General features: G+C 35.9%; 1 protein-coding gene across 1 annotated transcript; it reads right to left on the reverse strand.

Moving 5' to 3' along the window:
* Positions 1 to 1,869: 1,869 nt before the first annotated feature.
* On the reverse strand, positions 1,870 to 91,396 carry LOC123944633 (uncharacterized protein C8orf34-like). Its single transcript, XM_046009941.1, has 7 exons — positions 91,365 to 91,396; positions 90,911 to 90,996; positions 81,281 to 81,357; positions 35,523 to 35,570; positions 24,844 to 24,937; positions 5,011 to 5,070; positions 1,870 to 2,083 (listed from the first exon to the last, which is right to left on the reverse strand). Exons 1-7 carry the CDS (start codon positions 91,394 to 91,396, stop codon positions 2,076 to 2,078), a joined length of 405 nt encoding a protein of 134 aa, XP_045865897.1. The 3' UTR covers positions 1,870 to 2,075.
* Between the last annotated feature and the right edge of the window lie 52,783 nt (positions 91,397 to 144,179).

A 144,179-nucleotide genomic window follows, 5' to 3' on the forward strand; every position in this document is an offset into this window, starting at 1 on the left:
GAGGTCCGACTTCAATAAGCAAATTCAAATGAGTTTCACGTGGGTCAACAACCCTTCCTGTTTTTTGTAAATTTCCATTTCCCTGACTCTCCTCAAACTCTGGCAAATCCCATCCTTACTGCCTCTCTCTTCCTTTGAAACATGCAGTCACCGCGGCACAAATCAAAGTTGAGTTCGGTTCAGCTGGAAACTCTTCTCTATTGCAATAGTTTATTACCGATTAAAATCTATCTTTACTACTTTAAGTAGTGTCTAGCTTTGTATGTCTTTGGTACCATTGTCAGCAACATACTCTGATATCCTGGTCGATCTGATTTCTGAGGTTGGTGTGGCACTTAGGCGAGTGACTATCTCCAGGAAAATGTCTGTGGGCAAGAGGCAAACACTGACCAAGTGCAGGTTGGAGGAAATACAGCACAGATGAAAGCATCAGGGATGACATGTTTTAAAAAAAGACTATTCCTAATAGAGAAAACATTTGGATCCTCAACTGAATATTTTTGAAGATATTTTTTATCATAAGAACTGTTAAATAGAGAAAGGTTCTGGTCACACAAGCTTACTATTTTTTTTTTAAGATTTTATTTATTTATTTGATAGAGATCACAAGTAGGCAGAGAGGCAGGCAGGCAGGCAGAGAGCCTGATGCAGGGCTCAATCCCAGGACCCTGAGATCATGACCTGAGCTGAAGGCAGAGGCTTTAACCTGCTGAGCCACCAGGCGCCCCACACAAGGGGGGCGACTTCTCTCTTTTCTGCTCAAAAATATACTGTTTTCTTTTTTTTTAACAGTTTTTTTATAGATTTTATTTATTTATTTGACATACGGAGAGAGATCACAAATAGGCAGAGAGGCAGGCAAAGAGAGAGGGGGAAGCAGGCTCCCTGCCAAGCAGAGAACCCGACGTGGGACTTGATCGACCTGGAACTCGATCCCAGGACCCTGAGATCAGACCTGCGCCAAAGGCAGAGGCTTAACCCACTGAGCCACCCAGGCGCCCCAAAATATACTATTTTCTAAGCCTTTGTTTCTACCCATAAAAAATAATAAATTTTATGAAAATTTGTCTCAAATTTCTATACACATGAAAGTGTTACTGTAAGAAAATTTATTGTATTATTTGATTTAGGAGTATAATGTCATTCATACAATCAGAATTTCTTTGTTTATTCTTTAGCCATGTTCTGGCCTTTAATATTATTTCTTTGACAGTAATACAGGCAATTTTATAATTTAACCATATGCCTTAAAGGTCCAGTAAACAAACTTAGATTAAGACAAATAAGATAAAACAGACAATAGAGATACTCAATAGATTTACTTAGATCCATTCACTTAGCATCAACTCATAATATATTCCAAAAGCGAGCATATATCAAATGCAAAATGGATAACCTTAATTGGGTTCAGTAATTGGATAAATGGTCAAACAATTTTCATTTGCATATGCTTTGGGCATGCATTTCATTCCTTATTGATCTGCTTTATTGAATTAACATTTCAATTATTTGTTTTGATAGGAACAGGGAAGATAATCATAGGAAGGAGCAGTGGTAGAGAATATGTCTCTTGCTGCTGCACAAAACACACATAGCAGGTGATGATACCAAACAGCTAACTCCCAGAGAGATCTGAACGGCACATCTTGGCACATGTGGGTAAGTATAATGTTTATTCATCTAAAAAATGAGAAATTATTATAAAAATATAAGAAGTAGAAAACCCTACACAAGTTAAAATACAGAAAATTTTTAAGCAAAGTTATTTGCATCAGGCAATATTTAATGTATCAAATAGTAATCTTAATAACTACGTACAAAGGAAACTAAACCCAGGACACTAGCCATGTCAAAAGGCAGCAAACATTCTGCCCACCCCAGAATCCTTTGCCAAGGTTAGTGTTCTCTGATTACACATTTAGGCACCCCCTGGTTATAAGAGTACTTGTTTATTATTGATATTATAAAAATAACCATTCTGTAAATTATTACACATAGTAAATAAAATTAGAATTATACATAAGGATTTGAATAATTGCAATTTCTTTAAGGACCACCTGTAACTTCTGTCTGCTTCACAGACCTGTAGGGGAGAAACAAAACAAAAGAAAATGTGCTTAATAATACATCTACAATGAAACATATTAAGAAGAAAGTTTGGGACCTTAATGCTTTTCTGTACTCTGTATGAACTTTTACAATGGCACTGACCTTAGGGTACCATCACTATCAACTGTATTTTGAGGTCAGGATGTCAATTTCTGGTATCTGTATAAACCCTTTTTGTATATTTAATTAGAAGTAGATATTCTACAGATATCTTGGACTGTTGACTTGCTTCCCTCCCTTCCTCTAGGAGGGAGCCAAGGGAGAAATATAGTCAATGAGAAATACTTGCAAGGAATGTATACAATTACTATGTTGGAAGGAATTATGAAAACTGAATTTAGGAAACTAGTGTGGCGTAAGATAGATCAGGCTATACTTCAGCACTGGAACTATGTACCCATACTGCTTGATTGAAAATAATTCCTTTAATTTTTTTCCTAGAGGAATATGATTATGATGGCAAAGGGAAAGATATGTGCTTCTAGAATATTTTATCTGTTTTTTTCCTGCTTTGTTATATTTAATATTTATATTAAATATTCGATTAATATATTAATATAATTTATTATATTTAATATTTCAGAGTTATCTACTAGACCATGAATACTTTGAAAGAAAAATATCAATCTCCTACTTACTTATAGGACCTGAAAGAATATTTTGCACATGGTGTTTGCTCAGTAAATTTTTGTATGGTGGGAAAGAGAGAGAGAAGAAAGGGAGAAAAAGAGGAAAGAAGGGAATCCAGTTATTTTTGCACGTATTTCCCCTTATCTGGAATACTTTATTTACCCCAACCAATCCCAGCTAACTCCTTTATCTAACTCCTACTCCTTTAGGACTTAGTCATCAATATCACTTTCTCTAGGCTCTTTGACGGTGATTCAAGGTAGAATTCTCTGCTGCATGCCAACTATCTCCCCCTAGTTACATAAGGATACTCTGCAGTGTTTTATGTAAATCATGTTCAATGTATGATTTCATCATTTAGTAAGCTTATGTCACATATGATAGTGACTTGTTATTCTCTGGCATTGTTTTAGGTCTTTATTAAATATGAATCAAATGAATGATTTACTTATTTAGATCTTTTGGACAGAAGAGCCGTATACCCACATCTTATACAAAGAACAAGCAAAGGACCAAAGAAGAGAACAGCATGATCTGTGTGTTCTACGATGGTAGAGGAAGTGAGAGAAAATTTCTGTCTGTGATACAAAAAGAACCAGAAAGAAGGCAGCTACAAGGATTCAGATTTGGGGGCAAAAAAAGAGAATAACCTCACCTGAAGTAGGTTTTAAACATTTTATACAACTTAGGCAATACTGTTTGCTTACTTGTCTGCTTTTGTCACCATACTGTATGTTACATCCCCATGACTTATTTATTTCATGATGGGAAATTTGTGCTTTTTGATCACCTTCACCTATTTGCCCAGTCCCTGCCTCTGGCTAACACCAATCTGTTTTCCATACCTATGAGCTTGGTTTTGTTTTTGTTTAGATTCCACGTATAAGTGAGAGAAGATGCTATTTGTTTTTCTCTGACTAATTTCAATCAGCAAAATATCCTCAAGTTTCATCCATGTTGTTGTAAATGGCAAAAGTTCATTCTTTATGGCTGAATAATATTCCATTATATATGCATACCACATTTTCTTTATCCACTTATCTGTCGATAAGCACTGACGTTTTTTCCGTATCTTGGCTATTGTAATTAGGGCACAGAACATGGGGATGCAGATATCATTTCAAGACATTTTTGTTTGTAACCATCCATACAGTATTCTAAAGATGTAAATATATGATCATGTGTGTGTTTATGCATTGTATATGATAAAAATGAATTTATTTAATATCTGTTTTATAACTCTTTAATATAACATTATTACTAGAATATTTCCACATCAGACTATAGATATAGATATACAGATAGATGGATCCAGTTTCTATCAGTATAAATACGTGTATTTATCCAGTGAATAGAAATCTCATCCTTCATAAGATGTACAGCATTCCATTATATAGATGCTATACTTTTTTAATCAATTCTCTTTTATTGGTCATTGGCTTTTTCACAGCTTTTCACATGTTTTCCATGTTTTAATAGAAAACATTTTTTGTTTTATTATAAAACATGTGCAATGAACATAATATTCTGGTAATAACACAGTAGAGGCATTGCAGAAAGTATTTCTTCAGGTAATTTGTTAATATAGAATTATTAGGTTAATGAGCAATTAGACCAGGATACAATTGAATGAGTAACCATAGGAGGTAGTATATTTCCCACTACTCAAGATATTGATGTAAAGACTGAATGTTTAGTTTGTAGGGGCACAGTAGAGAAGAAATCAGCATTAGATCAGAAGAGAAGTAGAGGTTATAAAATTCTTTCTAATTTTGATATTCTGTGATTCTCTGAGTGTTAAGGACAGACTCAACCTTTTGCTTCTCTCTGTGACACACTTGAGAGAAGAAACTATGAATTATTTATATTATATATCCAGTTCATATATTAGCCTCATGTCCATGGATGTAAAATTGTTCTGAGATTCTGTATCTCTAAGATACATTTAATGGTGTCATAAAGTCCATGATCTTCACACATTGAGGGACTATGTTTTCATCTCAGTTCTACCTAAAAGTGATTTTCCTGACAAGGGGAAGGGATTAAAATTCCCATCCCACTTCCTCAGCATGGGAGAATACAGACTCAATGAGAAACCTGAGATCCATAGAACATAAAAAGAGAAAGGAAATATTATGCAGAATAGGAGGGAACTCTGTTTCTTGCTAGAGAGCATGAGAACTATGCATTAAAAAAATCCGAACTTGGAGCAGTTGTAGATAGTACCCATAATTACCTGACATTGATATTAAGTGCCCTGAGCAAACATACCAGAGTAGACCAGGGTAGGACAAGAAGAGCATGGAACACAAAGGAGAAGATCAGCAGAACCTGCGCAGTGAAAGAAAAAGAGATAATATGCTGGACCAGGAAAAAAGAAATCTATTAAACATAATTCCTTAGCAGATTAATTGAAATTAATATCAAAAAACTACACTTAGAGTATATAGTGAGCTGGAATTACATATAAGTTAACTGCTTAATGGTGTGTATATTCTTATTCATACTGCAGTCATTTTCAATTCAAACCTCTGCTGAATTTTAAATAAAATACAGGCAAAATGCCCTCCAGCTGGTGTTATGAATATATATGTGGACTTTAAGAGGACCTCACATGAATCATATTCATAATTCTTATGTCCAGCATGGGTTAGGAAAGAAAGTAACACAGTTCAGGTGGCTACGCTAACACAACCTAGTCAGGATTGGACATATATACGCCACAGAATGGTGATGCTATCATATTTGCAATTTCATGTCATCATCACAAAGTTATTATGATATTTATAAAAGTAGTACATATGAATACATAGACACTTTATTCATAATGCCTGGCACACAACATTACATGCTAAATGTAATTCCTCTGAACGCATCCCTGAGGCAGAAGAACAGTGGGACAAAGAGACAGGAGTATTCTAGGCTAAAAGAATGGCAAAGTAGAATGGAGGATAAAAGCAGATGAACTAAAGAGATCAAGGGAGATAAGAAATTCCACATATCTTGAAGAGAAAGGAAATAGATTAAGTCCAAGTTTTCCAAAGCAGATCTTGGAATGCTAGTCCTGCACGGTGTTAATATGAATGATCCACAAAAAATGGCTCCTTGGTCAAAGAATTTTGGACAGGGATGCCTGGGTGGTTCAGTTGGTGAAGTGTCTGCCTTCAGCTCAGGTCATGATCCAAGGGTGCTGGGATCAAGTCCGGCATCAAGCTCTTCCTCAGCAGGGAGCCCTCTCCCTTTGCTCTCCCTCTCCCTCTCCCTTTGCTGCTCCCCCTGCTTGTTTTCCCTCTCACTCTCTCTCTCCATCAAATAAATAAATAAATAAAATCTTAAAAAAAAATTTTTGGACAGCAACATTCCATATCTGCTTTTTGCAGAATCAAAATACACACAAGCATATTAAATAAAGGCTCTCAGAAGTCTTATGTAACTTGGTATTTATCAAAGTTAAATAAATTTATGTACTAAAAAAAACTATAACTGGATATTTATCAGAGTTAGTTGATGTTAGATTTTCATATAACTCATTTTTTAAAAATCTGTAGTGATCCATTGGTAAATTCTTTTTCAACTAGAGTCTAAGACAAATATCAATGCAATTGCTGTTTCACATAATTCAGCAACAAAATTTGAAAAAGTGTGGGTTTTGTACTCAGACCTGAGTTCAAATTCTGATTCCACCCATTCTTATATACATGATTCTGAGCAAGTTTGCTCAGTATGCCCCTCAGACGGTGGTTAAAAGGGAAACACCTTTGCAAAAATCATTAAATAGTAGATATTTGATAATTTTACAGTATTCAAATTTAGATAAATAGGAACTACAAAAAAAATTGGACTGAAAGTGATGATTGTATGGATGGAGAACTTGATAAACCATTAGAAATCTTACACACGGAAGGGCTTTGAATGAAATAATGCTGCATTCATATTTAAATGTTTTTTACCATCCAAAGATATTAAAGATGCTCACAAGAGAGCAATTGAATTAATGCTCTGTATTAGTGGCTCTCAAATTTTAAGTGTATTAGAATCATCTGGAGGGTTTTGTAAAACAGGTTGCCAGACTTCACTATTAGAGTTTCTGACTTAGCGGTTATGGAGAGGGGTCCAAGGAAATTGTGTTTCTTTCCATTTCCAAAGAGATCCTGATGCTAATGCTTGTGTGGCTGGTTTGCAGACCACACTTTGTGTATCACTGTTCTGTGTAACATGGACTTTAGGTGAAGAATGAAGCCAGCTGTGGTTGGATACACTTGAAGAAAAAGTAGTGAAGTTTCTAGGTACACAATCAGATTGAAGTGTAAGTTTAGTAGGAAATACGTAATCTCAAGGGCAGAAGGTTTAGTACAGAGAATGTATTACAGTAATCTAAGATTTTAGAGTTGGATGTTATTGCACGTTTGACTAAAAAAAAAAACAAAAAAACAAAAAAACAAAAAAATTACCTTAGATGATCACTACATTTGAGAGGGCCAAAAAATTGTAATAGTAGAGCCATTGGATAAGTCTCCCAAGTAGCAGTTAAGTTTTCCTAATGGTAAGATTGGGGCAGAGACAAAAGCAATGAATCAAATGTAAAAACCCCACACAAAAGGTTAGGAGTGATCAGTAACATTATCGTGACAAGGAAAGAAACGGGACAGCCAGACAAATGGTGTGAACCAAAAAAGGAGGAGAATTTCAAGTAGAATGTTAATGCTACCTCACGATACTTGACACCTGGCAGCTGAAAGAAGGAGGAGGGATGCCTGGGTGGCTCAGTGAGTTGGGCATCTGCCTTTGGCTCAGGTCATGATTCTAGGGTCCTGGGATCCAGCCCCGCACTGGGCTCCTTGCTCATGGGGGAAACCATTTCTCCTTCTGCCTGTCATGCCCCCAGCTTGTGCTTTCTCTCTCTCTCTGACAAATAAGTAAATAAAATCTTAAAAAAAAAACGAAAAAAAAAAAAAAAAAAGGAAACAGAAGAAGGAGCAGTTTCTCCTGCTAAAGGTTATAAGGGTAGCAGTATTTTCTAGGAACCATTTCCAATAAGGTCAAAGAAAGGGAGGGGGCATGAAGAGTGTTCTTTGAATGGCACTGATGGACAATCAGTTTGCAAATAAAATTCCAGTTCCATAGGGCACAGTGGAAAGATCTGGGAAATACAGCCTCAGTGCTTGAGAAAACAAACATATGAAGAGACTTTATTTTGATAGGGGCAGTGGAGCAAGGCAAAGTGGCCAAAGATAATAGAAATAAAAGACAAAATTAACTGATCTCAAGTTTCTGAATCGAACTTTGGCATAACACTCGCTCTTGTGTGGCAGCTGATGTACATGTCCAGCCTTACACTGCTTCCCTCTGTGAAGCAGGACTGCTTACACTAGGGATGGCCCATTATTACCCATACTTAAGGGGATTAAGAAGTGAAGTGCCTTTGGTTGGGGGAAGAAAAAGCAAACGAGAGAGTAGCCATAAAGTCTAGAAATAAAGGTAATATTTTTGTTTGCAGATTAGAACCTGCTTACTTTCTTCTTAAATGCTATAGGTACAGATCTATTCGGTGAAAAACAGCAACACAAATCACCTGAGGCAGTGATCACAAACACGTATGTAGGGATAGATTTAAATGCTGCATTAATGCTCTATGTTCATTGCAACTCTGACTAAATTATCATTATGAGAGAGGAAGAACACCCAGAACATATGAAATATCATTGAACATATCATGTTTTGTTGTATAGACTGATAAACTACTTATTACATATTTATGTCTATGTTTCCAGACATTGTGGCCTCCCTGAATAATCAGAAGGTAGAGACTCAGGCTTGGCCATTTCTCAAGTCACCTTCAAAGGTCACTTAAACAATATGAACTAAATTTATTCATTTCTTTATTCATTCAATTCATTCAGTAAATATTTATTAAGTAATCAATAGTGAATATGTAAATATTTATTAAATAAATGTGTTGAATACTTACAATGTCAAATAGGAACATTAAGAATAAATTCTCCCTAATAGGTTAATTTTGGGGATTAAATACGTGGAAGCAACTTATAAATTGTGAAGTCTTTTTTTTTTTAAAGATTTTTATTTTATTTATTTGACAGAGAGAGAGCACAAGTAGGCAGAGAGGCAGGCAGAGAGAGAGGAGGAAGCAGGCTCTCCACGGAGCAGAGAGCCCGACGTAGGGCTCGATCCCAGGACCCTGAGATCATGACCTGAGCCGAAGGCAGCGGCTTAATCCACTGAGCCACCCAGGCGCCCCTAAATTGTGAAGTCTTGAATAACTAGTAGAAACTTTCTGAAAATTATTTTAAATGTTAACAAATGGATAATCCTTTTGTCCTAATATGAAGGAGAAAGTCACATATAACATATGTTTAAGAATATAAGGAAAGTCATGTTGTTGGTCTGAAGAATGTTTAATTATACTGAAGTTGATATATAGTTTTGGTATATTTAGTCAACATTTCATAACAACTCATTTTGAAGAAATTTGGCAGCCTGCTTTGAACAGTTGTTGTATTTTTAATATCTAACTATAGGGTTTAAAACATGCTTAGTGTAATTACTATATGTTATTTATTTTATTCTGTCAAAACTTTAATTTTTAATGTTTATCATGTATGCCTCCCTTAATTTTCTGGATGACTTTGTATGTAGATAACAATTTGGAACACAGTGTAAATTTAACTAAATCAAGTTGAAGTTTATATTAAAAGCAGATTTTTCTACCCAAATGTATTACTGCATGTTTCTTTATATGTCACTTTTTCTTATTTTCATGCTCTATAGTGTTTTCTTTATGATACAAACCTGCACTCAGTGAAATAATTCCTCGCTTGATACTATCTATATACACATTCTCCCTCCCTCCTATTTTTAGCTTATAGAGATGGAATGACATTCTTAGAGTAGAACATATGGCCTTGGACTGAGCTAGAATGTATACTGCACTTATTGTGTATCCTTGGGAAAGGGTATTTAACAGATCTGAGTTTATAAAACCAGAGTAATATCATCTATATATTAAGTTGTCAGGATTAAACAAAATACTACATAGCACATACCAACAAAAATTTAATAAGTTCTCTCCCATTTTCTCTTCTTTTGAAGATACATGTGTTTCTAGTAAGCCTTAAAATGTAAATTACTCATAGAGGCTTTAAGGAGAAACAGAATGATATAATTCTAATTACTCAAATAGACTTTATAATTCTATTTTATGTTAGCCCATGTGACAATTTTCCTAATTCATTATCAAATCATATATCCATTTCCTAATTCATTATCAAATCATATATCCATATATACACCAACTTTCTCAGTGAAAAGATTCATTATGCCACATTTTTGAGGTTCTGTGCTTGGAACTCCTCTTCTATCTTTATATACCTTCTTTATTATGCCTACACAACTAGTTTCTTCAGCCACAATGCCTATCTTCAGGCCAGGATTTCCTGTCAGATCCTAGTAACAAATATATTTCAGCTTTTATTCCACCTTTTAGAAGACTATGCCAGTCAACTTTCAGTCTAGCTCAGAAAGTGGAAATATAACATCATCTGGAGGAAAGAGTTTCTTCTTTGATTTTTTTTCCTTTAGTTTGAGGTAGATAAGAACTTAAGTTTGAAATAAGAGGAAAGAAGAGAGTGAAATAATAAGGTAGGTTGGGATCAATGATGGTATGGCTGCAAGTACCCCAGTGAGTAGAAATGAGATGAAATCTTCCAGCCTGGGAGAATACATAAGAACAATGCATAAGGTAATTATACCACCCATGAACCAGCCATGGGAGAGGTTACTCCTTTGGCCCCAAGGTAGGACTATAAAATCCTTCTCTTCTCTGCTAGTGCCAAGTCATTTTAGAAGCATCAAGATGAATGCAAAAGCCATAGAATAATTAAGAAAATCAGAAAAAGGAACTGTAGCTTCACAAGTCAAGACAGATTATTCCTGTTTAGCAAGTAAAAAGCAAAAATTATCTGGCACAGAATCTTAAAGGAAAGCATTCTCTTTTACTCCCAAGAAGTTAATGTACCTCTGACAGTCAATTTCTGAGAACCAAGCAACTGTAGATGAACCCATTCTCTGCAATTTACTAGCCTAGGGAGCATAGGGATGGAGGAAGACCTTATAGTCTTCTAACTCCTAGTTTTTTCCCACTCCATTGTAACATCTAGAAAGAGAAAATTAGCCTTCCACTGAGATAACTAAATCACACATGTGTATGCTCACAATAAAAAAGTGAGTCCATTAGTCAGTCACAGTAAGAATGTAGCAAGTGTCTGGGAGCAAATAATGTCATTTAAAAAAAAAATCAGTAAAGGTAAGTAGAAAACCTAATAAGAAGCAAGCGACAAGTCCCGTGGTTTAGAAGATAAATTGTCCTCTTTCTTCTTTCTTTCTTTCTTTCTTTCTTTCTTTCTTTCTTTCTTTCTTTCTTTCTTCTCAAAGAGAAACCATTTTATATGATATATGCTTAGCCAAAACTAAGAATTTACTAATATTTAGCAAGCATATACTATGTGTCTGGCACGATGGCACAAATTAAAGCAATGAAGAAGAAATGTTTTCTTAGTTTTTGGAAACTAAATGCAATTATCTGAAAATGTTCTGATTTTGCCCACATTTACTGAAATATACTGAAGTAAGAAATTTAATATCCAAGGTTGGTTGGGTAAGTTATTCAGCTAGAGCATCAGGGATCCATCAAAATAATAAGGTATTAAATGGTCAATATTGGGGATTATAAGAAAATAAACAGAAATGAGCATGGAATTTGGAGATATGTTCCTCTAAACGTATCCATCAGTTATGGAAGAAAATCCTTAAAGGCTGACAACTTGCAAAAGATTCCTAGGCAGGGAGGACAAAAACTGGGGATCCAGGATTACTGAGGAAGATGATGCAGATTAATTTCCTAGGTTTGGGGTTGCTACTCTTATGGGGTTGCCTTATAAGAATAAGGGCAAAATAGAAATAAACCACCCTCTCAATGAATAAAGCCTACTTAAAATCTTCTCAACTTTGTGTTGAATTCAAATAATCTAAGATTGCCAGTACCCCAGAAACAAAGTAAAATCCTATCTGGAAGAAGATAACATCATTCTGGGCCACAAATTATCTTTGCAATTTTTCGTATACAATTTGTACCTAATCTAAAATAAATAAACATGGTGACAACATCATGTGATCAAAAACCAAGAAAAAATGACAGAGAGTAGAAAGACTCACAAGGAATCAAATAATGGACTTAAACCCAGATTTCAAAATAAGTATGGATAATAAGAAATGAAAAACAATATTTAGAGTTTTTGGGAAGAACTACAAATTATAAATAAATCAATGAAAATGTTAAAATAAATACAGTAACTGAAATTTGAAAATAAATATATGTGTTAAGCAGCAGATCTGATAGCACTGAAGAGAGAAATAATTAACTTGAACATAGATCAGAATAAAACATCCACGATGATACACAGAAACAAACGGATGGAAAATGGAAGTGGGGCACATTTTTCATACAGTTTTAATGTCCAATATGTGTTAATTGCTGACCATCGTAATTTTAAAACATAATCCCCAACGTCTTTTACATTTTTCCCAGCATTTGCTAGAACATGTCTTTTGACCTTGACTCTATAGCCTGTAACAACATAATCAACAAAATCAATCAATTAATTAAAAAAAGAGACATCACTAAGGAACTGGAACACATTTTTCTAAAAGCTATAAGAGTATATTGCCAATACTTTGTAAGAATGAATTCAGAAATTCTAATGAAATGAGCAAATCTCTGGAAAAACTAAGCTTACCAAAATTGTCACAAGAGGAAATAGAAAATCTGAGTAGTCACACAGTTGCTAAAGAAATTAAATTCATAGTTAAAAGTTCTTCACACGAAGAAATTTTGAAGTCATATAGTTCCACTACTGAATTCCTCTAATCATTAAAAAAGTAATTCAATGTTACACAAACACTTCCAGAGAATCCATCAGGAAATACTCCCCAACATATTTTATGAGGCTAGCTAATGTTGATTACAATGCATAAAAGAAGAACTGTGTTAAAGGGAAATCTTTTTGCCCAAATAAGCCCACTGAATTATAAATATAGGTATAAAAATCCTAATCAAACTTTTACCAACATCCTTATCAAGTTAGATTTATTGCAAAAGACAATACCAGCTTAATTCTCAAAACCTAACCCATGAAATTAACCATACTAACATAAGTGAGAAAAATGTTTAAAAATTGATTGAAATGTTTGCTAAATTTTGACATTCATTCATGATTTAAAAAAAAAAAAGCTCAATGGATTCAGAAGAAAATTTTCTTAACCTAAAAAAAGTGTATACACACACACACACACACACAAACGTATAGCAAATATCATACATCATGATGCAAAATTGAAAGCTTTCCTTCTTAGATCGGAAATGAGACCTAGTGCTTTCATTTCCTTAGAACGTATATCCAGAAAAGGGCTTGCTGGAGCATATGGAAGCCTTATTTTTACTTTTTTGAGTCATACTGTTTTCCATAATGGGTATACCAATTTACATGCCTACCAACAGTATACAGGGTTCTCTTTTTTCCACATCTTCACGAACTCTTATCTTTCTGATTAAAACCATTCTAAGAAGTGTGAGGTTATATCTCACTATGGTTTTGTTTGCATTTCCCTGATAATTAGTGAAGCTGAGCACATCTTTGTGTACCTATTGGCCATTTGTATTTCTTCTGTGGAAAATGTCTATTAAGTTTATTTGTCCATATTTTAATTGGATTATTTGGGTTTTCTTGTTGTTTTTGTTATTGAATTATATGTGTTTGCTATATATTTTGGCTATCAATCCCCTATCAGTAATAAAAGAAATTGAAGAAGGCACAAATAAATGGACAGATATCCTATGCAGATGGATTGGAAGAATTAATATTGCTAAAATAGTCATACAAAGTGATATACAGAGTCAATGCAATCTCTATTGAAATTGCAAAGGCATTTTTCACAGAAATAAAAAACAATTCTAAAATTCTTATGGAACCACAAAAGACTCTTAATAGCTAAAGTAATCTTGTGAAAGAATAGAGCTGGAGGCATCACAGGTCCTAATTTCAAATTATATTACAAAGTGATAATAATCAACAGTATGGTACTGACACAAAAAAGGGACACGTGGACCAACAGAATAGTATAGGGAATCCAAAAATAAACCCAAGATATAGGGTCAGCTAGTTGTTTTTGTTTTTGTTTTAGCATATAATGTATTATTTGTTTTATGGATACAGGTCTGTGATTCATCAGTCTTACACAATTCACAGTACTCCTTGTAGCACCTCCCAATGTCCATCACCCAGCCACCCCATCCTTCCCATTCCCCTCCACTCCAGCAACCCTCAATTTGTTTCCTGAGATTAAGAGTCTCTTACACTTGTCTTCCTCTCTGGTTTCATCTTATTTCATTTTTCCCTCCCTTCCCCTATGATCCTCTGTCTTGTTTCTCAAACCCCTCACATGAGTGAGATCATATGATATTTGTCTTTTTCTTATTGACTTATTTAGCTTAGCATAATATCCTCTAGTTCCATCCATATCATTGCAAATGGCAAGATTTGGGGGGTTTTATGGTTGCATAATATTCCATTATTATGTAATATGTAATTTATAATATATAATATATATATTTTATATATATATACCACAGAAACCACGATTACCTTGATCCCAAAACCAGTCAAAAACCCTATCAAAAAGGAGAATTATAGACCAATATCCTTGATAAACATGGATGCAAAAATTCTCACCAAAATACTAGCCAGTAAGATCCAACAGTACATTAAAAGGATTATCCAACATGACCAAGTGGGATTTACTCCTGGGCTGCAGGGTTGGTTCAGCACCCGCTAGTCAATCAGTGTGATACAACACAATAATAAAAGAAAGAACACTGGGTGCCTGGGTTCCTCAGTAGGTTAAGCCACTGCCTTCAGCTCAGGTCATGATCCCATGGTCCTGGGATTGAGTCCCGCAATGGGCTCTCTGCTCAGCGGGGAGCCTGCTTCTCCCCCCCACCCCGCCTGCCTCTCTGCCTACTTGTGATCTCTGTCCATCAAATAAATAAATAAAATCTTTTAAAAAATAAAATAAAATAAAGAACAAGAACAATATGATACTCTCAATAGATGCTGAAAAAGCATTCGACGAAGTACAGCATCTTTTCTTGATCAAAACTCTTCATAGTGTAGGGATAGAGGGTACATAATTCAATATCATAAAAGCCATCTATGAAAAGCCCACAACCAGTATCATTCTCAGTGGGGAAAAAACTGAAAGCTTTTACCCTAAGGTCAGGAACATGGCAGGGATGTCCATTATCACCACTGTTACTCAACATGGTACTAGAAGTCCAGCCTCAGCAATCAGACATCAAAAAGAAATAAAAGGCATCCTAATTGACAAAGAAGTCAAACTCTCACTCTTTGCAGATGATAAGATTCTTTCTATGGAAAACCCAAAGACTTGACCCCAAAACTGCTAGAACTCATACAGGAATTCAGTAAAGTGTCAGGATATAAAATCAATGCACAGAAATCAGTTGCATTTCTATACACCAACAAGAAGACAGAAGAAAGAGAAATTAAGCAATCGATCCCATTTACAATTGCACCAAAAACCATAAGATACCTAGGTCAAGAAGTTTTTAATAAGTGGGGCGCCTGGGTGGCTCAGTGGATTAAGCCGCTGCCTTCGGCTCTGGTCATGATCTCAGGGTCCTGGGATCAAGCCCCGCATCGGGCTCTCTGCTCAGCAGGGAGCCTGCTTCCCTTCCTCTCTCTCTGTCTGCCTCTCTGTCTACTCGTGATCTCTCTCTGTCAAGTAAATAAATAAAATCTTAAAAAAAAAAAGAAGTTTTTAATAAGAGTGCTAAGAATACACGATGGGGAAAGGACACTCCCTTCAAAAACAGTTCTAGGAAAACTGTGTATCCACATGCAAAAAAATGAAATTAGATCCTTATCTCACAATTTACACAAAAATCAACTCAAATGTTTTAAAAACTTAAATGTGAGACTAGAAACTATAAAACTCTTAGAAGAAAACAGGGGGAGGGTCACCTGGGTGGCTCAGCAGGTTAAGACTGTCTTCAGCTTGGGTCATGGTCTCAGGGTCCTGGGATGGAGCCCCACTTCGGGCTCTCTGCTCAGCAGGGAGCCTGTTTCCCCCACCCCACCCCCTGCCTGCCTCTCTGCCTACTTGTGATCTCTCTCTGTGACAAATAAATAAAATCTTAAAAAAAAAAAAAAGGAAAAGAAAATAGGGAAAATTGTTTGACATTGGTTTGAGCAATGTTTTAGACATGACAAAAGCTCAGGAAACAGAAGCAAGAATAAGTAAGTGGGACTGTATCAAACTAAAAAGCTTCTGCACAGCAAGGGAAAAAAAAAAAACCCAAAATATAAAAAGTAACCTCAAGACTGGGAGACAACATTTGCAAACTACATTTCTGATAAGGGTTGTAATATAAAAATACATAAATCATGCATACTTTGAGACTTCAGGTAAAAGTTTCTAAAATTAATTATGTTTTAATGAATTAAAATTATAAGCTTGAACTACACATATTTATTGATACTTAATTGATAAGTTAACAACTACACTCAATAAGAAAAGTTTTAAAAAGCACTTCAATAATGATTTATTTCTTCTCCTATAAGTTGAGCTGTATTATGGTCCATGTTTACTTCTTTGCCTAGTAAAGAACATAGCTTCTAAAAAGCGATTTATTTATCTGTTTGTTTATTTATTTATTAATTGCTGCCTACAAGAGACTCAATTTATTTTTATTTTTTTACTTCAAGTTTCTATTTAAATTCCAGTTAGTTAATACACAGTGTAATATTAGTTTCAGAGTAGAATTTAGTGTTTCATCACTTACATACAACACAGGGTTCATTACAAATGCCCTTCTTTTTTTTTTTAAAGCAATGTCCTTAGGGGCACCTGGGTGGCTCAGTCTGTCAAGCGTCTGCCCTCAGCTCAGGCCGTGATCCCAGCATCCTGAAATCTAGCCCGCACAAGGAGCCTGCCTCTCCCTCTCCCTCCGCTGCTCCCCCTCCTTGTGCTCTCTTGCTCACTCTCTCCTTTTCTCTCTCAAATAAATAAATAAAATCTGAAAGAAAGAGAGAGGGGGAAAGAGAGAGAGAAGGAAGGAAAAGAAAGAAAGGGAAAGAAGGAAGGAAGGAAGGAAAGAAGAAAACCTCCCTAATAATAAGCCTCACTTGGGGGGATGGTGCTCAAAACATCCTTTCCAATGCCCCTTCTCAGACCCTCCAAATCAGCATCTCAGGGAGAGCCTGCGAGGCCTCCGGTAATGAGAAATTGAGCAGAAGTCCCACCAGAACATAAATGTCGTGAGCCACATCTTCAGCTTGGGTTACGCGACTCCTGGAAGTGCCTTTCCCAGGCCCGGTGTCCTTTGTTTCCAAGGCCTGCGCTAATTTATGACCTCCCTGGAAAACTATCTGCTTGCAGTGTTTTTCTAAGGCCGCTTTCAGGTCTGAGAATTCTCTGAAAATCTGGGAGACTCTCCAACAACTTTAATCTGTGCTGATCAGGGGTACCAAATTCTTCAAACTGGAGGGTTCTGGTGATACTGTCTAAAAGCAATACCCGTGTTGCCAGAGGCCCCTCTGGTTCCCCAGGGGAACTGTGTCTCCTGCGACAGTCCCCAGGCCTCTCTTACCTCAGGTTCCCTCCCTTGTCTAATGAGACAAATGCCCTTCTTAATACCAGTCTTCCATTTAACCCATCCCCACCCCCACTTCCTCTCCAGCAACCCTGTTTGTTCTCTATAGCTCAGAATCTATCTTCTAGCTTGCCTCCCTCTCTTTTTTTTCTCCCTATGTTCATCTGTTTCATTTCTTAAATTCCACATATGAATGAAATCAGACAGTATTTGCCATTCTCTGACTTATTTCACTTAGCATAATATACTCCAGCTTCATCCACATTATTGCAAATGGTGAGATTTCATTCTTTTTTATGGCTGACTTTTATTCCATTGCACACATATACCATCACTTTATTTTATAAGTCTTTTAAAAATGGCATGTCTTAGGGAGATGATGATTTCTGCTTGAAATAGCACTGAAGTACAGGTAGTTTCAAAATTAGTTTTCCTCTCATCAAGGTAAAAAATATGTAAATAGCCAAACACTGGGTCTTCCTCATCATTTGTGTTAATGTTACCCCAAAGCTATGTATATGAATGTTCTCATCAGAGTTGCTCCCTATGTAAAGATTTCTCTACTGTTTATCAATTCACATTTTTTATCCTTATAATTTGCACCCTCTGTGTTCTTTTCATGACTTATCTTTCCAGACTTATTTCTCTCTGACTCCCTGTGTCTAATGCTTTTCCCTAGAAGTATGAATTGTTAGTTCCCTGGGCCACAAAACATAACCAATGCTCTTCCTACATTTGTGTTTTTGCCCATGTGTTATTCTTGATCAGATGACATTCTTGTCCATCTTTGTACTTCAAAAGCTTACCCATCTCTTAGTTCAAACACCATTTCTTCATTAAGATCGCTCCAATTACATGTTCCTACTGCCAACTTCAAGTGATATTTCCTTCCTTTGGCTTCCTTAACATTCTATTTATCTCTTAAGGAATAGTATACCTTATGCTACAAATGCTTATGCACTTGTCTTTAACTTACTAGGGAAAAGAGATCATAACCTTTTTGTTGTTGCTGTTTTTGTATATCCCATGCCATAAAGCCCAACACAGAGCAGCTTCTCATTAATGTGTATTGAATTTTAAGATTCATAAACATGATTCTAAGGAGATTCTAAGGAGGTAAACTGGTCTATGGAGATATGACATATGGGAGAATCTTAACTAAAAAAAAATCCTGGTTTGGGACACAAATGTCCAGGTCTGCTTAATTTGTGAAGGTGAAGCAGGTCAATGTTACAAAACAAGTCACAGAAAATTATGGAAACAGTTTGTCCAGTGTGAATATGCTGAAGTCCTTATAAGTACTGAAAATATACAGAACAAAATTCATGGAGAACAAATAGATTTCACCCAGAGCCGGTCAATACATGCTTCTCATTTGTGAAAGATACATCCCATCTAATATAAGACTGCCTATAAGCTAAATCTGTCAAGGTTAGAGAATGAACTTGACTTCTCTTCATCTTGTTTTCATGATTATATCTTGTCATTTCAGGCTATACCTAGAGCAAATGTAAGAATATTCCAAGACAAACAAAAAGTGTTTGGCGAAAGGATTAAAAACATATGCTACTCATTTATAACTTTGATTTTTTTAAATAACCAAAAACTGGACCATGTATCTCCATTTTCGGTTTTAAAGAATTCAACTCCATACAAGATTCTAATCCAAAGAATTCTGCATCACAAAAGAACTGTTCTGTTGTTTAAATACAGCCTTCTCTGGTACTTGTTATGAAATGTTCTGACTACTATTATTGCATATGATTAGGAAATGTCAATAAATAAAGCAGGTAAGCTTTGTATCTATTCTGAAGCATGTAACTTTATATATTGCAGAGCAATCTGACACATTTTTCCATTTACACTTAGTGATAGTTTATTTGGTGAGATTAAGTTCTATATGTTATTAAATATTACCCTTTAATTTTTTTCTAGGAGGTTAGAAATCAATTGAACCATTCATAATATCAGGTTTTATCACAGACATGGGAAACATTTCAAAGTAAGAATGCCACATGAATTATTCAGAGACATTTGGCCTTTACAAATTGCAAAAACTTGTTTAAAGCCAAAATAATTCTCTACAATCACTATTATAATGGAAAATTACATCTTGACATTAGTCTGTTTTGCTTGTAACAGATAATTAACAGTAATTATTAACTTATGTTTACATTTATTTATTGAAAATAAATCCCTAAATGTTTATGAAGATAACAGACACCAAACATGCAAATGCTTATTTTATAGGATTTATTGCCTGGTATGAGTTCAGATGCCCTGAATTTTTTAGGAGAATCTTTAGAATTTTCTGAACACTCGTAGAAGATTTAATATGAAAAGTGAGATTAAAAATCCTCAAGATTTCTTTTAGTCTTCAAAAATAACCTGAAACAGGTTGCCAGAAGTTTTTGTCTTTTTTATATTTAGAGCTCATCTCTATAGTTATTCTTGTTCTATTTTTATTATATTACTACTACTATTATTATTAATTATTCTTGGTTGTTTCCAAAGTGTGTATGTCTTTTCTCTACAAACACACATATTGTGGAGGATAATCCAGTTGACCTTTAAAATAAGAACAAAGTACTGAAGTCCTGTCTCATTTAGTTCCTGAGGTATATATTTCTAATCCCTATTTCCGATGCCACAACCCTAATATTAAACTCTGAGTTCCAAGTCTCATGAAGCTCTGACACCTATCTGCAATTGGCTATTAACTCATTTCAGTCTTTGTGTTATCTATATTCTACTGCCTGTAACACTTCCTCTTCTACTCTCTCCTGTGATATGGTGTTAGTACCTTGTCTTGGGCTTGGTAAAATAATCAGCTGTGGTACAATAACACTACTGCCTCAAGCACTGTTCAAATACAAATTTGGGAGGCTACCTGGAAAAAAGTAAGGTGAGGTGTGATTAAGGAAAACAAAGGGCACACCACATCCTGAGTGCACAGGAGAATCCGGTAGCCTCATTTACTGCCTCAAGCACTTTGGCTCTGAAGAGTGACAACATAAACTGTGTCACCCTGTGGTAATGGGAACAAAGTGAAGTCATAAATAAAGAATGAAGCAGTAAGAGTAAACATCACTGGGCCCAAACAAGAACTCTTGATTCTACTCCTGGCATCTGCTACTAACTAGGTGACATGAACAAGCCTATAATCTCTTAGAGAATCAGCTTCATTAAATTAAGAGAATTGAGTTTGAGAAGATTGGATTAGATTAGCACTTCCTTAACTCCTAGAACATTTGTTCTCTAGCAGTTAATAGGCATTCTGAAAACAGAAGATAAGCATTCTGCACAAAGAACTCAAGAGGCAAAAAATGCTGGACTGTACACAGGCAAGCAGATCTTGCTGCAGAACCACCCAGCGACTTCTAGAAAAGACTGTATAGCATGTGTTCAAGTAACAATAGACAATAATTTCTCTCCTTTTAAGCCAAGATGATAATTACACTTGATGTGTTCATTTAAAAGTGTAGAACTCTTTTTGCTCCTCTTGAAAAGTTGTTGTATCGTTAGTATATCTTATAACGAGAGATTCTCAAATATAATGTTATGTATAAAGTCCCAAAACTTATTTTACTACAAAATTGTTTTAATAACTTATCATGAAATTAGGACTTAAGAAACAGATGTTATCTTGTTCTATAGCCCATTATAAAGATATCATACTCCTATTCAAACAAAGAGAAAACTAAGCTGATGAAATCAGGAAAAATAGGAGAGGAGAAGCACTTCTGGAATGTGGGTATAGGGATGTCCAAAAATCTGTTCCTCTAAAAATCAATGAGAACATTAGCAAAAACAATTAGAAGCAACAGTTTTACATAGCAGGTGCCTGAGGCAGTGATACCAATTGGGGCAAAAAAGGTTTACAAAAAAATAAAATTAATAATTAATAATAAAAAAATAAATAAATAAATAAAAGAAAACCTCATGGATGAGATGCCCAAAAGAAGCTTTCAAAAGATCTGATGAATCCCTGAGGATCTAGAAGTCCACCCATATGTATAGTACCATGCATCTGCTCAGGAAAAACCCAGAGCTTTATCAGCTATTTGTCCAGGTATATGTTGAGCCTACCAACTGGAGAGCCTATACTCAATTTCATTCCACATTTATTCCTTCAAATTTCAGCCTTCTTTCTCCATTCTCACATTTTACATCCAAATTTAACTTACAGATAGGAAAATCAGCCTAGAGAAATTAGGTCTAAAATCTAATAACATTATGGAGACAATTCTGAAAACACAACCCTCTGGTTCATTGGCCTTCTCATTCCAGTAGTTCTCAATCTTTAGAATAATCAAGGTTCACCTGAGTGGCTTATTAAAAATGCAGAATTCAGAGTCTCATGCAGATTCTGATTCAATAGGTCTGAATGAAGCCAGGAATACAAGCATCAAACAGTACCCCAGTAGACTGAAATATCTGTAATATGAGTATTTAATGACTTCACAATATAATCTGAGAGATTGCAAACAAACATACTCCTAACATGACCTTTTTTAAAATTGTGATTTATACTTTTAAACAAAAGCAGAATAAAGAAAAAAATCTACTTAATTAAGGGGTTCTGCTTATCTTATTTACAATAAAAGTTTTTAAAGCTTCGCATTTAATGACTCAAAATATCTTTTCCTAAAAGGTGTCTTTTATAAAGCTTATTTGAGCTGTCTTATTTTAAAATGATGCAATAAGAAATATGCACTACTACAAAGATCCTCACATTATTTGGAAACTTTCTGCTATGATAATTTTGTCTCAGGAGAAATGAGAAAATTCTGCAAAATTATCTAGGTATAATTTATAGAAAGCTGACTCAAGAAACAGGTGTTACTGTTGGAATGATGAATCTTGTCCTTTTCCTCACTCATAAATTTCTAATATACAAGCCTCTAGACTCTAAATCAGATGTTGGGTTCACATTTATTTATGTCATTAATTTTCTTTCACTGAGAAAATCAAGAGGTAGACAATCTATACATATCTTGCCAGCTGTTTGACACACCACATGCATTGAGTACAAGTATATGTGGAGATGATAGTGTCTCCGTGGTTTGCTCCATTTTACAGTTGTCCCAGCACCTGAATGTTGGATGCCATTCTTGAAAAATATTTGCATCTCTGTGCTATGAGCTTGGCTACAATACTAGCTAGCATTCCATTTCCAGATGGCTCTTATTACTACATAATTATTTTTAAAACCTGATTTTATTTCAAACAGTTTACCATTGTCAAGGGTCACCTCCAAGTACACCATTGCTGAAATCAAATATTTTTGGTTCTAGGTCTAGGCTAGGAGAGTTCAAGAATGGCCTTTTTTAGAGTGATTGATAGACCATATGGCAAAACCCATGGCTAAACTATAAATCCAATATTAAAATTTTAAAAACTACAAATATTTTTTATGACAATTAATCACAATTATTATTTATTTTATTTGTTTATAGTTCTGTCTTGATAAATGAATTAGAAAGAATCAGAAAAATATATTCATTCATTATTCTGATATTTATTGAGGTCTTATTGTATATGTCAATATATAAACAAATACCTTCTCTCAAAAACTGCATCCTAGTGGAAGAGGAAATTATTACAACTTATCAAAATCTTGTGAAAGTATATGCAGAAAGGCAATATGATTAGAGGACAAGGGTTAAAGAAAGTTTTAGGGATTTTTTAATCTCCTTTGCATTATTAAGCTATTTTTTGGATTTTAATATTTATTAGAGGCATTGGATTTAAGGGATCAATAAGTCTAAATTTGCACATGGATTAAATACATTAGTTTGATCTATTCTGTTCTTGCTTTTAAGTTTTAGTTCATTATAAGTTATAGGACACTCACAGAATTAACACACCGTGCATCCTATAAGGATGCTGTTTACCTTGACTTGCTCACTCTGGGTACCTATGTGTTGATTCTGATAGAGTAAAATTATATATATTGTATTTATTGAATACACATATACATTACCTGAAGCCTTTTTTTTTAAACACAAAATTTATGAAAGCTTCAAAAGAATTTGGTAGAAATGATTGAATCCAAAGTGTAGAATGAATGTTCATGTATATTTAAATGTGTGGAGAGTAAGGAGAGAGTATAAGAGGGTTTGCATTTGTTTTCATAAAGTTTTGGGTCACTATTAATTCTTTCTTACTTGGGGGAGTCCCTTCTTTGTATCCCATGCTGCTCTTTTCCTAGACCATTTTACTCAGGATCCCTTGCATTGAACATCTTTAAAATATTCTCTCTATTTTTGTACTTGCTTAAAGTACAGCTCACTTTGTGAGTCTTTATCAGCTGTTGTCTGAAGAAAGTGTTGTTTCCCTCCAAGAGAATCTGTAAAATGTCACCAAGTTATTCTCGTTTTCTGAATGTGCCAGCCAAGTGACACATCAGCTCTATGCCTCCTCTGACCTGAGTGCTCTGCCTTTTGTCCCTCTCCTGGTTGTTGTCTCTGACCACATAAGCCTACAGCTATGGAAATGGGATAAGAATATTTTTAAATGCCTTTTAACCTAGAACAGCAATTTCCTGGATCCCCCTGGGTGAGGAATCATAATGTTAGCTGCGTAACATAGTAGGTCTTCCTAGTAGCTATGGCTTAGGGGAATCTTCGATTAATCACTTCACACCAATTATCATGAGAGCTACTTTACCATTTACAATTTTTATTTCTCTCTGCAGGCTACCGTTGATTTAAAAAGTAAATTTTGGTATTTTTTTTTAAATGTTATTTCTATACAGTCCAGACTCCAATCTGTCATCTGGTTTGCTGAGCCCATATATCTGACAATGTCAGTAAACCCCTGGGAAGCATGCACTGTGTCATGCCAAAGCAGAGTAATCCATCCTTTGTGATGATTATAATCTAAAGACTTAAATCAAGAGTTATATATTCTATTTCTCTTAAATACTATAATATAAATTTGTTTTGTGAGCTTGTGAGAGTTTCTATATTCATGTACTTATTCATTTAACCAATAGTGATAATTTCACATATAATAAATTATGAGATGATTCTCCCATGCTTTAACATTTATCACGGATCTAATTCCACAATATTTATAGAAGATTCACATTCCAAACGGACATTCTGTGCTGGTCTTCAGAAAGAATAATTCCTTCTTTTGAGGTGTTACCTACCCTTCTTTGCAAAGTTAGTTTACACCACCATGAAAACATGAGTAACTCAAGATTTAACCTGAAGTAGAGCCTATCTTTTCATGGTCTGCCTAAACAAGCCTGGATTTTTTGCAGGCGTTTAATGTTGTGAAAGGGAAATACCTTTGTTGTGAATTTCCTTTGGCTAAGAGCAATTTGTCAATAAATAGCAATGTCTACTCACGTTTATCTTGTTCTGCTTCTACTCCTTCACTTTCTGTGTCACTTGGCAAGATCCACGGCTGATGAACTACTTGCAATTGCTTTAAGGATTCATCCTACCAAAAAAAGAGTTCATTCTGGATTAAACTCTAGATGGATATCATGAATACCAACATGGGTGAACACTTTAGTCTCTATGAATTACATGTCCAAAAAAAAAAAAAGAAGAAGAAGAAGAAGAAGAATTTCCTCACAACAGAGAAGAGTTATAAGTTTAAATCCATTTTCATGTCAAAGTCATGCCATAAACTCTGAACTCATTTTTTATATTCCCCTTTTAATAAGATTTAATGTCTTAATAAGAGGAAATATCTAGACTCTGTTCCTTCCTGAACTAATATTTTTATGGAAATTGGCAAGCATGCATAGAAATATAACAATGAAATATTCAATATAAAATTGCACAAAATGTGCCTGTTTGCTATCAAAGTTTCAAACTCCTTTTAATGAGAATAAAAGATTAGTAGGATTTACAGAACATTCTCAACTTTACCTCTCAGTACTAATTTCACTGCCTTCTTCCTCTTCTCACTTCCTTATTTTTGTTAAGATATTCCTCATACTTCCTTCTTGCTCTATGCTTTCTGTCGTTGCCCTAAAGCGGACCCTCATTCTCTCCCACCCTGATTGCAGTGATAGCCATCTAGGATGTTTTCTAGGGTCAGGTTCCTTCCTAATTCTTCCCACCAGTTTCCTGCCAGAGTGGGCTTTTTAGAAGCCATATAATGTACTTATTACCATTTCATAATCTTCCAGGGGCTTCATAATTCTCAGGATAAAATCTAAACTCAAGGCCCCTTATGATCCATACTTGTCTACCCTGATATACCTCACTTCCATCTCCATCCCTCCTCAACTAACACTTCCACTCCAAATACACTTAACTGGCAGTTCTCAAGTTGGTCATTCTGTCTGACATGCCAAGATGTTTTCACATGCTATAATTCCTGCCTACATTTATTTATCTGTCTCAAACATGAACGCACTTCTCCCAAGGTTTAGATGTCATCTCTACTGAAAGCCTTCCTTGCAGAAGACAGAATTACTGCTCTATTCCTTTATGTGGCTATTATGCCAACGTAATTGTGCTCGCTTCGGCAGCACATATACTAAAATATGCCAACGTAATTGTTACTGCATACTAATTGCCTTTTCATATTCTCCTGCTTCAAAAATAATGTGGGAAGTCCCTAAGGGCATGCATAACTTTCGTCACCTCTAAATTTCAAATTTATTGAGCTTTGATATAAGGAAATCTTTTCAAATATAATTTTGAAATTTTCAAACAAAACCAGTATGACCTCTCAATTTATTGCTTTGATGTCTCAAATCTATTGTCTTTCCCCTTTCAATAATATTTTTCTCCAACTTGAGGTATTTTGTTCATTTTGTTCAGATTAATACTAACAAGCTAAAAATAAGTGTCCACAATTCCTGATTTTCTAAGAAAGATGATATTACCAAGTATTGAATGTCCACTTTGCTTGAAATGATTCTTGTATGAGAAAAACATCCTATTTACTATCCCTTGATTGTGACAGTTACCTCTGGAGATATTTAGTTCTAATATAGAGTTTCAAAAAGTTACAACTTTTCAGTTGTTTGGGAGGGGAATAGGAGATTGAATAGGTGAACCAGAGGGGTATTTTAAGGAAGTGAAAAAATTTTATATAATGGTAAATACAAAGCACTAGGATTTGTCAAAATCTATAGAACTTCACACAACAGTGTAAAACTTAGTGTATGCAAATGAAAGAAGTCAATTAGAAGGTTGGGGGATCACAAGATGGAAGGCAAAATGCTAAGAAGTGATCTAGATACATTACAGATGTATGAAACGTAATTGAAGGTGGTGGGGGACTAAGGTTCTAACCTAAGTAACTTTGTAAACGAGTGGCATCTATAAAAGCAAAACCAAAAAGAACTGTGCACAATTACTGTATACTAATTGATAAATTGTTCCCTATGTACATACATGTTAACAATTCTGAAACTACTATACTTACATACTGAAATCGAACAATGAAATAAATGGATGACAGATGCTGGGAGCCAAATATTTCACTGTTTAAGTGGGAGTTAACAGAGAGCAAAGCTAGAGTGATTCATGTGTAATGTATTAGAATTGGAGACATTAGTATGAACTCATATTTAGCTTACTAAATATACAAAAGGCTAATACAGAAGTATTTATGGATATTTATTATACATAGGTTACTATATACACATACATCTATCTGCTCTGGCAGCTGAGAGAGCTTAAAGCAATGACATCCTAATAACAATGAACAAAACTATCACCCAGATCTTGGTTCCTAATACCATTCTCCAATGAAAGAACAAGAGCTCTTGAAGAAATGACTCATTCTAGAACTGGGGCAGGAAAGATACAAGATAAACCTGAAGCATCTTGTAGTGCCAGAAAGCAAGAAAGTGTTCACACATGCACGCACACACATACATGCACACATGCAAACTCTCTCTCACATACACATAATGAGGGATATATCAAAGGATTAAAGGAACCAACTGAAAAATCTACCAATGGCCAAAGTTAGCACAATTTATACAATAAAATAAATGAGGTAGTACTGGGTTAATATGCAACATAAAATAAATACCTGTGAGTCCATTCTGATAAAAATAAATGACTGACTAAATAAATTAGTGGGTAAGAACAGATAAATATACCACACAGAAGGATTTCAAATAATTTGTATAGATACTCTGCCCCAAAGGAGGTGGAGAATAATTTCCCAATCCTTAAGTACACACTATGTAGAGTGACTTTCTACCAGAGTGCAATATGGAAAGAGAGGGCAAAAAAGAGTAACTTTACCATGGAGAAACCTGACAAACTCCACTAAAAGCCAAATGATTAAGGTCAACATCAATAGCAACGATTCATGTTGGTCATATATGCCCTTGGTAGGATATGATGAAAATGGAATCTGACCTCTATGGTTTTCCTCCTCAAAATACATCATTCCAGTCTAACTACAAGAAAAATATATAATCTCAACTGAAGAACAATCAACAAAATAGACACCCAATACTCTTCAAAACTCTTACCATTATCAAACACAAGGGAAGTCTGAGAAATTGTCACAACCAAGAAAAGCCTAAAGATAAAACTACGAAATGTAATATGATGACTTGGATGGGGTCTTGGGACAGAAAAATCGCACTGGAAAAAAACCTGAGGAAACTTGAATACAATATGGATTTAGTTACTAATAATGTATCAATATTGGTTTAGTAATAGTGACAAATACATCATACTAAGGTATTAATGGCAATTAAAACTGGATGAGAGGTCTATAGGAATTCTCTGTACTACCTTGTCAATAATTCTATAAACCTAAAACTGTTCTAAAATAAAAAGGTTTATTTAAAAAGTTAAAATAATCAAAACAGTATTATTAAGTGACTTGCAATTTTAAAATAAAAGCACATTTTTTTTAGCACCAGCAACTCGAAAATAGTCTGTTAATCAGATTAAAACTTAAATTCCAAAAAATAGATCCTAAGAGTTTTCATCACAAGGAGAACTTTTTTTTTAAATTGTATCTGTATGAGATGATGGATGTTAACAAAACCTCTTGTGATAATCATTTCATAACATATGTAAACCAAACCATCTTAAACTTACATAGTGAAGTATTTCTTCTCAATAACACTAGAAAAGATAAAAACAAAACCAAAACTTACATTTCTGTCATATGAGAGATAGGATTTGCAGTGAAAAGTCCTTGCCTCAGGGGTTGAGAGTCACAGTTTCCTGTTTGTTTGTTTTTCTGTGGTTAATTTAGGGCATGTCACTTCTCTTGTGATGGAATGGGGTAAAGGTACTGGGTAGGATGATCTCTAGTATTTCACAAGTGACAAATTTCTAGGTCTAGATTCTTTAGACAGCCAGTAGAATGTGTGAGACACTAGAAGGGCTATTGTAAGGAAAGTTAGCAAAGAAAAAATAAAAATAGTCAATCCTGGAATACACTCTTTACATATAAATCAGTGTTTATTTTTAGATTAACTTATTTTTTTTCTCAAATTGATCAATTATTAGGTTTGGTCTTGCAGGGCCATGACTAAAGAAACAGCATAAATGCAAAAAAAAAGTCTTAGATGTAAAACTCCATAGCAGTATAGAGGACAGCAGAAATATAATTCTGAAATTTTCGTTTAACAGAGAAGAAAATCACCTTCCTGCAATTTATCAAAAATGGAACACATGATCTCTGGTGTTTAAAAAAGAACTATGAAAAATAGCCTTTTTAGTTTTATAAGTTAAAATCAAAATAAGTAAATCTTACTCATTTAAAACATAAAATTTTAAAGTAACCATGAAAAATGTTTTTAATTTAAAAAGTATTTTGGTTATTTACCTTTGGGGCCCAAATACTAAAACCTGTTTACATAAGAAAAGATAAAGCTAATAAGTCATTTGTGTTACTTTTTCCCCACAATGGTTCAGAATACTAAGCAATCCTACTGACTGGTTTCCAGTTTTAATGGCTTTACTCCTGAACAGATAATAAGCATCCAGTTATTCTTTTGTTTATTGCAAATTATGTAAAGTACAAAATGGAATATGAGCTCAGTAAAACATGTAGTTTGGAAAGAACTTTAAAATGCTGAGTTGTTGGAATTGTAGATAGTACAACTATTACTCTTAATAGATCATTTTAATGCTTTACTTCGTTTTTCCCTTAAATACAATTAGTAATATAATGCACCTGTTTGCTTCATCAATACCTACAGGCAATAAAATGTATGTTCAAACTTGAGCTCGTAAACCTTTTTGATGAGGTCAAGAAGCTGAAATCTTGAATATTTTTTAAAAACAAGAGCTGACATGTTCATCTTTGCCAACTTATTCAAAAATTTTTCTACAGGAATATTAAACTAAATTTGAGCCTAGTACAAACTATTTCAAAGCCCCAAGAGTAAGCTCTTGGGTTGCTTTTAGAAGAAATGCCATTCATCCTTTTTCTAAAACACTTTCACCAGAAGTATGTAAACATCCAAGGACGAGGAGTGGTGAGAAATAGTGACATGCATCACATGGAACACAGTTGCTAGCCCTGTATCAACATATCATTTTATCTGCCAACAGAATAAGTGCTTTATAAACTTCAGCAGTATTGTTATTCCACATGGACAGCCTATTTTTGGATTCTCTAAACGCAATCAATCAGTGATTTATGTCATCTGTGGTCATGGAAGTTCAGTGTGTTTAGAGAAAAAAAAGGTTGCCCTGCTTAAACTTTCACCATTGGCTACTTCAATTTTGATCAACAGATATTTCTCTCCCTTTGGTTCAATACTAAAATAATGCACAAAGTCTTCTATCTTTCAAAAAAGATTAATCACTTTCATTTTACTTCTATAACCATAGGATCCCTATAAAATAAAAATCCCTGAAGCATGTCCAATGTAAAGCAAAACAAAATTACCCTCCTCTTCAGATACATTTAATAGACTGCTTCTACTGACAAAGAATTAAGCCTATACTTCCATTAAAATGAATTTCTCCATATATAATAACTTACTTACTCAATACAGGCATACTTAATTTTATCATGCTTCAGACACTGTATTTGTTTTGTTTTGTTTTGTGTTGTTTTGTTTTACAAATTGAAGTTTTATGGCAGCCCTGCCTTTAGCAAGTCTATCAGCGCCATTTTCCCAATAGCCCTTGCTCACTTCATGTCTCTGTGTCACGTTTTGCTAATTCTCTCAATATTTCAAACTTTTTCATGATTATTGTATTTGTTATGGAGACCCATAATCAGTGACTATGAGTTGCTGAAAGCTCAGATTATGGTTAGTATTTTTTACTAATAAGGTGTTTTTAAATTAAAATATGTACATTTTTAGACTCAAAGCTATTGCACATTTAATAGACTCTAATATAGTATACACATAATTTTTATATGCACTGTGAAACCAAAATATTCATTGGCCCACTTTATTGCAATATTCGCTTTATTGTAGTGTTCTGGAACTAAAGTCACAATATCTCCAAGGTATGGCTGTAAAGTTTGAAAATACCTTTCTTTTTGTATTTGCTAATGAAATTCCTTATATTATCAGACTGAAATCCATAATTTTTTAGTAAATTATACTTCTACTGCCCATTTCTTTAGGGAATTGTAAAAGGGAAATTAAAACATAAGAAAAGGGGAGTAATAAATTTAAGAAGCTGTAAGTTTGAACTAATAGAATTTGGGAAAAGACAAGAGAAAAGGCAATAATGAAGTTAGAAGTAAATGGTAGATTTGAAGAATACTACAAAATAAATTCAAAATGCTAAAATAAATTTATCTGACAAATTTGCTATACTCTACTGTGCACGGGGATCATGCTCCATTTTATATCCTAATTCATTTCATTTGGTGACTTCTCTCAAGGAAATTGTGGGATAAAATTGTAAAACTTTGAAATGGATGAAAGATTATGGGTATACACAATGAAAAACTATCTTTTTCCAGTACATCCTCCCTGTTACCTGATTCTGTGGAGACTCTGGGTCTTTCATTGATGTTGAACTGTTCAATAACTACATAATTCATAGACACTTATCAGTGTCTTATCAGTGCAAATGATTCTAGTCCTACATTGTATCCATTTGAATGTAATTTATTATTATTACCCTATGGATATGGGTCAGTTTTGCTGGTTTTTGCCTCTCTTCATAACTTCATTTCAGCATTCCTTATTTAAGAGAGGATTTAAATTCTCCCTTGAACTGGTTGTAATACTTTACTGGTTCCCTTACTAATTAGTGAGTTCAATAAATCTTTGATACATGTTCATTTTATATCTGTACAAGAGCCATGATTATACCTTTTTAAAATATTGTTTATGCTTTAACAACCTGTATTAGTTCTTGAGGAATGTCAAAGACAAAATAGGATTTTCTTGACAAAATTCCTTGTTTCCTTGTTTCTTAAGGGAATAAAACCATATCATTAAATAGTAACATCAATTTTTGAAAAGAAAATCTCTGTTTATGATAAAAATTTAATTATGTCTTATTTTTTATAGGAAGTAGGGTTGGGAGGAATTTCATGACAGTAGTGAGCACACAAATAGTACAATACAGGAGAAACAAGATGGGCCAAGCCTGGCACGAGAAGTGATTTGAAGATATTTTGTTGTCTAGAATCCATCCCTTTTCCAGTTCAGATGGTACATCTGGCAAAACCGGCTCCAACAGATTTGGAAAAGGCCTGCTTGCTTAGCATGCTTTTCTTCCTGTCTGACACACTTACAGGCTGCGAAGCTGCCTCTTGACACCTTGAGTTAGTTCACACTCCTGTGTATGCTGCCTCTGGTCTTCACCAGCTAACTTCCTGAAGTTGTGGGGAACTGCTTCTAAATTGCTCTTTAGAAAGTTTCAAAAAATCATTAACTTGAGTCTTCAGTTCTTTATAGCTTCTCAACCATTGAAGTCAATGATATTATTCTGATAAATATTCTGATACATATTTAAATTAATAAATTTCCCATGATGAGGGGATTTTTGGCCAGTATGGTATGCTGCTTTCCAATTATTCACCTGGAAAAAGTGGTATTTTAAATGGATTAGCTTCTCTATAAAAGGTGTGACAATCAAGGTTTGGAGGTACTTGATTTTGACAAGTTCCTTTAATTATATGTGTTTTTTAAAAAATAAATGTTAGTTTTATTTCAAAACTGAAATTTATGCAATATGAAATTGTTATGCCTACCTGAGTTATCAAGGGTCTTTCAAGTGAAAAACACATAGTTGCTTCAAAAAATTAAGCTGTAAGAATGATTTTGAAGATTAGGAAAAGTAGACTATTATAAAATATCTCATTTTTTATTTGGTAAAAATACAAATCCGATTCTAGGGGTACCTGGGTGTCTTAGTTGGTTAAGAATCTGCCTTCTCCTGGGGTCCTGGAACTGAGCCCCACGTCAGGCTCCCTGCTTAGCAGGGAGTCTGCTTCTCCCTCTGCCCTTTACCCTGCTCATGCTCTCTGTCACTCTCTCTCTCATATAAATAAATAAAATCTTTAAAATAATACAAATTCTATCCTGGAAAAATAATACATTAAAACCCAGAAGATATAGAATGGAAATTCCATCTTAGCTTTCGTAGAGGAGATTCTATTGTCTCTAGTCTCGATTTAGGTCTAAACAATATTGTCTAATGTCATGTGGTTATAATTCTGTCAAATTATAAGACTAAATAAAAAAAAAAAAACCACCAGACTTTGATCTACAAAGAGTTGCATAAACTTTAACAAGAAATGTTAAATATATTAAAAATGTAAACACTATGGTTTATTTGAACTTTAGTGTATACTAAATAAAAGCAAATGTTTGCTAGCACTGTTTTAACTTCAATGCTTCTAACATTTATAAATATTTTTCCTTATTGTTTGCTGGTTCGACTAACATGCAGAAAGAGAGCAAAAGTGAAATAAGAGCGCAAGTGGGGGAAAAAAAGCAACTATCATTTTATGGCTCACATTATCAATGTGTTCTCAATGGAGAAGAATTTGAGTATATATTTCCTAAAGACCAAATGCATTAATATCTACAGAAAGAAGCCAACTAGTAATGAGATAATAGTTCAATAATTAAGGTCATTTTTATAGTTTTATTGTAAAGAATGATCATTTGCTGGTTTAAAAAAAAGAGTTAAAAATCCAAACATCAACCAATAACAGGTAAAAACCCTCTGTGATACTGAATCCCCCCAAAATGTTTATGGGCAGTTCGCACATACTTGTAATCTTAAACTGAAAGTTGGTGATGATTTTCATAATTTAGAGAGATTGTATACCCCTAAGCAATCAAAAATTTTGCTTTTTAGAGTAAATGAACAAATAAAACTCAGAAATGTATTAATAGAATTTTCCTCTTTACCTATATTATAAAAATTGGGGGTTTTGCATGATGTATGTAGTCACTGTCTAGAACTAACATTGAAAGAACACATTAAGACAGTGCTTCTTGAACTTCAGGGTACTTTGAATCACACAGGGATCTTGTTAGAATTCAAATTATATTATCTGGATCTGGTGTGATTTTGTGTTTCTTCCAATCCCCCAGATATTGTCCATGTTGCTTCTCAGAGAACCACATTGAGCAGCAATGCCCTGCCAGAACCTCCAATGAAAAGGCACAAATTCTCAACCCTGTTCTCACATTAAGCATTCACAATTCTGTAAAACATGTATTTTAGATTGCACATTCATAATAACAGAGAAAATAAGGATCTTTTTCCTGGATAAGAACTACAAAATTATAATAAGATTTATTTATAAAGTTCCAGGGCACCTGGGAGGTTCAGTCAGTTAAAGATCGGCTTTCTGCTCAGGTCATGATCCCAGGGTCCTGAGATCAAGCCCTGCATCAGGCTCCCTGCAGAGGAATGCTGAGCCAGGAGCTTCAGCGACCACAGAATCCTAAAGAGAAATTCTGCTGGTGTACATTGAAAACAGTGTCTGCCTTCCTTTGGCAACATTAATAGCTTTAATATATTCTACTCAATCTCTGCATCAAACTGATTAAACTAAAATTAAAAGTTGGTGCTCTAACCCTCCAATTTTTTTACACCATATATTTCGATTTTCCTAACCTGAACACAGACAATCAACCTGTTTATTTCCTTTCATTATCTCTTCTCCATGTGCCTTTGACAAAACTTGAACTACCTCCAAACATGCAAATAGAAGATGTTAGAGACTTAAAGGGGTGCTAGGCACTCTGATTTTCCTTTCCAAGTAGTATTTGGAAGTAAGTGTGAATTTAAGTGTGGGTACACTGTTCTGAATAAATTTTCAGTGGCACATTCCGTAGGCCACTCAAACTGGGTTTGGAAATAGATGCATGCACACAAGACTAAAATATTTAGAGAACTGGATTCTTTATTTCTGAGGAGCAATATTCAAACCAAATATTTGGTACTTCCACAACATCATCACCAGACTATTTCCCAGTTCCCTTCACCTACAACTGATTCAGATGCCTAATTTAGTGACCACTGTGGTTTGGCTTCAGATCGAGTTTTATGGATTCTATCCACAGATTTATCTGTAAGTTCTCAAATACCATTTGCAGACACTCCAAAGACACATCCTGTGACACAGAGCACCCTTGGATATCTCCAAAATAAATCCAGACGTCTAAATGGTTTCCCAACAAACATCTACAAATATATTTTATTTGTCAAGAGAGTACTTTGCTTAATGGCCTGCACAAGTAATGTCCTTGATGAGCATTTATCACATGAATGAAAGTCATTTTGGTACAGATTGTTCTTTCCATAAGAGCAATGTAATATCTTATTATTATGTACACATGTTTCTCATTTATTAGGATATCAACAAATGTTTGTGAGTGGAAATATATGATAGCCCTAGGTTTGTGCAGTTTTGCCTTCATTTTCAGGATGACTGACTTGTTATAAGGCATCCTCTATCAATGAGGGAAAAAACATTTTGATAACATGTTATTTATTATCCTGGTTTTGTGGGCATGGCCAGTGAATTGTTATAGACTGGAAACCCTACAGCAGATGGAGAGATCCCAAGTGAATATTCGTCCTATATGACAGACTGATTTCAGACTATGTTACAAGGCTACCTTAAAACTCACTTCTTCCGCGTAGTTTTTCAGTGACTGTCCTCCACTGGAGACTTCTCCCTAGAGGCAAAGAGGAAGAGAAGTTGAAAAAGTCAGAGGAAGGAAAAAGAGAATGATGGAAGATGAATCAGGGAGAGTAGTGAAACCTGGGAACAACACCAAATCCTTACTGTTTTCCCACCATCTCAGCTGATATTTATGGGATAGTCAGTTTGGCAACTTTCTCCTCTGAAGGAAATAATTTTTTCAAGGCAACAATATTTCTCTCAAGTGGATTTTAAGTCACATAAACGAATAACCACTAGGAATAGCTAACTAAATCTTAGGATAGACTACTAAAAGAAATGGATAAAAATTTCTGTTACTAGTTTATAAATATGTTCTTAAAGTTAGATTAAGAAAAAGGTCACTCATTCCATATTCTATAAATCTGTATGAAGATCTAACACATGGACTTAAAAATATTTTATGGGGAGAGTATAGATCATTAACCTGTCCTTTTCCCAATGTTTCTATACAGCCTTTCTCACCTCGCTTGTACATTATTAGTAAATTCTCCATTATTTGTGCTTTTTACTAGACCTTCACTAGGCACTAGTAATCACTGAGATTTAAATTATAGAAATTCAACATCAAATTAAACATATATCCCAAATTCATCTAAACATTGGTGGTCAAAATGGTCAAACAACTCATTAGTTTGAATAAGTTATATTTTTACACTCTGCAGCCAGAGACATTTGGAAATAAATTCTGAGATATGATAAAATGATAAATTCTAGGAGAACATGTATGTTTATAAGATAACTAAGTAAGTGTGAATGGAGCTTACATTTGTTTCTAATTTTTCAAGGACATTCTTTTTTTATACTTCAAAGACTCTTCGTATATTATCTCACTTGACTGGTTTTTCACTACAACTTAAGGGCAAGACATCCTCAAGCAATCTGATATATAAAGACCCTAAAGCCACAGGGGCTTAGGAAAGTTCGTCACTTCAAGGGGCTTGGTATAGGCAAAGCTCTGCTGGGACCTAATTCAACTCTGACACTTCTCTATCTCACTGAAATGAAAAGTTTAAAACATCAAAAAAAAATTAAGTGTACTTTATTTTCTAAAAACTGTGATGTATACTCCAAAGCACTTTGAGAGGGTTCAAAAAAAGAAAGAATAAAAAGAATGTTCATTTCAAACCAAAAATTAAGCTAGAAATAAAGTGCTGATTTCCCTAAATGCTTAGAAATCACAGATATATATATTATTTTTTCCAAATCATTGTTTCCACTGGTGAAAAATTCGTATGCTAGGGGTGCCTGGGTGCTCAGTCGTTAAGCATCTGCCTTCAGCTCAGGTCAACATCCCTGGGTCCTGGGATCCAGCCCCACATTGGGCTCCCTGCTCAGCAGGAAGCCTGTTTTTCCCTCTGCTGCTCCCCCTGCTGTGTTCCCTCTCTAGTTGTGTTTCTCTTTGTCAAATAAATAAGCAAAATCTTTAAATAAAATAAAGTAAAATAAATTCATACGCTATAGTTTAAATATTTCCAAATGCTTCCAAGCTTGTGGACTTTTCAATAGATAAGACACTTGTAGAGATAGGGCAGTTATATTTACTTAAGCTAAAATATAAACTTTTGGGAAAAATCAAATCCGTATAAAACCCCCAAACTGTGAGGAATTTAACTCAAAGCATACGAAGAAGGCTGGAAATTTTCTTCAGATAAACTGCTTTTTCTAGCTGAACTTGCTATACTATCTCCCTTTATTTGGACAATTAGTCTAGAAAGAATACTGTGGACTCTTCCAGTTTGGCTCTTCCCTATGACAGAACCAGTCTTTTGTGTACTAACAGCACCCCCGCTCGCCTTCCCCTCCTTCTCCCCCTCCCCGCACCCAATTAGCCCGAGTTGCTAGGGGTAAGAGGACAAGGTGGCAAATGACTAGCAGGTATGGATCTGCTTTCTGGAGGAGCCAATGTAGGAGGCCTGACTGGTTGACTTCTGTAAATCTGAAGGGTCACAGTGAGGGCTTAGAGAGCAGCCCCTGGTTACTCACTGAAGAGGGCTATTTGTTTCCTTACAGCTAGAGTGCAAGGGTTTTCCCAATTTGTCTGGACACTTACAGTCTTATGGTATGACCTGGGAATGACTGAGGGTTTTCCTGATGGTCAGATATAATCAAGGCACTGTGTACACTATAGGGCTTCTTGACAGGCTTGTTTCTTCCCACAGTGCTAGGTACTTTTCTGTATCTGCACCACAGAAAAGGAGAAACCCACACAACACTATTTGTTTCAAAGGCCACACAGACTGAAGTTTGGCTGTAACATTCATTCAGAAATCACTGACCTGGGTGGCCGTGATGAATGAGGACCACAAAGTAAAAAGACTCTGAGAGGAAAATACTGAGGAAGCAAACACTTTGCAGAGAGGATTACAAATCTGGCACAGGGCCAAGTGAACGAAACAAAGAACAAGATGTCAGGATCTCTAATTCTTAGGATGGGAATAGATGGCTCCCATCAAGTGGCTCCATTCAGTATGACTGTCTGGGGTTCCCCATTTCCAACATGGGACTGTTGAAATGCTGAGGTTGACCTTCCCTCCTTGCCCTGCTGGGGGCGCTAATGAAATAAAATCCCTTTCAAAGCACACAGTTGTCAACTAAGGTCATCCTATTCTAAATTTTAAAGAAATGGCATTTTAAATATCAAGTCATCCAACAGCATAATATTTTGATAATCATCCAGAAGTAAATCGAAATTATCCAAATGCAAAAACTCAGAGAGAGAAAATAAAGAAAAACTGATGTGATTACGGTTTACCATTTGGCATGGGATTGTGGCTGTTAGAGGTGAGGCTCTTGAGGCTCCCCTTTTTATTTTCCATTTAAGAAAATATTCTCAGTGAAACAGAATATACTAGACTAGGCTAGTATATACTAGCTAGACTAGGCTCACAGAGCACACTAGGCTAGAATATACTAGGCTAGACTAGGCTCACATTCTCCTGAATCCAATACCATTTTTCACTATCCCATGCTTCTCTTACTTAAATCAGTATTTTCTACTCACCTCTTACAAATCCTTAGATAAAATACATATAGACTTCCACTTTTACATAGAATATATTTATTCACAAACGTTTTATGTCTGAGGCCCTTGGTATGAATTTCTTCCAAAGAAATTTTCATGAGAACCCTAATTTCACCAGAATGCTCTTTCTTCCCACCTTTATGAATGAAATTAAACAATAATCCTAACACAGACAGCATCCTCTTAAGAAGAACATGTAGGAGAAAAGGAGCTTGATAGGAATGGCAAAGGCATATCTAAACTCCTGGGGCTCATAAATGTCACCCATTATTTATTCCAAAGTATTTATTAAGCACCTATTGACGCCACATACTGCACTAGGTGTGGGGACAAAGAGGTAAACAAGAACTCATCCCTACCAAAAAAAGTATACTTTAAGAAGATAGATATACAAGTTATTCAAATATAGAGCAAGTGTTACTTGACATAGGTGAACTCAAGGTGCTATGAGGGGAAAAAACGGAGGAAAGGGCACCTAGCCTTTCATTTATTTAATAAATATTGAGAACTTATTTAATTCATTTATTTAATAAGTATTGAGAATTCTCATGTGCTAGAAGTTTTTGTAGCCATTGCATACATGTGATCAAAAAGACAAAGTAGAGGAATTTAGGAATTTCCAAGAGGAAATTATTATTTATTTTATTTTATTTTATTTACTTATTTGACAGAGAGAGAGATCACAAGTAGGCAGAGAGGCAGGCAGAGAGAGACAAGGAAGCAGGCTCCCCGCTGAGCAGAGAACCCGATGGATGTGGAGCTCGCTCCCAGGACCCTGAGATCATGACCTAAGCCAAAGGCAGAGTTTAACCCAATAAGCCTCCCAGGCAACCTGGAAATTATTTTTAATCTTAGTTTTAAAGACTTAGTCAATTAGCCAGATGAAGGAGCCGCATAAAGAGGGGCACTCTTACAAGGAAGGAAGATTTTATGTGGGGGCCCAGACACAATACAGAAAATACATGAAACCACAAGTATTACAATGAAGACCACTAATTAGTCTATGCACAGAAATATACTCTATTTTTAGATAGAGAGGTATTAATATCATACATCATTTCCTAATTTTATACTACAATTTCCTGTAATACAGCTGTTAATATGACGGTCATATGTTGTGTTTTCTAATTTTTATTACACAGGATTACTGAATTTCTGGCAGATGTTAAAGAAATTGAAGTTCAGCTTTCCAAACTCCAGCAAATGCTACAGGCAGGAATTACTATTGATGTCTAAGAAAATAGGCAGTGATCTATTTCCAGTCAGTAAAAAGCTGGGTACAGTAGTTTGTAATTCAGAAATCTTTGGAAAGCTCAAAATTCTTTCAAATCACTGATGGAGTCAATAACTTAATAGTTATACTTGCCTTCAGACTCATATATTAACAAGTACTGTTTCTTTTTTTTTTCTATTTTTTCTTTTTATTATTTCTTTTTTAAAAAAATTTCTTATTTCTTATTTTTTTATAAACATATAATGTATTTTTATCCCCAGGGGTACAGGTCTGTGAATCACCAGGTTTACACACTTCACAGCACTCTCCATAGCACATACCCTCCCCAATGTCCATAACCTCCCTCCCCCTCTCCCAACCCCACCTCTCCCCAGGAACCCCCAGTTTGTTTTGTGAGATTAAGAGTACAAGTGCTGTTTCTAACTGGCCCTGATATTTTTCATATTAAGTTAAATTTTTTTTCTGAAAATTTGCCCACGATCTTGGGTGTAAATGTTGCACTAGTGCAGCTATTTCTTTCTCTGAAAATAGCACCTTTATCCAATAGAGGAGATACCTGACTGCTTAGCATAGCTAAGAGTTAGAAGACTGACATTTTAAGATAAGATGTTATGATTCACTGTGTCTTTAAGTTCCACGGATGCTGCAGGTTATATCTGTACTAGAAATCAGCAATCTAAGCCGTGATCAGAAGTCAAATTTGTCCCCTCAAAAGGGACAAATAATACTCAATCCCTAAGCATATATCTAACTGTTAAACTAAAATGAAGAAATTTACATTTTTCTTCCATTTTTTTTTTTTAATGTTGAACTAAATAATTCCCTTATGGTAATGCCTTTGCCTTACAGACTTACCTTAAAAAAAAAAAAAAGGAAAAAGGCAGGAGCAATTATGGAATTAATGATTATCACTAATAATGTTAAATTTTTTTTTAAAGATTTTGTTTATTTATTTGACACAAAGAGAGAGAGATCACAAGTAGGCAGAGAGGCAAGCAGAGAGAGAGAAGGGGAAGCAGGCTCCCTGCCAAACAGAGAGCCTGATGTAGGGCTCGATACCAGGACCCTGGGCTCATGACCTGAGCAGAAGGCAGAGGCTTTAATCCACTGAGCCATCCAGGCGCCCTAATAATGTTAAATTTTAAATAATTTAAGGTATTTTAGTGTTCCTTCTTATCTTCTGAAAAGTAACCATTCAGTTGCAAAAATGAGGGAAAAAAACATTTTATTATTTTCTTTCCTTTAATCTCATGTGAAACAAAAAAGAGGGGGAAATGCAAAGCCAGTAATGAAAGGCTCCCTGTTTGAGAGAGTGGTAACTTTTATCAGCAGATTTTGGGCAAGAGAAAGGACAGGATGAGAGGGTACAGCTCTAAGAATGAATGGCTAGGGGGTACCTGGGTGGCTCAGTGGGTTAGGCCACTGCCTTTGGCTCAGGTCATGATCTCAGGATCCTGGGATCGAGCTCCACATCGGGCTCCCTGCTGGGTGGGGAGCCTGCTTCCTCCTCTCTTTCTCCCTGCCTGCCTTTCTGCCTACTTGTGATCTCTCTCTGTGTCAAATAATAAATAAAATCTTAAAAAAAAAAAAAAAAAGAGAGAATGGATGGCTAGTGTTAATGATATTTAATTGCACTGACTTGAACAGACAGAGATATATATTATACTATTGGTCAATTGATTTTAGGAAAATCCTTTTGACCTTCAACCATTATTATACTAGTCATACGTGTCTTCTCTGATACGTTGATGAACTTATCATATCAATGATTAATACTGTTTCACTATTACCATATACAGAAAGTAGTATTCATTCATTGTTTCTAAAATGATTTAGGGACATCATGTCTGGGTGGCTCAGTCAGTTAAGCAGCTGATCAAGCCTCATGTCCCTGACATAACTCCATGCTCAGTAGGGAGTCTGTTTGTCTTTCTCTTTCTTCCTCTGCCCCTCTCCTACTTTTGCACACACACTCTCTCTCTCAAATAAATAGAATCTTTTAAAAAAATAAAAATAAAAAAATGGTTTAATGTGCCAAAAGAGCAAACTATCAGCTGTAAGTTCTTGGAGAGTCAACTTTTCTTCTGAAGCAGAGTTTCTTCATAGATAAAACTTAGGCAGCAGAACCACAGGGTAGTGTTTCATATAACAAAGTCAATGTGTAAGAGTATGGGAAATTTCCACTGTAAAGTGCAGTGTTATTATTTCGCAAATGTCTTTATCTCCATTGATCCCCCACCTATTGGTTTTCCTGCTTCCTGCCCTGGCCCCATTACTCACATTTCTATGTGTTCCTTTGATACCATGACATCTTTATTAAAACACATATCACATTCTATTATAATCACTGGTTATTTGCTCAGTCTTTCCTGTTTAAGTTCTTGGAGAGCAAAAATTATTTCTGTTAATTTTTGCTTCCTATGTCCTGGTGCTGGGCCTGGCAAAATGGAGAATGAATGAATAAATAAACAATCTGTAGATCTTATGTGCTCTGGATCTCTGCAGAGCCTATACAATTCAAAACTTATAAATAATGGGATAAAAGAAGTAAATTGCTTTTAAAAACAATGAGGAAATGATTACTGAATGCTTCTTTCACTAATCCACTGAAGGGACACCTGGGTGACTCAGTCAGTTACCTGAGACTTCAGCTCAGGTAATGATCCCAGGGTCCTGGGATTGTGGCCCACTTTGGGCTCCCTGCTCAGTAGAGAGCCTGCTTCTCTCTCTGCCTCTACCTGCCAATCCCCCTGTTTGTGCTCTCTCTCTCTCTGACAAATAAATAAATAAAATCTTAAAAAAAAAGTTAAAAAACAAAACAAAACCCACTGAAGAAGCCGCTGATTAATTAGGATTTATAAGTAGTTATTGAATAGAATTTTTATCTTAAAATATGAAAAATATGTATTATTAAGTATATTTTTATTATTTTTTTGGTAACTGAGTGTTATGGGTGACAATTTTCATAACATGAAAAGTGGAAATATTCAAAATTGACCTTTTAAAAATATAATGGGATACAGAATTAAGGAAAACCACATTTTAAAAAAAATACTTTGAGAAATAAAGACTAAAATGGAAGAGACACAAGATGAAACAAACACAACAGATAATGCCTTAGGAGAATCAGAATGTAAAAAAAAAAAAAAAGATAGGGAAAGTTTTTAATCAAAAAGAAATTTGAAAAGGGATTTTTAAAACAGCATTTTAGGGGAAGTGATAAATACTGAAGATAGGTAAAAGGTGATGTAAAGTTGACTCTTAAATGATTCAGGGGTTAAGGGTGCTAACCCCGTCCCTCTGTTCCAGTCAAAAATAGATATATAACTTTTTTTTTAAAGATTTTATTTATTTATTTGACAGACAGAGATCACAAGTAGGCAGAGAGGCAGGCAGAGAGAGAGGAAGGGAAGCAGGCTCCCTGCTGAGCAGAGAGCCTGATGCAGGGCTTGATCCCAGGACTCCAGGATCATGACCTGAGCTGAAAGCAGAGGCTTTAACCCACTGAGCCACCCAGGCACCCCAGATGTATAACTTTTGTCTCACCCATAACTTAACTTCTAATAGTCCATTGTTGACCAGAAGCCTTGCCCATAATATAAACAGCCAATTAACACATCTTTTATATGTGATATGTATTATGTGCTGTATTCTTATAATGAAGTAAGCTAGAGAAAAGAAAATGTTATTAAGAAAATGGTAAGGAAGAGGGGCGCCTGGGAGGCTCAGTGGATTAAGCCTCTGCCTTCCGCTCAGGTCATGATTTTAGGATTCTGGGATTGAGCCCTGCATCAGGCTCTCTGCTCCGCAGGGACCCTGCCTCACCCTCTCTCTCACTGCCTGCCTCTCTGCCTACTTGTGATCTCTGTCTGCCAAATAAATAAAATTAAAAAAAAAACAGTAAGGAAGAGAAAATACACTTACAGCACTGTACTATATTTATGGGGAAAAAAATCCCTATGTAAGTCGCTTTACACATGGTTTGAACCCATGTTGCCCAAGGGTCAACTACGGATAATAGAAGACCCTAAAGAAGAAAACAAAAGCAAGGGAACAGAATAGATGCAAAAAATTGTAATTCCAGAAAATTTCCCTGAAATAATAACAAATTACATACTGAACAGCATATCTGACAATAGTTAGCCAGATAGTCTGACTACCAAAAGATGAATTCTAGCAAATTTATTGTGTTTTAAAGAAAAAGAAAAAGTCCTTCAGGCATTTAGAAAAAGAGATCACATGATTTATGGGGGAATTTAGATTATCATTAAATTTTAACAATAACAATTTATGCCAGTAGAAAAGTGAAGATACTGAAGGAAAGAAAATGTGAGCCCAGGAATCTGGTGGAGAATGAGCTTCAAAAAACCAAAATGCCTACACATATGAATGGGTGGTGAACACTAACTACAGAGTTAACCTGTCCTGAGGCCACATGGCAGTTTGAAAGGGGAGAATATATTATGCATTAGATATTTACTCTGACAATGTAGTTTTGTACAACTATTAAAAAATTGAGAGAGAATAGAGAAAGCATATGCATTTTTTTGTTTTCAATATTCATATTGGTAGATGGATTAGTATTTTTATCCTGAGACTGCTGGGTGTAATGCTTTAAAACAAATAAGTTATTATGGACTATATTAATTCTAATATCACTTTTATCATTGAATATTAAAATTGTGGGTATAGAAAAGAGATAAAGATATAATAATAAAAGATTAAATTAAAGTCTTAGTATTCTCTAATCTGAATTCAAAGTGTCAATATGAACTAACTGCCCACTCAAAAGGGTTAGAAATAATGACCAACCCAGTAGCAATGAGCATCCCTAGTGTCTAGACTGTGATCTAGAAATACTGTTTCTCACTAGAGGAAACTAGGGATTTTTCAAAAAACATTGGTTTATTCCATGTTTGGTGCAGGATATGTAAAACATAAGCTTGGGACATCTTATGCTTAACTTATGCTTATCTTATTTTATAGATTAAAAGAGATTTAAAGACATACCTGATTTTAAAAGGTTCGCAAAGTTGACAATAATGTCAATAGGTACATCTTTGAGTGAAAAAGCTACTTTTTAAATGGAAGGAACTGATGATAATAAAAGTTAGGATAGTTGTTATTTATGGGGAGAGGCAGAGGTTGTGACTGGGACAGGGCACAGTAGAGGGATTTCTCAGTTGTCTGGCAAAATTCTATTTCTTAATGTGGGTAGTAGTGTCATTATAATAAGTCATGAAGCCATAAGTTTCAATTAGGTGATTCTGTATATTTGTGTTTTATTTTGTAACAAAAGCTATATAAAATTAAAAAGCAGCCATTTCTAATATTAAGCTATAAAGTTACAGATGTAATTGTAAGGCACAAGGGAAACTCTTTAAAAATTAGAGTGAAATGTTATAATGCTCATTTACTATTGGCTACATCTCCATGGTCACATATCTAATCTCTCATTGATCCAAATCGTTAGGTGTATGTAACGAAGTAATTATTGGTTATATATCTAGACAAGTAGTTAAAGAATACTCTTACTGTTCTGATTCAATCTTAAGCTAATCTAATTATAACACTGACCTCATAAAAATCAGTTGGCAATTTTGATTTTTACCATTTGAAATAATTAGGCCTTTAAATTCTCTTCCATTAAGCTTTTAAAAAAATCAATAGATGTCACTTTGGAATCTGTAAAGTACCTGTATAAATTCTCTAAGGTCAATGAAATATGGATGTCAGCGTCATAATTTAAACCAAACATACAATGTATTCTTTTAAAATTAAATTAACTTGTGTCTTTGCAAAATGGCTAAATGGCTAAGATGGCCAACTTCCTGAACTGTGACTCAAACGGGAGCAGGCAGGAAAACTGATACCCAGTGCTCATGAAATACCAAGACTTTTATTTCTCTCCTGTTCTCGGCCCATGTTTCCTTAATTTAAAAAAAAAAACAGTGATTGATTTTTTTAGATAAGTAACAATACTAGGCATTTCTCTACATTGAAGGAAACCTATTTCTCTAACAGATCATGGACACAAATAATTTTGTGTTTCCTCCAACATTATCTCTGATTTTTTAATTCAACAACAAAAAGACCAGTTTCATATTTCAGACACCCTTACATTATTTAAAAAACATCATAGGACTATGGAATAAGAAAAATTCTTTTTTACTGACTTGTAAATGTAAACAAATGCAGGCAGTATAGTGCAGAAGTACTGTGTTAAAAGTGTATTTTTATTCCTTAAAACATTTATTTAAAGGAGATTGATTTTCTTATGTTTTAATTGATTTCTTAAGTGGTCCAAGGGGAATGCAATCTACAGATTTAAGTTTCAAACCAAATAAATAAAATGTATGAAGTAATATTATCTAGCCAGTCACAAACTTGGCAGCTGATGTCATAAACAGTGTCACTAGGAGAGTTGTGACTTGCTTGGAGGAAATATGTTGGAGCATAATCAATTTTCCAAGAGGTGACCTCCAAATAAATAAGAAAAGTGACTTAGAGGGGAAGATAGAGGTGGTATTTATTCAAAGTATCCCAATTACTGACTCTGAAGTTTTGCCTATAGTCTCTAGGATAATTTGAAAAGACAATGCCCACTATTATGTCTGAACTTGCCTCCTGTGTTTATGTATAGCATTTCTTCTGTTTAATATGAGTTGGTCACTGGACTAAGACTTGGCCTTGATTTGACATACTATCAGAAGGTGGTAAAAAAATGATGTCCTCAGGAGGCACGAGAACAGGCTTTGGAGTCAAGCAACTATGGGCTCACACCCCAGTTCTGCCACATATGCTATGTGCATGGGGCAAATTATATAACTTCCCTGGGTCTCAATTTCTTCTTCAGTAAATGGTGACAACACCATGTGCATCTCATGGGTTAACATGAGGACTACGTGAAATAAATAAAGCACAGAAGACAAGATTGAAAGCCGAGCTATTATCATTACTAATCAGGATAATAAGTGTTAGTACTAGTATTAGGAGGTTTTCAGTGAATGAAAGACAGAGAAAGCCAACCTGATACTATGCAAGGTAAGAAAATTAGAGATACGTTTAATTCTGCAAGGAGATAGCTGGAAAGGGGACCCAACTCTGGGGAAATCAGATGCTAATTTTTCATTTCTCTAGTCTTATTTTGGTGTCACTTTCATTACAAGGATCTTACACTTTCAATGACAGGTAATTACCGAATGACTTCATGTACAAATAAATCTTCAGCAGTAACTTAAGGTTGGCTGATGGTGAGAGAAAGAAGACTTTTACAAGACTGGACATCAGAACTAGAAAGAAGCAAATGACACAAATGAAGAGAAATTGTTGAGAAAAAGGAATAAGACAGCATCCTTAATAGGACTTTGTTCTTGACCATCTCTTCTTCAACTCAAGAGTGTTCCCAAATAATCCAGTCATACTGAGTAAATTCCAGATCCCTATACAGTCAGCACCTCTCACCTCTGTCTTTTTGTCTCTCTGTCCTTCCTTCTGTCCCTCCTCCCTACTCAAGCCATCCCTTTGTGCATTTCATGTCTACTTCCTGATGTCACCTAGTAAGATTTTACTCTTGACAAGGCTAAGTGCAGTACCTCTCATTCCAAGAGGACTCCCCTGACCCACACATTTGTGTTGCTCTTTCCATGTGTTCCCATGATTCCCTAAAACTAGAGAATTTACCACACTGACTGCCTTGGCCTGTCCACTACATTGTCAACTCCATAGACACACCTTTAACATTTGTGGGCCTGAGGCAAGAGGTCAAGCAGAGGTCCACAATGCCAACAAGCTATGAAATAAAATATATTCTGACTTTCAAACAGATTTGGCAGGCTAGCTTCAAATTCAAAATTCTTATATTCCTTCAAGTTCTGCACCATAACTGGGCAGAAAAGGGACAGCAGGAAGGCAGTGCTGACCCTAGTCCCATATTCTTGCCTCTCTTTTCCCCCATCCCATGCTGTACCACCAGGGGCTTTGTGAATATATGTGTAGATATCCCTGCTTGCATCTCCAAGCTCATTTACACCCTCCCAGATAGCTGCTGCTTGTCCACACCTCGGGCTTGGCAACTGAGCTCTTGGGGAGGGATGGACAAAAGAAAGAAGCCATGGAGGTTCAGGAAGCAGGTTTCAAATCTTTAGGGCAGAAGACTCCAAGATCTTGTACAAAGTATATGGTCAGGCTCCAAGAAGATATAGTCCCTTGACTGAGGGACTCCTCATCTCATGCAGGGGGCACAGCCTGGGGCTGGACTAAGAATACCATGGATGCTCTCTGACAGTAGACGCTTTCATCTCTTTACTGTCTGTAACACTTAATGCAGGGCTTGGCATCTGAGAGTCACTCCAAAGTATTTTTTTGAACGAATGAGGATTATTACAAAAGGCATATATTTTTAATTTAAGGTGCCAAATTATCAAAAGATAGTTAGAAAATGTGGTTAGAAACATAGGAAGACAAAGAGTATAAAAGTCTTGAATATTTTAGAAATGACAGAATTGTGGAGATTCTAGTAGCAAGAGATGGAAGAAAGGTCGTATTTTAGAGCTATTTAGGGTCCACAGAAGATATGGTTCAAATATGAACTAGAGAAAGATATTTTAAAAATGGGTTCTGTTGTGTGTGTGTGTGTGTGTGTGTGTGTGTGTGTGTTTGATGTGGACAATGACCCTAAAACATAAATGAACAAAAACTAAGGATAGACTATAAGAATAACAATAAATGAGTGAGAGCCAATGAAATTGGCCTATCAAAAACAGACCCTCAGTCTCACCATCTAAAATGGCCTATCTGAGGAAAGATCAGAGGCACAGTTCTCTCTAGGATAGGCAGAATGCTTTGCAGTGTGATTACCAGGCAAGCTGGGTAAAACTTTGAAAGGAAATAAAGTGGAAAAGGATGTGGAAGGGCCTGTTTACCAAAGGGACACTTGCAATCAGATTCCACTAACTATAGGGTATACCATACTTCTTCAGCTTTGTCTCACATTTCTGTGAACTATGAAGGGCTACCAGAGTTTATATGGATCACCCAACATGCACAACCTTGGGAACCACAATTTGAATGCTTGATTAAATCTAAGGCAGGGCATAGAACGTGGAGCTCATAATGATGCTCCAAGTCTCTTTGATGCGGTACTGTTTTCTCTTTGTGGTCTAAAACCCTTGCCCCTTTGGGAAGTAGAGCCCCAAGATGTTCTATAAGAAGAAATTTCTATGTTAATTCTTAGTCCAAAAAGTAAATTTAATGTGCCTTATAGAACAAAGCTTACTTTGGGGCCCTGAAAAGGGCCAAACCACATCACAGAGAGTAAGAAGATATCTTCCATTCTCATGAAGGTATGCCCATCTTTAGAACCATGTTCAAAGCAAACATCTTTTGAAGTCTTACTGAACATGACTGAACATTGAGGTTTATTACAATGTTTTTGCATGTGTTTGCATTTTGTGAAAACAGCGAGGATCAGAAGCAGAGAAGCCAAAAAGATTTGCTGCCAGGTCTGGGAATCTAAAAGCCAGAAATTTCAAGAGAAAAAAATAATTCTTATAACATGTGTACCCTAATTTTACATACTCTCAATGTTAATTGAAATAAACACCTGGAATCCTGGGTACTTTCTGGCAATGCCCTGCAGAGCCAAACTACTTAGCCCTGTCTCATATCCAGAGCAATACTGCAAGTTAGAAGTTCAATGTAGCTCATCTTATGGTCACTGCCAGTTAGTTAAACATACCAGTTTAATAAAGCTGAGTCATGAGAAGGCAGCCTTGGTATTTTTAAAGATCACAAATCTCCTGGGAAACAGTTCTCTTTACTCCTCCTGAATGCCCTTTGGAGACAACACAAATATAGCTAATCAAGGTACTTGTCACACAGAGTTTTGCCTTAGATTACTGAGAGGCTTTCATCTCTCTCGGCTGAGCGCCAGCCTCAGGGCTGACCACCACATACAATCACGCAACATATACCCCAACCAAGGAGGTGACAGAGACAAATGTTGGCCACTTTTGTGGAGGAGAAAAGCTTCAGTGGCAGGTGAAATAAAGCAATACACATTTTCAAGTTTTTCAAGATGAAACTAACCTAGTTAAACTAATCGTTAAACACGCTGCTATGTTATTTAAAAGATCACATATAGCATTATAAAAAGGTAGCCAGATGGCAGTTCATATGAAAAAGGAGGGAATTTTTAGGTAACTAAACTACTAACTAAGCCTCTCAGTAATCTAAGGCAAAACTCTGTGTGACAAGTACCTTGATTAGCTATATTTGTGTCATCTCCAAAAGGCATTTGGAAGGCAGCTATGCTCACCACTATACCACCAGCGCTCCAAAGGGCATTCGGGAGGAGTAAAGAGAACTGTTTCCCAGGAGACTTGTGATCTTTAAAAATACCAAGGCTGCCTTCTCATGACTCAGCTTTATTAAACTGGTAACTAACTAACTACAACTACTAACTAACTACAACGTTAGTGTGTATAGCAGTGCAATGAAAACTACTGAAAACCTATTTCAGTGATAGGCATGGTTCATAAATCACAATCAGCTCCTTCAGGTTAATAGTTGGATTGTACACAGCTGGCTTGGTTAGAGTGTTGTGCTTTCGCTGGGTATGTTGCAAGGAGAGATGATTAAGGTGGAGAAAAGTCTGGGAAGAACGTGACATAGGAATGTTTGAAGAAGTCATTTACTTTTCATCATAAGGACAGAAGATGTAAAGAGTGAGATATTTAACTAATGGAAGATTTAAAAGATGGAGAGGAAAGCAGAGTTCTTTCTTGTTTCAGAGAGCAAAAGTGGGGAATATAGATGAATGTTTCACGGAGGCAGATTTTGCTCTCCAAATGAGGAGGCATTGTTGTAGAGCAATAAAATATGGGTGAGAGCAAGAAGTTTCAGGAAAGCCTGTTGCCTGAAATCTTGGGAGCAAGATGAGATAGGGAGCTACAGCAGGAGTTCTTCATTGAGGAAGATGTTGCCTTATAGTCTCACATTGAGCTTTCATAATATTTCCTTCTCTTAGGAAACCTGATCTGTTCCTAGAGTTCCCATCCTGGGCATCTACACTGAGGCATATTGGCAGCAAGGGGATAGAATCAGACTGGCTTTTGTTTCCCACAATTATAACCCTATTGCATTTTTTTAAAGATTCTATTTATTTATTTGATGGGCAGAGATCACAAGTAGGCAGAGAGGCAAGCAGAGAGAGAGGAAAGCAGGCTCCCTGCTGGGCAGAGAGCCCGATGGGCTGTGGGGCTCAATCCCAGGACTCTGGGATCATGACCTGAGCCAAAGGCAGAGGCTTTAACCCACTGAGCCACCCAAGCGCCCCAACCTTGTTGTATTTAATTCAGGACAATGAGGTAAAAACCTTCAATAGTTAGCCTTGTTTTTGACTGTGTTATCTGAAAAAGGAAGGGAGAATGGTCTTTATCTTATAGCTACTACAGACCACACATGTGGCTCTGTGCTCAATCCTCATAATATTCATGTCAATTAATTATTTCTATTTTACAGACAAAGAAACAGACTAAGAAAATTCCAAAGTAGAGCCAGGTTTTGAATTTTATGGTCTTTATCCCTATGATCTTTATGGAAGACAGAGAATGAAATCAATCGTATTAGTCAAATTGAATGTTTAGACTGTGACTGAGGTTGAATTAAGCTCCTCCCTACCTGGACTCTTAATCCAGTTCCGTCAATTCCTCTATCTATAATTTTCTACTCCTTAGTTTTGCTAATCTAGGGTCAACCAAACAAATTACTTACACTAAACCTGAATGTAAATTCTTATTCTGGACAATGAACCCATTCAAGTACATGTAAAGTAACTTAAGGAAAAAACAACAACAACAAAAACAAAAAACAAAAAAACAAACTTACTGTGAATCATCAAAGCTTGCATTACATTCCTTTAAGAATTTATGAAGTAATATTGCAAAAACTCCATGCCCAGATTAATTATTTCATTTCTGCCAGGGGTAGGGCATAAGGGCAAATGTTAGAATCATTAAGTGTCTCCTCAAGGCTTTCAGGATATAAACATGCCAGTCAATACTCCTGGGAAGCCAAGCACCCAAATCAGTAGAAAAAGTATTGGCTTTGGAGACAAGATTAGGTCTGACTCTTTGTGTGTGTATGTGTGTGTGTGTATATGTGTCATTCATTCAGCTTTGGGTCAACTCCCTTAGACTCTGCAAGTCTCTCGCTCTTTTTTCAGTTGTGAACAGAGAAGAAAAAGAGTAAGAGTGCTTTCAATTGAAAGAGTAGGGCAAATATCCATAATGCATGGTGCTAGGCCCTCAATAAATCATTCCCACTTTGATTAAGAGCCAGCACTCCAACACCATGGCCTTCGCTCTACTCATTGCCCTTTTGCCATCTAATTCTCCAGCTGTGCTTAACTGCATGTGGGCTCCCAGGCAGACTTTTCTCTCCCTCTGGTAGTGAACCTCCCCAAGAACTCACTTAGCCATCAACCCAGAGGCCACCTTCTCCTGGAAGCTGTCTTTGATCACTCTTCACCCTGTGGGCTCCATTAAATGTCTCCCCCTCCCATGTGCATGCTGTGTGTATACATATCAGAGCATTTCTGTGCTCTCACAAAGTCTGTTCATTCAGCTGCCTTTCCCATCATACCATCAGCTCTTTAATACTGAGAAGTATATCCTTCATTTCTGGATGCCCAGTACCTCAAAGAATACTTTACAGTAGAAGATGGTCAAAGAACGTTTGTTGAAAGAACAGGTGCACTAAGCCCAGAGGTCAGGATAGCATATTATTTCAGTGCTACACTCAATCATTCTCTAAGAATAGTTTTATCTGTCAATCTTCTCAAAATCTTAAGCAAGAATTCAGCTGACTTAAAACAAATGTGTCCTTCCAACCATTTTAGTTCATTTGGGCTGCTATAACAAAATACCATAAACTGGGTATCTTATTTATAAGATACAAATATTTATTTGTATCTTACAAATATTTACTTCTCATAGTTCTGGAGGCTGGAAATCCAAGGGTGCCGGCATGGCCAGTGAGGACCTTCTTTTGGGTTACAGACTTTTAATTATATATTTCCATGGTGGAAGGAGCAAGGGAGCTCTCTTGGATGTCTTTTATAAGATCATTAAACCCACTCATGGGTTGAAAGCCAGTCATCTCCCAATGGTACCACCTTCCAAAGGCCTCAGCTCCTAATAGTATCATTTTGGGTATGAGGATTTCAACATAGGAATTTTGGAGGGACACAAACCCTCAGACCATAACAACAAGATAACCTGAAAAGAATCCAGAAAAGTCAAAAGTTAAGTTTCTCTGTATTTTCCTCTGATAGTCAAAGACACCACTTATTTACTACTACATGTATGTGTAAATTCAATAGGCCCAACATGTATGAACAGGGTGCTTATCCATGCTTTCATAATTTCACAGACAAGGAGTCTTTTAAGAATTTAATCTTGGGAGAACTCTCACTTCTGGCAGACTTGTTATTGAGGTTCCAGATGTTGGAGGGGGGTGGTTCTGAAACAAGGGGACTTGTGTGGAAGAACAAGAAAACTGTAACTTAACGTTTTCTAATTTTCACTCCTTCCACACAAAGGAAGGCCAGATTGTTTTTTTCATCTGAATGAAAGTGAAGTATTCTCTTGCAAATGTAGTAGATGTTAACTTTAGACTGATAATTTAATGTTTTTTCCTCCCTAAATAAAATCAATGTGTATATAATGGGTAAAAAAAAAAGTGAATTTGGTTATGTGTGTGCAAATATTAGTATAGTTTCAAGAAATATAGACTCTGTGTGTGTGTATGTGTAGCAGAGAAAGTCAATTATCATATGGTTTCACTTATTAGTGGAACATAAGGGATAGCATGGAGGACATTAAGAGAAGGAAGGGAAAAATGAAGGGGAGGATATTGGAGTGGCAGACAAGCCATGACAGACTATGAACTCTGGGAAACAAACAGAGGGTTTTAGAAGGGAGGGGTTTAGGGGATGGAGCATTGGATGTTGTATGCAGACAATGAATCATGAAACACTACATCAAAAACTAATGATGTACTTTATGGTATCTAATATAATTTTTTAAAAAAGAAATTTTTAAATATTGCTTTCTTCAAAAGCTCTGGCACTCTTCTTGGAAATGCAAAATAGTTAAGGCTAAAATAATTATTTTTTAACTTTATCATTATTGTCATAGCCGTAGCAATGTTGCTAAGAATAGTTACAGAAAAAGTAACTCTAAGTTCAATAGTCCTTACCACTGATTTCAGAACAAATTCCAACCTTTGAGGAACATTATGACCATATGGTAAAGAAGCCTACCTATTAAATACAATGCACTATTCAAATGAGTGAGCCTAACAACAGTACAAGAAAATAAGTCTAAGAATCATTTAATTGCTCTACATCATCTCCTCTTTGGAAAGGAAGCGCAGTTCTGAAAGGCCCCAGGTTCCCACGCAGACAGCGAGCCGCCACAATCCCTTATAACTCTTCCTGTCTGAATTTGGAATAAAGTTGACTCTGCAAAGCTCAGTAAAAGATAGATAGTTCTTAATAGTGATACTATACTCCCTGATTTCTCAGAACTAATGTAAATATGTTCATACATCACTCGTTTTAGGAGAGGATGTTCCAGCCTGAAAATCCCAGCCAACAAGTATGGCTTGAATTCAGCTCCATGAGGAAGTCATCCTGTGTTCCTCCTGTCCTGACTCTAGTTTAGCTTGAGAATCTGCTGTTACAATACAAAGGGTAGGCAGACCCAAAACCTCTGAGCCAACACAAAAATAAATATATGGGGGAGAAAAGCAAGTCCATTTTATTGTTCATATAAAAAAGAGAATTTAAAAGCAGAAACAAAAATAAAAACAAGCTGCCTAAACAAGCTGCCTTATCCCTGTGACTCTCCCTCCTGCCATGGCGGCACCCATCCTGGGTTGACAGAAGTGCACATCCTGTCCTGATCTCTGCGAAGAGACTGGAAGCTCCTGGAGGACAAAGGCAGGGCCTCATCACCATTGTGTTCCCAGGGCCCTCAGAATGCTTGGCACCCAGTGGGCACTCTGTCCACGTATGCTGTCTGACTGAATCATACCCTGTTGGGCTATTTCAATCCAAGAACCAATGACAATGTGGAGCAACTGTGACCAAGTTCAATAGCTACCATCTTTTGCACCTTACCTATAAATGATCTCAGTACATTCTTCGTGCAATCGTACAGAGTTGCTTTTATGAGTGAAAATACCGAGTTCAGAGAAAACACATTTCTTGCACAGTATCGTAGAGCTAACAATGACTAATGCTATATTTGACCTTGAGTTTTTAGAACTCCAGAGTCCACGTCCTATCCATTGTGCCTTGTCTTTACTTCTCTGAACACATATAAGATTTGGTCTGGTTTAGGTTTAAATTTTGGAAAAACTACATAGATTTAGCATCATGTTCAAGGCAAGCAACATTTTTAAGTTTGCAAACTTCTTAAAGTGAGCTAGTTAATCAGCCTCCCTGCTGCAGCACCTCCAGAGACCGATCGTAGTAAATGTGCAGGGACAGAGACATTACAAAACTTTCCTACAGACAGTACAAAGTTTAACTTCCATTTTTAAAGTCAGCTTCAAGGATCTCGGTTGTAAGAAAAATGCAAAATAATAATAATAAAATTTAGTCTTTTATCAATAGCACAGCAAGACTTTAAAATGGAATCAAGTTTATTTCCACTCTGACAATCACATTTTGATGACGAACTGCAAATGTGAGGATAAGATGCCCTTTTTTTATGTTATGGAGGAGGAATTGTTTCGATTCGTGACTAGTGTACTTGTACGCATCTGATCACCCTGTGTGTAAATCATTTATTAAGCCCTCTGTCAACTGTGTTTAACTAAATAAGAATTCTCTTTCATCTATAGGAAAAAATATCCATATGTGAAGACTCCAGATTTTCAGTGAAATAAGCTAGTCCTGTTCAAAATCATATCAATCAACACCATTTAAGTTATTCAGGATTTTGATCAGGATATTTATTTATATAGAATTTTTGGAGTGTTGTGGTATGCAGATTTGCTTCCACACTTGTCCTGTTTAGATTAACATTCCTTACTATCCTTCCAATTAACACATCAATGAACAGTAAAAATGAACAAAAATGAAAAAGTATAGGATCCTTGACTAAAATGTTATTTACATTTTCTTACTTTTTAAAAATCTCTTTTACATTAAGCAGAGATGACTTTTCTTCATCCTTAAGGACTCAATTCAGAAGCAAAACCCTACCACCTCCTCACATCTCTCACATACCCCCTCACACTCCTTACCTCAACACTGTACCCTGTACCCTTCTACTGGGCATAACACCCAGCATACGTGCTTAGCAAATATTTAGGGATTTTGATATAAATATATCAATTTGCTATGGTAATGAAGGAATTAGTGTTCATTATAATTTTTTAAAGATTTTATTTATTTGAGAGAGACAGACAGATATAATGACAGAGAGCACAAGTCCAAAGGAGAGGCAGAAGCCGGCTCTGCACCAAGCAGGGAACCCAATGTGGGGCTTATTCCCAGGACCCTGGGATCATGACCGGAGCCAAAGGCAGACACTCAACTGACTGAGCCACCCAGGCACCCCTCATTATAATTTTTTAAGAGAAAGACTGCATTTTCTACACTTATCATGAATAGTAGTCCAGAAATTTGCTAAAATTATGCTTTTCAAAATAGAATAAATTAGTTCCTAATTGAATTAATTCTATATAAGTGGTCTACAACATCTGAGTACTCCTATCTCTTGCAGGCCATGAATGTAGGGGAAATAGAGTCCTCCCCCATGCCCACCCCACCATCCCCCACCCCAGGCTGCCTACCTCATGACTTCAAGCAGGCATCACTCTATGTCCTGACAGATACTGTACTCAATGCAGGGGACATCGGAAGGTCTAATGGGAAATGCACAGCTACCAGTTGCTGTCACATGCACTGTCTACACTGGGGACACTCTAAGTTTTGAATCATAGATGCACATGTACGTATGGTTACTTCTTACAGAGCTGGGGCTGTATTTCCCCATGGGTACCCAAGTGGCTTGGGCAATTGTAGGTGCTGGCCATCTAGAGAGAGGCAGCAGCTTAACAACTAGACGTAAGAGGCCCGGCTGCGGAACCATACAGACCTGTGTCAAAGCCAGTTCTGCTCTTCCCTAGTTTTGAAATCTTGAGTGTTTGTTGACCCTCTTGACTGCATTATCTGGGAAGACTGCACAGTCTCTAGCAAATAATACATTTTCAATACAAAGGCAGCTCTTAACCTGAAGCTGAATTATTATTATTCTACTACTGTTATTACTGACATGACCATTATACCTGCTCCTTCTGTCAGAGTCCAGAGGGAGTTATAGAAGATGTAATTGCTTTCATGTCTGGAAGACGTTCAACAGGAGGCCTCATTAATGTGGGATAAAACCCTTCCTCAAAACAAAAACAAAAACAAAAACAAAAACACAAAACACAACCCTTCCTCAATTGTGAAATCATGACAGTTCTTCCAGAGCTGAACTTGGGCTCTATTTTGAAGCCAGTGACCTTGAATGATCCTGTTATCTTCTAGAAATATCTCTTATACCTGCCTGGTGAGAAATATTTACTGCAAGTTGGAAGGAGGACATTCAAAATGATGTGAGTACTTATAATGCCATAGCACACATTTTACCAGAATAAACAACGCCAAAACATACTTCACTTGTGCTATAGAATTTTTAGTTTTGTAGGGTCAGGAATTTCCTATGAGGTTAAATATTTCCAAGAAGTTTCTGAATGCAGAAAAATATATTAATGTACCATTTATTGGCTAAAGGTTAAATAACCATTAAAAAAAAGTTTTGATGTGTCTAGTCTATGGCTAGCTGAATTACATAGATACATGCAGTGTTTGCTCTGAGAAATCTGCCTTACCTTGGTTTTTAGGTAAATGTAGATACTTTATGTAAACATTTCTAAGTGTAATTTTTACTATGATTGATAGACTGTGACGTTCATATCCCCTTAAATGTTTCAAAGGTAGAGCCTATTGGAGTTGTCTTTGTATTTCTGTTTTCTTAAAAATCCCATAAAAATCCCAGAAGTTCTCTGTGCAAATAGTATAGCTTCAGTTAACTCAGACATTAATTTACTGCGACCAGAAAAGCCTTAGGTATTCTTTTCCAGGCTCTAGATTTATTCAAGTTCCAGGGTGAATTGGATAGGTTAAATTTACTTAATGTCTTTGGCCTCAAGGTTCCACCCTTCACCTGCTGTTTAACATTTTTTTCCAGAATCTTAAAAGCCCTGTTTACATCGAGAAGGAATTTTATGCCCTAACACAAAGTAATCTTGAAAGAACTGCTTGTCAACTTAACTCCCGGTAGCAGGTTTTGGCTTCTTTTCCCCACTTTGAACTAAGGTAGCAATTTAACAGAGCTTTAGGAAAAAATGTAAAAGTAACACTTCCAGGATATACTTTCAGGATATACTTTTCCATTTCTAAGGTCAACAGTATGTGTTATTAGTTTATAGTATGATTAATTAGTTTGTTTTTTTCCCTCTAATATGTAGCACTATATATTTTTTAAACCGTTTGGTTAATGAAATCACTCCTGGCATTTTTTTTTTTTTAGTTTTTTTTTTTTTTAACTTAATACATGCACAGAATTGTTTGAAAGAACATGGTAACCAAATGCTAGAAAACCACAGAAACAGGAACTTGCACAGAATGTGGGAGGCTCCTTCCAGAGCCTCTGGCTCCAGACTAGACCATGACTTGACCCCTCCAGCAGCTACAGAAAGGGCTTGGTACCACTGATATGACTGTCCCTTGCCTGGAACAGAATACACACCAAGCAATATCATGTAGAGGCCTTGTATGACAGTTCAGTTACTAGTTCAATAATCTGGAGCATTTTATTTATACATCAGAATCCTCTTGATTGTATTACAAACCATATTCCTAAAAAAAATTTTTGGAGGTATAATTTGTAAGACGAGGTCTATTGAGTTATATGTAAACTACATCCTCAGATTTCTAAAGGAGGGTCATATAAAATGTCCCTGAGGTTTCTAGTTTTCTATCTTCTTTATGTCTTTACTTGCAGAGATACAGAGAGATACTATGTCAAATAGTAAGACAGGTAATTTAAAATGACTTCTGTGGTATAAAGATCAAATTTAAATCTCTGTTAAAATCTTATCTAACTCTTCCAACCTGTACAAAGTTCTCTTGTCTCTAAATTGACAATATGTATACAGTCTGGATCCTACAATTTACTTAATGGTCTTCATCTTGGTGCATTTAGATAATCTTCCTAAGAGAATTAAAATATCTTTAAAGCTAAAACTATTTCACTTTCTACTTTTCTTCTATGAAGCTTTATGCAATGAGTACAGTAGAAGAGGCCATATAAATATATTAATAAATAAATCTCAGTTGGTTAATAAAACAGGATGCATGCCCTAATAGTATATTAAATTTTATACTTAGTATTCACAAACATATCTATATGATCCAAAGGTGCTTTTTTCATAAAATAGTAATAATTTGCTCTAAGAGAATATGTTTCCAATATTTCAGTGCTATAGCCATAAAATATGCTATTTGTCATTTTCCTTTAAGTATTACTTCAAGAACAAAAAATGCTATTTGTCATTTTCTTTTAAGTATTACTTCAAGAACGAAATAATGTGCAGCACTAGAGAACTTCACGAGATACTATCATTTTAAAACATCAACATTCTCTGGTGCATTGGTAGAAAATTGGATCCATGCTATTCTCAAAAAGACCTACCTACAAATTTATGGGGACTTCCCTGATATTCAAAAAACACAACATTAAAAAAAAAAACAACACTACAATTTAAAACTTAACTAAAGAGAAATGCTAGTCTAAATACACCACATAATGTTGAAATTAAGAAACATTTTCTAACTCAACTGTTCTGTCTTTGATCTGTAGGGTACAGCATCACACCACCGCTATTTTATGTAAGAATGGGAGAAAAATTCCCCACTTTTAAATCTGGAAATCCTAATCATAATTATAAACACAACCCTGTGGCAGTCCCTGTAAGGATAAGTCCCTATAAGCTCTGGAGCCCCAGCTATGCATCCACAATCAAATTTGCCAGTGAGACCCTAGAGCCATGACCTGTCAGTTTTTATGACATCCTTCTCCATGTTTCTCACTTGTATTATTTTTGCGTGTGTGTGTGTGTGTGTGTGTTCTCAAGCTTTATTTATTTATTAATTTGCTTGTTAGTTTGTTTATGTTTATTCAAGTATAATTAGCATGCAGTGTTATATTAGTTTCAGATGTATAATGTGGTAATTCAAAAATTCTATGCATTACCTTGGGCTTATCAAGATAAGTGTACTCTTAAATCCCTTTATTTCACTTAAACTCCTACTCGCCTCCCCTCGGGCTACCCCCCAGTTTGTTCTCTCTATTTAAGAGTCTGTCTTTTATTTGTCTCTTTTCATCTTTGCTCATTTGTCTTGTTTCTTAAATCCCACATGTGAGTGACATCACAGGATATTTGTCTTTTTCTGACTGACTTGTTTCACTCATTCTGTCTTTTCACCTGGATTCTTCACATCAGGGATATGGCCGACTTTAACAACTGGTTCTACAGGGGAAAAAAACTAAGGCTCATTATGCAGCACTTGCTGATTTCTGCGATGTAAATATTCCCAGAACCCTGATGTCAAACTACCAATGAGATGTCATTGAGCACAGAGCTGGGAAACCACTGCGAGCCAGCTCCAGCCACTGCTCAGAATGGCTAGCAGTCTGTCAAAGGAAGAGTATGTCCTATGTGATAAGGAACGAACTTACAGTTATAAGTCTTCCCAAAGAAATAGTTAGAAAGCTTTCAAGGAGTTGTTCTTTCATAGAATTCAAAGGGACGGAAATTGAATTTAATGGGACATCAATACAAACCATCTGTGGGAGGTCAAAGGGATCAAATTTTGATCACTAAATAATAAAGAGCTCTCCAACAAGTTTAACGGAGATACGCTTTTCATCCTGAGGTCTTAATTTCCTTTAACCTGGAAAAGTTGAGGTAAGATTGGAAAGCCTCAACATCAATGTTTGAAAGTGGAATTGCTCTTAGGATTCTCCATACATGTTGAGCCAATGAAGATGGGATTACAATTAAACTAAAACATAAGGAATCTTAAACTTTTCACCTTGTGATTTGAAGGAAGATCATGGATTGTGGATATATCTCTAAATTTATATAAGAGATTTTGACAAATTATTTGTAATATAATTTTTTAAATTCACAGATATTAATATTTTATATTTTAAAGACTTCAATGAAATATGTCTTATTAATTTCAGGAAACAATGTCATAATAAAATAATTCATATATCTCTTCTAATTCCTGTATTTTATCTATTCAAGTTTAGCATAACCAAATATTTCTCAAAATAATTTCATATTTTTTAATAACTAACAGTTAAATCTTGATGTCAAATAAATCCTAACCCACAGTTTAGGAGGCTGAATGTAATTCAAGCCTCTAACTCCTCCATAAAATGGGGAGTGTGAAACTTTTAGCTTTCCGTTGAGATCCTGTATACAACGACTTCACATAACCTACTTTTTTCTATTAAGGTCCACCAAATATTAAGCCCCTTAGCACTTGTGACATTTTCTTGTACAAGGGTAAGCTGGTTCACTTGGTCCTCAAAGTGATCTGAAAATAATTCTTTCCTGAACTGTCTTGCTGTCCTGGCAGTCAACTCTAATCCCTCAGTCCAATATTAGGACACGGTTCTGCTTGAAATGCCATGTAATTGAAATTATAAGCTCTGTGTTCTTCTTGGAAGTAAGCCAGAATATTTGAAATCAGCTTATAGTAAACATCTATAGAGCTACGAACTGTCATGCTACAATGTGGGATAAATTATGGTCATTGTTCCAGTTTACCCAGGGGTCCACTAGCATTAAACACAATGTGAATTTCCTAAAACACTGAGGTTTGCAATAATAGAGTCCCTTTCCAGGTTCTTCTGCCTTCTTCAATAATCATGCTTTGTTTTCCTATTCTTTTGTGCATTATGCCTCCCAGCTAGTACATGGTCAAACGATTTTAAAAGAACAAAATATAATATGAAATCCAAAGCCTTTAGAATAAAAGAGAATGTCTCTTGATTCACAATTCCAGCATTTGCTAACTCTGTGACTGTGGATATATTAACCTCTTAGAGCTTCTATTTCCTAATCTTGAAAATTAGGGATAATGCCTGCCTGTTTGGAAAGCTATGAAAATTAGAGATAATGTCTATAGAGCCCTGAGACCAATGTATGGACATAGTAGACACTGAATAGGTGTGCTATGATGATAATGATGATGATTAATTGATTCTAAAAAAGAAGAGTTTCCCTTGGCATCCTGACTCTCCAACAGCAATGTACCAAAGCAAGTCAATTTACTCTGTTCATGTGGATTTAAAAATTTTCAGTCCGTGGATCATAAAAAGCTTTAATCTTTCTTATTGTGGCAAAATATGCATAACATTTACTATTTTAACCATTTTCAAGCATATGTACACTAAGTACATTCCCAGTGTTGTGCTACCATCTCCACTTTGTAATTATAGAAGTTTTTCATCTCCCCAAAAGTAAGCACCAAACCCATCAAGCAATGAAATCCCTTTCTCTTCTCCTTCCAGCCCTTGACACCCTCTATTCTGCTTCCTGTTTCCATGAATTTGCCTATTCTGGATGTTCCATACCATATGTAACCTTTTGTGTCCTTTTTTTTTTCATTTAGCACATTTTTGATGTTCTTCCATATTGTAGCATGTATCAAAATTTCACTGCCTTAAGGATGAATAATATTCTATTCCACATTTTGTTTATCTATTCATTAGTTGACAGAGATTGGGGTGTTTCCACTTTTTGGCTATTGTAAATAGTGCTTTAAATAGTCACAAAAGCTTTTCTCAGAGCATCTGTTTCTAATTTGAGGGGTATATTCCTAGGAGTGGAACTGCTAGGCCATATGGTAATTCTGTGTTTCACAGCTTTCATTTTGTGCCTTTGAAAATTGCAAAGGCAAAATTTTAGAAGTTATATATAAACTTAGCATAAGCCCAGCAATTCCACTCATGTGAATCTCCCACAGGAAATGCAAAATATTCACAGAAAGATCTTCATGTGAATTTTCATAGCATATTAATTATAGTCCAGTATTGGAACCACCTCAAATGTCTATCAACTCATGAACTGATAATCAAAATATGGAATATCCAGCAATGGAATACTACTATTCATTAATAAAAAAGGATGAACCTACTGATCATATTATAATATGGATAAGCCTCAAAAACATGTCTAATGAAAGAAGACAGACACAAAAGACCACATGCTATATGTTTCCATTTGTATGAAATGTCCACAATAGGCAAATCTATGGAGACAGAAAGTAGACTGAGTAGTGGTTGCCTAGGACTAGGAGTGGAAATGGAGATTAACTATAAATGGAGAATGAGTTATCTTATTGAGGTGATGATAATGTCCTAAAACCAAATTATTTTTTTTAGAGATTTTATTTATTTATTTGACACAAAGAAAGAGAGAGAAAGAGTATAAGCAGGCAGAGCAACAGGTAGAGAGGTAGAAGGAAAAGCCAACTCCCGGCTGAGCAGGGAGCTCAATGTAGGGCTGGATCCCAGGACCCTGAGGTCATAACCTGAGCCGAAGGCAGATGCTTAACTGACAGAGCCACTCAGGCGCCCCCTAAAACCAAATGATGGTGATGATCATTGCAAACTCATAATATTTAATAAAAATCATTAAATTGTATCCTTGAAATGGCTGAATTTTTATAATACATAAATTGTATCTCTTAAAGTAAAAACACTTCTACAGAGGAAAATGCATGGTAAAAATCATACTATTTCTCCTTGTTATCCATTGTTATTCTAGGTTAAGAAATTTATCATCATCCTCAAAGATTACAAAGACTCCATGTGGTGTCCTTGTCATCTCTGTAATGTTCTCCATTCAGATTTAACCATCGCAAGTAACCCTCAGGTAATTCCTTCTACTATTCCAAAACAGAAAGAACAAGCTTTAGAGGTATCCAAAGATCTCTACCTACTGCCCTCAACCTAGCATTCAGGACCCACAATCCACCATTATTTCTCCTATTCAAAAACAAATAATCGGCATGCCTGGATCGCTCAGTCAATTAAGAGTATGCCTTCAACTCAGGTCATGATCCCAGGGTCCTGGGATCAAGTCCCATATTGGGCTCCTTGCTTGGAGGGGAACCTGCTTCCCCCTCTCCCTCTGCTGCTCGCCCTTGCTCGTGCTTGCTCTCTTTCTCTCTCTCTCTCTGCCAAGTGAATAAATACAATCTTTAAAAAAAAAAAAGCTACAAAAAGTAATCTGCTACAACATCACAGACTTCTCGTATCTCTTTCTCATCTAGTGTTTTACCCCTTCTCATAGTGCATAGGAAACCTTCCCAACATTTAAGATTTCCCTCAAGTTTTATATCATTCAAAAGTTCTTTATTATGTTTTAAGCTTACTTTAGTGCTTTGTAGTAACAGTTGTGTTACTTCTTGATTTGTACCCTTAAACACAGATGCTATTGAGCTATAGAGAGCTCGTGAAACAGATCACCTGGTTTGAATTACCCTGAACCATCACTGTCCTTGAGCAAGTCTAATTAAACTTTAATTAATTTACTCATTAATAAACAGATAATTTGTCACTAATCTGTTGCAAAAATTGTATGTCATGTGTGAGAACACTTATCACAGCTATTGGAACATTGAAAGAAATCAGTGTCAGTTCTTATTACAATTTTTATTATTTACATAAAATTATAATCTGATTTCTAATGAATGCCTTAATTCAGATGACTAGATGATACATTCGAAAGAAAAAAAAAATTCGAGAATGTAATTTATATCTAATGTCTGTGTGTTCTCTATAGCACTAAGCAACTTTTTATTGATGGAATTATTGATTGGTTGATTAGTTATTTTTAAAAAAACTTAAGGAAAAACAGAGTTTCTGTATTTATGCTGAGTATTATGGAATTGTTGGTTTTTTCTCAGTTTTATCTGAATGACTATCCTCTGGAGTTTGTTTGTACTTGGATGCAACAGCCAGAGAACAACTGTAACATGAAGCTACATATTGTATCAGATCATTAGCAAACAGAAAAATAACAAATTTTTATTTCCAGAGGTCCATAGTTGAACCATTCATTCATTCGCCCCTCCACATAATTATACCTTGGGATAAAGATAAGTAAGACCAGCTTCTAACTTTAGAATGTTAGAATCTAATAGGCTGAGATAAATAGGTTAATAACAAAATTCCTTAAAGAATTGTAGCACATGAGAATGAGATGGGCACAGGAACACAACAGCAACTGGAACACAGGAAATACGCAAGGGGAGTCACCAAACAATTTTGGAAGGCTTAACACTAATAGAAGATACAGATTTTCCAGGTGATTCAAGAAATGAAAAAAAGGTGGAGAGTTTTCTAGAAAGCAGGAATATAGAATATTTACATATGAATGAAACCAATACCTGTGGTTCCAAGGGTAGGATATAAGATGGAGAGATAGCTGGGCCAGATTATTGAGAATCATGCATGACAAACCAACAACTAGTCTGTGTTACCCTACCAGAAACAATAACATGATCAGATTTTTATTTTAGAAAAATATCCTTCGTTTTGAGTAGACAGACTGATGGAGTAAAAGACTGAAGGCATTATGATAATTTTTCAAAATAACTTGGGTGAGAGATGGTGAGTTCTCTGGATTAAATAAAAAACAGGTTAAGTTTAAGGATTTCAGCTTTGATGTTTTAAGACTGAAATGCCAATAGGTCCTTTAGTGAATAGGTTCTGTGTTGTTTTTCTCTCTGTTGTAGTGGTGGTGTTTTGGTTTGGTTTGGTTTGATATATATAATTCTGAACCTTAGGGAGAGATTCAGAAGAGATCTAGACCAAAAGCCAACAGAAGTCATGGGTGCGAATGACATTACTTGGAGACAGTATGGAAGATGAAAAGCGAAAACAACAGAGACAAGTAGTATTGGGAAACACCAAAATTTGGGGGGCAGACAGAAGACTAAACCTAGCAAAGAGGACTAGGATAGATGGTCAGAACCTAGATAATCAGAAGAGAATGGTATCTTAGGAAACAAAAGAAGTAGGAGCTTCAAGAAGAAAAATGTGTTAGTCAACTACACCAATTTGCATGAAAAGGCTAAATGAAATACAGACTGATCCATCCAGATATTGGATGGAAGTTATTGAAGAATAGTATGCAAAATATTCTTGAATATAACATATTAAATAGATTGGTAATGACAAATATCAAAGTCCTCAATGAAGAATGTGACCAGTATATTAACACTGTATCAGATAATACAAACCTCAGAGGAAAAAGAATTGTTATTTAGAGTTGAAAACAAATGGCCAATAAGTTGCAATGAAGAACTAGGATAGACACAATACTGCCTCTTACAACTGGTATAACTAAATAAAGAGTATTTGTATAAAAGCATGAGTAGTGAAGAAATGTCTGGGAAAGTACAGATCTTTTTTGACTTATAGTGGTGCTATGCCCCAGTAAGCCTATCATAAGTTGAAAATATCCTAAGTCAAAGATGCATTTAATACACCTAATCTCCCAAACATCATAGCTCAGCTTAGCTTAGCTTACCTTAAACATGTCCACAACACTTACACTAGCCTAAAGTTGGGTAAATTTATCTAACACAAAGTGTATTTCAAAGTCCTGAATATCTCATGTAATTTATTGAACACTACACTGAAAGTGAAAAAACAGACTGGTCGTATACATACAGAATGGTTTTAAGTGTATCAGTTGATTACCTTTGCAATCACATGGCTGACTGTCAGCTGCAGGCACTGTATCATACCATATCATACCATATACTGCTAGTCCAGGAAAAGATCAAAATTGAAAATTTGAAGTACAGTTTCTACTGAATGCATATTGCTTTTGCACCACCATAAAATTAAAAAAAAAAATCAAAACCAAAAAACCTGTAACTTGAACCATTGCAAGTTAGGGATCATCAGTTTAGGTTACCACTAAGGACAACAAATGGTAGCACCAAAAGGTAAAGAGGTTGAAGATACTGGAAATTTGATTTTCCACAAGAGTTCAAAAATAAGATAGTTTTAAGAACATTCTGCAGAGGAATGTTTTCCAAGCCTGTTTTGGAAGAAAGGACATGTCTTGGAGGTACTGGGACCTCTTGGTTTCTAATGCCAACCTGAGCACAACTCCATTACTTAGAATTATGCTAACATAATAACCACAATGGCAATAACAATATCCCATTATATTTAAACATCTGATTAGGAGGTACTGTTACCTTAGATAAAAGGAGAAATTGGAAAAGAGATTAAAGGCCAAAAAATGGAATTATTCTGCAAACTGGGAGGTACCCAAGAGAAGAGAACTGTGGCTTTACATGCAGTTACAAGAGTTATAATGTTATGTTTAAGGACACCATTATATTCCACGTAGGATATCAGACCTTTGGAAAAGGTGGCAAATGAATAAAAGAACACCCAAATATTCGTAGAGTAGTTTTTCTTCCTTCAATTCAATCCAACAAGCATTCATTGAACATCTCCTACTCCTGGCACTGTGCTAGGCAGTGAATATCTTTAGATAAATATGATTCATTGTAATAGAAATTTTACCTTTTACTTTATTATATTATTGGTTAAAATATCATAATGGTGATAATCTCAGAATCCCTATCATGGAAATCTCTGGACTCATGTCAAACACTGGTAAAGTAATTTGGTGGGTGATTTTGCAAGCTACACTGCCATCTATTAGCTAAAATTCTAAAAGACATTCAGAAGAAGCCTAAAGAAATTCCGGTTCTATATGATTTGAGGCAACTACTTTCTCCAAGCTTCTTTTCACAAATCATAAAGACAAAGTTTGCCTTGTTACAGTCTCTCTTACCAACTGTGTGAAAACACATCAAAAGCCAACTATTTATTGACATCTGCATATCATGGCTGAGCAAGGACTGAAAAACCACAGATAAAATGAATATGTTATGCTTGACTCTCCAGTATATGAAAGATGATTTAGTAAGTGTCTTTGCTTTCCTTTTATGTCAACAACTGTATGAAAAATTTACTTATCTAAGAAATGGAGAACATCAGTATTCTGCTGTCTAGCTGGAAACCAGGCAACAGTAGAATAAGGAGGCTTTCCTAAATGCTACAGAGTTGTTGTTGAATTGACGGTTATGAACTAACTCCATTCTGTAGAAAAATCCCCTCAGGACAGAATTTGAGTAATTAAGCAGTATCATAAAAAGAGAGGAAAGTGGAAATTTGGTGTTTTAAAAATTTGGGTCAGGAGTAAAATAGTTAAAATTTAATGTCCATTAAAAGTGAAAGTGATAAGATTGGCTATGGTCAATTTCTGAGTATAAAACACTCCCTCATGAATTTCTGACAATTTTCATATATTCATGACTTACGACATTTCTGTGGTTTTATTTTTCTTTCTCTCAAGTTGAAGAGTAATTCAAAGATGCAGTCACATATTTTATTAAATCTATAAGGACTGAATTCATCAGACATACTTCTAAATAATTTAAAGAATAAGAAATTTTCACTGCCTAATTGTAACTTTATCAGTCCTGATAAAGTTTAATATTCTTTTTTTTCATATAAGTGAATGTGTTTGTTACTTGAAAAACCTCACATGATTTTCCAAGACCTTAAAGCATTCAAAATCTCTAATATAGGGACACCTGGGTGGCTCAGTGGGTTAAATCCTCTGCCTTTGGCTCAGGTCATGATCCCAGGGTCCTGGGATCGAGCCCTGCATTGGGCTCTCTGCTCCACAGGGAGCCTGCTTCCTCCTCTCTCTCTGCCTGCCTCTCTGCCTAGTTGTGATTTCTCTCTGTCAAATAAATAAAATATTTTAAAAAAATCTCTAATATAAATTTCCTGGAAAGAAATAGCTTTTATAGGTCTGTCAATCCTTGAGTCATTAAAAGTTTAACAAAAGTTTAAAAAACATTAAAAGTTTAACAAAAAGACATAATATTCACATGATGTAAAAAGAAAAACAGCTTTATGTTAATACTCTAAAAGAAAATAAGTACTCATGTTTCTCAATAATCTAAACAGTAATTTATGAAGTTTGTTTATAGCAGGACAATTCGTATTTTCAAAACAAATGTTACACCCAAACCTTATATGCATAAAATAGACAAAACTGGAACTGCTCTCACTGGATAGGAACTGAGGTCAGAATGGTGCTACCCAAATCACAGGTACATGCTGCTTGGTCTCCAAACAGGTGAAAAGAAATGACCTGAATTCCACCAGTGCCACAGTCACCCACTCTATTGTATGACAGACTTGGGTCCTGTCTCAATCTGTTCAGACTGCCTTAATATCACAAATTGGGTGGTCTATAAACAACAGAAATTTACTTCTCATAGTTCTGGAGACTGGTAAATCCAAGATCAAAGTAATACAGATTCTGTATGTTGTCTGGTGAGAGCCCATTTCCTGGCTCACAGATGGCTGTCTTCTGGTTGTGTCCTCATAGGGCAGAAGGGCAAGGGAACTCTCTGGGCTCTCTTTCATAAGGGCACTAATCCCATACATGAAGCCCACCCCTATGACCTACTCACCTTCCAAAGGCCCCACTTCCAAATATCACCACACGGGGGATTAGAGGAATAGGTTTCAACATACAAATTTTGAGGGGACACTAACATTTAGTCTAAAGCAGTTTCCAATAGTGGTTTCACCTATAGTAGTAGTTATTCACCTTCTCTGAGATTTAGTGTCTCCATCTAAAAATGGAGATAAACTTAGATAAACTTACCTCAGAGAGTGGTTATACAATTTTAAATAAGCTAATGTAAATAGCTTATTTAAAAAAGCTTATTTAAAAAAGCACTTCACATGGTTACAAGTGTCCCTGTTCTCAAGGGAAATATACTCTAAGAGAGTTGCTAGCCTCTCTCAAATAAGAACCCTTCTGCATATCTGTCAATATCTATAGCAGTGAATCTTAAGCAGAAAGATCTGGCCTCCTAGAAGGCTTGTAGTCCACTACCTGCCAGAGGAGAATTCCTGGGTTGGACTTCCATGAGGACAAATTCGAACAGCTTAGTGCAGAGACATTAAGATGGTGTATAAATTCCCTGACCCAGAACTGAAGCAGACAGAGGGATCTAGGTTGGTTGCCAGCCTCCTAGATTAGACGACTAGGAGAAACAGTGGTGGCATTCTGTAGGAAGGGATTTCTGCTGAGAGGGTGGCTGGCCAGAAGACAGAAATGAAAGGAGAAGAGATTTGGAAATGGAAGCTATGTTGAGGATGGAAAAGACTGCAAGCAATTTGGAGTCCTGAAGTGTTCATGTTCTGGTAGATCCTGTGATCTACCAGAACATCAATCTAGTGAGGCAAGTCCATCACAATATTATTGATTTCCCCCAAGTTGATCTCAAGTGGTGGAACCACAGGAAAGAGACAAATATAAGGGAATGGCATCCCTGGCAGAGATAAATGGCTTGTATATCTAAGACCTGGGTACTATTGACTCTCATTTTATTGTCCTAGGGCTGCCGGTACTCCAGGCTGGGATACTTTTTTCCCTTCTTGGAGAGTAGACTCTACATGGCTATTTCTCAACTTTTGTAGTCTCCAAGTAAAAATGTCTGTTAATTCTTGATTATGTTTTTTTGACATCATTTTAAGTTTGTCTTCTTAGACAATAATACCTTTATATCTCTTCTTTGATTAAGCAATCTTTCTAGAAATTCTTTTATGACATGCTTGGTTTTTTTACTATTGAAATGCAAATACTTTTCCAGTAAGTATTGAAAAGAAAAAAGAAAAAAACATAAAAAGGAAATGCCAATTTCCAGAAATTCAGATTTAAATAAAACAAATACAGGCATCTGACTCATGATTCTTAAGAAACACAAATACGTTTTTGTAGTTGTGACATCACAGAGAAATATTTACTTAAAAATTACTCAGCTTCCCTTTTTCTCAAAAAGCTTGTGTTATTTTGGAATCAAAATGTCAATACATGTAACAAAATAACTGGAAGTTAAGATATCAGTTCTGTCTCTAATTTATAAACTCTTGTAAATATTATTGAAGTAAAAATCACTAGGTGAAATGCTTTTTATATAAGCAAATTAAATATTCTGCAGAACTGACAGGTAGGTTCCTATATTCTGGCAAATGATATGCCAAGCTTCTCTTAAAAGATCAAAACCTTAAACCTATATTTAAAAGTATATATGTAAGAAGGCATGCTTCAGAGCTATAATAAAAAACAACTGGTTATTGTATAATGGCTAAATTCTTTGATTTTGGAAAAAGGAATGAAAGTGAGGGCTTTATCTTTTCTATTAAAACATATTAAGTCATAAGAACTAAAACAAAAATAGTATACAAGTCAACTGAGGCTGAGTCTCCACTTCCCAGATGGTAGAATGGTTAAGTGAGCAGACCCTGATTCAGACCACTTGGGGTAAATACAAGACTGGCTCCCTGGCTGACAAACTGAGAAACCCAAGGTAAGTTATCACAACTTAAAATTTAGTCTCCCTATCTATAAGCTGAATAATTAAGACCTGTTGGCAAAGAATAAGGAATAATGTTTATAAAATACTTGGCAAAAATTAAAATCAAATAAATATTAATTGTGATATTACTATACCTAGTAAATTAAGTGAAAAGAAAAAATATATGCTAATAAGAAAAGGAAGGTTCTCAAAAGCAAATGACAATAGCAAATTTTCTCTAAGAATATATTTAGATCTGTGCTTCACAATAATCACCAAAATGAACTCAAAATTAATAAAAGAATTTCAGGGGAAAATGTGAAGAACTTTTAGCTAAATATTTATCAAATACTGGAAAGGGAAAACTATGTCTAAAAAGAATGAAAGAAATCAGAAAAGTACAGCTTCAGTTTAATTTTTAAAAAACTATCATAAACAACATTAAAAGGCAAAAAGCCTTACTAAAAATATTTACCAGAAACATAAAGTCATTATTTTTAATGCCTAATAAACACTGACAATTTAATGGGAAAAACAAATGCCACAAAAGAAATATGGTCAATCGCAAAAAAAAAATAATTCATAAAAAATAGAAATTACATGAGTCCAACACATAAATGTAAAAAGTGTTCATTAGTAATCAAAGAAGTTTATTAGTAAATGAAGAAGTCTAACTTTAAGGACCAAAAATGTCCCACTTTACATTATCAGTATGATAAATTAATTTTGTGAAATTTTGTATTCATTCATTTCATTTCATTTCATTCATTCTAAGAGAATACTTATTTCTGGTAAGACTTTGGGAGATTTCTTGTTAAAACAGTAAATGATTTTTTTCTAGTTATGTATCAAGAACTTGAAATAGTTCATACTATTTGACCTTTTTTAGAATCTAGCCCAAGGAAAACACTGAGACACTGACAATTTTGTGCATGGTTGGTCTCTAAAGCACTATGCCCAAGTCCAGAATCTCAAAAGCAATCCAAAGTGGTGATTTCCAGCCCTTTTCACCTCAAAACAAACATGGAAAATAATATTTGTACAACATACAGTGGGGCCTGGAATAGGCTGCTTGCAGCTGAATGGGACTCAAAATAGTTACCAGGAGGACTGGAATGTCTGGAGCCTAACATATCTGTCGCCAATTCATGACCATCATCAGCCTGGGACAAATTAGTTGGTCTAAATAACCAGCCTAAAACTCTAACATTAAATCAAATATAACAACTCTGTGTTATGGTTTGATGTGAAAATCAAAGTCTTAAACTTTATTTGTTTAATATTTTATTTTTTTTTGTCAGAGAGAGAAAGAGAGAGAGAGCAAGCACAAGCAGGGGGAGTTGGCAGACAGGGGTAGTAGCAGGCAGAGAGAAAAGCAGGCTCCCTGCCAAGCAAAAGAGCCCAGTGTGGGACTCAGTCCCTGGACCCTGGGATTATGACCCAAGCCGAAGGCAGATGCTTAACCGACTGTGCTACCCAGGCATCCCTAAAATCTTAAATTTTAAAAAGATAGACTATTTGGTCTAACTGATACTAAAACAGGTAAGGCTGTGATAATTAGCTTTACAAAGAATTTTATGTGAGACTATTGTCATTATGTTATGGAAAGAAATGCAGAATGTAAAGTTGCTTGTTGGCCACGGCCCAAAATTTAAATTATGATATGACATATTTACTGATACACATGCTAAAAAATACTGGAAAAATAAAATGACAATTCTTTCTATGTTATGGTTTTGGGATTTTAAATTATATTCTTTAACAGGTTTTTCAAAATTTGTACAATAAACAGTATTATATTTATAATAAACAAATTTGAAATAAAGAAATGTATAACAGAGATGTTGGAAAGTTAAACCAAATTATAACTTAAAAATATTTTGCACATTGGGGCTCCTGGGTGGCTCAGTCGTTAAGCGTCTGCCTTCAGCTCAGGTCATGGTCTCAGGGTTCTGGTGATCAAGCCTACATCAGGCTCCCTGCTCAGCAGGAAGCCTGCTTCTCCCTCTCCCACTCCCCTTGCTTGTGTTTGCTATCTCCCTGAGTCTCTCTCTGTCAAATAAAATCTTAAAAAAAAAAAAATTGCACATTGAATGTGACATTAATTTTGGTATTTTATTAACATTTGGAAATCTCTTTAAAAATCTGTGATGCTTGGAAAAGAAGCAAAAAGAGTTTATTGTCTTAAAAAGGAATGGTCATCCAATCTGACCCAAAAGTCAAGATCCTTTCAAACATAACTTCTAAAACAATTTTTTCCTTAATTGTCTTTTAATACATATCATGTTAGGTCAACATAGTAGCAGGAATATATCATATTTTTTTCAGTTTGAGTCAGCACATTCCTGAGATGCAGACTTTACATGTGACCGCTTCTTATAATAGGCAAAAAATGACCTTGGTGAGATCACTGTGGTTCAGAGGGAAAGGAAGTTCACAAGCTTAAGTTTCTTTAGGAAAGCTTAGCCTCTTATCATTTTTATGGAAATCTGCGTTGTTCCCTTAGCTGAAGGAGAAGATGAACACATGAAAGAAAACCTTTTGTGGGGATCTTAATGTTTTTTCATCACCACTTAGTGACTAAATATTAATTTAATGTATTTCACACAAAACAGGCTATTCCAGCCCATACCCAGCATAGTTCCTAATCAGAGTATAGACAGGGGTTTTACCTCGAAACACAAACATAACCTATATTGTTTTTTTCCTCTTCAATCTATCTATATACCAATCAAATGAAATTTCCAGTAGCTGGCAATTATTTTAATAAAGAATTGGCAATAACTTCAAAATACTAAAAATGTCAAAATGTATCTTCTCTTTTGCCCACTATGTTTATATGAATGAGAGGCCTCATTAATTAGGACATTAATAGGATATGTCTTTTGGGGTATTATTTGTTTAGAAATCGACTTGTTCTACATAGATGCATATTAGGGCACTCTTTCTTCCAATTATCTTAAAAATAAAAATGCAGAGTTCAACTGATCCTAAGAAATAATTTCCTAATTTTACTAACAGGAAAACCGTGAAATTATGTAAAGAGACTGATTAATGACAAAAGTTACAGTCAATGTTTTCACATTTCTTATGTCATAATTTTATCCTTTTAAACCATTTTTCTCTGATGCAAATGTGACATTTAGAAGTTACATTTTAAAAATTCATAGAAGTTTTAAAAAATAATATTTGCATAGGTTTGGGCAAATATTTCCATCCTCAATGTGTTAGAAATCAACAGACCTGAAATGTCAAAAGGAAAAATCTTACAAATTTCAAAACTTGGTCAGATAAATTTCCTACTATAGTACTTAAATGGAAGCAGTTTTATTGGTGTCCTAGATCTGTGAGTGATAAAAGCCAAGCAAAATTCCACAGACCAGAAGGAAAAAAGAAATGGTAAAAACCTTTAGGGTTGAGCAAAATGTGTACTCATTGCTATTCTGTAGCAGACAATTCATTGCTACAATTAGCTGCCAGCCATTTGTCAACATCATCTTTCAAGAGATGAAATCCACCCCAATTTATTACTTCTATTTGGTGAGGTGATAAGGAACATCAATCTCTTTTCTTTTTTACTTTGCAAAGTACAAGTTGAGATATGTTTCATCTTAATTCCATAAATGCCAGTTGGTGTCATTTTTTTCCACCCTGGGCACATAATGCAAGAAAAAACCGCAACATGTTCATTAGCAAATTCATTCAACATTGCTTCCATTGACCAGCTCTTTAAATCAGTTTCCATAGAATTATAAACCTTCCGGGGCACCTGGGTGGCTCAGTGGGTTAAGCCGCTGCCTTCGGCTCAGGTCATGATCTCGGGGTCCTGGGATCGAGTCCCACATCGGGCTCTCTGCTCCGCAGGGAGCCTGCTTCCTTCTCTCTCTCTCTCTGCCTGCCTCTTTATCTACTTGTGGTCTCTCTCTGTCAAATAAATAAATAAAATAAAAAAAAATAAAATAAAATCTTTAAAAAAAAAAAAGAATTATAAACCTTCCAAACTATGTGTAACAATATTTATTTATCATGAAATGATACTTGGGTATGAAAAAGAATTTAGAAGCTGTTTTATTGGAAAAATGTAAGACATCGAATTGAGAGAAGGATCAAAAGACAAAAATTTCCAAGAGGAGGCTTGTGTATAGGGTGGAATAATACTAGTAAGAAACAAGATAGGCACCTGGGTGGCTCAGACGTTAAGCATCTGCCTTCAGCTCAGGTCATGATCTCAGGGTCCTGGGATCAAGCCCTGCTTCAGGCTCCCTGCTCAGCAGGAAGCCTACTTCTCCCTCTCCCACTCCCCCTGCTTGTGTTCCCTCTTATGCACTTGCATGCTCTCTCTCTCTCTCATTCTGTCAAATAAATAAATAAAAATATTTGCACGCCTGGGTGGCTCAGTGGGTTAAAGCCTCTGCTTTTGGCTCAGGTCATGATCCCAGGGTCCTGGGATCCGGCCTTACATCAGGCTCTCCGCTCAGCAGGGAGGCTGGTACCTCCTCTCTCTGCCTGCTTCTCTGCCTACTTGTGATCTTTTTCTGTCAAATGAATAAAAAAAATCTTAAAAAAAAAAAGGAAACAAGATAGAAAGTAGAGGTATCAAAATTCATAAAGAAATGGTCTAAAGGTCCACTAAATGTTGTTACCTGTAGTTTTTACCTGGAAGTCTATGGTTACAACTCTTTTTATGCTTGTTGTTAAGTCAACTTCATAATTTTGTACTTTGATATCTTTTAAATGTATAAAGGTCTTTTTTTTTTTTTTCTTGGCATGACTTATAAGAGAAGAAATAAAGATCTTGGAAGGAAGAAATGGGATAAAAGGAATGAATCTCCAAGGGGACACGTGCTATTTGGCTTGAAAATAGTGTGTAGGTTTATAGAGTGGAGATAAAAAAAGGCATTTGTGCAACATATATATTGTGAAAATCATGGGATTTCAGCAGATTACAAAATTTCCCTTAAATCTCAGCAATCAGTTCTCCCTGTGTGTAGTGGAATTCTTTTTTTAAACATAATTCCTAAGGGCACTTAGGATTGGTTAAAAGAAGATTCCACACTACTAATTAACGATGAGACCAGGAATAGAAATACAGGTGGAACTCTTTGCTGACATACATACTTCATTAGCAGAATAAATTTTTTTTAAGTTAAAGAAAACTGTTTCACCTAATTTTTTCCATCAAAAAGAAATTCATTTAGGAACAATGTCCTTCCTATCAAAACTCCTTTCTGAATTTGTACATCAGTTGTCTGTGTTATTGGAAGTATGCAAGTAAATGTTTCTTTATCTTTATGTCTCTTCCAATTACAGTTGTTATCAAAAGAGAATCATATTTATATCTAACCCATATTTACTCTTTTTTAACTTCATATTCATGGAATACTGGGAAAATGTGGCATGTGTGGGAAATTTCAATGTCAGACAATTGAGTCTCTACCTTACTACTTGTGAGTGAAAGTAGAAAGAATCAGTGAAGGAGAGAGACAGAGAGATAGAGAGAGAGGCCATCCACTTGTCCCTATATCAACAAATAAAACTTTTTATTTAATAATTAACAAAGCATAATATTGTGCATGCTTAAAAGTAATCAAAGTTTACCTCCAATCCTGAAAATTTCAGGATCCCCTGAGCTTCACTTTTGAATTGTTTGTCAGAGGAATTTTTCCCAAGATGTGTTATTATTATCCTTTTCCCTTTCCTTCCTCCTAATTTTAAGATCCCCCTTCTTCTCACGCTGCATTGATTTCTCAGACTCCTTCAGAAATTAAGGACCCAAGCAAGACTAGTCTTTTATGTTCCAAACTTATTGATTCTTTTCGCTCATAAAAAATTAGCTGTTGTAGATGAATGGATAAGGAAGATGTGGTACACACACACACACACACACACACACACACACACACACACAAGAATATTACTCAGCCATCAAAAAAATGAAATTTTACCATTTGTAATGACATGGATGGAACTAGAGGGCATTATACTAAGTGAAATAAGTCAATCAGAAAGGCAATTATCATATGATCTCACTCATGAATTTAAGAATCAATGGAATTTAAGAAATAAAGCAGAAGATCACAGGGGAAGGGAGGAAAAAATAAAAATAAGACTAAATCAGAAAGGGAGACAAACCACAAGAGACTCTACTCTAGGAAGCAAACTGAGGGTTGCTGGAGGGGAGGGAGATGTGGGGATGGGGTACTGGGGGATGGTCATTAAGGAGAGCACGTGATGAAATGAGCACTGGGTGTTACACACAACTCATGAATCACTGAACTCCCTCTCAAACTAATAATACACTATATGTTAATTAAAATTTAAATAAAATAATTTTTTAAAATTACCTGTCATGATCCAGTACCTAAACTTCTCCTTTTTCATTATCTACTTAATCTAATGAATGATTTTATCTTTGACATTGGCTACTAATAATGGCCTAATTTTTATCTTTTCTATATTACATATGCTATTTAAGAGTGGCCCTACTACCTTAGTAATTGTAGGGATTCCAACAAGTTCTGTGAAAAGTGTGGGGCACTGGGAAATACAAGTTTAAGTTCTGCCCTGTCTATGTGACATGGGACAAATCACCAGATCGTCTGGAGGCTCGGTATGCTCACCTGAATTTTAGACTACTAGAGTTCACTGAAGGGTTGTCATGCCCATGTGTGTAAGGACTTGAAAAATTCTGGAATACTTAGTTAATATTTAATACTTAATTGATATTAAGTATGTAAAAATGCTTAACAATTAAAAAGTTCTATAGAAACGTGCTATCATTACTATTACTACTACTATCATTCTAGTTAGTTTAACATAACTTCTCAAAGAGCTAAAATTCTTCAGAAGGAAAATGTATTAGAAGTACACTTTTAGTAATTCCTGAAAACATCAGGAAAACCTTCCCTACTAGAGTCTTCTTTAAAATTTTTCTTCTACTTTAAGAAATGATGACTAGTTACATAAAATGCTCTGGGAATCTGCTTATGATGGGCTGATTGGTATTGACTAATGACTAAGGAAAAAGAAAAAAGTCTATAAGATGTTGAATGTTAAATGTCTTTCTTAGTTATCTTTCCATCTTCCCATTATGCTCAGATATGTATTTCATACTTTCAAAACAAAATGGAATTGTGAAGATTCAGAAAGCTACAGAAATTGTGAAATAAAAAAAATCATTAATACTAAATCTTTATGCATCATCGATTTAAACAAAAAGTTGTGTACTATATTTATGAACTATATATATATATATATATATAAAATGAACTACATATAATGAACTAAAGTCCATTAATCAGAGTCTGCTCCTTGTCATTTTCTTCCTAAGATTTTCTTTTTGTTAGTTCATTTCTAATAAATAGATGTCTCTGACAAGTCTAGCTTTAATCTTCATAACATGTGAGTAAGTTAAGAAAGATTCCAGAATGCAGAAGGAGGAGGTGGAGGAAAGGGAAATTTCAAAAAATGACTTATTTATTTGGGGGAAGATAAAAATGTAAATCTTAATGTTCCCTTTACCTCATTCAAATAGTCACAAAATATTCACGAAACATTTTAAACACGAATTAAGCCACTGGGGAAAACAATTTTCAAGAGTCTGTTACCCACTTATTAATATCCAATACCCAACAAGGAAAGTTAGCAAATAAGACAGCATGTGTTGAAACTGCTCTAGATGGATTTCAACATTTGAGGCATGTTTATATTTTTACAGGATATGACTCAAAATTTGCTTTGAAGTATTTTGCATTTCTTACGGTAATAAAGAAAAAAGTTCTGTTTTTCTTCCATTTCTCCATTAATATTTAGATAAAGCCACAATTTTCTCTTTGATTTACCAAAAATACAATCCTAAAAAATATTATTTAGGGAATTTGCATCTAAAATATCATCTGACTCTTTTTTAAATCCAGGTTTTCTTTATGACAAAAGCAGCTGTTGTGTAGAAATTATGTTCAGGGTCCTGATACTAATTTATTTCTCCATGTATTATTTATATTCTGCATGCTTCCAAAAAGAATTAAATAGTTATTTTGACATTAAACAGAATTGTAGAATTTTTAAGAACCCCAAATCTACTGAATGATAAGTGAAAACAAGTAAAATTGGCTTAGAACAAATTTTTGCTTTGGAAGCACTATGTAAGCACTGAAAAAAAGTAAGTAAAAGTCTCTCACAGTCAGCTTGAAATCACTGAGAAGTTTTCTTTGCCTCTTTGGGTTATTATGTATTATTAAGCAAGTCAATTACTATCTTGATTTTAGAAAGTGATAGATTTTAGAAATCTATCTTGATTTTAGAAAGTGATTAGGAAAAGAACCTAGTAGGATTCTTTTACATATGAGGGAGATACACGGACTTTGGTGAAATTCACAGAGGAATAAAAAAAAAGCTTGGAAAAAGTAATGAATGAAACATTGTCACAACCTGAATGATGACATCCTTTTATCATCATGAGATTATCAAAACATAGTGAATTTTATAAATGTCAGAAATTCTTTAAAAAGGTTAGGAAAATCCCAAATTATAATCCAAAAATAATATTTGATCAAGTGCATACCCCATGACACTCTCTGATGTGGGAATGTTACCCGGAACCTTGGGCTTGGTTGCGGCAGAACCCACACTTTGCAAGGGAACTTGGCAAACAAAAATATGCTCAGAGAAAGTATCAGACATACTGAAGTCTTTGAAAAATGACACAATGTCAGAATTTGATGAAAGAACAGATTCTGTTTGGGCTGAACAAAAGTCTCAGATGAGAGATGCTAATAGCTTTTAATATCTGAAGATCACTTAAGAAGAAGGAGAGAGGCCTCAGAAGGAAGAAATCCTGATACTTGGATCTCAGACTTTTGCTGTGTGAAATAAATTTCTACTGTGTAATCCACCCAATCTACAACACTTTGTTACAGCAGCTCTAGCAAGCTAACACAGAGGCTACTGTAGGATATAAACCCAGTTTAGATATTAAATTTAAGGTGATGCAAGATTGACTAGTCATTTTCATAGCAACTCAAAATCTTTTATAAACTTTACACTTCGTATTCACATGTTGATTTTATTTTTTCTGTGTTTATTCTTTTAACATTAAATTTCATTGAAAATCTTAACCTAATGTTTTTTTTCTCAATATACCCTACTGAAGAGATCTAGTTTAACAAAAATATCACAAGGACTTCACAACCAATAACAGCAAGCTTAAGTCATGCATAAACTTTCAGGATATGCAAAACATTTAATTTTTATCAAGATGTGTACAGTTAATGAAGTTTAGGATGACAGCTCATAATCTTTTTGAATATTCATGTGCACAAGCCAGCCGTTAATCAAGTTAATCATAGCAGAACATAGCTTTTTCTAACTCATTCAAAACATCTGCCCCTGGAGCCTCTGGATGGCTCAGTCGGTTAAGCCGTCTGCCTTCAACTCAGGTCATGATCCCAGGATCCTAGGATTGAGTCCTGCATCTGGCTCCTTGCTCAGGGGAGTCAGCTTCTCCCTCTGCCCCTCTCCCTGCTCCTGCTCTCTCTCACTCTCTCTTGGTCTGAAATAAGTAAAATCTTTAAAAAAAAAATTCTTCTGCCCCAATTGCTGATAAAGCTTAGTCCCGCCTTCCTCTATACCTGTTAAGGAGCTAGCCACCTACTAATAATAAGCACTCAGCATGACAGTGTGGGATATACTGGACTCACATTTGAAAATATTTTTTAATTTAAAGAATATTATTTCCTATTCGTTTTAGATTTTCCTATTGGTAATATACCTTAGCTTAAGGAATTAAGAAGAAAGTAAGCAAACGAATGTACTTACATGTCCTGCTAATTTAGATGCTTTCTCAAATTCTTCACCCTCTTCCATTAGTGCTTCTTCAGTCCCAGGTAAAGAATCTATTTTTACAAAAAGAATGAATAATTGTTGTCACATATAGCTTACTGACTCTGTGATACATAAACCTATTATGAGAAGGATATGAAAGTGGCCAAATTGGCACTTGAAAAATCTTAGTGTTTTTGAGTTAAAATAAACAGTAGAATGCTGTTTATTTAATTTAAAGACAACATATGAAAAATGTTAATTACCTCTAATTGAGAAGGACACGATGAAATAAAAAATGTATGACAGCTGCTGTTACATTAGTCAGAGCAAGCCTGCTTTTGGCGAATGATTTAGCTAACTGTTGGAACTTTTATTGATGTCCATTTTCTGGCTTGTAACTTTATGTTTGTTTTATCTCAACTGTCTCTCTCTCTATCTCTCTCTTTCTTTCTTTATTTCTTAATTCCTTCCTTCCTTTCCTTCTTTTTTTCTGGCTACACAATTTAAGCACCAGTTTTTGTTCTCTCTATTAAATGGGGTGGCAAATTTTGAAAAGTTTGGGAAAATGTGCATCCAGTGAAATGATAGTGGTTTTTTCCATATTAAGTATCAAGTGAGAAGTCATGATTAGTTAGCTTGACTAGATTTGAGAAGTGGGTGAGTATTGACTTTCTAATACGTGAATAAAATGATGGCAGCCCTTTCCATATATCTACTGAATTATGTTAATTATAACAACAAGGATTTCTAAGGGTTATAAATAATTCTGCAATAAGGATATATGGAACATCAGAAAAAGTCTATATTTTAATAACCTTCTATTTGAATTTCAAAATCGAGTTTCAAAAATCAGTTAAGAGGAAAGTATTTTAAACCAATAGAAACTTTTAAAATTGATTTCTTTATATTTATTAATATTTGAAAGAGCCATATGAATCCCTCAAGAAGATTTTCCTTCAGATTCACATACATATGAAGGCAGATTTTTTCCACTGCCTAAAAATGTGCACTCTGGGAAGAAAATCAAAACATTAAATCCTTCAAAACAGCATGGAGGTTCCTCAAAATGTTGAAAATAGAACTACCCTATGACCCAGCAATTGCACTACTGGGTATTTACCCTAAAGATACAAACATAGTGATCCGAAGGGGCACTTGTACCCGAATGTTTATAGCAGCAATGTCTACAATAGCCAGACTATGGAAAGAACCTAGATGTCCATCAACAGATGAATGGATAAAGAAGATGTGGTATATATACACAATGGAATACTACGCAGCCATCAAAAGAAATGAAATCTTGCCATTTGCGACGACGTGGATGGAACTAGAGCGTATCATGCTTAGTGAAATAAGTCAATCGGAGAAAGACAACTATCATATGATCTCCCTGATATGAGGACATGGAGAAGCAACATGGGGGGGTAGGGGGATAGGAGAAGAATAAATGAAACAAGATGGGATTGGGAGGGAGACAAACCATAAATGACTCTTAATCTCACCAAACAAACTGGGGGTTGCTGGGGTGAGGTGGGATTGGGAGAGGGGGAGCGGGCTATGGACATTGGGGAGGGGAGGCGAACCATAAGAGACTATGGACTCTGAAAAACAACCTGAGGGTTTTGAAGGGTCAGGGGTGGGAGGTTGGGGGAACAGGTGGTGGGTAATGGGGAGGGCACGTTTTGTATGGAGCACTGGGTGTTGTGCAAAAAGAATGAATACTGTTACGCTGAAAAAATAAATAAAATGGAAAAAAAAAAAAAAGCTTAATGGTCACCTAAGATCAGAGAGACAGTGGAAAGTTTAGTGCAAATCTATAATCATAGCTTTTGAACCATGGAGCTCTGTCTCTAATAATTCATAGTTTTACATTCAAGAAAAAAAATTACTAAATCCCAGGGCACATAGTTTATCTAGATGTAAATGTAGATTTTTTTTTTTTTTTAGAACACAGAATTCTTTCCAACATAAAACTAACCTTTTTTAGTTAAAAAAAAAAAACTTTAAAAAAAAACAAAAAACTGGATGGTTATTTGATAGGGATTGCATTAAATGTGTAGATTGCTTTAGGTATCATGGACATTTTCACAATATTTATTCTTCCAATCCAGGAGCAGGGAACATTTTTCCATTTCTTTGTGTCTTCCTCAATTTCTTTCATGAGTACTTTATAGTTTTCTGCATATAGATTCTTAGCCTCTTTGGTTAGTTTTATTCCTATGTATCTTATAGTTTTGGGTGCAATTGTAAATGGGATTGACTCCTTAATTTCTCTTTCTTCTGTCTTGTTCTTGGTGTACAGAAATGCAACTGATTTCTGTGCACTAATTTTATATCCTGACACTTTACTGAATTCCTGTACAAGTTCTAGCAGTTTTGGAGTGGAGTCTTTTGGGTTCCTCAAAATGTTGAAAATAGAACTACCCTATGACCCAGCAATTGCACTACTGGGTATTTACCCTAAAGATACAAACGTAGTGATCTGAAGGGGCACGTGTACCTGAATATTTATAGCAGCAATGTCTACAATAGTCAAACTATGGAAAGAACCTAGATGTCCATCAACAGATGAATGGATAAAGAAGATGTGGTATATGTACACAATGGAATACTACGCAGCCATCAAAAGAAATGAAATCTTGCCATTTGGGACAACGTGGATGGAACTAGGGGGCATCATGCTTAGTGAAATAAGTCAATCGGAGAAAGACAACTATCATATGATCTCCCTGATATGAGGACGTGGAGATGCAACATGGGGGGTTAGGGGGATAGGAGAAGAATAAATGAAACAAAATGGGTTTGGGAGGGAGACAAACCATAAGTGACTCTTAATCTCACTAAACAAACTGGGGTTTGCCGGGGGGAGGTGGGGTTGGGAGAGGGGGAGGAGGGTTATGGACATTGGGGAGGGTATGTGCTATGGTGAGTGCTGTGAAGTGTGTAAACCTGGCGATTCACAGACCTATACCCCTGGGGATAAAAATACATTATATGTTTATAAAAAAAAATAAGAAATAAATTTAAAAATTTTAAAAAAATTTAAAAAGTAAAAAAACCTAAAAAACCAAAAAACTAAAAAAAGTTTTTTTTTTTTAATCTACATCTCAAGAAAGTATGTTCTTTGAGACATAGATACTTTCTTGAGATGTAGATAAATTTTATGACGTTACCTACCACCCTTCCAAACAGAATGATGACATCCAAAAGCAGCAAATTTTTGTTGATAAAATCAGGATAGATGATGAGAATTATACCAAGTTCAAAAATATTAATTCATTTATGAAGAATACTTGAACCCCTACCTACTAACACCCAGTTGTAAGGGTGACAATACAGAGATTCTTTAGAGTGTATAAATTAGTATAATTTGGGGCACCTGGGTGGCTCAGTGGGTTAAAACCTCTGCCTTCAGCTCAGGTCATGATCCCAGGGTCCTGGGATCGAGCCCCGCATCGGGCTCTCTGCTCAGCGGGGAGCCTGCTTCCTCCTCTCTCTCTGCCTGCTTCTCTGCCTACTTGTGATTTCCGTCTGTCAAATAAATAAAAAATCTTTAAAAAAAATCAGCATAATTTAAGTCCAGTAAGGCTGAATTATATCTATAACTGTGAGGAAATATTAGTGTAATTTTAGTATTCACTCACAATTTTTTGTTTCACTTATGTATTAAAACTATTAAGTAGAATATTTACTTAATAAATAATATTAAAATGTTCTACTCTACATTACAAAGCAAATGACATATACAGAAAAAGAAAACCAACCCTCTTGTAGATTTGTTGATTTTTTTTGTTAGAAATACTTACTATTCTCATGTTTTTCTCAATAAGTTAATGATTTTATTTATTTTTAAAGATTCTATTGACTTCTTTGAAACAGAAATAACACAAGCAGGGAGACAGGAAGAGGCAGAGGGAGAGGTTCAGGCAGGTTTCCCAATGATCAGGAAGCTCCATGTAGGGCTCTATCCCAGGACCTGAGCTGGTCAGATGCTTGCTTAAAGGACTGAGCCACCCAAGCATCCCCAGTTAATGATTTTAAAGAGTACTGCCATTCTGCTTGGCTTTTCTTTTTTAATAGCTTTTATTTATTTATTTGAGAAAGACTAAGGGAGAAAGAGCATGGCGGGGTGATGGAGCAGAAGGAAAGGGAGATGTAGACTCCTTGCTGAGCAGCTAGCAGACTCAAATCACAGTACTTGATCCCAGGACCCAGAGACCATGACCAGAGCTGAAGTCAGATGCTTAAATGACTGAGCCACCTAGGCACCCCTGTCATGTTTGATTTTTAATGCATGTATGTACTAATTAATTCATTTACCCACTTATTGTGTATTTGTATATTCATTTAATTCAATAAGTACCATATGCCAGGCATTTAACTTGGTGTTTTCAAAACAATTTGAGCAAGATAATTTTCTATGACTCTTTTTTTTGGAATATACTTGAACACCTTTACAGTACTAATTTTTAAGAAAAATTAACATTTTTATAAAAGAAAGGTAGTGGTGACTTTTTATGGTTTTACATTCTATTCTATTCTATTCTTGTTTTGGTTGAATTCTTCCTGGCTATTGGTGCCATATCCAGTGAGGTCCATTCAATTTAATGTAGAAGGATAATGGTGAAGTATTACCAGAATATTTGCAAAGTTACATATTCATATTAAAAGCTGTTAAATTGAAAGAACCCTTCTAAATAGTCCAAATCTAGGCGAGAATATCAATCTAATATACCTGTAGGGACAATAGATATCATGAAAATAAAATCTTAGTGCTTAATGCTTGGAGGAGTACATTGCATTTCTTAAGAGTTCTGAATGCATTGCTTATTAACCATAATTGGTGGAGACATATGTGTAAACTATTTTGCTCTATTTCAGAACAATTTCTTTATAAAAGTGTACTTACCATACTTATATAAAATATAAATGATTTTCAAAATACAAGCAACTCTTGTATTTTGAATTATAACTCTTTGAGCTTTTTTCAATCACGTGGAGAGGGAAATGAGTATCTAAATTTCTCAAATATTATAATTTATATTGTCTTTTCACTTTAGAGAAGAAGAAACCAAAACACAGGAAAACAAAGTAATTTTGTCAAAATCTAACAATATCTGGCAGCACTGGGCTGGGAAACTTAGCCAATGCAATTGATTGGGCGTCCTCAGGTAAAAACCTAGAAATGTGTAGAGGTTATCATAATGTTTAGCTCTATCCAACTTGTTTCTCTCATTAGTTTTACCTTTGCTGTTTACATCACAACAGATTTTTTTTATGCAGAAAGTTACACCTATTTGTAGAAATATATATGTTTATGGAGCCAAGCTCAATGTGGATGCACAGTTGACTTAAAATTAACATCAGCAAATTTGGATAATACCAAAAATATTTAATTACTGAATCTAGTGATCCAGCTAAGTAGAAAAGAGTATACTGAATCAGAAACTTAAATTTTGTAATTTGCTGATTAGGTTTACTAAAATTTGAATGTGAAGAATTCAGGATATAAGCAGTTCAAGAAAGGAGGTTAATGAATATTCCCCCCTCATCCCTGCAGTGGATGCAATTAAGTATAATCAGTGAATTAAGTATAATTAGTGATGATGCATTGTTAAATTTTCCAAAATATTTAAATCCTTACAATATTCAGTTATTATGCAAATGTGATTGCTGAAGGATATATATCTCCTTGGTGGATTAGTGGATTCCTGTGGTTTTGATACAATTAAAAAACAATAATGGGGGGGCACTGGGTGGCTCAGTGGGTTAAAGCCTCTACCTTCAGCTCAGGTCATGATCCCAAGGTCTTGGGATCAAGCCCCACATCTGGATTTCTGCTCAGCAGGGAGCCTGCTTCCTCCTCTCTCTCTCTCTTTCTCTCTGCCAACTTGTGATCTCTGTCTGTCAAATAAATAAATAAAATCTTTAAAAAAAAACAAAAAACAATAATGGGCCAATAATGAAATAATGTCTGCTTTTTGTCTAGTTTTACACCAGGCATAGTACAGAACACAAGAAAACCTCAAGAAGCTTATAATCCAATTGAGGAAGAACAACACACAAGAAGTAATTCAAAAACTATTAAGGGAAAAGGAAAAGGAAAACATTGATGTAGGCTGGACCCGAGGTGCAATTAATGTGATCTTAGAGCACAGGATCTGAATAGACAGAGGGGAGGAGAAAGAATTCACTATGAATCAGGGAAAAATGGCTTAAGTAAACGTACACATGCAAGACTATCAGTGAAGAGAAGCCAGTCTAACTCCAAACCTAGAGTGTCAAAGAATGGCCAACCAGGGTCCTCCATGTCGCTAGTGCCACATGGTTCAACTTTCATTGTCAATGTTAAAGGTCTGCTATGTGTGTGTACCATCTCATTAGTACTACAAGAGACTTGAATATAAAGAAATTATTATCATTTCTTGTCTTGTACTATACTATCATTGGTTTATGTTCCCGCAACACTTCACTTTGTTTTAAGATTTTATTTATTTATTTGAGAGAGAGAGAGAGAGATAGCAAGACAGCACAAGCTAAGAGTAGAGGGACAAGCAGACTCCCTACTGAGTGGGGATCCTGACACAAGGTTTGATCCTAGGACCCGGAGATCATGACCTGAGCAGAAGGCAGACACTTAACTGACTGAGCCACCCAGGTGCCCCAACACTTTGTTTTTTAATGTTGAATGTTAATATTTGACATGTAAAAAAAGTATAAATAGTTGACCCTTGAACAACACAAGTATTAACTGCATGGGTCCTCTTACACATGGATTTCTTTCAATAAACACAGTGCAGTATTATAAATGTATTTTCCTTATGATTTTCTTAGAAACATTTTCTCTTTCTTTTTTCTTTTCTTTTTTCTTTCTTAGAAACATTTCTCTAGCTTACTTATTGTAATAATAGAGTACATAACACATATGTAAAATATGTGTTAATCAACTATTTATATTATTGGTAAGACTTCTGGTCAACAGTAGGCTTTTAGCAGTTAAGTTTTTGGTGAATCAAAAGTTATACTCGGATTTGCAACTGTGCAGGGGTTTTTCATATACCCTATATATATCCTGTACAAGGATTTTCAACACAGGCCCAACCCCTACATTGGTCAAGGGTCTATTGTATAACACACACACACACACACACACACACACACACACACACACACACACATACATGTGTATAGATACACATATATATATATATGTATATAATAGATTTAGTTACAAAGCATAATGGTGAGAATCCTCAAACCATCCTCTAACTTATGAATTAAGCCATTTCCAATAACTTGCATATACCTGTGAGCACCTTTCTTATCCCATCTCCTTGCTTCTCCACCCCCTGAGGAAAACCACCATTTTGAGTCTCCGTTCCTTTCTTCAAATATAGTTTTATCACTAATGTATATTTTCCTAAAGAATATATTAATTAGATTTGCTAGTTTTGAGCTTTATAAAAATGGTGTTCTATGACTTACTTTTGTTTAATCAATATTATGCTTTTAAGATGCATTCAGTTGGGAGCTGTAACTTGCTCATACCAGATTGGGAGACTCACTGACATTTTCAGATCAGTTGCTTTAAACATTTCAGATCAGTTTCAGATCAGAAAGTGGTAGTATTTACATCATGGGAAGCAACAACCTTTACAAATCAGGGCTTTCATTTTCAAAGAGTGGTTAATATTTACCAGCACACCTCTGATTTCATCCATCCTCTGTGTGTATTTGGAATGCAGTTTTCTATAACGGGACAATTCCACAATGTATCCATTTTCCTGTCTGCCAGCATGTTGACAAAAGTTATTCACATTTCATGGTACCTGAGACTTCTTTCTCTAAGATATTCACCCAGAAGTAGAGTTTCTGAGCTTTAGATTATGTGTATATTCAAGACTTTAAAATAATGGAAAACTGTTTGCAAAATTGTTTATGCCCCACCTAGAGTGCATGAATTTCCTTTCATCTCTGTCTTCACCAGCACTTACTTTTGCCAGATTTCCTAATTAATACCAAAACAAGGGTAGTAAAACAACTTTTCTTTTGCTTTTCTTTGATTACTAAAGTAGTCAAGCATTTTTCATATGTTCATTTGCCATTTGTGTTTCCTTTTCTGTGAAATATCTGTTCATATCTGTTATTTATTTTTCTATTGTTTGTTGATCTTTATAAAATTGTATATTGATTATGTATTCTAAATATTAATCTTTAATCAGTGGCAAATATATTGTAAATGTATTTTGCTATTTTGTGGCTGATTGATTCACCTATTTGTGGTACCTTTTGATGAACAGGAGTTTTTAACACTCTATAGTTGACTTAATTTTTTTGGTTATGTTTCAGGATTTTTTTTTCACCTTCTTCAATATATCCTTCTCTATCCAAAATAAGGAAAATATTTTCCCATAGCTTCTTTTCTAATTATCCCAACTGGATGTACTGACTGCATCTGGCCAGAACGCTGAATGATGAAACAGTGATAAATCTTAGATGTCATTGTCATGGCATTATATGTACTTTTTTATTTATGCAGGAAATATTCTGAAGTGCCCTGACATTAATGTAATGTGTGGTTTTTTTTAAGATTTTATTTATTTATGAGAGAGAGAGAGAAAGAGAGAGAGATAGCGCATGAGCAGGGAGAGGCGAGCAAAAGGGAGAAGCGGACTCCCCACTGAGAAGGAAGCACTACATGGGACTCATTTTTGGGACTGCAGGATAATGACCTGAGCTAAAGGCAGATGCTTAACCCACTGAGCCACCCAGGCGCCCCTTAAATATGCCGTGTTAAGGGGTTTGAATTGTGTCCTACAGAAAACAGGATAAAAGAAGCAGCTTTATTTTTAGAAAGATAATAAACTAAAAAGATTAGATAGTACAAGGAATACCTATGTACAGGCTTGTTCCAGTAGACAGAGAAAAAGGACAAAGCACAGAGGTGGTGTCAGGGAAAAGAAGAGGAGATTGGTCTGGAGAGGAAATTCACTGCCACGATTTGAGACCAATTTAATATAGGGCTGAGAAAGAGGGAGGAAAATCAAATATGGTGTGTTGACATTTCTGCTGAAAGTCGAAGGGATCTATAATGTGAAAATGGGAGTAGGCAATGTAAGTTACAAAAACAAGTTGCAAGTAGTGACAAAATTTGGGGAGGAGCCAACATATTGTTTCTACCTAAATCAGGCACAGACATTACGAGGCTGTGCCTCAGAATCCACAGGTCTTGCTTCCTTTTCTCCTTTGCCCTTAACCTTCTGACACACAGCCCAAGGGAGAGGTGGATATACGACTAACCGTTACCATGACCTGGAGCAGGGCAAGATGTTTCGTTTCGTCTTTCTTTCTCTCTTTCTTTCTTTCTTTTTAAAATTTTATTTATTTATTTGACAGACAGAGATCACAAGTAGGCAGAGAGGCAGGCAGACAGAGAGGCGGGAAGCAGGCTCCCTGCTGAGCAGAGAGCCCAATGGGGGGCTCGATCCCAGAACCCTGGGATCATGACCTGAGCCAAAGGCAGAGGCTTTAACCCACTGAGCCACCCAGGTGCCCCCCTTTCTTTCCTTTTTAATCTTCAGGTGCCATTCAAATATAGTAAATATTGTTGGATTTAAAACTTACCCAAAGAATCTGGGACTATTTCATCTGGAGAATGCAGTGTTTGCGATGTCTCCTCTGTCCTTTCTGCCAGGTTGTCTCCTTGAAGCCTACATAATTAAAAATGGTCATTGAAACCTTGAATAATGTGGAATTGTGAAATGTGAACTACATACTACTGGGGACGTGACTATGAACTTTTCAACTTAAAATCAGACATCCTTCTTCAAAGGAGAAATAAAGGTTTAGGAAAGCCTTTGTCATATAGTGTTTTTGTTTGTCTAGCCTTTAAGGAAACAAGTCTTTCCTCATCTTCTTTTTTTTTTTTTTATACACATGGGAAGATTAAGTCTAGGCAGAATCTGCTTTTCTTCTTAGCCTGACTAGAGGAAGTTTTATAAGCAAAGGTTTTCATTAAAACTGTAATGGGGAAGTGAGTGGAAGAAAAGCAGACGTCCAACACAGTGGATCGCTTTACTTCTGGATCCCGTGGCATGAGAGGGCTTCCATGGTTACGCAGAAGTTTATTAAACACAGTTCTCCAAATCAACCAAACTTGAGCTTAAAGGCCTACAGGTCAAGGTAAGTCTCAACAATGGAAGTTAAGATTTCTAATCTGTGTGACTCCCTAGAGTTCTCATAGACACTGGGTCTTCAGGAAGGGAAGACTTGGGTACTTTTTGGACAATATATTTCTGAACTTCCGTGTCCACCTTGCAATAGTGAGACCAGCGCTATCTAATTCAAACAGTCTGTATTTATCTTATACTGTGAAATCGCCCTGACAGGGGAGGTAGAGCTTATTAATAACTGCTGGAACTCTGTCCTAATATTGGAGGACAATATATCAAATAATCCAGAGATTGGAAGTTTCTATCAGTACCCTTATTTTTTTCTTGCATTTAGCTGATGGCAAGTGCCCTCATGGAGAATATTAATAAATGCATAACAAATAGCATTAATATTTTTAAAAAGACAAACTCAAGTACAATTCAACTGTACTGGGCTCAGAAGTTAAACTCTTCAACTGTTTTATTACATCTTTGCTTTTATATGCCACAGTAGAATCACATACTAATTTGCATTTTGCTTTTGCATATTCAAGCACATATGTATGACTCTTTATCTTTTGTATAACTATAAACACTATAAATTATGTTTTCATCTTTATTCTTTTAATACTAAATTAATATTAATATTAAATTCTGCACATTTTGTACATATATATTAATAGTTACCTATTACCTTCTATATACAAAACTATATTTACTGTATTATATAAGCTAACTAAAGAATTCTCAATAGTAATTTCCTGATAGTCATAACACTTTTTGGTCAAATATGTACAATTTATACTCCTTTAACTGATTTTATACTCTGGATTAATTTTTAAAAGTTTACTTTGAAAGAACAACATCACCTTTAAATGATTTAGCTACATACTTCTCAAATCTGTCCAATCATTTATTTTGTTTATTTTTAATAATTAGAATAAACACTTCACTAGTCTGCAATATCAAATAGTCTGCAATATCAAATAGTGTTTTCACTTTTCCTTTGTCTATGACCATTTCATCAAATTTTCGAAGGAAAAAAGTATGTAGAAATATGAGATACTGAAAGGTGCAAGCAAAAATTATCATAAAAAATTGACAAAGAACTCCAACACATTTGGATATTTCAAATTAGATTAAAAACCTAAATGGAAGATAAATCCCCAACAAAGGCAGAAGGGAAGAAGCAAAAAATAAAAACTAAGTTGTAAATTTCTTTTTGCTCATGGCAAGCTTCAATAAGAAAGATTTATTTTGTATTTATTCGTATGCTCAGTAATAAGCCTAATGTTGTAGAGATGTAAATAAATTACAACTGATCCTGATTTCACAGACTTCTCAATCTAGCTGAGTCAAAAAGACAAACAGCCATGAAAGCAACTCAACAAATTGGGTGGCCTTGAAGCTGGCTCATCTTCATCCAAATGCTGCCCTCCAGATACCGTAAGAGTTGGATATACCGTGACTTGGCGGCAATTCCACCAAGGAATGCTTCACAGCCCTGCCATCCTTGAGTGCTCTGCCAAGGTTTCCCAAACTATAATCCACACAGTGCTACTTCTGTAAAAGGTTAATAGGCACTATGCAAACAAGGGTTATGTGGGCAAGTCCAGGAAATACAGTCTTAATAAAAGTTAATTTTTTTTTTCCCTTTACACTACAGGAGTTGTACTTACACTCCCAAACCTTTTCTCTTTGCTTTCTAAAGCTCCTTTTCCATTTCAAACCGTCTCTCATGTTCTCAGTGCCTAAACAAAATGCTTCCTGCTTTGCCTTGTCACCACTGAAACCCTTTTCTAAGATTATTACCACTTTTTCCTCTGAGAACATGAGAGTGCCTCCTCTCCAAAGGAGGTTGCCTAATCCCTTGACCTCAGATAACACAGGATTAGAAATATTCACCTTCCTTCTTTCTGCCTGTGAAGACTTTGCTCAGAATCAAAGTTTTCTTCTTCACCTCAAGCATCATGATCACCTTGAATGATTTCCATGTTCTTGTGTATCTACCCACTAATTTCAAAGTCTCTTGATCCCAAATCTGGAGATCTTCCCTTCTACCTCACCTTCCCTTACCCAAGGACTTTCTCTTCAGTCAAATATGGATCCTAATTTCTATTTTCTCCCTCGCCTCCCTTCATTCCAGTTCTGCCCTACTCAGCTGGGTCTTGTGGTCTCCGCAGTTTCCATGTACCTATATCCTCCTGTCATTACTGCCAACCAGACCCTAATTCCATATTAATCTATCATTTTCCTACATGTTTGCCCCTGGAGCAATGCAGGAGAAAGTCGGACACTCTAGGATTCGTGAGTACAAGTCAACAGTCTCCAACTTAAACTCTGACTTCTTGGCTTCTTGGTTGTCTTTCTTCCATTCCTTTCAAAGTCTTTACAAAACTATTATCTCCTTTTTAGGTCACTTAGAAAAATGATATATTAAGGAAGAAAGATCTGCTACTCTTCCTCGCATAGCACCTACAGAATTATCTTCAACCCAGCCAGTATTCACCATCTTTCCAATTCACAAGGGGTTAGACCCTCTCTCCAGTGTAAGGTTCAGACAATCCATTTAGGCTGATGATTTGGATCCCCTCCTCTCATCTCTTTTGGACCTTAATTTATTTTATCCATTACCATTCATTCTGTTCATCTCCATTGCTCATTTTCCACAGCACAGAAGCAAGTTCATTTCTCTTTCAGCCTTAAAACATGCACACACACACATACACACAAACACACGCACAAAATAAAATCCCTCTCATAATTATCTCAAACATCTAACTGTTGCTTTTTCTTGCTTATTTATCTGAGCCAAACTCTCTAAATATTCTTCATTCATTGCCTTTGCTTCCATAGTTTTCACTCATTCCTCAGCCTATTTTAATTTGTTCTGTGCCTCTGCCATTCTGAAATGACTGACCTAATTGCCATATAAAACAGAAAATTTTCATACCTTATATTTATGTAACTTTCAACTGTACTTTGTATGAATACTCTTTACCCACTCTCTTTTACACTATCTCTCTGAATCAGCTCATCTACTCATTGTTTTAATCACATATAGATTGACATTTGTCAAATCTTTATCTTGAGTCCTCAGCTCAAGATTGGTATAGCCAAAGTTTTGTAGGACATTTTACTTGGATACACCAAAAGCATCCCAAAGGCAGCAGGTCCAAAAACAAACTCATTTTCATCAACACCCTGTCTTGCTAATCAACCCCAGTGTTGTTAAGTATACCTCCTAAGGAAACTTCCTGAATCCATCACTTCCTCTCTGTACACTCTACAAGTTTGTTGCTCATTTTTATTCACCTAGCTTATTACATAGTGCCCTCACTGACGGTCTTACTTAGAAACTTGCCCCTCAAAAATCCATTTTCCATATGGCTACCAGAATGTTCAGAACAAACCCAAACATATTACTCTTATGATTTAAATATTTTAGTGCAAGAGATCTTAACGTGAGTATTTTTAGAGAGTCTGTGGGCAGGTTTTAGGGGACTCACAATAATTTACAATAAATGGAATGAAAAATTTTTGGCAGATGTGCTCTTTTTGGACAGGAAGACAGTAACTTCAACCAGATTTTCAAAATAATCCTTGACTCAGAAAAGTTTAAGAACTACCATTTTTGCTGGCTACTCATCACCTGCAAAATGAGTTATGGTTTCCTTACCAAGTCATTCGAGTCTCTCTATTGCACAACTCCTACCTGTCTCTGCAAATTCATTGTCTTTGACTTCATACTCTATAAACTTCACTGCTTTTACTTTTTTGCAGATATTTTGTTATGAAGTCTCTGGACTATTACATAATTACCTCTGGCATAACTTACTTTCCCCCTTTTTAATATTTGGATTAATCCTAGTTTTTCATTCTAGAATCTCTTCAGAATCTTCTCTTCCAGAAGTCTTAGCACCTATGCAAAACTTTACCATTGCTCTTGCTTCACTAATTCTAATTGGCTGTTTAGATGTCTGTTTGTCAATACACTCCAAGTGTCTTAAAGGCAGGAATTTTATTTTTCATGTTTTTATGTCCCTAAAACCTAGCTTAGGTTGAGCTTGCTACGTTTTAAGTTCTAAAAGAGATTTCCTAAGGCATTTTTTTAATGATTAGCACACCTTGGAGATAAGGACAAGAAAACAGGGCACACCCTATATATGAGGAATTTTCTATAGCATCCTCTAATAATAGAGTTACATTTCCTTGAAAAGAGGTAACACTATCTGGTGGATATTTGAGGTTAAGTAGCTCTTAACCTGGTTGGACTTAATGTAGAACATGAGTCAGAGACTTATGTGCCAGTGCTTATATGATCTGGGGGGCAGGAGGGAAGGACATGGGAGTAAAACACTAAAGGAGAGAAAGCCAATACAAGTATGTGTTAGTGAACCAGCCCCTGTACAGATGGCTGCCACACAATCCCACAAGAATTCTGAGGATCCTTACAAAATGTGTCCACTTGAAGAACGAAAGTGTAAAGAATTTCTCCATAGGCTCCTGGTCAAGTGTGGTCCTTGAGCACTGATAACCCTGACCCTATAAATTGTATATACAGTAGTATTGAATGATTCTTATTGGTCATCCCAGGGCAGGATATGAGATGCAAAAGATACTAGCAAAAGTGGGATGCTAAAGATTGCAATGGCACAAAGCTGGTTGCTACAGTTAGGAATATGTGAAGATAACAGTTGCTAATAAGTATTTGAGATGACATACAAGTGGGGCTGATAACAACAGTAAACGTGTTCGGCTTTAAAACAAATCAATCAGATTTAATTTTATATTGACCAATGAGACCTGGTTAGAGGAAATGCTATTATTATACCTATTAGTAAATTCTAGCTCCAAGTTTCTGAGTCAACAATCAATTCCCATTGACTCAGTTTTTTTTTAAGATTTTATTTATTTATATGACACACAGAGAGAGAGAGAGAGGGAGAGAGAGTACAAGAGAGTACAAGCAGGGGGAGCAGTAGGCAGAGGGAGAGGGAGAAGCAGGCTCCCTGCTGAACAGGGAATCTAATGCGGGGTTAGATCCCAGAACACTGAGACCATGACCTAAGCCGAAGGCAGACACCAATGGAGCTGCCCAGGTATCCGCATTAACTCAGTCTTAGTAGTGACAAAAACAATGAAAGATAGCATCCTAAGAGATTGTTGTAATATCTATCACAGAGCCTATCATAGTACCAGGCACCTGTATATGATCAGTAGGAATACTGATCAATGTAATGTAATGTAAATGTTATCAAAAAGTCTCTGGGTTTTATAAAATTGATTTGAAGAAGATGGACCAGTCAAGAGAAGGAAGATTGAAGCTCATTTAGGATACTGGTAGCTATAGCAGTGGTTCAAATTTTGCTTGTTTGCAGATGTTTTGAGATTCAGTTGATCTCAAAGTCTCATTCTGTACGAAGAAGCAAGAAAACCAAAAACAGGGTGAGATAACAGCTCATTCCTTGCCCCAAATGGTCGGCAAAACCACATTACTCTGTATCCATTCAGAGGAGGAAGTTTTGAATACTGTATGCAGTGGGAGAATAGAAAAGATAATAAAGATGATTAGGGCCTCTTCTCTTATATACTTCAAAAAAATAGAAATCACTCAAAAGGGAGACATAGTTCCCTTTTCTTTAAATCTCCTTATTGTCCATCCAGTTGAATTATGTGATGTGATGAGAGAAGATTCAAATAAGTGAATTCTTACTTTTTCACTTTGGCCTAGAAGACATTCAAACTCGTGAGCAGCCATCTTTCTATTTTTATGTTATCATGCTATCCATGATGTGTTTTAATCTTCCTTGAATACTTTCTGAAAGAAAGTAGTATCTAAATATAACTAGAATGGGAATTTTTCCAATGTTTTCTTGAACCAAATTGAATATACTATGGTATGCATGAAATTAAATGCCAAGCTAACACTTCTAGCCTATATAGTTCAGAGGAAATGATAAACAAAATATGGATTAATTGGAGAAACATTAAGGGAGTAGGGGGTATTTGAACTGAGCTTTGATAAAGCTAAAGTTTGATTAGGCAAAAAAAAAAAAAAAAAAGAGAGAGAGAGAGAAAGAAAGAGGTATAGGGTATACCTAGGGCTAGATGAAGCAGGACTTTCTATAATGTCATCTAGAAATTTGATGGTAAAGTACCTAGTCTTCCTCCCTGATGAAAACAGAAGCCAGTGGAGGGTTGAAGCAGAGGACATGATCAGACTTCCACTTTGAGAAGCATGTGCTGCGCTGAGCATAGACAACGGGGGACACACATGGAAGCAGGGAAATTCTTCAGGAAGTTATTTCACTGATCTTGTTGAGAGCTGAGCACGGCTTGCCTAGAGGTGTCAGTGGTGGTGAGGGTAAGAAGTGGATGGATTATGAATAAATTCTGTAGGTGGAGCCCAATGGTATACCCGATCAATGAGATTTGGGGTGGGGGGAGAGAAAGGAATAAAAAATTATTGTCATTTTTCTGTCCCGAGCAACAGAAATCATCATGTTGACATTTGCTGAGATAAGGAACACTGAAGGGAAAGCAGATCTGTTGGGGATTAAGCTGGGGACATGGTAAGCGTAAATGCATTTTGGATATGTAGGTAATGGTGTAGAGCAGCAGCTGGAAATCCATGTGGAGATGCTAAAAAGACTGCATGGAGCTGTGGAGGGAGGCTTGCCCTTTCTGGATTCTGAAACCTCTACAGAGGACTTCAGAATATGATACACTACTATTTAGGTGAGCTGTTTTGAAGAATATGATATCTGGTTTCATGGGAAAATAAATAATATATCATAATAAATGTCAATTAGAGCAAGTCAACCACGATAAACAGTTCTAGTTTTTAGAAATTTTGAACCATTTTCTTCAAATGGTAAAAATTAACTCATCTTCCCCCTTCAAAGTCTGCTTTAATTCACAAAGCCTCTTTCATTAAATCAGTCATCCAGTCATTTCCAAGTCTCCTTCTAAACATTAATAGTCCATTTTAGGATTCCAGTATGTGTCTCCTGAATTACTTTTTGAGAAAAATTCTAATAACTTATTGTCACTCACTCACTTTTGACTTCTTAAAAAAGCCCAAATTGTCATCAACATCAAAAATTTATTGGGGATCTTCAAAGGCCAAGCTCTCCGCTGAGCCCTGAGCCCACAATCTGGCAGGAGATCTGCATGGATTTGCATGGTCTTTCTAATTTCTTTGCAAATTTTGTGAAGTCAGAAATCGGGCCTGAAATTCCTGACACTATCACAGCCTAGTACATTCCTTTACCTTTGTGCCCCCCTCAAATAACAACATAATTTGAATGGTATGTCTCCGAATTCACTAAACACTTTCCGTAATTCCTTTTCTATCCCACAGCTGCTGCCCTATGGAACTTTGTTGCCCTCCTCCCTAAGTTTTTCAGGGAATTACCTGGACATTCTTCCTCCCATACTCCTTTCCAAACCATGGACTCAACCCAGCATTCTCCCTTAGCCCTGGCCATTCCAGTCTGACCCTCTGGTGAATGGTCTGCTTCCTGTGACTTGGGCCCTTGGACACCATCTCTCCAACTCCTCAGCATCCTTCTCTGGACCCCAACACAGATCGACCTCCCAGAGCTTCCACCAAATACTCCTTTCAGCAATCCCTCCATTTCCCTTCTTATTTTAGCATAGCCATTTTAAAATCTTCCCTCATCCATCTAAGGCACTCCTGTTCGTTCTTGCCTCTGGCTGTTCAGGTCACATAAGGATAAGTAACAATACAGCAGGATGAAGCACCTTTTTCCTGAAAGCAGAAGGCAGTGGAATAACATCCTCCTTCACCAGAGGGCTTCCCTTAAATATGGCTTTGTAAATTCTCTCCCTTGTTCGCAAGAACCTCCCAACATGAACCTCTAAAATAGAATGATTGATGGTAACATAGAGATAAAAACCGTGCTCTTTCCTGCTAAATTTTCCTTTTAACTTCATATCTCACGAAAATGAACTATGGGTCTGCAAACTCTCTGTAGAAACTCTCTAATCAAATGTAGAGCTCTCTCTTGCGGGGGTGGGGGGTAGGGGTGTGGGGGAGGTTTGACGGGGGGGCGGGGGGGAAGGGGCGCATTGCAGACAAGTAGTTGCCATAGCTGGCCTCTTATCTGGGCGGCTAATTACTCTCCTGGCAGAGGCTTAAGAATTTCAAAGCTAAATCTGAGGAAAGCACACGTGGAAAATACATGTTTTGTTTTCAGTCTCTGCTTTATTTCAACTCAAAGGTAAAAATGTCAAAACAAAGTAAGCTAGAGGAGATCCGGCACCAAGCAGGATGGATTCTCAGACACTCTGGGACTATTATACAGTTTCCAGGCAGATGTGACCAGAATGTGGGCCACTGACTCCCACACCTTGGCTAGATCATTAAACACACGAAGGATGGCATCAGGTGGCACGTTGTTTATGCAGTAAACACACCAACTTGTCCCAAATCTGAGATGGCCATGAGAAAGGATTAAAATCAAATTGCCAGATGTCTCTGGACCTAACGAAATGTAGGAGAAAGCAGCCAAATGCAGAAGATCTGAACTAGAGGCAGCTCTGGGCATTGGAGGACCATTTTTAAAATCTATCTAAATAGAAATAGGCAGTTAAGGGGCTTATTTGACTTTGTAGATCTGTGGTTCTCAATTTCTGGTAGACTCCCCTAGAGAACATTAAAACCCAGATTGCTAGGCTCCACCCATAGAGTTTCTGATTCAGAAGGTCTGGAATACAGCCCAAGCATTTGTTTCTGTGAAGTTCCCAGGTGATGCTGATACTGAAGGCCAGGGGACTGCCCTCTCTGCAGTGCCTCCTTTCTTCACAGCTATGCAAGGACATGCCCCCCCACCCCCACTCCAACCATTCTCAAGGTTGTCCTAGCATTGCACCATACTGGAACACCAAAAATAGAGAAGGATCTACCAGGTGATATTAGTATTTTCCTTTCTCTAACTTGCTGGGTATTGACTTTTTTAGCTGAACACTAAATTTTCTTCCTAGGTACATATGATTCCATCTTATGTCCATCTCTTCCATAATAGAAGTTAAAAATCCAAGTTGGATTCCTCTTGAGCTCAGGATGCTATATACTTAGCCTGGTCAGCAGGCATCTTGCTCAGCAGCAGGTGTGAGAGATCTTTTTAAAGAACTGATTTCTAACAGGTTGAAAAATGGGATTGTATGGGGAACCAAAACACCCTTTTGGAAAACTGCCAAAACTTTTGTTCCTTCTTTAGCCATTCCTTCCTTTAATCAGAGTACCAATCAGAGTACTTTACTCACAGTACCAAAACAGAAGGCTGCCTCACATATGTACCTCATAAAGACCATCCCTCTTTCCTGTATCCCCTGGAAGCATCTGTTAGATTGCTGAGTTCTTCTGTAAAGAGCCATTCTCTCTCCCATTCTCTGGTACTTAAAAACAAACTCAATCCTGTCAGGCTTTTTTATGCTATAGTGCTGGTAGAGACAATGTATCTTGCTACCTTAGATGGTTTTGTAAGGCCTATTTAGCCAGAGCGATTCCATCTGGTTAAACAGTGATTTTGTTGTTTATGCAGTAAAACTTAAACAGACCCTGCCCCCCCCACTCAGGGACCTTACTTAAAAGCAGGTCTGGGAAACCAGTCCCAGGTAACAAAGCCCAAATACAAGGGCAGGTCAGGCCAGCTGGAGACATCCAATCAGTGGGGTGTGCATACTGTCTCCCTAGCTACCAGGGAGTGTGGGTCCTGCCTTTTGGGTGCCAATTCTGACCAAAGTGATAGGCTAGTTCAAATATCTACTAGGGTAAATTATAACTCAATTGGCCACCCGTGTGTGACCTAGCATGACTGTGCAGCTTTCTCTGTGTGTTACAATCTCATTGGCCACCTGTGTGTGGCCAGGCCCAACCACATGGCCTTTGCTCTATACAAGTTAGTCTGTAAGGCAGGGAGGGGTGGCCTGTTCGTAAGAGACAGCCCCAACCGATTGGTTGATTCTCGATGCTTGGCACGAAATAAAGCTTTGCTTGACCTTTGCTTTGTATCAGTCTCGCTCCTTTGATTACAGACCTATCAGTTTATGTTCCTTTTTTTTTTGCTTTCTCCATTTCACAAAATTTGGAATAATTGGAATTCAGTTGTGGTAACTAGTAGAATTATGGTATGCTGAAATTCCCAAATTATGATGCTATTACTCTGTACCAGAGAGAAGTTATGTTTTAGCAGGGTTCCATCTGCTCACACATGGTGATTGAGAAAATGTTGCCAGTGATAGGCAGTATCACACACTGAGCAATTGTTGCTAGGTATGGAACCAGCATGAAGGAATGAATCATGGGCAGCCCCATGGCAACCCTTCTTGATAAAGCTGTCCATTTTGGGGAGGAGTAAATAAAGGAAATCCCACCAAATCCTACCAAGTTTCACCTACTTAGGAGGGGTGGTGGATAGAGGACAGGGAAAATCGGAGAAGATTCCCTTAGAAATCTGAAACCACTGTGCCCTGAGGTTATAGCCTACAAAAGGTGAGCTAGCTTGCTTCTACATCAAACAGAAAGGCTCCTTCTGGGTGGGGATTTTATGACCTGACTTTCCCATAAAGTCAGAGTTATCATAAGGGTAACTCTCCATGTTTCAATAAAGGACAGTACAATACAAAATATTTAAGCATACAAACATGGTTCCCTTTCCTCCATGCTTTAATGTCGTCCTGATGTACCCATAACAGGCAATAAACAGTTGCTAATTGAGTGAATCAGTCTTTATCATTATCTCTAAGTTTGAGATCTCTTCTATGTTGTAAGTTTTTTGTGGGACAGGAAGCTTGGCTTGTTTAAATTTGTTTTTAGTAATGACCCTGGGTAATAAATGCAACCTTGGATAATAATTTTTTTAATCCTTCAATATTAAATTGCCTTATTTTTTAATATTTGGACAACATAATGAAATTTTCTGATAAGCAAGTTGGTGATCTGGCAAACAAGATTGATTTAGAAAATGTTACAAATGTGGGACCCCTAAAGAGATTATAATAGAAAAGATAAAGGCATTCTTTTGTTCTTTTAACAATGCCTTTAAAAGTCTTAAGAAAGAAGGAGAACACTGAATACAAATGTCTGGATAATTGGAAAAGCCAATAAGACATAAAGATATTAGGATGATTCATCTTTTGTGATAACATTCTATAAGAAGAAATACATTCAGTGACTTACTAGAGAATATAAATTCTGCTTTGTTAAATTTTAGTTACCTTAGTCTAGAATTTTTTTTTCTGATGTGCATATTGTTTGATATCTCAAAATGTTCACAGAATTTTATAGTGGAATTTTTTTTCTCTGTGACTTCAGCTTTAAGAAACAAAAATGTTTTGTATTAGTACCAAGACCCAGCTTGTACATGAGATTTTTCCAAGGGGTTTTAAGTATTTCTTAACTTATTGTTGTATAATTATCATATTTGAAATCATGTTAGTACTCCACAGGTTTTATTTATTTTTCTGACTTTTATATGGCATGGTTTAGATGCTCTAGAATTTCTGATTTCAAGTGAGAAAATAGATTATTATATTTAAGACTCTGAAGAAAATTCACTAAAAACCTCAAACAACCTTCCCTAAAAACACAGATTTATTAAAATATAATACATCATGGGAAGTGATATCAAAACTATTGGCTTTTCTTTTGGAGAATATCATCCTCTGTTTTGAGCACTAGTGTTTATAACTAAAATATTATGTATTCTAAGAATTTGGGGATTTATTCTGAAATGTTATCAGAAAATCCAGAATTTAATGACACAGTTTCTTTGTTTTAATAGTAATAATATTTCCAGTCTCGTTTGATTCTAAAATATTTCTTTTATATTAGTGAAGCTAATTAACAATTTGGCAATTCTGGAACTAGTTAACAGAAGACACTAATAGAGATAAAATTAATATAATTATATGTGTGATATGACTTATATAGGCTATTCAGGAATTGTGATCCAATTATGAAGGTAATTAGCATAACAAATAATTGAAAGTAAGTGCAATTTCAATTTTACTACAAAGTGTACCAGCAAGGTCCAGAATGTCAAGCAAGTGAATAAATAAGTTTTCAGATACAGATAATGATATGAAATATAATTTTTCACTTCTGTTCCTATTTCTTACATAGAATAATTTATCTTGTGCCAGTAGGGAAATAAAAATGGGGGGAAAACAGGAAGAGACATTTAAATCAATCTTCCCATATTATGACAACAAAATAAGTCCACAATGTTATTGTTATTATAGTATTAGAAAAGGTATTTAAGCAAGACAATATATTAGCAGACTTTCAAAAATTACTCTTATCACATCAGGTTTGGTATTCTTGGTTGTATATATATGCACAAAACTGAGGAATCCATGATTTTCTGTCAAAGCAATTTCTATGATTATTTTATCCATAGAAGTAGCATTCAAATAAAAATCCTTTCTCAACCAAACTGTCATCATTTATCAAATCACTTGAATAACATGTTTTTATCATGTGTCATTCTATCAAACACCTTCTTCTAATGTTCCAAAAGGGGAAAAAAATGCCAAATACACGTCAGGCCTATTACTATTTTCCTAAGTTTTTTTTTTAAGGTAGATGTTTTTTTTTTTTTTTAAAGATTTTATTTATTTATTTGACAGAGAGAGAGATCACAAGTAGGCAGAGAGGCAGGCAGAGAGAGAGGAGGAAGCAGGCTCCCCGCGGAGCAGAGAGCCTGATGCGGGGCTCGATCCCAGGACCCTGAGATCATGACCTGAGCTGAAGGCAGCGGCTTAATCCACTGAGCCACCCAGGCGCCCCAAGGTAGATGCTTTATCTAGGTAAATAATTTGCTGATGAAACAATTGCCCTCCCATGTCCAAGAGGGTAGTCCTTAGGAAACATCAGTAAAAACAAAACAAAACAAAACCCAAAAAACAAACAAACAAATAAAACCTTAGTTATTAGAGGCACTTAAAAAAAAAAAAAAAGGCTTGGGGTACCTGGGTGGCTCAGTGGGTTAAAGTCTCTGCTTTTAGCTCAGGTCATGATCCCAGGGTCCTGGGATCGAGCCCTACGTCGGGCTCTCTGCTCCGTGGAGAGCCTGCTTCCTCCTCTCTCTCTGCCTGCCTCTCTGCCTAGTTGTGATTTCTCTCTGTCGAATAAATAAAATATTTAAAAAAAAAGGCTTATAAAAATTGGAATTTCAGGGGCATCTCCATAAGAAATCAAGAGTTATTTGGGGATATTGCTTGTGTTGAAGATTATTTGAATGAAATAGCATCTTGTACATTGCAACATTTCTCTACTCTTGTGGTGCCCCTTCCTGATTCTCACCTCCTTCCTAAATGACTGTTGAGAGTCATTGACAATGGTGTGGGAACTGCAGTGTATGCTCAAGGATGCTCAGCCAGTAAGTAGCAAACCTGGGACACTGTTAGAGTCTGAGGTTCAAGGCCTTAACTATTTGTTTTGCTGGCTCATCCAGTGAGATGGATCAATTACCCAATCATAGCAATTCAATCTGAAAATAAGGGTTCCACCTTCATGACCTCATTATCACATCCCAATACTATCACCTGGAGGGCTAGGATTCAACATACGAATTTTGAGGAGATGCAAACATTTAATTAGAACACCTACATATTCTTTTGAATAGCTAGTATTTATGAGAAGAAGCATAAATAGAATTTGAACTTCAAATAAACCCACTAAGAACTAGAAAAAAAAAATGCTTTCTTCTAATCCCTGATAAGAAGCACAGTAATAACTAGAATCAAGATATCTATAAAATTCATAGTTCATTGTGTTTTCATTCCTCAGTAGCAACTAAATAATTTTATCTTAAAACATAGCTAGAATAAGGATGTTTAAATAACTGATGTCTCAGTTTGAAGTTCTTACCACATTGACTCTAAATTTCTAAAATAGAGTCTACATCACAAAGCTCATAACCTATAAAAACGGGATAGTTATTTCAACTCAAATAGCATGAACAAAAATTTATGTTTTCTTTATTTGTACTTTGTAGCCTGACAAATTAAGTTTTTAATTTCTTATAAATAACATGCCTGACTCTATCCCATTAGTTTTTTATTCTAACAATGGATTAGGCGTATAAATCATTTGAAAAATGTGCCTAATTCCAAATTAGGACCAACAATCTGAATGCTTTAAAGCGAGGAGGCAGCAACCACATAGTAACAAGAATTGGGGGATATCAAGTCCATTTGAGCAAAGTTCAAATTCTACCTGTGCCACTTACTGGCCTTCTGACCTCGAGCAATTTACCTAGTCCCTTTGAAATTTATTTCTCATCTGCAGAATAAGGCTAAAAATCACCCTTTTAGAAGACTAGCCTGTGGGCATCAGAGATGTTTCCAAATGCCTTCAAGGGGGTTGGTACACAGCTGGTACTTTGTATCTCCCATGACTTCAAAATGCTGTGGAGAAAAGGATACTTTTACCTTGCTTTTGAAGCAATTTTCAAATCCATGCTTCAATGGATTTTTGTTTCAATATTACATATAAGGCCATTGCATTGGTCAATTTGGCTGAGTTCATTCTCTGGGATTTTGAATGGACTGATCATCTATTTTAGCACTTTACAGACATAGGATGTTTGAGTCTGAGTTGTTTTGTAAGTGTCAGTTCTGATTCTGAATTGTTGCATCTTTACCTTTCCTCCCCACTTATTTCCTGATCACTGCACTTTGAGAATTTAACAGGCTACTTGAATTTAATCTGAACTCTTTATGCCTCTGAAGTCTTTGTGTTAACGATAATGAAAGTGATAGTGAAGAAGAGCTCTGGTTGTGAAAAACAAATAAAGGATACAGTGGAAAGTTTGGGATAACAATAGGTTTACACATTAAATATACATAGCATTCATTCATGGACTCTCTGACCACTTCCATTATCATAGATCATTTTCTTTCAGAACAGCGTGTACTATGTTGCTTATGTAGTACCTTAGTTTCCAAGGGTTAAATTAATAAAACAACTGGTTGAAATCTCTGAATTTTTGAGATTTACTAAAATAGGATATTTGAAATTTGTGTAATTATTTACTTAATCATTTACTTATTTAATTATTTACTTAAATAATCATTCTCATGTAACTACTGCATACTAATAGAATATATAGTTCTATAATATAGTAAATATAGTCATATAATATAATGAGTATATAATATAGTTCATATAATATAGTTCATTTAATATAGTAAATATATCATATAATATAGTAAATAATATATAACAAAACAGTAATTATTCTAAATTCATATCACTTATTCAAGCCTAAAAGATAAGAGGAAGATATAATGACAATTCATGACTTTGGAGAAAGGAGAACAGCTTGCTATCCAAATGACTGTTTCTTACTCAGAGCAATATACCCCTTTATAAAATTTAAGAATATTTCTTACAACTTGAATCCTTTTGCAATCCCAATATCTACCCAAACTGGCCCCTAGATCATTATACTTTATGCCTATTAAAAACTATCTTTCTGGGGGCCCGTGGGTGGCTCAGTGGATTAAAGCCTCTGCCTTTGGCTCAGGTCATGATCTCAGGGTCCTGGGATGGAGCCCCACATCGGGCTCTCTGCTCAGCGGGGAGCCTGCTTCCCTCTCTCTCTCTCTGCCTCTCTGCCTACTTGTGATCTCTGTCTGTCAAATAAATAAACAAAATCTTTAAAAAGAAAAGCTGTCTTTCTGTGATATGGAACCATTTTATAAAGAAGGTATCAAAGTCTTCTCCAAATTTCTTTTTCTTCTTTAAGTGGTAATCTTATGTTTTATTTTTGCCATGAAGCAGACATTTCCTGGCCCAACAGTCACACACACTGAGTCTCAGAAGAAAACCCCATCACACTCTATATTTATGTGCTCATTGAACATGTTAAAATAAACAAAAGTTTGGCTGGTCCCAGGGGACTTCATTCAGATGATGAAAAAAAGAGGGAAGTAGAAACAAATGAAATAAAGCAGATGAAAGAAATAGAGAAATAAGCAAACTTACTCTCCTTAAGATGTTACACATAATGCTTACTGTTCTTACGGGGATATTTTTTAGTTTGCTTTAAAAGTCAATTTCAAGACATTAGCCAGAGTCGCTTATGTGGTTCAGCTGTTTGAGCATCTGTCTTCAGTTCAGGTCATGATCCCAGGGTCCTGGGATACAGCCCCACTTCCCCACATCTCATCAGACTCCTTGCTCAGTGGAGAGCCTGCTTTTCCCTCTCCCTCTTCTGTCCCCTGCTTGTGCTTTCTCTAGCGCTCTCTCTCTCCCACTTTCTGCCAAATAAATAAAATCTCTCAAAAAATTAAATTAAATTAAACACATTTTTAAAATAATAAAATAAAGACGTTAACCAACCTTTAAAATAGTCCTGAAGGTAGGCAGAGCAGTGCTCCGCGTCTGCCCCCGCTATCTGCGAGTTCCATTGCCTGTGGGTACTGTCAGCATTCACTGGCTTGTACCCGTGGCTCTGCCCACATCTGACATTTGTGATTATTTTCATAATTTGAATGTGAAGTTTCCCCAAAGTCGCGGTATGAAAAAATAACATACGTAACCTCTTTTTTATTGTCAAACTACTTGCTATTTTTTCTTTTAATTGTTGGAAAAATTAGGTATAGATTCTGATTTTGTGCTATAATAAATATTTAAAAATTGTTGGGAGATATATTTTCTTTCTGAAACCAAGACCTCTTTCCAGACTGATCAAATTCATCCTTTTGATCTTTAAACTTGTATATGTCACAGTTTTTTGTTTTTTTTGTTTCTCTTTCTGTTCAGTATCAAGAGGGGCAAAGCAAAAATGGTGTAATGGCCCCTTTGTAACACCCTTTCTCCAAGCACTTTGAGAAACGGGTAGTTCCTAAAGAAACAGATCAATACTTCCTGCTACAATGGGGGCCTTTGTTCCTCTTCATAGGAATCAATTTTAAGCTCTATACCATCTAGTGGAGCCTGACTACTGGTTCCCTTTCTAAAATTTCAACAGTGAGGAAGATCGATATTCACAGATCAGTGCTAAGTCATAATTTGTCTAAATCTTACAAATATCCTCTTAAGCAAAAACCCACCTGTCCAGACAATGTTCCAAATGACATATGTCTCAGACATGGTTCTGAGAGTCCAGAGTTTTCCATGTTCTCACTATTGTCAAATTCAATTGTAAGACACCAGATTTCTTTCTGTTCAATGTGACTGTGCTCAAAAAACTTCTTTGGGTCCAAAATCAGTGCTAAATCTCCATAGCCACTCTTAACACTCAGTCCGCCTTGCTGGCACTTGGTTACAATGAGTCTATAAACTGTGGAATCTCTAGGAGTGTCTTTATACATAGAATGGCACACAATATTTTGTTTCTCCTGAAAACTTAATGGAAATATAATGGTTTGCTTCTCGATTTGTAAAAAGTAAACAAGATTTGAAAAAAGAATTTCATGAATTGATTATAAAATTCCTTTAGCCAGAAAATACTGTGAATATGTCTTAGCTTTTTAGATTTCCAAATTGATACTAAATGGATAAATTTAGTGCAAATTTATTTTATTTATTTATTTTAAAGATTTTATGTATTTACTGGAAAGAGAGAGAACATGATAAGGGGGGTAGGGTCTGAGGGAAAAGCAGAGTCCCCACTGAGTAGGGAGCATGATGCAGGACTCAGTCCTGGAATTCCAGGATCATGACCTGAGCCGAAGGCAGATGCTTAACCAACTGAGCCACCCAGGCATCAGTGCAAATTGATTTAATTCAACACTGCTTATTTCTGATTTAAACTGCCTCTGGTACAGTGATTCCACATGCTGAATATACTAGTCTAACTAGGTGAATTTCAAACCCCAAACTGTTTAAAGAGAAAGAATTCTCCTGAAGCCTAGCATCGATTTAAATTAACTTAAAATGTTAATGTAATAGGAAATAATCCATACTGTTAAGTCTAAACTCCTTAGACAATTCTTAATTCTAAAATTTTAAATTGCAAGTTAAATAAAATCAAAATTATAAAGTAAGAATCATTTACATTTTCAGCAATAATTTTTTTTTTTTTTTTTTTTTTAAGATTTTATTTGTTTATTTGACAGAGAGAGATCACAAGTAGATAGAGAGGCAGGCAGAGAGAGAGAGAGGGAAGCAGGCTCCCTGCTGAGCAGAGAGCCCGATGCGGGACTCGATCCCAGGACCCTGAGATCATGACCCGAGCTGAAGGCAGCAGCTTAACCCACTGAGCCACCCAGGCGCCCCTTTTTTCAGCAATAATTTAACTCAATTAGAGATGTAGGTTTGGCTGACACTAAGGTATTAGTGTATATGTGATGCCGACAATTGTAGCGTGCCTCTGCTATTATGCGTGTCCTCAGATGTCCCTCCACTTTCCACACTTGAACTACTGAGAAATTTAGTTCTTGAGTAAACTGAGACATATTTTGGCCTTTACTTAGCTCTAATATGTCCTGGAAATATAGCTGCAGCTGTTCTTCTTCTAAATAACTTGGAACTGGGCGGCACCGGTATATTTTAATTTCACCTGTGGGAACTCACATCGTGTGATGGTTCTCAGGGATCAGATGGCCAACCATATGTCCATATGATCCAGAAAATGCTCATAGTTTCTGATTCATCTTTAAAATGAAAACACAGAGTTAATTTTTAGTTCTTAAAGAAAATGTAAGGATCCAAAAAAAAAAACATAATTTGAAAAACCCTAGGTTCATCTAGGAAACTTCAGTGGCTGTCAGATTTCCCCCCTCAACTATCACTCATGATTTTAGACGTGGCCCTGGCTATCACTCTAGACACAGCAATTCCACTTGTGAAAAGTACTGGTGCCAGTTATCCATTTAGCTACTCAATACATTATTGAGCACATGGTATGTGGGTTATGTTGCTCTCTATTTGGAAAATAAATGAGAGAGCATGACAGACTCAGTCTAAATATTATATGAAGCTCACTTTCTAAAAAGAAGAGAAAAGCCCAATAACTAAGTGGCTGTTGTTATCAGTAACTATTGATTTGTCATAATCTTTTAAAGTCTTGTAAGAAGTCCTAGTGCTAAGTCACCTCATCTAACTGGGTGACTTCACCTGGTCAGGAAATTATGACAGCAAGATAGACGAGAGACGTGCTGACCAGGGAGGACAACCGCACGCCCTTGATCTAGAAGTTCCACAGTCATGAACGGCGTCAAGGCAGTCAGCTCAAACCCTCTATCCTGGAGGCAGGACTGCTCAGTGAGCAGAGGTAGGTGGGTTACCAAGCTCATGGTACTCGTCTTCAACAATGAAAAGCATCTTTCTCAATTCCTTGGGGAAGCAGAAACCTATCCCAAGGTGGGTAAAGGTAAAGTGACAGTGCCCCTGAGATGATAATTCACCTTGAAGAAAAGCTCCATCACTCCAATTAGTGGTTTGCATCTCTTCCTTGGAACTCTAGAACCCCCTACTGATACACTAAGGTGCCCACCCGGTTGGACTGGAAGAACTGGCTCAGCAAGTGATAGATGAGTGATTTCAAGCTCAGGTTCGGAGCCCTATCCATAGGTGAAGAAGACGGATAGAACATTGCCTTGGGCCATTCAGGCTGGTATAACAAAATATCACTACCTGATGTCTTATGAAGACCAGACATTTACTTCTTACAGTTTTGGAGGTTCTGCCTACCAGGTCATCTTGCCCAGTCTCTTACTCCACATGGACGCTCCACCAGAGTTATTTAGCTTCTGCTTGCACTTCAAGCAACCAAGCAGTCACACTTTCAGGAAGTCAGACCTTCCCTTTTTCTACTACTCCAGTTGTCCCAACAGTCCTTAAGTTGAGGTAAAGCCTGTGTGTCCTTTAGGTTAGTGCCAGTAATGTTTTTTCAGAGCGACAAAAATAAGTATGTTTTGTCTTCCATGAGACTGCCTTTCAAATATGCATAGCTTTATTTATTCTTTTCCAACATAAACTCCCTAAATCCACCTATTTTCTTGAACCATTGGGCTGAGGAAAATTTTATATTTCTCCTGTGTTGGGCAACTTGGTATTTAGATCCAAAGGTGATTTTTAATGGACATTCAAAATTTTTTTAAAAAATGCGTTTTTTAAGATTATTTATTTAGTTTGTTCGTTAGTTGTCGGAGAGAGAAAGAGAGAGAGCACAAGCAAGGGGAGTGGCAGGCAGAGGCAGAGGGAGAAGCAGGGTCCCGGCAGCTCCCCACAGACAAGGAAAGCTGATGCAGGACTCTCGATCCCAGGACTCTGGGATCATGACCTGAGCCGGAGGCAGATGCTTAACTGACTGAGCCACCCAGGCACCCCTAAAATCAGGCATTTTTGAGACTAACTATAGTAGATTTACACTGACATGTAGAAAAAAAAATGAGTGTCTTTTATATAAATTTATACTTTAAAATTAAGGTATAAAAGGAACTTCCTTGATTATCTATTAAATATCTAGACTATTTTCTAGAATTTCTTTTTTTTTAAGATTTATTTGTTTATTTATTTGACAGACTGAGATAACAAGTAAGCAGAGAGGGAGAGAGAAACAGGCTCCCTGCTGAGCAGAGAGCACGATGCGGGGCTCAATCCCAGGACCCTGGGATCATGACCTGAGCTGAAGGCAGAGGCTTAACCCACTGAGTCACCCAGGCGCCCCTATTTTCTAGAATTTCTGAACCTTCAATTATTTCTAAATTACTAAGTAGCTCTTACGTAAAATTTCTGCTTTATGTTCTTAAATATTTTACAAGGGCATTTCATGGTCTTTTCTGTTTTTACTTCAGAATTAAAGCTGTTGGAAAGTGATTTGATTCCATATCTTTTATGAAATCTCTTTCAAAGGGTGCTAGCTGATCAGTTGAGAGGGAGAATTCAGGTTCCTTCATGCAAAAGAGAAATATTTACCCTGGACACTGTTCTTTTCAAGTCCCTTAGCGACTAGAGAATTGGCTCATTGGTAAGCACCTATTCACATATCAGGAGAATTGACTAAAATATTGATGTAAAATGTTTTTCATTAATAATAAAAATGAGTGAAATTGGATCCAGAACGATGAACACTATTGGGCCAGTTTTTCAGTCCTTGTCATTGAAGTGTTTATTATATTCAGCTCATGTGACTGCATCTAGATGAAGTCTCTTTTTTTTCTTAGTACCACAGTTCCTTGCACAAGGTAGGCATTCAAAAAATATTGATTAAATCTAACCAGGTTGCTGTAACAACAACAGCTGCTCCCGGACTTAGCTCAGCAGGAAAATCTGGTATAGAAGAGAAAAAAGTCTATAACCACTGAGATAATAACTGAAGTGTTGACATTAATCTTCTGTTTAACAAATATTTCCTAAAACTGAAATTAAGGACTTGGAAAGTAAGAGGATATCAAATTTGGGCAGCTTTGGTTTTTGTCTGATTTGATTCATTCTAAAAAGAGAAAGTTAAAAAAAAATCTCTGTGAAGTTTTTTTATTTACCTTTTAAGGCATAAAATCATTTGGTAAACATTAAGGAATATACATAGTTTGATGGACAAAAGGAACTATAAACTTTTAAATTTGTTATTTTATTATATATATGCTATTTAGTAAGCCAGTAAACAAATAGGGAGGTATCCTTTTGTTTATTTGCAAGGAAAATTAATTACATTTTGGCTCTTAAAGTTTTTTTTTTATATCTTGTGATAGCTAATCTCTATGAGTTTTGTAAAATCTCTTTTTCACAGGTAGAATTATTCTTTCTACATCCAAAAATAAATCTTCAAACAAATGAACAATAAATCAATATCTTTATGAGGATATAATAACCCATACTATAAATAATAGATGTATTTATTTTCTTCATTAAAATTTTATTAAAACTTGGGTTTTTTTTTTTAAACAGTTTAAAAAGTTCATAGCTAAATTAAGGGGAATGTACGGATATTTCTCATCAATCCTAGTCCCCTCAAGTCCGCAGCCTCCCCCATGATCAGCATTCCCCACAAAAGTGGTACATTTGTTAAAACTGATGAACCAGCATGGACACATCATGTTCACTCAAAGTCTATAGTTTATGCCAGGTTCTCTCTTGGCATTGTCTATGAATGATGTATCCATCATTATGGTAGCAAACAATAGCTTTGCACTGAGTTAACATCCTTTGTGATTTGCCTATTCATCTGTTCCAGTCCACATCACCCCTGGCAAACACTGATCTTCTTATTGTCTCCATAGTTTAGTCTTCTCCAGAAAGTCACATAGTTGGAACCATATAGTGTTTAGTCTTTCAGGGTGCATTTCACTTTGTAGTGTGCGTTTAGGTTTTGTCCATGCCTTTTGATAACTTGATAGCTCATTTCTTTTTAACACTAAATCACATTCCATTGTCTGGATATGCCACAGTTTATTGATCTATTCACCTACTAAAGAACCTTGGTGGCTTCCAAATCCGGGCAATTATGAAAAAAGCTCCTATAAACATCCACGTGCAAGTGTATGTGTGAACATAAATTTTCAAGTCATTTGAGTAAATACCAAGGAGCACAACTGCGGATTGAACGATAAAACTGTTTAGTTTTGTAAGAAATCACCAAACTTTCTTTCAACTCTCTGTATGATTTTTCATTCTCAACAGCAATGAATGAGAGCTCCTATTCCACATCCTTGTCAGTATTTGGTGCTCAGTGTTCCAGATTTGGGTGCTTTTTAATTTATTGTTGCTTGAATTTGCCTTTCCCCAGTAACATCTGCTCTGGCACATTTTTCATATGCTTATTTGCCATCTTATATCTTCTTTGGTGAGAAGTCTCTTAAGGTCTTTGATTCATTTTTTAACTCAGTTGTTTATGTTCTTATTGTTGAGATTTAATCGTTCTTTTTGTACTTTGGGTCATAGTTCTTTATCAGATATATCTTAGCAGATATTTACTCTCAGTCTGTGGGTTGTCTTCTTTGTTTCTTGACATTGTCTTCCACAGAGTAGAAGTTAATTTTAATGAAGCCCTCCTTATCAATTATTTCTTTCATGTATTATATTTTGGTGTCGTACCTAAAAAGGCATCATTTTATCCAAGGTCATCTAGGTTTTCTTCTTTGTTATCTTCTAGGGGTTACATTTGGGTCTGTGATGCATTTTGAGTTCATTTCTGTGAATGGCGTAAGGTTTGTGTCTAGATTTGTTTTTTTGCGTGTGGATGTCCAGTTGTTCCAGTACCACTGGTGGAGAAGACTGGGTTTACTTCATTTTATTACCTTTAATCCTTTGCCAAAGATCAGTTAACTACAATTACATAGGTCTATTCCTTATTTCTAGGTTCTCCTTTCTGCTCCATTGATCTGTTTTTTCTCTCAGTGCTACACTATTGTGATTGGTTTAGATTTACAGTAGGCCTTATAGAAGATTACTATCAGCCCTCCAACTTTATTTTTCTTTTTCAATATTGTGTTGGCCGCTCTGTGTCTTTTGCCTCTCCATATAAATTGTAGAATCAGTTTGCAGATATCTATAAAATAACCTTTTGTGGATGGGATTTTGATGGGACTACAACTGAATCTATAGATTAAGTTGGGAAGAACTGACATCTTGATAATATTGAGTCTTTCCATTCAAGAACATGGAATACCTCTCCATTTATTTAGTTCTTTGATTTCATTCATCAAATCTTTGCATATTTCCTCATACAAATCGTATACATATTCTGTTAAATTTATACCTAGGTATTTCATTTTGGGGGGTGAATATTTAAATGGTATCATATACTGAATTTCAAATTTCACTAGTTTATTACTGTTCTTTAGGAAAGCAACTGACATTTGTGTACTAACCCATATCCTGTAACCTTACTATAATTGCTTATTAGTTCCAGGTTTTGTCAATTGCTCCACATATTCAGCATAAACAATCATGTCATCTGTGAACAAAGACAGTTTTATTTCTTTCTTCCCAATCTATATACATTTAATTTCCTTTTCTTATTACATTAGCTAGAACTTGAAGTTGAAAAGGATTGTTGATAGAGAACATCTTTGCCTTGTATGTGATCTTAGTGGGAAGACTTTGAGTTTCTCACCATTAAGTACCATGATTTTAGCTGTAAGATTTTGTAGATATTCTTTCTCAAGTTGAAGAAGTTCCTCTCATTCCTACTTTATTAAGAGTTTTTATGAGGAATGGTGTTGGATTTTGTCAAATGCTTTTCTGTATCCCTTGATTTGATCATGTGATTTTTCTTTTTTTAGTCTGCTGATGAGATGAATTATGTTGATTGATTTCTGAATGTTAAACCAACCTTGCATATATGGAATAGACCTCATCTGGTCATAATTTATAATTCTTTTGAAACATTGTTGGATTCAACTTACTAATATATTGTTGAGAATTTTTGCATATACGTTCATGAGAAATATTGGTCTGTAGTTCTCTTATAACATTTTGTCTGGGTTTTGTATTAGGGTAATGTGGGTCTCATAGAATGAGTTAAGAAGTATTCCCTCTGCTTATATCCTCTGAAAGAAATTAAAGAGAGTTGTTTCTTCCTTAAATATCTTACTAATAAAATTCACCAGCAATCCTATCTGAATCTGATGCTTTCTGTTTTGGAGGCTTAATTATTGATTCCATTTCTTTAATAAATATAGACCTATTCACATTATCTATTTATTCTTGTGTGAGTTTTGGTAAATTGAATCTTTCAAGGAATTGGTCAATTTTATCTAGGTTATCAAATTTGTGGGCATAGAGCTGTCATAGTATTCCTTTACTATCATTAATGTCCATTGATCTGTAACGACGTCCCTTCTTTTATTTCTGATTTAGTAATAAGTTGTGTCCTCTCTCCCTTTTCTTAGTTAGCCTGTCTAGAGGTTTATTTTATTTTTATCCTGGCAAGATAATAAAATAATAATAAAGATAAAAATATTCTTTTCCTCTTAATTTAAAAATTTTCTCTTCCTATTCCAAATTTAAGCCATTTTAAAAAGACAAAAATTATATTAAAGCCAAGAAAAATATTAATCTGTTGATTTTTTCTAAATTTGTTTCTACATGTATACAAGCCAAAAATATAATTTAAAATAAACCTACTTAAGAACATATACAAGCAAATTTTATTTCAAATCTACATGAGTCAAATGCAGTTTGGGTCTGTTTGTGATGACTTTCTGGTCATCCCATGAGAGGCAGACTCAGTGCCTTGTAAACCCTGCTACCAACACAAAGCCTAGCATAGTGACTCTAAAGTCTAAATTTTCTTTTTCACATACACATCTCTCTCTAAAGAATTACAATGAAGATTCTTGGTTGGAAACATTTCAAACTTTTTAATAACTCTGACTATCCCTTCATTCTAGCTTAAACAGTAATGTCTGTTTAGATCGTACACCGTAAGGGGGATAGGACCAGAACAGACACCTAACACTGGCCAATCACTTGTACTGATTATTTATCCTGCTAATGAGAAAATGACAGGATAACTTATTGTAGAAAATTCAGCTCACCATGATGGCACATGCCACATAGCCACATCATTCCCTCCCTTCCCAGCCTCCTCCCACACCTACCTCTTCCCATCATTGGCAGCAAAGGAAGAAAAAGTGCCTACTCTGAAGCAAGACTTCAGATTCCCTGCTCTGCAATTTACACATTAGGTATCACTGGGCAAATGACCCAACCTCTTTGATACTGTCAGGATTAAATGAATTAAACTATATAAAGCACTTAGAAAAACACCTGATAAGGAACACACTTTATAAAAATCAACAGTTATTCCCAATTTTAATAAGTAATGTACAAGTGCATAAGATACATTAATAAGATAGTGGCAAGTGCATAAAGCACATCAGGTACTTGTCACTGTCTTATTCAACCATTCAATAGTCATATGTGTTCCACCCACTGTTCTTGGGCCTGGAATTAGAACAGCAAACAAACAGGCAAAATTCTTGGCCTCATGCAGCTGATATTCTAGCAGTGGGAGACAGAGGAAGCATGCAGTGAAAGAAATAATAAGTGAAACTTAGAGGGAAAAAGTCAGGTAAGGAGTGAGAGAGAGTGATGGAGTTGGGATCAGGAAAGTCCCCTCTGATGGAGTGACATTTAATATGAATAGGAGTAGACCATGCAAGGTGTCCTGTCTGTCAGGGGACCTAGCAAGTGCCTAGAGCAAGACTGAAATGCACTTCACCTGTTGGAGGAAATGCTGGAAGGCCAGTGTGACTGCTGGTCAGGAGGAGCAAGAGGAAAATGGTACAAATAATCTAAGAGAGGAAGGTGGAAAGGGCTGGCACTGTACTTATAGGTAAGCAGGATTCAGTGCTTCTGGCAAATGTAGGAAGGAAGCCTTCGCTGCAACACCTTTTAGCCAGCTGCCTTTATTCAACAGTAAAGGAAAGCTGCAGCTGGAGGTAAGACAGCTGTGAAGAAAGGAATGTGGCATGCACTCTCACCTACCTGCTTCTCTGAAAGCTAGAGAATTCTGAGTGGGGCGGGGGGGTAGAGTAATTATCTCATGAATTCCTCTCAGGGAAGATAATAAAATGGAGTGATTGGATCCAAAGGACAATGCTTCCTCACTCCATAATAGGTACTCTCCTGAAATATTCAGATAATTGAACTCACTGTTGCACTATGCCTGTATACACAATTGAAAGTTGCCTTTCTTATTTCTATGTGTATTTTAAATAAAAATGGATTTACTAAGATAGATCACAAGTACCTCTATATTAGCTCACTTGAAGGAGTGGATTATTCATTACACAAATGTGACTGAACTATTCTGTTATTTCTTCCCAAACATCCTTATCTTAAACCCCCATTAGCTAACCCCCACTAACATTTCTGATTCTTATAACATGAAGTTCCGTGACTAACACAACCAAAAAAAAATATTTTCCTTAAAAATACAATAGGAAAGTAATTATATGTGGTTATTTTAAAGATACTCTGATTTGCTCTCCTACTATTCTTATAAATGTTTTCTTCAAGAAAATCTTAGTTTTAATTTTCAGTATATTTATCTAATGACCCCATTCATCTATTTCCATGAATACTTGTGTGTATGGATAGTGAAGTATTTAATCAATGAGATAACTTTAAGTAAAGATGATTGAATAAATTTATATAAAAAAACCTGCTGCTTGTGTGCATGTGCACACACACACACACACAAACTAGTAAGAGATAAAATAAATTTTAAAACTATTTTAAAAGATAGAACCATGCTCAATACAAGTTAAAACACAATCATGGACTTAAATGGAAAACAGTAATAGGAGGCTAAAATCAAAAGCTAAGAACATCTAGCCCCCAGAATTAGAAAGAGGCAGAAGAGGTTGGAAAGGAATGCAAAATATCCTATTCTTGAAACCAGGCTTACTGAGTGAGATGAAGCTGAATGAGATGCCCTATCAGTGAACCAAGGCTGATAATGAGCAAAACCACTGTAGGGCTATAGACAGGAGATGACGCAAGAAAGCAGAAACAGCCATCAGCGAGAAACCCAACCAAGACTTCTGGCTGAGAGCCCTGAGCCTCCAATATAAGATCTTGAATTCTACTAGAGTAGTATTAAACTGGACACCCCAGAGAGGGGTAGATGATGGAAAAGGTGGAAGAAACACCAGGAAACAGACAGGAGTAAAGAAGAGGAAGCAAGTTTAAAAGTTTAAAAACTTTGAAGTATAGGAATACAAGGCATCCCATAAAAGATCGTCAAGCAACTAAAAATAAAATGGCAAGGATACATCCATCCTAAAAACAAAACAAAACCCCCCAAGACTTTAAATAAGTATATTTAAGAATTTCAAAGAAAGAAAAAAAAAGATTTTAAAAATACATATTGCAGGGAGGAAAAGGAGTAAACTCTAAAAATATAGAGATTAGCCTAAATTGGACATAAAGAGACAATTTGGTTACTTGAAAGTAAGATCAATAAATTAAAAGAGAATTGAGCTAAGAAAAAGTGAAATTAAAAGACACAAGAAAAACGAGATCAAAGAGACATAAGAAGGTATAGCGAATAGTCTGGAAAGGTCTTGACGGGTGCCTGAAGGACAGGAGAGAATGAATAGTGGAGAGGAAAGAGTCAAAGACAGAGTGACTGAGCACCTCACTAAATAAGAAGAGCCATGAGTCCCAGGCGAAAAACATTAATTTTGATGTCTTACATTAAATGGTAGTTAAATATCAAGCAAAGAAAGAAATTTAAGAGTTTCCAGAGATAAAGAAGGATTACCTATGAAGAAATAACAATTATAACAATTATATGGAGAAACAACGGAGAAACAACCGTAAGTGGAATAAAACACTAATCACTAGATAAACCATTATTGAAAGAAAAGGAAGTATTCAATACATTTTCAGATACAAAAACTAAAATTTACTACCCACAGAGTCTCTGAAGAAACTGTTAAATGATTTCTTACAGCAAGAAGAAAGGTAAATTGTGGGGAAAATGTGAGTTTTAGGAAGTGATTTTTTTAAAATGGGAAAATCTCCTAACCTACTGAGATTCAAAGAAAAGTATTTTTGATATTGTTGTTATGGGGAAAAAAATGTACATGGGCTGGAGAACATGGACATAATACACGCTTACTCTTAAAGAAGAAAACAGCTGGAAGCAGGTGAATAAAATCAACAGATTAATAAAAATATGTGAGCACAATAAAGACAATTTCACACTATCAAATTAGAAATTTATACTCACTAGACCACTCAGTATGGAAAACTGTCCAACATTCAGGTTTCATCACAAATTTCTTATTTAGCTCTATTCTTCACTGCAGCTCCAACCCTCTCCCCTTTATTGTCCATATAGGCAGTGAGGCAGGAATGACAACCATTCCAAACATATCCCCCATAAGCTGCTGGAGCTCTGAATTGGATGGATACAAGATGAATCAACACATTATGTTGCCACCTTTCTTCTCTAAGAATATGTAAGAGTATATAACAACTAGTAAGAAAGTGAACATGGGCAGAAGTAAAGACAAAAAATTAAGCAGGAGAACAAAAAAAATTGTTTTCTGTTTAAAAGTACTGAGAGAACTTTAAAGGGAAGGAAGCAAATCAGAGCTGTGCTGGAAGAAGAATAAGTATTTGGATATGTTTGTGGGTTGTAAGGCAAAGTTCTTCCTTGCATAGTGAGGTGAGTTTATTTTAGAAGAATGTCTACAGGGTACGCACAAAGAACATTTATGGAAAAAGAGAGAAACCTAGTTTAGCTGGGACTTAGAGTGTAAGATAAAAAAATAAAAAGATAGAGACAAAAATTATTTTTTTAATGTGTTCTCACATACCTACCTTTTACTCTCCTTACTAAAATCCAAAAGAAGATTCCACTTTTCAGGACTTAACTGCTAACCTTTTGTCCTGCTGAATCTAGAGTCACAATATAAGAATTCTCATGTTTGAAGGGGATAAAGCTATCTGGAGTAGAGACTGGATCCAGGAAGGGAGAGGGATCCACAGGAGTGGGTTGAGGTAAAGACTCTGGGCACTTGAGAGAGGAGGAGGAAAGCATCACCAAGGTAGCTATGGAGAGCAACTCAAGTGTGTGTTGGCTGCAAAAGGAAACTTAGGGAGGGTCTCACGTGATGACAATGTTAGTGGAAAGAAAATCACAAAGGGCTATTATTAACCCTAAGGTAGAAAATGGAAAATCAGGAATGAGACCAAGTTTCAGGGAGATTTATAGAAGCAGTATATTATAGCTGAAAGAACATCGAATATTTAAGCACAATAAAGACAATGAAGCCCTGGGTTCATGCCCACCAAAGACACTTGCTAGCTGTGTGTAGAAGTTATTTAAATTCTCTGGATCAAGTTTCATCATTTGTAAAGTTGATATAAAAATTATGAGTATTGGTTTTAAATGAATTAATGTCTCTCAAAAAATTTCTATAATTTAAAGCTCTCTAGAAATAGAAGTTTATTGATTTTATTTTACTATTATGGCCATTATTATTTTTTCTGTAATGAATCTCTTTCTTTTGATAGATGCTTCTTCCCAACTTCTCATGATTCTGTTGAAACTGTCAAATAGGGATGTCTCTTCCCTAACATACAGGTGAGCCCATGACTAGAAATTAATTAGATCTCCTTGCCTCCATGCAGTGCTTAATCTCTGGCAGGCACATCACTTGGAAAGAGGTTAGCAGGGCCTTTTTAAAGATCATTATATGAACCCTGGGAGAGAAAGGACATAAGCTATAAGGATATTTTAAATATGGAGCCTCCAGGCACCAGAACCATCTACATGGAGCAGCCCAACAGAAAGTAAAATCTGGGGGTGAAAAATAGAGATGTTGATAGAGAGAAAGAAAGATGAATCTAGGGAGAGAGATGGAGATACAAATAGAGACATAGAGGGAGAGAGGGATAGAACAAAAGAGATTCCAGTTGATATTCCTCTAATCTTCTGTCCATTCAAGTACTTATTGACTATCTCATGTAGGTCAAGAATTATTTAAGGTACTGAGGATGTATCTGTAATCCAAGACAGATTTGGTCCCTGCTCTCATAGAGTTAATATTCTAATGAGACTGAAAGAATGATAAATGCTTTAAAAAGGAAAGTTAAACAGATTATGGTAGATCTTGGACCAACCATGCTTGGAGAGGTGAAGTGTTGTGAGACATGAGGTGATTTTTGATCAGTATAGTTGATTAATCCTAATGCCAGGGACAGTCAGTCACAAAACCTGTTCTGGAAAGACACAGCAAACTGTCTAATTTCTTTCATACTCCTGAAAAAGAATATAATCTTTCACTCTATTAACTACCAGTTCTGTTGCGGACAGATTTTGACCATGTATGTCTAATAAGAATCTCAAATTTAATATGTGCAAAAACTCATCATCATCCTCACAAACTCCTTCCATCTTCTCTATCTCATCAATGGAACGCCATATTTCAGTTACTCTGGCAAATATATTTGGAATGATCTGTGATTCTTCCCTTTATCTCATATGTATCACTTAAATCTAATGTCAAATCCTGTCAGCTCTATCCTCAAAAGATTTCTAAGTCCGACAATTTCTCACCATCTTTACAGCTACCACCCTAAGACTAGGAAATTTAGACACATGCCTTCTTGTTTTCTCAAGATCTTTATACTAGAAGCTGGGTGAGTATATCATTTCAGTTATTCCTGCCTGCAGATTTTTATGAAATGACATAAGCCATATTTTAAGATACTGAGTCCATGTTCCTTTTTTTTTTTTTTTAAAAGAAATGTGTCATACTCTGGGTAGGATTTGGGCAACGCACACCCTAGGAATGCAACAGGCAGCTTACAGGACATGGACAAGGTTCTTATTTTCATCTTGTCTTCCTTACTTTCTCCACTTTTAGGAAGGATTGACTATGATTCATACTGGGACAGTTTTCAGACCAAAAAGACTTCGTTTGGATGGAGCTAGAGGGTATTTTAGTAAACTAAAGAAGTCAATCAGAGAAAGATAATTATCATATGATCTCACTCATATGTGAAATTTAAGAAAGAAAACAGAGGATCATAGGGGAAGAGAGGAAAAAATAAAACAAGAGACAAAAATCAGAGAGGGAGACAAACCATAAGAAACTCTTAATCATAGGAAACAGAGGGTTGCTGGAGGGGAGGGGCCAGGGGAATGGAGTAACTGGGTGATGGACATTAATGCAGGCACGTGATATAATGAGCACTGGGTATTATATGACTGATGAATCACTGACTCTACCTCTGAAACTAATAATACATTATATAAATTAATTTAAATTTAAAAAATAAAAAAAGAATGACTTTTTGTTTCAGATGGAAATCATAAACTGAACCTCTGTGCCTCTTTGTATATTACCTGTGTTATTCTTCTCACCAGGGAAAAACAAGCAAACAAAAACAGGAATTTTCTATTCTTGTCCCTTGGCTACTCAGGTTTTTAGATGTATTCCTCAATTCTAGGGTCAGGAGGGTATCCCAGGCCCTTTCTTTTCCTTTATTTGATTTCCTTGGTTTAATCACGGACCAAGATGCCCTGAAAAATCCAATTCCTATCTCAGACAGAAGGAATCATGGTATCTATAAAGCTGTTGAAAAAAAAAAGCTCTTTAATGGTCTTTCTAAAAAATATCCACTAAGATTGTAGAAACTCATTAAAGACTTCAAGGTGGGGGGTTAGGGACGCCTGGGTGACTCAGTTAGTTAAGCGTCTGTCTTTGGCTCATTCATGATCCTTGGGTCCTAGGATCGAGTCCTACATCCTGCTCCTTGCTCAGCAGGATCCTGCTTTCCCTTTCCTCTCTGCTCGTGCTCACTCTTGCTATCTCTGCCTCTCTCTCCCTCTTAAATAAATAAATAAAATCTTAAAAAGAAAAAAAAAAAGGACCTCAAGGAGGAAGAAACAGAAATCTTGGAGAAGAATACTTCTCAGGAAATTCTAAAATGCCCCTAAGGGTAAAAGACCGCTCCCTCTTTACAGAGATGGATCCCTGTGTTACAAATTAATTAGAATGTCATCCTATTAAAACAATTACAGAGATGTGAGTGTCTACAGCATTATCTGTTTGGAAAGGTGCCCTCACAACAAACAATTAAAATATAAAAGTTAACAACCATGAAATCTGGTAAGTGAATTTAAATGGTGTGTTTGAATACAGTATGTTGATTTTGGGGGCCACAGCGTGAATACCTATAATATCTGTAAATAAAAATGATGCTAATTGATTTTTCCGCAAGTTTTTAATGATTAAATTTAAAATATAATAACCAATTACAATCTTTTGTAATACAGGTCTATTAATAAAAATTTGGGGGGAAGCAGGATAATTTTTTTTAAATTAGGCTCTCCTTTCATCAAAATTGATAGCAAATTTTCACCTGCTAATACTGATTCTGTTATGAGATCTAATGTATTTCACCTTTGAAAGTGTCCTTTCACATACCTAAGTACTACCAAATACTAAATTCACAAGCATATAAAACACAAACATGTAAAAGAGCTTGACATGATGTAATTCCAGCTACATTCGTTGTCATCGAAATGACTTTACACAATATGAGGTTTTCATATAAGCACTATTTTACCTTAGAATTTGGGGTTGAATTCATTAGGAAACATGATCAAGTCCAAAGCAAAAGCTAATTTCCAAAGCTTTCAGTGTCCAATAACAGCAGTTGAGGGTGATTCTTCTCATACAGAAAATTTTTCATCTCAGCCCTTTAGCTCAAAAAATTGCAAGAAAACATCACCACTAACAGGGCATCAAACCAGTGTGCAGTAGGGCAAGTCAGAATATTCAGGTTTTTTGACAAAAATTCATGGACTTGATAATGGTTCAGCCCACAACAGCAAGTGAAAGTTCATCAGAGATGCTACTGGTTCAATAACACATGAGAGATTCAGGTATTTACAAAGTACCTCCAGCTCTTCCAAGCAGACTATTCGTAGAGCCTAATTCTTCAGCCACTTCAAACCCGGCATTGACTCCCTGAAGAAAGAACTGAACACCAAGAGTGGTTATCTGTAAGGTCATCAACTGCTGGGGGAACCAGGTGAAATCATTTGAATTCTTATACAATTGACCACTGGTGTTGATCCCAGTGTCCTCAATGTTTTGAGGAATTATTCTTGCCGAAAGGCTAATAGTCTTATATTTATTTTTTCTGGATGCACTTCTTCAGAAACAATGCTAAGAGATTTTACGTTACTAGAATCCTTTCCATCTTCTCCTCTCATCAGCTCTTGATACTCTTGTCAATTTGTACACAGGTCAGGCATCAGGATGTCGAGAGCGGAAAGAGGTAGATCCACAAGTGTGTTTTGCTTTTGTGCACTTACGTTGGGTACTATCTCCAGAGAAGGAACTTCTTCTTTATTGAAAAAAAGATTTTATTTATTTATTTGACAGAGAGAGAGACAGCGAGAGAGGGAACACAAGCAGGGGGGAATGGCCAGCACAGGGAGAAGCAGGCTCCCCAATGCGGGACTCAGACCCAGGACCCTGGAATCATGACCTGAGCCAAAGGCAGATGCTTAATGACTGAGCCACCCAGGTTCCCCAAGAGAAAGAGCTTATTTATAGAGTGTGCCCAACATGTGTTTCTCTAGTTGTTCCCACAGTTGGCCCACTCCCTTCCACAGTTAGTCACAGCCTTTGCAGGCGTGTAGAAACCAGTACTCCAAGTAGATGGGTGTGGATTCAGTAGCTAACATGGGCGGAGTTCTGCGGTTCCTCAAGCTGGGCTCACAGCTCTGAGCGAAAGTGTTTGAGGGGTCTCAGGAAGCTGGGAGACACTGGGCACAGGACCTTTTAACATGGTCCTATCTGAGTTAAATTTTTCAAACCAAAAATTCTATTTTCCCCTTAGCAGTTTTAAGCTCCAAAAGAACAATTTAACTTAAAGTTAACAAGAAAAAGTTCACAGGCAAAGAATGAAAAAGTGGCCTGGGTATAAAGCTTATGGGGTTTAACCTCCCAAAGCCCAAATTCTAGAAGATGGGAGTAGAATGAATACTTTTCTCTTTTGTATCAGAGAAACACTGGGTTTTAAATCTTATTGCTGTTGTTGTGGAGTTTGGTTTTTTTTTCCTACCCTCCATCCAGTCAAAATCAAGGAATTTGTATTAACTTACAATTAATTAATTTACAGTAATTATTAAAATTAATGTAATTAAAAGTTACAATTGTCATTTATAATAGGAAAAATTATTTTGTAATGAAATTGAGTGATTTATGGGTTTACTTTCATTTTAAGAGAGCAATTATGAGTTTTACTTTGTAGTAACTGATACAGTTATAGCTGAATGTCATGCTGTGAATTTGGGAAATGTCATTTGATACCATGTGGGTTTAGACTTCTGCATTAAATTTAATGTAAAGCTAAGGTTATATGTAGATATGATATAAAATATGAGATTTCAATTTTTTTCAAAAATTTTTCACTTTAAACAAGTGATAGCAGTCCCATTTTGTCTTTACCCATTTTACTTTTTGTCCCTTCTGCTTACCTTTCCTTCCAATGGGAAGTTGCTGAATTTAAGCCTTCTAAAAATAGTTGGGGAAAAAAGAAAAAAAAAAATGCCTAGGAATGTGGAACAGAATATAATGTATGATTAATTATGCAGATTTCCTCAGGTCAGTTAGAAATCCTAATATAGACAGTTTGAAACTAGGTCACGCTTAACAAGATTTCTCATTCCCCTTGACCTCAGCTTGTCATCACCAAGGACATTCTCCCCTGCTTTATCACATCAATGCACAAACTCAGTATTTTAATGTCATGATATTTAGGAGAAATGATGAACAAGCGTTGGTACAATGACATGAAGCAAATCAGTTAAAACTCAGCAGGCTATTTGGAAACAAACTAGTCCTAGCATTCTCATGTTGGAGTTTCTGAGCCAGTGGCACTGTACATTCTCTATAATCTAATTTCTTTTAAAATGGCTTTCAGTTCTTTTTGTGTGTGCACTATTGATGTTAAGCATGAATGAAGGCAAACACTTGCACCATCGAAAACAAATAGCATTTTACCACCCGGAATGCCCTGGCAGGAGTCCAAGAAAACAAGATTTAACGCCTCAGAATGGCAGGGGTAGACAGAATTAGTGGGTGGTCTTTCCAGAAAAATGGCTTATAAACTTCACTGAAATAGTAATTTGGTGCCTTCGTATCCACATTTGCTCTTGGTAACTTAACTGTTTTCTTACAACAAAAATTCAGAACATTTAATAAAAAATTTTATTTGAAACTCAGAATTTTACAAACCACAATTTTTTAAAACCTCAGAAGTGTTGCTGGTAATTACTGATAAATTGCATTACTGACCTACTGACACTTTACTTTTCAGTTGATACTACTTAGTGTGATTCCTAGGCAACAAATGAAACTTGTTTTGCCCATACATTCTGAGATTTGTAGCTATATTGGTGGACTCTTCTAAAAGTCAAAGCAAGGTACTCAATGAATATATTAAAAATCTACTTTGTAATGAATAAAATCACCCGTTATAAGGATACTGCTACACCCTACACAGAAAATTCTTATTTACTTAAAATTGCTGTTTTATAACGGCTTCTTTACTTCATGATCTGAGAGGAAAAATGAGATGTTCTGGGTTGGAATCTTAAAATATCTTGGTTGGTCAGATCTCTACTAGCCAACATTTTCCCACTTGCCAGATGATATCATCTCTTTGTTTAAATCACACAAATTGCAGCAATACCCACATCAGACCAAAGCCATCAGGAGCTATAGGAGTAACACTATCCTGGAATAATTTTCCAGCTCGAAAACACAAGCTTTCTTTCATCTGTGCTTTCCCAACCATATGTGAAGTATTTATGAAAAAAAAAAATTCTGTAATCTTATTTCTTGTAACTAGGCTAATCAATAAACTTTTTGACATTCTTGATATTTTAGTCACCTTGTCCCACATAAAACTTTACAGAACAATTTAATGTGGGCTGAATTCCTGATGTCTTAGAAAATAGAAGTGTCTCCAGTGGTCACGTGTGTCTAATATCCCTCAATCATTCCAGTAGAAACACATCACTCTCATTACACATTATGTCTTCCCATCAGGTTCTGAATGAGAAAGGCTCTGTGGCCTTTGGCTCAATGCCCTCAACTTGATAAGAGCAACAATGTTGTGGACATATCACATGCAAACTCACTTCTAGATAATGTGATCCCGTAAGTGGCTCATAAATAGTGTAGTATCTGAAAAAAAGATTGAGAAAAAAGGCAATCTGTAGAGAAGACTCTGCCTCTTAATACTAACTTGCTCATTGATGGGTTCTTTGCAGAAACTCTGAACATCACTTAAGTTTCACTGATGCCCCACAGAGCTTGTTATCAGTATCTTGCAACTATGGTATTATTCCCGACAAATCCATTAAGCTCACTTATGCATTTTACCTCTCCAGTTCTATGGAAAAAGTGATTTCTTGACCTTAAGACTTGACAAAACAACAAACAATTGACAAAAATATTGCTACCTTACATCACTTTATTAAACATAGAAATCCTGGAATATGGACATCCTTTTTCTCTAGTTAGTTAGAAGCCTAAGGCAAGAGAAAATTCCAGAATGTCAGAAGAACCAGGCTCTTTTTTCTTCACTACCTGAGCGCTTTAGTGCAAGCCTTTCACAACGATGGGGAAAAAACTGAAGCATTTTAAACTGCTTAAGTATTTACATGGTGATTATCCTAGTGAGAGAAAAAGAGGAAACCCCTTTTCCTTGACAGCCTTGCTCTGTGAACAATTTGCTAGCTGCCTTTTCATACATTATTCTGTCCAGACCTCTCAATAGTCTTTAGAGGTCATCTCCAGGATTGCAAGAACTCCATTTCACAGATAAGGGACCAGATTTTCTGAATATTTGCATAACTTTTCCCACAATGATACACTAGGTAATTTAGGGTATATAAAGATCCCTTTACCAAACTTTGAAGGAGGTTGTCTATTTTACCTTTGCCATAAAGTCTTGAAAAGTGTCAGTAATTATGTTCTGCAACTGAATGTTAATTATCCAAAACTTTCTTACCCATTAGCACTACACTGCCTCCAATCCAGTGAGACTTGGAATTAAACCCTGATCCCAAAAGGTCCCCAAAAAAAAATCTAAGGTCTAGTCTTTCTCTCTAAAGACCATATTATTTCTTATTATCTTCCAGGCTGGGTTACCAGTGCCCACTCAAGAAGAACAATGAGAATGGGTACATTTCTCTAAAGGAAGCAACCATTTTCTCCGTGTTGGTCTAGTCTGCTGCACTGGAATTCTGACTCACTGAGTTCTGAGGGATCACCTGGTCTAAAACTGCCACCTGCCTACCATAATCTCCTGGGCAGAGCCTGATACCCTGAGACAGTATCATCTACCTTTTCTGGGCACCAGAATCTTCTCCCAGTGGCCTGGCTAGGTACCTCAGCATGCATTCCTCCAGTCCTGATTCGTTGCTTATCATCAAAGTTGCTATGTTTCTGCAAATCAGAGGTTACAAAGGCCTCTAGACTTTAGATGGGTAGTGTAAATGAGTGGAGCTGGACAGACAAGCTAACAACGTGAACTGGCACACAGCTGTGGGGTTTAAGGGTCTGGGAGGGAAGCTGCTACTGGCGTGATCATCTGAGAATGTGGGCCCGGTGTTACAAGACCTGTATGACAAAAATCTCAATATTTTATGTAAAATTGGTAACTAATCCAGTGGGTTTTTTTTTTTTTAAGATTTTATTTATTTATTTGAGAGAGAGAGCAAGAGATCAAGCAGGAGCAGGATGAGGGAAAGAGGGAGCAGCAAGCTCCCTACTGAGCAAGGAGCCAGAAAGTTTACTGATAGACCACTTCTGTTCCACCTAGGAGGGCAGCCTAGCCTAAAACAATGGATTCTGGGCTAACAATTCCCTCCACAACCCCCACTCCCTCTGTATCTTTTTTCTTTTTCCTTTTTCCATTTTATTTTATTTCTTTTCAGTAATCCAAAATTCATTGTTTATGCACCACACCCAGTGCTCCAAGCAGTACGTACTCCTCTGTATCTTTGAAAACCTTTCCTTTCCTGTTGCTCAGTGGAACTCTTTTGTGTTTGCTACACCGGGTGCTGCCTGATTCAGGAATTATTTGATAAAGATAATTAGATCTTCAAAGTTTACTCAGTTGAATTTTTGTTATTTAACCATACTACAAAGGTTTTTCAAAACTGCCACACAACTTTCGCATAGATAACTCTGTACACTCAAGATGCCTGAATACCATCACATAAACAGTAGAAGTTTTCTTTGCAGCCCTAATCAAAGTCAAATCACCCAAATATTACTTGTCTGAAGCAGTGTTTCCATTGATGTGCTGTTTCCACTGTGCTGTGGCATTTCTAATGGTCTCAAATAACATCCCTGCTTTTCTAAGAGGTATCCGTTCTATTTTTCTAAGCCTGTGACAATTAAAATAAAAAATTTCCAAAGGCTAAAAGGAAAGAGGAAAAGCTACAAGAATCTGATTTGATTTTCCTACACTCCCTCCCTCCCAATTTCCAAGCAGCTAATCCCCTCTCAAACAATACAATAGAACAGCTAGACATAAAGAAAAGAAGATAAAACTGGCCAGCCAGTGCATTGTTCTTGCTAATCTGCACCATTTACATAAGGGTTAGAAGACTTGTTTTATCATTTAAACAGGCTTAAAAGCCTCTTTGCAAATGAGATTTAGTTCCTACAAAAGAATGAATTCTAGCTATTTGGTGAGTTTCTGCTAGACCAGCACTGGGAGCTGACTTGGCAGTAACTTAAGCTACTTCTTTGGCCACATACGGTCTATGCAAAGATTGCTTCCAGCTGCCAAAACTGAAAAGTGTCAAGCTGATTAAATTCTTTCCAGGAGGTGAACAAGATGAGGAGCAGGTTAAGAGGCCAATAACATCAGATCTTAAACTATACCTGGGCAAACTCGCCTTAATGTAGGTGCTTTAAAAGGGGCTTTGAACCTGTAGAGGCCCTAGACTCTTCCTTTGAAAGGGAACCAGTAGGGCGGATAGCAAATGAAATTCAGAGACAGAAAGACTTAAAACTCCTCAAACTGTGTAGTGAGGACAAGCTAAACTCTTTGATTTCATTGTTGGTCTGAGTAGCATTGGACGCAAGGAAAAACTGCACGGCTAACTCCCTCTCCAATGTTAGCACAAAAGGCCTTTTGAAGGAAATGATTTTTTTTTTTTTAAACACAGGGGAGTTAACAGCCTTTGCATCAAAATCTTAGATTTTAAAAATTAAGATTACGTTTATATATACTATACCTATTATTTGTTTTACCTGGCACACCTTGAACAGATGTTCAGTGTGACCTTGGCCTGAGGTTCAGCAGGGTGAGAAGCACGAGCTTGGTTAAATTTGCTCCCAGAAGGTACAAGGGTAGTTACTCCCTCCATTCTTAAATCATCAAGATCCTCTGTAACAACATAAACAATTGCAGAGAAAAAATTAGCCCTAACAGAATTAATAAGAAAAGTGCATGTTTTCAGGTATCTGTTAGTAGTTAAGTAAACCATTATACTTCTGCCTTGCAAAAATATTACCTCATGTATCAGTTATTTTTCAAATCATTCCTAGATGTAGCTGGAGGCATATGTAAGGAAAGATTTACAGAAGAAAAATGATGAGAGGCTGAATCCGTTTAGACAACGGGCAGACCATCATCTATGACTATAGAACATGGACCGGCCACCTTTCTGTGAGCATTCAGAGGAACCACACCAAAATCTCTGCTGTAATTAGTCCCAAATGGTCAGGACTTGGTCAATGACTGACAGCTTCTCTATTTTTGCCTTTGCTTCCAACTCAGAGCCAACCAAAGAAACACATATAGTCTTCCAAACTAATTATATAAGATCATTTGTTTCTAATTAGCTTGCCTTGACACTTCCCCATGCAACAACCTCCATTAAGCCTTCTGTTTTCACTCTTAACCCTTCCTTTTTGTTTTCACGTGAGGAGGACAATATACTTGGATAGTCAAGCCCAAGGTTTACTAAATCCCCCTCCTATTTTTCCCAGGTCCCCAATCTAAGTTTCCCTTGCAATTCAGTCCTGATGGAATAGGTACGTGATCTCCTGTTTTATTTTGAGGGCAAGGACTCTGGTAAAAAGGATTCCATTTATTTGTTCTTATCCTTACTGTTAGGTCCCCAGTAATGGCTCCATGATTGAAGGAGTGAGACTGATATAAAGCGAAGGTCAAGCAAAGCTTTATTCCATGCCAAGCATCAAAAATCAGACAGAACCTTCGGGGCCGCGCCCTCTCTGTTTCACAGACTAGCTTTTAAGGGCAAAGGCCATGTGGTTGGGCCTGGCCACACACAGGTGGCCAGTGAAATTGTAACACACAGAAAAAGCTGCAAAGTCATGTTAGGTCACACATAAGTGACCAATTGAATTACAGTTTACCCTAGTAGATATCTGAACCAGCCTATCACCTTGGTCAGAATTGGTGCCCAAAAGGTGCCCCAAGGGGCTGGGCCCATACTCCTTGGTAACTAGGGAGACAGTATGCACCCCCCTACTGATCAGATGTCTCTACCTGGCCTGACCCACCCTTGTATTTGGGCTTTGTTACCTGGGACTGGTTTCCTGGACTTGTTTTAAAGTAAGTCCCCTGGGGGAAGGGGGGCAGGGACCGTTTAAGGGTTAAACAACAAGGTTATTGTTTAACCTGGATGGAAGCACTCTGGCTAAAATAGGTCCTTACACTTACCAAAAGAGGGACATAAAGTTTCAAAAAGATAAATTACAATCTTGCCAAAACATAATACATTATTTGAGGTTATAACCTAGATGAGGAGGTAAATCATTCTTTCCTGACAAGGCTATAGACTATCTAAACATCTTAGACCCTTCACAAAACAATCAAGAGTATTTCTGGTTTAACTGGATATTGTAACCAACAAGTATCAAATTTTCCTGAGATTGTGATAACGTTTAGTGTGAGTCATAAACAGGCTTTCTGTCATCTGAAGAAGACTTGTCAATAGACTCCTTCCATAGACAATATCAGCTAAAATCTTTTCATTTACTTGCATAGGAGCAATCTGGGCAAGCCCATCGAGTTTTAACTCAGTTTCATAGGAGTCATAAAAACTCACCACTTTGATCTGGTTGCAAAATCTTCTTCCCCTTATTTTAAAGGCAATAACCACCCCTTCAAAACTTGGTGCTTTTGCTAAACTGGTTATATAGCCTTCTCTCTTGATCTTATGGATCTGTGCCCCTCATACAACACAGACATTACCACTATCTGAGAACACGGCACTTTCCAGCTAGCTAATTAGCTTCTGTGAGATTCTGTTAGTGTCTCATCCTCACATTACTATTTACCACTGCAACACATTGATATGCCCCTCTCCTGCCCCTACCAGAAGAAGAGAACCTCACAATTTTCTTAGCTTGGTTAGGGAACTTACTATATACCATTCAGTTTTTCTGAGGACTCCCATGGAGAAGTCTGGCCTAATGTTACTTGCTGATAGATCATACCTCAAAACTTCAAAATGGAGCAGAAGATGCTATTGCCAATTTAAACTTGACTCTGGAATACAATCCTCTACATGAAGTAAAATTAGTCTAGATGACAGAATGATTACACTTACATGTGAGCTTGTCAACTAGACAAAAGACCAAAGAGTAAATATGGGAGCTAAAGGAAATAATCTCTAGCCGATCATTTTGCCAAACAAATCTCCTTAACCAAGGTTTTGATCCAATCTAAACTCAAAAGATAAATCCTGAAAGGAATTCAAAGAGACCATTATAAAATATCAACATTTAGTCCCTCATTTTGCAAAACATAAAATGGAAAAAAATGTAGTTCTAGCTTCATTTACCTAATCTCTGGTACTCTCAAGACAAATGCTTGGTGGCACTAGATGGTTTCAAAGGTATATTAGCTAAACTTCTCCATCACACTACCCAACATAGTACAGATAAATTGGTTATTATCTTAAATCTACATGGCTGGTACACTTTAAAAAGCCAGGTGAGGTATTTTTTAAGTTACGTGGACTTGTCACCAGCATAATTCTAGGAAAACTGTAAATATGGGACCTGGCCAGAAACCAAAGCTTCAAGGGCCCTATGAACACCTTCTGATGGATTTTACATGGCTTCCACTTTCCATGAGATTTCTCTGTTTTAGTTTTGTATGTCTATGGAATTTCAGGAAGGGTTGAAACATTTCTTTGTTGAAAAGCTATGGTCTTTACAGTTGCTAGAAATCTGCTCAATTCTGTGTTTTTCTGACCTTGGGCATATAAACTTTTTTTTTATCAAGTGACCAAGGCACACCTTTCACAAGAAATACTATTAAAGAACTTTATAAGTTCTTTACCCCTTTACCCTTTATTCAGAAACCATATTGTTCTTACCTCCTACAAACTTCTGAAAGGGTAGAAAGAATCAATGATGTCCTTGAAGTAAAACTAACAAAGCTTTCAGAACCCTTGAGCTCTTTTAGTCAAAGGGACTCCCACCCACCCTTAAAGCAGTATGGTCTGCTCCCCCAGCGATACATTGTTTGCTTTGCTGTGAACTGGTAACTGCAAAGCCCCCATGTTTAAGGATTTTATCGATGATATTATACTCATGCACACAGGCATCACAAAATTTTGCAGGTTAAGGATAGATTCAAATAGTCTTCTTAAATGGCCTCTTCATGATATTCAGCTATGAGATTTCATCTATTGGAAGATACATTGGGGAAAAACTGCTCTTGAGCCTCATTGGAAAGAACTCTATCAGGTAGTGTTAACAACAGATGCAGAAGTAAAACTCCCTGATAAGTCCTTGGGTTCACATTTCACCACTAAAGAAGCAATCTGGAATCAACCAGATTGGAAGGCTGACCTAATATGGGATCGCATCTAAAGATTCTCAGAGATTCTTTAGAAGCAGCAGATCTTCCCAGTAGACAATGACCCAAGACTCAACTTTAGAATAATCCACCAAAAATGGTGGACAGCTCCTATACAAGATGCTGAATCAAAACCCCTGCCTAATTCTTATTTTGTTTTTTATCTGCTGACTTATAATCATTCCTCATTTTCTAGAGACCCTTTGTTATTACCATGCCTAAAGGCCCTTTTTCTTTTATTTCCCTCTTACTAAAATTAGATTATAACACCAATCTCAGATTATCCTAGCAATAACCTTCAAGCTTACTGATTGCTGGACATGTTATTCCTCACTAGACCCTAATGATGAAAATCTAAGGGAAATTCCAATCTATGGAAATGAGATCAAAGGGAATTACAACCAATGATGTTTTCACTTGTACCTACAGGGACAAATGACCTTAAACAGATTAATTTGTGACTCTGCTAGTGTTCCTCTCTTTCAGAAAAAGAGAGGGATCTTCTTAAATTGAGGGGTCAGTTATTTGTCATCTAGACTAAAAGAAATACAAATACATAAGCCAGGCACTGTGAGGCCTTTGTTCTAACCTCATGTTATGAATAATTCCTTTTTTTCTGGATATCCATGTGTTCTTACCAGATACTACTTCCTTTGCAGCTGGAATAACTAGTCTTCCTTGTCTCACTAATTATCTCATGCACATTAAGAATAGTTTTACAAAATTTATCTGTACGCAGACACTGTAATTCTATAAATCATCAAATCTGGAAATTATAATTGAGTCACAAACTCCAAAATGAGGTTATCCTTCATTATTCAAGTGCATGACCTAAGAGGTTATGAATTCAGAATTTATACAAACAATCAAAACAGTGTTTCCAATAGTAAGAATCATGCAAACAAAAGACTGTAAGACAGGTGTCATTTTAACTTTGGCAGAAGTTATAAAATTATACACTTATAATCTAGATGGAATACAGATCAATCTCCATTCTTTGGCAAGAGTGGTAATAGACACTTCAAATTTCTTATGCACTTAGTCATGATGGTATCTCTGCCATTGCTTAGACTTCTTGCTATATTTGGCTCATTGAAACACCTAAGTTAGAGAAGGCTATATGTCATCTTAAGGAAAAAAGCTATATGGCTCTGTAAGATGGATCTTTATGACCTGTGGAATTATTCTCTTGGCCTTGGTTGGACATGCAGGTTTCTGGTTCTGAAGCATCTTAAGTGGACTTTTAATTATTCTTGTTTATGTCCCAGTAGTCATGATACCAGTCCATTTAACTTTACCAGCTTAATACTTAATACTTAGTGCAGGTTTTAAATGCTTCTATCAGCCACTTCTTTATCAGATGATCACCATGATGATACAACATCAAAAAGATTAAGAAACCCTTTGATAAAATTGATTATGGAGACAAGTGAATAATCACCAAACATTGAAGATATGGATCTTTTGGCCAACTGCCTGCAAGGAGAGAATGACTAAAAGAGAGGACTTAGAGATTGAACATATAAAACAGTGAAAAGATCACATAGGATATTAGACCACTATCCACAACCTCTGTTGGAATCAACCAGTGAAGCCTCAATAGCAGTAGCCCCCAAACATTCAGGACTTGGTTCATAAAGGCCAGCTTTCCTCGTTTTATCTCCATTTCCAACTCAGAACCAATCAAGAAAGTCAAATATGCTCTCCAAACCAAATGCTTCTAGTTAGCTAACCTCCAGGTTCCCCATGCCAACAACTTATAATTAAAACATACTCAGGCCTGGGGCGCCTGGGTGGCTCAGTGGGTTAAGCCGCTGCCTTCGGCCCAGGTCATGATCTCAGGGTCCTGGGATCGAGCCCCACATTGGGCTCTCTGCTCAGCGGTGAGCCTGTTTCCCTCTCTCTCTCTCTGCCTGCCTCTCTGTCTACTTGTGATCTCTCTTTAAAAACAACAACAACAACAACAACAACAAAACCATACTCAGGCCATCCATCCACCCCATCTCCTCCCCCAACAAATGGTAGAATCTCCTTGCCAGAATTCTCTTTCTACTTGCAAATTCATAAAGCCTTTTGAAGATAGCCTAACTACCCTATTTACATCTGGTTATCATCTTTTTTTTTTTTTTTCCCCTAGCTCAGAATAACTATCACAGTGTGGGATAAAAAGGGAACCCTAGAGTGAAAAGACTGCTAGAATTTACTTGCTGGTTCATTGGAGACTTTGGGGTGCTGTAAGCTAAATACTTCAGCAGCTGTGGTGGCTGTGAACTATCCAATGCAGCTGTGATGATGGCAGTGCAATTGGCTTTTGAAATCTTGAGAGAAGCCTTACCGTGAGAAATACTCATCCTTTCATTCCTTACCAATATCAGTTCTGCCACAGAACGTCAGTAAGCTCCTAAAAACTATTGAGTACTCCCCAAGCTTTAAAGGGTAAAACAACTAGAAAGAATCTGGCATCCTGTTTAGTCATGAAAGAATACTAATAATCTGTGTTTAGTTTGCAAAGGAAAAAAAAATACAAATCTAGGTCCCCATAGCTCCATTTCCTTAACAGCTTTATTATAGGGAGCAGGTGTCTAGGATTAAATAAATCAAAAGAAGGAAACAGAAATGCCTAAACTTAAAAAAAATTTGGAAAGTTTACACAAATTGAAAGAGAGAGAGAAAAACAAATTAAAGAATTTGAGAAAGAGCCTGTCCAAGGAATTTTCAATACCGGATAGTCAAAGGAAGAAATGCCGAGCACATGTTCTAAATATAGAAAACTTAGAATCTAAGAACATCAATGGTATCAATGTTTCCTTCTTTTTTTCTTCCTTCCCTCCCTCTCTGCCTCCCTCACTCTTTTCCTCCCTCCCTCTTTCTCTTTTGCCCTTCCTTCCCTCCTTTCTTCCATCTTTCCTTTCTTCCTTCTTTTTTTTTCTTCCCTTTGGGCTTCTTTCTTTCTTTCTTTAAAGATTTTGTTTATTTATTTAACAGGCAGAGATCACAAGCAGGCAGAGAGGCAGGCAGAGAGAGGAAAGGAAGCAGGCTCCCTGATGAGCAGAGAGCCTGATGCAGGATGGGGAGCTCCATCCCAGGACTCTGGGATCATGACCTGAGCAGAAGGCAGAGGCTTTAACCCACTGAGCCACCCAGGCGTCCCAAGGGGCTTTTTCTTAAATAAAATATTCTCCTAGATATTTCCCACACCATAGGCAGCCCAGTGTTGTAGATAAAGTCAATAGACCACATACCATCTTTGTGGAAAGTAGATACAAATTCAGTCTATTAAGGAGAGATTCTAGGCAATGAGAAATTTCTTTAAAGCAATCAGGAATACATTTTTTCATCAGAGAACCTCATGATTCTTTTTTTTTTTTTTTTAGATTTTTAAAATTTATTTATTTGACAGAGAGAGAGAAATCACAAGTAGGCAGAGTCTGGTGGAGAGAGGGGGGGAGCAGAGAGCAGAGAGCCGAGCAGAGAGCCTGAAGCGAGATGCGAGGCTCCATCCCAGGACCCTGGGATCATGACCTGAGCCGAAGGCAGAGGCTTTAACCCACTGAGCCACCCAGGTGTCCCCTATTTTAATGATACAGAATATTTTCAGTTTTCTAACTTAAATCTCTTTGATAAAGGAATTATTAGAAAGCTAAATACATTAAGTAAGAAGTGAGTAAAAAATATAGGCCAGAACAGGTGGTAAAGGACTTTTTGGAAGGGTGGAAAAACAGGAAAATGTACACAGATTTAAAAGTACATAGTATTATACAGCTCTTTGACTATAACCTGAAATGTATAGGGATATCAGGATGCAACAGCAGAAAAGAGCTTAGCCTCAGATAATGAAGGGTGATAAAGTGATCAAATCTATGTCTTAAAAGGATAACTATAGATATATTTATTAAAATAAACAATTTTCTAAAGTTATAAAAAATTTTTAGAAATATTCTTTTTGAACAATCTCTATAATCTGAACAAATATTCTTTTTGTTACAATCTCTATAATATAGAGATATATATTATATGTAATACAACATATAATCTTGATAAAATACTCTTCATTGAAATCAATACATTAAACTATCATATTTAGTGAATAAGTTCATAAATATATTACTCATAGCTATAAATGCATTTCTCATTAATATGTTCTTACATAATATACAATTGTACATGCAAATAAATATCAAGAATATATTTGATATAGTTTATATAATCAATATATAATATAGAACTGTTCCATTCAAATCAGTGGTCATTAGCCACATGTCATTATGGAGCACTTAAATGACTGGTTTGAATTACAATATGCTGTTAAGAGTAAAGTAAACACAGGATTTAGAAGACTTAGTACAAAGAAAACAATACAAAATGTTAATTTATAACTTTTATGTTGACTACTTGTTGAAATAATAATAGTTTGGGTATAGTGGATTAAATAAACTTTATTTTGAAAATGAATTTTACCTATTTTTTCATTTTTTTAATGTAACTACTGGAAAGTTGAAAATTACGTATGTTGCTCCAGTTTGTGGCTCACATTGTATTTCTATTGGACAGTGCTATTCTAGAACAAATAGTTCATGAATATATTGATAAAAACTATATTTTCAAATAAATTAAACTATGCTATGTCTTATAGCTTTAGACTAAATTAGCATGCCTTAAATTGATGCAAATAACAGTTACTGAATATACGCAAGAATAATATTTCTATGAATAACAGAATCATATTCACCAACTCTATTCAAAAGATTATTTACTTTCAGTACTTGCTATCCTGCTATCTGCCTTTATTTTTTTCTTATAGCCCTTATCACTACATGAAAATATATTTATGAGTATATATATATATAACCTGAATATACACACACACACACACATATACACAAAAGACAACATACATACACCCCTGCAATTTTATTTTTAAAAAATTGTTTCTTTTCTGATACCTCAAGATAGGAATGAAGTCTCTCTCATTTCCTATCATAATCTCAGTGTTTCAGAAGTGTGTCTAGTACAGGGTATTCATTGATATTTGCTGACTATAGGGCTTTTTTTTTTTAAAGGATACCCCTGAGTTCCTGTGGGACTTTACTAAAGGCACCAGTCTCCAGGGAAGACTTCAGCATAATTTGATAAATTCAGTTAATTATTTGACAAACTGATCTTTTACGTGGATTTGGCTTTTCGAAAACGGGTTTCTGAATACATTAGTTGCCCTTGCCAACAGTCCTTTGGAAAAGAAAAAACTGAAAACAGGGAGATGAGGCTGGAAGGAGTGTCTTATCAAAAGAGAATGGAGGAGCTTCTGAGGCCTGGAGTAAGGAAGTTACAGCAAAAAGGAGAGAAATGTATTAGAAGGTCATATTAGAAGAAGGCTCAATAGGGTTCGCGATTGAAAGTGAAATCCTAGCAGGTATTTTCACACTAGCTTTTTGGAGCATATAGGAAGAGAGAATACCTTTGGTTTGGCCCATGCTGAGATGAGCTGTCTTCCAGATATCCAACCGGATGTTTGGTAAACAGAAGCACAAGTCTAGGGCTAGGAAGGGAGTGTGGAGTGAAGCAAGAGACCACATGGGAGAGAAAAGCAGATACAGTTCTCAGCCTAGCAGTTAAAATCAAGCAGGGTCAGTTCTTATGTTGTTTCTCTATAGGTGAAATGATACATTATATTAATATTGTATTGTAAAAGAGAGTGTCAAATTTTTTTTTTTCATCATAGAAAACACAGCTATTTATTTTTAAAGGTAGCCTATAAAATTGTGTGGCAGCCTTTGACTCAAGGGACACTATTGAGAAAAATGAACTAATTTATGACTAAAGACTGTGAGCACTTTATCTTTATGCAATCTAAACCAAGAATTAATCAAGCAAAGAACTGTTTTGATTTAATTTAAGGAACTAACAGCTGCCTAGATGCAGTAATCTCAAGATTTTCATTTCATTCAAGTGTAATCCATGAAATAATTTACAGCTGCTTAAGCTAGACAATGTGGGATATGAGTGAATTTTCACATCTGTTTCTGGGAACTTTACAAGAAAATTAAAAGCTTTCCAAACATAAGTCCCTTCACAGTGATTCAGTGAAGGGTTACATAAGAATTATATGGCAGTTTTTTCCTGCATTGCAATTGGTTTGTTGATTTACAGTGATAGTGCTGATCTGGTCAAATATTTTAAGCAGATGTTATATATTCTGAGCGAATTATTAAAAATAAAACAAATGTTGAGGAAGTATATAAGAAATTAGACAAGTTTAAATAAAAATATTTATGAAAATTTTTTTGTTATGTGAAACAGCTATAGTTCCTTATAAGAAGGAAAGAAAAAATGGAGAGCATTTGCTGGGACAAATTCTGGTTGAAAGGTACAGGAAAAATGTTAATGCCATGCTTCTATGGGTGCTCTTTCTAAAATCATGCCTGAAATACGAGTTCAGCATTCTTTCTCGGTACATCAGAATAGTACAAGTTAACCAGATTTGTAAATAGTAAAAATAAAGATATCAAAAATTACAGGCTGTAAAATTTTAGAATGACCTTAATTAAAAAAAAAATTAACTTAGAATTGCGTTTGAAAAAAAAATGTCTTGTGGAATTTAAATGCTGTGCTGGTTTCCCTCTTTAATAACATAAGAGAGAGCAGGTTGCAGAATATTTACTTTCCTTGACCACATGAGATCAATAAACAAAGAAAGTGATTAGACCAGTAAGTTAAGGAAAATGTTTACAGAAATTTAAGTTTACATGTCTTCTGTATCTTCTACTATTAACTGAAAAGAGTAAGAAACTTCCTGAGATATCTTTGCTAGCTACCAGTTCCTGTTTAATTTCTTTGACCTTCAATAGCCAAACACATCATGACCACAAACATTTTGTAAAAATTTAGGCTAGAATTTGTCCACTTAGATTGCAAATGAATAACAAGACTTGTGCTAATTGAACCCATCATGATGTAAATTGTGAAGGCTTTTCTGTTAGTCAGAAAAATTAAGACATCTGGGAGTGGTTTTCTTTTTCTAGTCTGCAAGAAAATACTACTGCTTCTAGCAAATTCAAATCCAGACACTACTCAAAGTCTGGTTTCTGCATCAGTGTATCTTTATTTTTCTTAATTTTCACACACCACAAATCAAGAAATTATATTGTGTAAACAACAACAAAAAATAATGGCTTTCCCTGAAATTTTTTTTCACTCTTGGGAGGTTTTACAGATAGCGATTTTGAACAATTCTCTTCCATAAAACTTGAAATTCCAGGCATGTGGACTCATGTCAGGTAAAGTTATATAACCACAATGGCCTGATAGAAGTGAAAAGCTCAGTTACAGCCCTACTTGAAGTGAGGACAAACTGTAGACAACAGAGAACTAGAGACTGAATCAGAGGAGTAGCATTAGGGACGGGATTTGGGGGATAGAAGGGGAGGAGATCAGCAAAAAGCTTAGAAGTAAAGGTGTTCAGGAATACAACTGGAAAACAGGATGTGAGGCAAGCCAGGCGAAGGTGTAGACACGGGCAAGCAGAGATGGTATCTAGGTAGGTCAGTGGGAAAGGTTGATTAATCTGAAAGACTGGAATTAAATCAACTGTTAATTTTCATAAGGTGATGAGTAAAACAGTGTAATTTTTTCAAATGTATAAATCACCACAAAAATCTTGCAAAAGTTTATCATTTTTACTACTGTTTAAAAGTGTATTTATTCCATTTTAATTTCCCTGGGATGTGTCTCTGGCTAAAGCACTCATGTAATTATTATTTCTCAAGAGTGAGAAGGCATTTCTCATCCCAATGGTTATAGAATGACTGTTGGCTGTATTAGCCACCCTTATGTCATAGCAAATATTATTTCAGCCACTAGGGGTGATACAACATAAAAACATCTACTCTTTTTGTTTTTAAACTAATTGTTAACCCTATTAAAAATAATTTTTATGTTCTTACAGGTTCTATGTTAAATTAATAAGGTCCTATGTTGAAAGTCCCTGTGTACACTGTATTAATTTGTTGACTGCTAATGAACTTTGACCATCAACCTAATGTATATACCCTATGCCATATTTGATGATATTTTGATTTTTGATCCAGACCATGATTATTAATCAGGCTCATTTTGATGAGCATTTCTGCATTGATAATATAATTTGCCAACTCAGAATAAGTCCTTTGGAGAGAGGATGATAAATTTATACACTAATTGCTATAGTCTTAAGACTAGCAGTTAAATTTTTGGTGTCCATGCTCTAAACTTATTTTTAGTAGAGTTGACTCTACCTGAAGTCAATTTATATACATGGTACAAATACACAAAAGTAAATTACTGTGATATTTGTGATTAAACTCAGGTTTCATTGTTAGTTTACTTTTTTCTTGGATTTCAATTGTAACCTGTCTTAGGTCGTTGACATCTTCCACCACTATCCTCCTTTCCTCTTTCTTTTCTTATATTCTATCTTCATTTTTGCTTAAGTCTTCAGCTTTGATCGTATTCTTCCTTCATGAGATCCTTGACACTGTAGAGTTCTTTTGGTCCATTGTAAATCCTTTGTGCTTTGCTTTACTCCCTCTCTCAACTTCATGCTAGTGATATTGAGATTTTTCATCTCCTCATGGACTATTCTCAATTGGGCAAATTTTAGCTAACTAAATGCAAATTTAAGAAGTTTTTCAAAGTTAGATAAAGAAGTATATCATCATGCAAGTCATATTTGTTGGACTTCTAAATTCAATATGGTTAATCCAATAATAGCATTAAGTAGCACAGCTACCCCCTCTTCCTGTCCCCTCTACACTCTCTTTAATTCTGTTTTATACTTGGTCCTTCAGAATGAATCTTAAAAGAATCAAATTTTAGGAAAATTAAAAAGATCATGGCTACCCATATACTAAAATTGCTACTGATGTATTTTGGCTGTGGTTGCCAACTCATTCTCCCTTGTGGTGTGCCACAGGCAAGAAGCAAGCACAAGACATACCTTTCCCATCACTGAGATGGGAGCCACATGCCACAAGATGTTGCCACCCTGTCTGACACACTATAAATTCTCTTTCCATTCTACTCTGCTTTCTTGGAATTCACATTCTGTTCTCATCCTTTACACTTCAAGCTGCAAAACACTGCTACCCCAAATGAAATTTTACAAGACCATTTTCAACTTTGTTCCATTTTCTTGGATAATTGCCTCTATGGAACTATTCTTTATAACATGTCATGTGTCATGGTAGCACCTAAGAACTCACCTCATATCCTGTATTATATAAATGTTTGAGTTTACTAAAAATGGATATTTCAAGACAAGAAAAAATATAAAAACCAAAAACATGTACGAATTGGTTATACAATGTACTCCTTCTGTAACAACCCTAGCTTCTTTCTGTGCCTTGAGCAACCCAAGAATGTT

Source organism: Meles meles, chromosome 1 (assembly GCF_922984935.1).
Source record: "Meles meles chromosome 1, mMelMel3.1 paternal haplotype, whole genome shotgun sequence".
NCBI classification, from domain to species: domain Eukaryota; kingdom Metazoa; phylum Chordata; class Mammalia; order Carnivora; family Mustelidae; genus Meles; species Meles meles.

What these genes read in the sequence shown, in the direction of transcription:
- LOC123944633 (XM_046009941.1), bottom strand. Translation starts at nt 91,396, where the DNA reads ATGGAAGCCCTCTCATGCCACGGGATCCAGAA. An exon ending in AATAGTCCCAGATTCTTTGG is followed by an intron (nt 81,358 to 90,910) that starts GTAAGTTTTAAA and finishes TTGTAAAAATAG; the next exon opens with ATTCTTTACCTGGGACTGAA. An exon ending in CATCTAAATTAGCAGGACAT is followed by an intron (nt 35,571 to 81,280) that starts GTAAGTACATTC and finishes CTTTGCCTCTAG; the next exon opens with GGAGAAGTCTCCAGTGGAGG.